We start from the raw sequence: 144179 nt of genomic DNA, 5'->3' as shown, positions 1-144179 counted from the left end.
TGGACCACACAAATCCCATTGGGATTTCATTGCCATTAGCTCTGCTAGAGTTTCTGTACCAATGGTCTTGCTTTGAAAACTCTGTATCTCATCATACATCTCTCTCTTCAACTTGATCATTTGAGCATCATTCGACTTCTTCTGCACAAAATCAATCTTCTCGTGCTCGCAAACTAGTGACAGGGTAATTGGAGGGATATTTTCGGCTGTGATGAAAGAAGCAATCTCCTGGAAGCGACCATGAACATGTGGTGGGATGATCAACTGTTTCATGTTTCTCTCGATTCTTGTCGCTCAAGTAATATCTGGTTTGGTTCTTAAATCTATTGATGGGCTCATGAAATACAAAAGGATAGTTGTATAAACTGCAAAGGCAAGTTGCAGGCAAGTGAGAGCTGTCATAAGCCAAGTACAACCATTTTTAGTAGCTTTAACCTTAGCCTTTCCTCCAACATAATCACCAAGCATTCCTTCCAAAAAATTCGCACTTCTACTATTTGGATTCCGGGAAAATCTCATTTCACAAATTCAGATATCATGAAAACTCTACCTGCAAAAAAAGAAAAGAAAATATAAATCAGTCAAACGAAGGTACAAACATTAACTCAGCATTAAGCTCGACACTCACCAAAACAAAATCAATATTGACGTATCGCAGTGGGTGTGTAAACACAAAAACTTAGAAGAATTCAAGTTTGGAGATCTGGGAAATGGAAGAGAGAAAGTGAAGGTGTTGAAGAAGGTGGTGAGCCTGTGCCATTGTACACACACATATATATATGAATTGGAAAGTTATATATATACTAAAAAAGTGAAGGTGAAGTGCCCCGTGAGAAATGCAGCCAAGGTCACATGGGGATAAACGTTTAGACTAATAAAGTTAGTTAACAATATATTATTGAATTTGATCTCTTTGTCTCATAGTCGTACTTAAGACAAGCCAGTTTTAATGGCGTAGAAAAGGGCTACCCTTGCGTTTTTGGCACAGCCCACAGAGACACACTCCATATTCTCTCCATTACTTGAAGTAAAATTTACTTTTTACTCTCGAATTGCTTTCTTAACACTAAAATTTAATTAGATATCCCAACGAGATTAAGTAAAATCATAAAAAAAATACTTTCTAAACATGAAAATATCCTCTCTCTTTTTTAAAATATATAAAATATTAAATACAACATATAAAAGTATTTAGTCTTTATTTTTAAGATAAACTACATTTTTAGTATCACTTTGATTTTATTTTGGTCAATTAATTATTTATGTAAGCTTAATACGAAAATAAGTGTACAAATATTACCATTTAGGTGTCAGGGTTGTCAAAGGAATTAATTTCTCCCGTTAAGTGACACGTGTTATTTGGTGATTTTGAAAATTATTTTTTAAAAAATATTAAAAATATTATTGTATTTATTAAAAAAATTCTAATTTCTCTTAAATTATAAAATAGCCCCAAAATCCTAACCTTAACCCGCCGTCGCTGCCTTTTTCGGCCACAATCACCGTTGCCGACATAATCTTTGTCATCCTCCTAGTCATACACCGCCACAATTGTCATCGATTGGCATTCAGAATTACGTGGGATCGCGATTTTCATCCTAGGGTTCGCAGGATATAAAATGTCGATTCGTCATCGATTGGTCATGATTTCTTAGGGGTTTTGGTCGCTGAGGAGAAGGGAGGTCGGGTGGAGCTTCATCAATGGCAAAGGACGACGGACGGCGTGAGTTTAGGGGTTGAAATGAATATTTTTAAAGTTTTGGATTTATTTCAAAAAATTTGTGTTTTCTTTCTAAAAAATATAATTTTTAAACTTTAAATAAATTTTTTATAATTTTTAGATTGTGACATGTGTCACTTAACGGGAAAATTAACACCGTTGACGGCCCGAGAACCTAAAGTAGTAACATTTTTAACGTTAGGCACCGGGATGAGTAAAAAAATAGTTTACACACCTATTTGAGAAAAATATGTATAGCTTGTGCACTTATTTTGATATTAAGTTTTTTTTAATCATCGATGACGTTACGTTTTGGTTTCATTTTGAACACTTATCGTTAAAAAATAACATAAATGTTGATGTGATCTTTTTTATTTTTCAACTATAGACATAACATTTTTATGGTGACACATCAGTGTCATCATTATTTTTTTAACGACGGGTGACTAAAATATAATGTTGATGATGATTTCAAGAAAAAAAAAATTAAGTGACCAAAACAAAACCACATGAATAATTGAATTCTAAATACATAGTTTACCCTTATTTTTGTCTTGCTCAGAAAGAAGCTGAACTTTCTTCTCCGGCAAATGAGGCTAGAGAATCATTAAAAGAAAATTGGATCGCACGAACCAAGTTACCTCCGTGGTAACAGAACTGTTAATATTCACGAGGATCCGGGTTCGAGCATCATAGATGTGAGAATACGAGCGTTCAATGTCAAAATATTAAGAATTATCTTTGAACACATATTGCATTATAGTTACTTCATATTAATAAAAAAAACTTGGATCTAACAAAAAATTGTTTTCAGTGGCTAAAAAGATACAGCGTAGAGATGCCGACAGACATGGGATGTGTATTAGGGTTAGGGGAATGGAAGATTGAGTGTAATAAGATTAATATATAAATGAAATAATTCTGGTATATATAGAAAGAGAAAATGGTTGACTTTAATACGTCCTAAATGAATAATTTTGCTAATGGCTTGTCGTCAAACTTTTGAGCAAATTTGATTCAATGCAAGGAACAGAAGCCTTGACCGGTTTTGCCCTAACAATGGACGAGACATATTCGAAAAGGTTTGTCTGCATCTAATGGTCATTTGGTAGCTATTGCTTAATTGAATCCATGATTTCATAATTAAGTTGTAGAACCAACATTCAAGATTGAAAATCAATGGAAGAAACCAAACAAAAAGAAGCAATTTATACAACATCCATGGGGCAAATTGCTTGCCATTTCAACAGCAACTTTGGTCACATAAATCAAAGCTCAACTCCAAAACCATTAATTGGGGTATTTATAATTTTATCCGAACTATACATATAGGAAAAATCTTCATCTCCTAAAATTAGTTTTCCGATTCATCTCGAGATTTCACATTTTGTTGGATAATTTAATTGTTCCATCTCCCAATTTGACTTGGAAGCAACTATCTCGTGTCGCGGTTCATACTCCTAAACATTAAAAAAAATGTTAGTTGTTTCAAAGGGTTTTTGCAAAAATAATGGGTAAAGAAACAAGATGAGAACCTGCATGTTGTGGACCAGCTCTTTTGCGGTGGGAGCCGAGACTATGATATGGCGAGCATTTGGACTGATGAAACCTTCTTCTACTGCTTTGTCGATAAATGACAGCAACGAGTTGTAGTACCCATCCACATTCAACAATCCCACCTTCAATTTCAACAATTCGTTTACTTTAATCTTATATTTTCAACAATAAATACCATTTTTCCAACAGAAAAATGGGATGGAAAATACCGGTTTATCGTGGATTCCAAGTTGGGCCCAGGTTATGACTTCAAGAAGTTCTTCGAGAGTTCCATATCCCCCTTCACGAAATTAATGGGTTCTCATATTAACCCAAGGACGAGATTTATGACAAAGAGAGGCACGGGCAAGGCCTTTAAAAACAGGGGGGGTGACCCAGATGTGGTCCAGGAAAAGGACCTCCAAGGGACACACACACAAAGTTTGATTAAGGGTATGGTACACAATTCTGATATGGATTGAGGAAGGGCCAGTTTTGATAAAGATCTAGTGTTCCACAATATTTTTACTTCATAATATCTGGTAGAAAGGATAGATCATTGCATTCTCACCACATGAAGGTTTAAAGTAACAGTAATTTTGATGATTTCGGATTCGACACGACACGAGTATAATATAATACGGAAAATAATTAAATTAAGAATAAGTGGTTGGGGTTTGTATACCGACCGGGTAAGGCAATGAAGGCATCAGATTGTCTAGCCATCTCAGCTTTTCTTTGGTGCATGTCTGCTACTGCCTTAACTTCCCCTACTGTTTCTCCAGTGATCTGTTAATGTTTGATCAAAGCAAAGCCGTATAATTCCAACTTTCAGTGAGAGAGAGACAAAAAGCTTTTGTTCACTGCAAAAGCAATGATGAGAGTAGCACAAGTGGTGGGCTCAATCCTAAATCATCAAACTATTACCTGGGAGTTTGCTTGGCAAGTCAACACCCATTTCAAAGGAAAAAGAACAAAGCAAAGAGAAGATAATGCATGCACCATATAAACCTGATTTTATACTAAGAATGAGAATCTTTGTGGTGGGAGGTTAATAAACACCATTGGACAGAAATGGTGAAGCCCCATGTGCACACTCACTCGGGTAAATTTCAAATTTTCATATAACTTAAGTATTTTTTTATATTTTGTATTGATAATATAATTTTGCACCCTCCAACTTAAAATTTTCCCTTCGTCCATGCACTCAAATGGAACGGAATTCATTGACGAAGTTTCATTTGAAAGAACAAAAAAAGGTGAAAAACAGGGGAACATATAATTTCAAGACCAACCAAAAAGTATATATCGGAACCTGGATATCTGCATGAGTGTCAAATGGGACAAAGTTTGAAAACCCATGCTTAAAAGATAACAAAAGTGAGGTAGGGATTCATGTAATGGGAGCTACCACTAGAAAAAGAAATAATACCTATTTTTTTCTTCTTCTTTTTTAAAAAAAGAGTGGCTGATGATGTTCTTCTTCTTCTTCTTCTTTAGACTATTGTTTATTGAAGGTAATATTAATCGAAAACATAGAATGCAAATGGAAGACATACCTCTCTTGGCATAAGTGTCTTGGGAATCACTCTGTGGATATTAAACACGAAGAACAACATTAGAACTCAATCAATCCTTTTTTATGCTATATGTTTTGATTCTTTGAATATCAAAAAAGGAAGAAATGCCTACCCAATGACATGGCGTCCACCATCGAAAACTGCTTGCGAGATCAAACCCATTAGTCCAATACTTCCTCCTCCATAAACCAGATCGATGTTTCTTGAAACCTTCATTTGGAGAAAAGTAAAAGGGAAAATCTGACGTTTCAGTATGTTCTTTGGAATGAGTTAAACAAAAATCTGCAACATCTGGTGTGTTCATCAACGTACGCTTTATTTTACTTCATGAGTTTTATATATGTTAATCCCCAATCAAACTTAGCTAAAATTACTCCAAGGTAATCACCGTTTACAGTGATTAACAACTTTAAGACAGAGTTTAAAGAAATAGCATGAAGCAAGCAGTTTGATGAAGAAACGGAGCTGAAAATAATACTCCAAGGTAATCACTGTAAACATTATCAGTGAGGAAGTAGAAAGTAGCAAATGGAAAAGGCATGCAAACATGACCAAAACAGAGTAAGGACGTAAATTTTTAAAAGAAGTGAGAAAAGTGAAGAAGAAAACATTTCAAGAACAATTTGAAAGCTGATTTAAGAAAAATACGTAAAAAAATAAACAGAGAGAGGCGGGATTAAAGAGGGCAGAGGGCAGATGGCAAGTACCAATTCCCTGCCGAGCTCAATAGCAGCTTCTTTATAACTGCTCTTCTTTCCAGGGCTACTCCCACAGAACACGCAGATTCTCTTGAACTTTGATTGTTTGATTTCCATATCTCCCTCCATTTTTTTTGAAAGGAACAAAGCAAATATCCTCTGCTTAAATGAACAAAGAGAAATGAAAAAAAAAGATTGAATATTTGAGGGTGTGACTTGGTGTGCATATATAACGCGGGAGAGGGCAGATCAGACAGGTTTTAGTTGTAGAGTAGCATGCGTAAATCCATTCTCTAATGGTCCATTGCCCCCTTGACGAACAAAAGAGAAATGATTACATCACCCTTTGATTTTATCTTATTGACTCACTCCGAATCTCTTTAACAGCGAGATTATGTCAAGTTTTAGTACCTTTTCTAACTTTTAAACATGGGAATAAAGATTAGTTTAAGAACTTTAGAAGGTGTTTACATGAGCTTTTTTTTTATTATCAATTTCACTGAATTATAATTTGAATGAACTTGTTGGAAGAATTTTAACATGAATGGTCCGTGGAAAAGGAGACTTCAGGTTGTTAATAGCCCACTTAATGCCTCACAAAAGCATTCCCTTTGAGATGCTTATTCATTGGGGTAAAGAAACTTCACATCTTCCTACTCTTGTTTTCTCATTTGAAGATTATCCCAAGAGATTTTTTTTTTTACTTCAGTACCAAGTTACCAATCAAATCTAGATACGTTGTTGAACCTAGTCTGCCAAGTCATTTGTCCATCTCCCTATATGAAATTCAGTGTACTAACTACCATTATTCTTTTGGGGGGGGGGGGGAACTACGGTGTATGGTAAGAGATAGAGGAAGGAAGATGATGATGCACATAACGAATGAAACTGAAAAACAAAAGCAAAAGAAGTAGTGTTTGATGCTAAAATTTGGAGAGTATATGGGTGTACAAAAATAAAGACAATTAGTGGAGATGCATAATGAGAGCAGCCAATGAGCCAATGACGCATTTTATTTGTACCCTCTACCACCCCCACTTAACGTCAATGTTCTTCGCAATTCGCAAAGGAAACACTTTTATATGAGGGAGGAAATGAGATTTAAAAGTTTGATCATCTTTTTCCAAAAGTTTAAATATTTTTTATTTTAAATTGAACTAATCTTCTAATACTTTTTTTTTCTCAACATCTTTATCCAAATTTGGAGTATGTCGTTTAGCATTACTGCACCAGATTTATCTAAACTTTTCTATGGACTTATACTTGTAAATGATAAAATTTTATAAGGTTTTTGACTATATTGGCTGTGAATTGTAACGTTGTTTTTATTTCTTTTATGTTCTGATTGTAATATCTCTTCACTCTAGTAATATATTTTAATCAGCTAATTAAATGGGCAGTCTAATTACATTTTTTAGTTTTTAATAATCGTTTTTCCTTTAGACAAAATTAAATTTGGTTTAGATCCTTAAACGAATAGGTGAAAATTAAACATAAATTATTATTTATACATTAAATAAAAATAAATACTAGTTATGTAGACGCTCATTTTTTCCAGGGGTTTATTCGATTCTCGCTCATGTTTATATGTATATATATATATTATTAGTTAGTTTGATTATTAGGTTAATTATTTAAATAATATATATATATATATATATATATATATATATTATACGAATATACACATATTTATAAATTGAAATTTAAAATAAAATTTAACATTTTATTTTTTACAGGCCCGAACCAACAAGCAACCCAAGCCTCCATCATGTCCCAGCCGCCACTCTCCTTGGACCGTTAGATCTGCCTCCCATCTAACAGTCCGTATCAAAGGATCATTAGGATTTCATAACCCTTCAGCGCCGCCTCTCACGAGAACCGTTGAATCTAGACCCATTCAACGGTCTAGATCAGGAGCCGATCTAGGGTTTGTTTCACCCTTTTTGCTCAACGCATCGTTTCACTCTCTGTTGTCAGATCTGAAGATGATCTGAAGATGATCTGACGATCCCAAATCCACCCCAGCTAGGGTTTCCCCTAAACCCTTGAAGTTTTTTAGCTGCCGCTCATGCCACAGCCGTTGGATCTGATATGATCAAATGCTACCCAATGCGGCCTCTCCCTTGACTCTTCATTTCCCCATGCAAATCGGATGACGTCCTCACCGCCAGATTTTACGCCGGTCACCGAAAAAAGACGAAAGGGCCTCGGGGGCGTTGTCCTGACTGAGCCACCATCCTTGGTTAGTACCCCTAGCAAGAAAATGGCAAGACAAATAAAAAAAGAAACAAAGGGTCAAACCCTTATCAGAAGCGTGCAACACCGAAAATGTAGAAAAAGGAAGAAAGAGGAAAAGTCCCTTTTTTCGATGATATATAGCAACACAACAATATCAACAAGGGGAGATAAGACAACAACACGAAAAATCTGGACTTTTTGAAAGCAAAGAGAAAAATCCAGAGCATTTTTTCGAAGAGAAAAAGAAAGGGAGAAGAGATCGGAGAGAAACACGAACCTTGGCTGTGCATCAGAGCTTCCAAACGTCGTTGGAATTTTGATTTTTTTTCCCGAAGGTAACCTCTTCAAATCTCCTAGATCTAGGACGAGGGAAGAGGATCTAGGGCAAAAGGTGTTTGGATTAGGTTTAGAGAAGTGAAGGTTGTTTCAGGCTAGTTTTTCTAGATCCCCGGTCGCCTTATGTGGCAGCGGAGAGCTCCAGTGAACGATGGTCGGAGGTTTTTGGTCTCCCCCGACGAAGAGCGATGAAGAGAGAGACAGAGGAAAATAGATTTCCCCTTTTGGGGAAAGAGAAGAAAATGAAAAAAAGTGAAGCAGTATTGACATTTTTGGCTTGAGTTCGGGTTATATACCCTTTGCTATGCAACATCGTTTGGGGAGGGCAGAGTGCACGTTGTTGCGCGTGGGTAAACCCCTCCCCGAGTTCCTCTAACTTTTTAAAATTCTGATTTGGTCACTGAAATGGGTTTTTATTTGTTCTAATTTACGCTTTAAGTTTTACTCGTGTTATGTTTTAGTCCCTTCCTGCTGATGATTTTATTTTTAGGATTATTTTAATTTGAATGCCCGATTTTAATAATTTCCATTTTAGTCCTGAATATTGATGATGGTTTTATTACGATTCCAGTGCCTAGTTTGTGTGATATTTTTGTTGGTTTTACAGTTTAATCCTTAAAGTTACTAGCTTTTCACTCCGGTTATTCATTAACATATTCGATTAATTTCCTATTGCTCGCATTTAAGTTTCCTGTATTCATGGTATTTTGTTTAAAGTCCTCGTTGGTTTCTCTTTATTGTAAATGCATATTGTATTGGGATAACATATTGTGCGAGGAATTTATGGAAGCATAACTTATTTAACAAGGAGTTCGTTTCCCATCATTGTTCGTACAGAACAATATGTATATTTTTTTACATCTCAATGATTTTTTAATATGTTTATTTAATGTATGTAATTCATTAAAATTTAAGGCAATATTATCTCATGCGGAAAATCCATGGAAATGTCCCTTTAACTGACAAGGAAGGTATTTTTCGAGAATTATTCGTAGAAAAATAATAACCCTTTTAATTTATATAAAAAAGGATCTTACGTTAAATGTATATTCAAATTTATCAACTTCAATATTTAGATGACGTATAATTGTTTAGGTACCAATTTTGGGTACTATGGGGGTGCTAATTCTTCCCCACAAGTAATCGACTCCCGAACCCTTTTCAAAACGAGTTTTTGGTTAAACACATATCACTTTTTATCTTTTAAAATTATTTTTCTTAAAATTATTTTAAAATATATTTTTAGTTATTCAACCTACCTAACCCAAAGATCGATGGCGACTCCGAATCTATTTATTTGTTCTTTATTTTAAACCCAATTTTTTTTAAAATTAAGTTGGATCACTCCCCGTCATAAGCCATAAAAGCTTAAGGACCGTTCCAACTGGTTAGACATTGAATCTTATCTTTCAATAATAGATTATTTTTAGATATTAAATGTATAAACTCTTTTAATTTCCATTCTTTTAAAATTGTTACTTTTGATAATGTTTGTTCAAAATTTCATTATCTAAAAAGTAATAAACAATTAAAATCAAAGATAGATTGAGAGATGATCGGGTAATTATATTCTAAAAAATTTAAATTATCATATATCTTAGATATTTTGTATTTTTGTTAGTTTATTAAAATTTACTTATTTTAAAATTTTATAAGTTTATCTTTTCTTAAAAAGATTAAAAATCTACTCTATAGTATAAAATTATGCATTCATCTCTTACTAGAATAATGGGTAAAGTACACAAATTGTCCTCTGACTATAGGGTATTACTTTATTAAGTCATCAACTATTTAAAGTTACAAAATGTTCATCCGATTATAGAGTATTATTTTGTTGAGTCCCTTGACTATTAAAAGTTATAAAATGGTCACCCGACTATTGATTATGTTATGAACTCGTCCTTTTTCTGTTAAAAAATAAGTTGAACGTTAACCTGATGAGTGAGACCAAAATCTCAAACGACTATTATACTTTAGTCATCATGTTAATGTCCAACTTAGATAATCGCTAATTTTTTAATGAAAGATGATGAATTTAGAACATAATAAATAGTCGAGTGACTATTTTATAACCTTTAATAATCGAAGAACTTAATAAAACATTACCCTCCTGTGAGGATACTTAATAAATAGGTTAATAATAATTAAACAGAAAGAACTGTGGGTTATCTTTCTGATGTTTAATTGATTGTACGAAAAGAAAGCAAGTTGTCGGTTGAAAATAAACATGGAGAAAGCAGGCATCTGGCATTTTCAGTGCCATCCAAAATCTCAAAAGAAGCATGCATTATGTGAATAAAACATTTACTGCCCTGTTAAATTATCTTTATGTCCTTACTGGCTATTCGATTAACTCTTAAAAAGCTTAAATTTTCAATTAAAACTTTAGCAACTTATGCGAAGTTCATGTCAAATCTGTAATGATGTCGTTTTGCAAGAAATGTAAAAATTGTTTTATTTTAATTCTTATAAATTTTGTAATATTTATCATCTAAGAAGAATTTTTTCTTTAAATATTTCAAATTATTTCACAACAAATACATATAAATGCACTTTATGTAAAACGGACATAGATGGAAAGATTATTGGTTAAATTAAGTCAAAAAATAAGGGCCAAATTAATAAAAGTGGTAAATGTTGAGTGCCGAATAAAAATTATAGGGTAAAATACATAAATAGTCCCCAAACTTTTAGGACACTTGCATTTTGATCACCAAACTTTTAAAACTTGCAATGCAATCATCGAACTTTTAGTTCGTTTTCAATAAGGTCTCCGACGTTACCTTTTGTTGTTTTTAACTGACGTGGCACTTACCTCCCATTAACCCTCCTTTCTTCTTCTTCTTCTTCTTCATCTTCTCACACACACAAAATCTCACCCATAAAACCCCACGTCTCTATTGCTTCTCTCTCTCACCCTATAGTTCTTGAATCACTTGAATTCTACCATCTTTGTCCCTGTTTTCACCTTCCTATTTATGGGTTTTTCTTGCTTTTTTGTATTTGTTTTGAGGTTTCATTAGGACGGTTTAAGGTTTTGATAAGCGTTTGGAGATTTCATTTCTTCAATGATGATTTGTTGGAGAACATGGGTTTTAGGCTAATTGATTTTGAATCACTTGAACAAGTCCTCCATGTCGTCAACTTCACCATTGTCTTCGCTGTCGGCAACCATTTCTTCGATGCTTATGTGCTATCGGAATCGAGCTTGTTTGTTTATCCGACCAAGATCATCATCAAAACCTATGGGATCACTCAACATCTCAAATCGGTTCGTCCGTGCGATTACTCCATGAACGGAGTCGACGACAACTTTTACTCGACGATTTACGTTACGCCTGAAGACGGTTACAACTATGCTAGCTTCGATTGAGTTGGCTCAGTTTATGATGAAGACAACGGCACTGTCGAGACCTTGAAGAGAGTCGTTCATGTTTTCAAGCCGAAGACGATTTCGATTTCCGCGACTAGTAACTGCTGTGAAGTCTGGACGAAGGTGGCACATGCTATGGAACCGCTGGGACTCAAATGTCAGACTTATTGAAGAAGAAGAAGAAGAAGAAGAAGGGTTAACGGGAGGTAAGTGTCACGTCAGATAAAACTAACGGGCGTTAGGGATCTTATTGAAAACGAACTAAAGGTTCAGTGACTATGTTGCAAGTTTTAAAAGTTGGGTGACCGAAATGCAAGTGTCCTAAAAGTTTGAGGACTATTTATGAACTTTACCCTAAACTATACCATGGTACATTTATATATAAAAAATATTTTATTGTCAGCAAAAGAATCTTTCTCCCTTTGGCGACACGCGTACTAGCCCCCACCATAAAGAAATCAGGACGCTAGACATTTGGACAAGTACCTTCCAAGTTCCATTTCATGTGAATGTGGTAAATAAAATGGTGGCTTATTACAAAACATTAAAGATACAATTAGTGAAGGAAAATGTCAAAGCTCACCATCCCAAGGTCGACACCTAATCAGAACTTTTCCTAAATTAGGATAAATTGACTTTGGCCAAATGTAGTAAAAGATTAAAGCACTCTTTCCTTGTCTGTGACATCCTCTCTTTCTCTTCACACGTTCAAAGTAAATTTTGAGCTCAAAGTTGAAGCCGTTGTGCCAATAAGATTGAAAAACTTTCATTTATATGACCATACGAAACACCCTTTTCTTTTCTTTGCTTGCTTGTCCCAAAAATAACCCAACATTTTTTTATGCCTTTCGAGCTTATTAGGGTATCTGAAAATGAGAATAGTAAGGACTGCTGTCCAATTTTAATTAGTTTAGATGAGATGTCGAGGCCTAGATTGTGACACGTGGAACACTCACGTCACTTTTCCTTTACGGTTGGATTTGATTGGAAAAAGACCAAGGAAGTGAACTAAACAATTAAAAGTAAAAATTTGATTCTCTTATTCCATGTAAGAATTTTTATTTTTTATTTTTGTAATTTGAATTATTTTAATTCAGAAAAAACCAGATCAACGTGTTTCGTTGTTGTAACCTTCGTATCAAATCTGTTGATAAATTAAAAGAATATTTAGCTATTTTGAGTTACTTTGCTGTCAAAGAATTCACAAACTAATTGAATAAATTTGTGGGGATATTGAGATTATTCATCAATAGGAGTCATACTCTATCCATATGAAGTCATCATATGACTTTAAGGGCGTGTTTGGTTCACGGCATATGGGATTACCGGGGAAATGACATTTCATTCCCCCGTATGGTTGGGTAGTAATCCTATTTCCCGGTAATATTTTATTCTCAACAGTGAATTTTTTGGAATATATTACCGGAAATGTGATTACACATTCTCTTAGGTATTATTGGATTATCGGCGTTTTAGACTAAAATGCTCTTAAATTTGTTTTTCAAAATTATTCTTCTTCTGTTGTTGAATAAAAAAAATTATATGAATGTTAAATTACAAATTTATCCTTAAACTATTTTAGATTTACAAAAAAAGTCCATAATTAGAATTTTATATGAAGTTCAGGGGTTAAAATAAAATTTTACCATTTCATTAAACCTATTTATCTTTTCAATTTTGTAAAAAAAAATTATATAAATTTTATTAATTTAAATTTTTTAAAGAAAATATATAAAATTATAGTAGAATTCAACTTGTTTTAAAAACAAATATATAATAAGGATAATTTAGTAAAATATACTTTCTAATAAATTTTTATTCCTTTAACCAAACACAATAATATTACATTCATGCTAAAGGAACCAAACACAAAATACAACATTCTCAATAATCTTGTTCCTGCTGGTAATCATATTCCCGCTGGTAATCATATTCCCGCTGGTAATCATATTATCACTGGTAATCTTATATTCCGTGAACCAAACACACCCTAATTACACAAAATATATGAAAAAACTCTTTGCCAAGAGAAGGAAGATAAAAGAAGTCTCTTTCTTTGGGGATTTTTTTTTTTTAATTCCGATTGAACTTAAATTCATATGTTGAGTCACTGTCATTTCCCAAATAAATTTTATATCTTTCTTTAATGATTATTTGTTCAAAGTAAATGGGATGAAGTATAGTCAAACACCATCAATTTTCATCACTTAATTGTACATCCACGAAAATGGAGTTGCTTTGATAATACTTCCATCAAAATTTTCATAAGTATCCCATTTGTTAGTAATTATTTTAAATGGATATTAGAATAAAATTCACAAGTTATTCTAAGAAAAGAAATGGCGGAATTGTTGGTGGGAGGTAAGTGATTGATCTCCAATGCTTTTTCTGTGTCCCCACTTTCCATCATCCATCGATTTTTATAATGTATGCATACACTTTTGGTTAAATGGCCATCGCCTCTTCCACTAACGCAACATATGCTAACCATTGGGATCACTTCTTCTCCCTACTCTTACCAACCTTAACGTCCCCATGCTCAAACTGTATCTTCTCCCTTTCATTTCCATCATCCAGAAAATAGAACTTAATCTCTCAAGATTTCTATATCAATTAACATGAGTTGAATAATCATTATATCAAATATTGAATTCAGGCGACCAAATCATAAAGAAAATATTTTATTTATATGAAAAATATATTATATTATAATAGTTTGAAGCTTGTCAATTCCCTTGTCGTTGGGGATTTCATATGAATTGATTGAACACCCAAGTTGGGGAGCAAGGACAAAGCTTTGCTTTTATTCATATATTATTGTTTTTCATTTACATCATCGCAACATACAAAACATTGGGTAGCCATTTTACCTTTTGGGATAAGGCAAACATCCTTTTCACAATACTGTTATTAAATAATAACATAAATTTTGCATCCACTGATGTGCATGTCGGAGAAGATCGATCACCTAACAAAAAACATAAGCATTTTAATTAATTTATTTTCTAGGTCAGTTTTAAGGAAAATTCTGACATCTTTAATATAAAGATAAGGTAAGACATTACTAATTTTGTTATTATTTTTTTAATAAAATGGTAAAAAATTTCTGGAAACATTAATATTTATACATGTTTTATTATTATTAGGCGCTTTACCGGTTTTGTCAACATATTCGGTAAAGCGTTATCGATTTTGTTATTTTTTTTTACCGATTTTGTTATTATTGGACACTTTACCGGAAATATTAAAAAATATTAAATTTTAGGTAGAAATAATAATATTTTAAGTAATTTTTTATTGGTTTTGTTAAAAAAATAATAATAAAATCTGTAACGCCTTACCTTAACCTTATATTAAGGGTGTCGCACGGTAGAATTTCTCTAGTTTTAATGATGGGAACTTATTGTTTATCATAAGTCATCAATAGATATTAATAAGTATTAAATGTAATAAGATTTCGCTAACCCACAATGTTTATTTGGTTTATGCAAGTCTTGTTAATTTTTATTAACTCGAGAGATCCAAACATCAATTATTTCTTAATTAATCGAGTACACACACTTTGGTTAGTTAGTTAATCCATATTAAGTCACCCGTTAACGATGCATTATTTGTTTTAGTAATGGAGATGACATCAAAGGTAAGACGTCTACATTGTCGAGACCTCGAAGAGAGTTGTTAATGTTTTCAAGCCAATGGCAGTTTCGATTTTCGCGATTAGTAACTGTTGTGAAGTCTAGACGAAGGTGGCACATGGTATGGAACCGTTATGACTCAAATGTCAGACTTATTGAAAAAGAAGAAGAAGGGTTAACGGGAGGTAAGTGTCATGTCAGATAAAACTAACGGGGCGTTAGGGATCTTATTAAAAACGAACTAAAAGTTCATTGACTGTGTTGCAAGTTTTAAAAGTTGAGCAACCGAAATGCATCTTAAAAATTTGGGGACTATTTATGCACTTTACCCTAAACTATACCATGGTACATTTATATATCAAAAATATTTTATTATCAGCAAGAGAATCTTTCTCCCTTTGGCGACACGCGTACTAGCCCCCCACCAAAAAGAAATCAGGGCGCTAGACATTTGGACAAGTACCTTCCAAGTTCCATTTCATGTGAATGTGGTAAATAAAATGGTGGCTTATTACAAAAACATTAAAGATACAATTAGTGAAGGAAAATGTCAAAACTCACCATCCCAAGGTCGACACCTAATCAGAACTTTGTCCTACATTAGGATAAATTGACTTTGCCAAATGTAGTAAAATATTAAAGCACTCTTTCCTTGTCTGTGACATCCTCTCTTTCTCTTCGCACGTTCAAAGTAAATTTTGAGCTCAAAGTTGAAGCCGTTGTGCCAATAAGATTGAAAAACTCATTTATACGACCATACGAAACACCCTTTTCTTTGCTTTGCTGGCTTGCCCCAAAAATAACCCAACATTTTCTATGCCTTTCGAGCTTATTAGGGTGTCTGAAAATGAGAAGAGTAAGGATTGCTGTCCAATTTTAATTAGTTTAGACGAGATGTCGTGGCCTAGATTGTGACACGTGGAACACTCACGTCACTTCTCCTTTCCGGTTGGATTTGATTGGAAAAAGACCAAGGAAGTGAACTAAACAATTAAAAGAAAATTTGATTCTCTTATTCCATACAAGATTTTTTTTTTTTTTGTAATTTGAATTATTTTAATTCAGAAAAAAAACATATCAACTTGTTTGTACCCTTCCTTTCGTTGTTGTAACCTTCGTATCAAATCTGTTGATAGATTAAAAGAATATTTAGCCATTTTGAATTACTTTGCTGTCAAAGAATTCACAAATTAATTGAATAAATTTGTGGGGATATTGATATTATTCATCAATAGGAGTCGTACTCTATCCATATGAAGTCATCACATGACTTTTCACAAAATATATGAAAAGACTCTTTGTCGTGAGAAGGAAGATAAAAGAAGTCTCTTTCTTTGGGGATTTTTTTTTAATTCCGATTGAACTTAAATTCATATGTTGAGTCACTGTCATTTCCCAAATAATTTTTATATCTTTCTTTAATGATTATTTGCTCAAAGTAAATGGGATGAAGTATAGTCAAACACCATCAATTTTCATCACTTAATTGTACATCCACGAAAATGGAGTTGTTTTGATAATACTTCCATCAAAATTTTCATAAGTATCCCATTTGTTAGTAATTATTTTAAATGGATATAATAATAAAATTCACAAGTTATTCTAAGAAAAGAAATGGCGGAATTGTTGGTGGGAGGTAAGTGATTGATCTCCAATGCTTTATCTGTGTCCCCACTTTCCATCATCCATCGATTTTTATAATGTATGCATACACTTTTGGTTAAATGGCCATCGCCTCTTCCACTAACGCAACATATGCTAACCATTGGGATCACTTCTTCTCCCTACTCTTACCAACCTTAACGTCCCCATGCTCAAACTGTATCATCTCCCTTTCATTTCCATCATCCAGAAAATAGAACTTAATCTCTCAAGATTTATGTATCAATTAACATGAGTTGAATAATCATTATATCAAATATTGAATTCAGGCGACCAAATCATAAAGAAAATATTTTATTTATATGAAAAATATATTATATTCTAATAGTTTGAAGCTTGTCAATTCCCTTGTCGTTGGGGATTTCATATGAATTGATTGAACACCCAAGTTGGGGAGCAAGGACAAAGCTTTGCTTTTATTCATATATTATTGTTTTTCATTTACATCATCGCAACATACAAAACATTGGGTAGCCATTTTACCTTTTGGGATAAGGCAAACGTCCTTTCCACAATACTATTATTACAATAATAACATAAATTTTGCATCCACTGATCGGAGAAGATCAATCACCCAACAAAAAAACATAAGCATTTTAAAATTGTAGGACACTTGTCATCCGTTAATGATGCATTATTTGTTTTAGTAACGGAAATGACATCAAAGGTTCATGGTTTTATTGTAGGACACTTGTCAGCAAACGCACCATCGAATAAATTAACAGCAATCAAAGCAATTATTTGTTGATTAGTTATTATTAGCAACCCGAAGTAAAAAAATATAATAAAAAATTATTTTAAATGTTATTGAGTTGTCTCAATAAAATGTGAAAACAAAACCCACCGACTCCTCTTTTGTCGAATAACAGAATTGATGTCACGTTGTTGTTTTCTCATTTGAAAATGAAAATAAAAGCTAGCTTCTTCGTCAACTATACATAGAAGGTGTCAAAATCAAATTGCATAAATAATACTCCTAATAATGACGAGGACCATTGAGAGTTTGACTACAAATAATAATGGAGAATTTCAGATGCAAATTTATAACGGAATTAATGTGACTTTCTTGGCGGCATTTTTGGCAGCGACTTGCACATTAATAGGCTAAATCCCGGAAAGGAAATTCATCTATATTTATTACTATTTCTCCATTTGATTAATCAAATGCTAATTTGATTAAGAGTAAAGTACACAAATAGTTATTCGACTATGACTATAGAATACTACTTTATTAAGTCACTCGACTATTAAAAGTTATAAAATGATCCTCCAACCAGTGGCAGATGCACTAAGCTCCTATAGGAGCCAAGTGCATCCCCATTATTTTAGAAAAATGGTTAAATTTAGCTTAATGTTGCTGGGAAATAAACGAGTTCATCCAATTTGCTTACGTCTCCGGACTGCTGCAGATCTTTTACTAAGAGAGAAAATTTAAAGATGTTTACAAAACACTCACTACTCACAAGAAAGCTCTCTAGTATTGAGAGAAAGAAATGCTTTTGGGATGATTTTGAAGCTAAATGGGTTAGGGTATTTATAGTTGAAGCTTAGGGACTAATCTTGTAAATACCCTAAAAATTTAATGACTAAAGTTGCAATATTCCAAAAAAAATCATTAAAAATTCCACCGAAATCGGTGCATTAAATCACCGAAATCCACCGAAATCACAGCCTTACTTTTCTGACATTTTCAACAATCTCCCACTTGAAGCCTGATTTTAATATGTCTTTACACCACGATCAATGCAACATCATTTCTGGTCTTGTTACTCTAGCATGCCAACTGAAGCTGAACACAACTTCAGTTTGTCCTTAGTCACCGTCTTTGTTAACATGTCTGTCGGATTTTGAGCTCCACTGATCTTTTCAAGTTTCAAAATCCTATCTTTCAGAAGAGACCGGATAAAATGATATCTCAATTGTATGTGCTTCGTCCTGGAATGAAAAGACGGATTCTTCGCTAGATGGATAGCACTTTGACTGTCGCAATACAAGACATTGTTTTCTTGTTTCTTGTCTAACTCTTCCAAGAAACTTTGAAGCCAAACCATCTCCTTGCTGGCTTCTGTAACAACGACATATTCTGCTTCAGTTGTGGAGAGAGCAACTATCTTCTGTAGTTGAGAAACCCAACTCACTGCAGTACTTCCTAGAGTATAGACATACCCTGTTGTGCTCATTCTGATGTCAACATTTCCGGCTAAGTAAACATCTACATAGCCTGTCAATATCGTATATCTACCTTTGAAACAAAGTGCTTTGTTTGTAGTACCCCGTAAATATATGAGGATCCATTTGACAGCTCCCACTGTATGAGCAATATCTGGTCTAGTACAAACCACGACATACATCAAACTTCCAATTGCTAAGGCATACGACACCTTCACCATGTGTGCACGTTCTTCCTCCGTCTTTGGTGACTGTTCTTTGGAGAGTCTAAAATGAACACCTAAAGGTGTACTTATTGGTTTAGCATCTTGCATATTGAACCTGGAAAGTACTTTGTTGATGTACTCAGCCTGTGATAACATCAAAGTCCCCGACTTTGTCTCTCTTAATCCTCATTCTAAGAATTTGCTTTGCAGCGCCCAGATCCTTCATAGCAAATTGCTTCGACAATTTTTGCTTCAAGTGTATAATCTCTTGCATGTTTGAGCCTGCAACGAGCATGTCATCAACGTATAATAATAAAATAATGAAGCTGTTGTCGAACCTCTTGATGTAGCAACAATCATATGCTTGGCATCTGGTAAAACCACTGCTACTCATAAAACTATCGAACTTCTTGTACCACTGCCTAGGAGCTTGTTTTAAACCATACAAGCTCTTCTTCAACCTGCATACCAGGTTTTTCATGTCTGCCTCTATGAAGCCTTCTAGCTCATATTGATTTCTTCCTCCAAATTACCAAGAATGATAGCTGTCTTTATATCTAACTGCTCAAGATGTAAATTCTCTGCAGCTACAATTTTCAACACATGTCTGATTGTAGACAATTTTATGACTGGAAAGAAAATTTCATTGTAGTCAATACATTCTTTTTGCTGAAAACATTTGACAACCAATCTTGCTTTGTAGCGTTTGCTCCTATCGTGCTCTTCTTTGATCCTGTAAATCCACTTGTTATGGAGCGCTTTCTTGCCTGGTGGTAATTCAGCTAATTCCCATGTCTGATTGACAAAAGCGAGTCTATCTCATCTTTCATGGAAGACTCCCACTTGACTGAATTCTCCACATGCATTGCTTCATCATAGCACTCTGGTTCACCGTTGTCAGTCAGCTACAAGTAATGCAAAGAAGGTGAATAACGCTGGGTTGGTTTAGGAATTATGGAGGAGCGTCTCAGTGCTGGTGTGCCTGGTTCTTCTTGAACTGCTTCTAGACTGATCTGAACATCATTTCTAGAAATCTCCTCGAACACTGCAAATTCCTTTGTTTCAGCTTCGGTATTGGAGCTACTTGATTCTATGGTTGACCTGTCTTTGTACATCACATTCTCATTGAAAATGACATCTCTACTTATGATGATCTTTCGATTTTCGTAGTCCCAACACCGGTAACCGAACTCAGCACCACCATAACCAACAAAGACACATTTGTTATACTTGGAGTCAAGTTTACTTCTTTCAGCAGAATTTATGTGTACATAAGAAATACAACCAAACACTCTTAAGTGTGAAAGGTTTATTTATTTCTTTCTCCAAACTTCCTCTGGTATTCTGTCATCCAAAGGAACTGAAGGCCCACGGTTGATCAGGTAAGCTGCAGTGTTGATAGCTTCAGCCCATAGAAATTTGGGTAATCCGACATGTATCCTCATGCTTCTGGCACGTTCATTCAGAGTTTTGTCCATGCGCTCTGCTACGCCATTCTGCTACGGTGTCATGGGAACTGTTGTCTCCATCTTGATTCCATCATATTATTTGTGTAAAAATCTCTGAATCTACTGTTTCTGTACTCTTCTCCATTGTCAGACCTCAACCGCTTTACTTTCAAACCAGTCTCATTTTTCACCATGGCCTTCCATTTTCTGAAGGTATCAAAGACTTCTGATTTCTTCTTCAGAAAATAAATCCACACCTTTCTTGTAGAATCATCGATGAAGGTGACATAATCTAATGAGTCTGCGAGAGATAGAACTGGAGATGGTTCCCATACATCAGTATGAACCAACTCTAACTTTTCTGCCTTGGGTGTCTTGCCAATCTTTGCAAAACTGAATTTCTTTTGTTTTCCAAAGATGCAATTCTCGCATAGTCCGATATCTAAACTCTTTAGATCCGGTAGCTTCCCTTTTGACAAAAGTGTCTTCATCCCTTTCTCGCTCATATGGCCAAGCCTTTAGTGCCATACGTTTGATTTTCCATCAGCATCTACTGTAACAATGATATTTTCTATGTTTGAGGTTACATAGAGAGTACCAGTCTTTTTACCATGAGTATTGACGAGTGCTCCTTTGGTAATCTTCCATTCACAGCCTGATAAGGTTGTATTATATCCTTCTCCATCAAGTTGTCCAACAGAAATCAAATTTATGTTTAGGCCTGGAATATGTCTCACACCTTTCAGCTTCCAGGAAGTCTGGTTTGGCAACTTTAGTCGGATGTCTCCTTTTCTGACTATCTTCAATGTTTCATCATCAGCTAGATGAACCTTCCCAAAATCACCACTGACATAGTTCTCCATGATTTCTTGGCATGGGGTGGAGTGGAAAGATGCCCTTGAATCCAAGATCCATGATTCAATCGGACTGTTGACACTTAGAATCATGTCATCATCCGTCTCCTATGTCATGTTGGTAGATTCCTGTGTGCCGATACCTTTCTTCGGTGCTAGACAATCTCTTTTAAGGTGACCCTTCTTGCCACAATTATAACAGGTATAATCTTTCTTTTCCGTTCTTGATTTTCCCCTTCTGGACTTGGATCTGCCATGATTTGAATTTCTGAAGAGCTGCTAACTGCTATAATAGTAGCATTCCAACTGTCTGGTAGAGATGATAAGAGAATTAAAGCTCGAACTTCATCATCAAATTCAATTTCCACGAAACTCAACTGGGTTGTGATTGTATTGAGTTCATTTAGGTGTTGAGTCACTGATGCCCCTTCCGTCATCCGTAAATTGAATAATCTCCTTATCAAGTGAACTTTGTTTGAGGCCGATGACTTCTCATACATACTGGAGAGAGCCGCCATAAGACCCGTCGTGGTCTTTTCCTTTGCTATGTTGAAAGCAACATTGCGGGATAACGTCAGTCGGATAACTCCGAGGGCTTGTCTGTCGAGAAGAGCTCAGTCTTCATTCTTCATGCCCTCTGGTTACTGTCCTGAGAGAGGTTGTTTTAGATTTTTCTGGTACAGAAAATCTTCAATCTGCATCTTCCAAAAGCCAAAGTCCGCACCATCGAACTTTTCAATTTTCACCTTCCCTTCGTCTGCAGCCATCGTTCCCACTCGAATCTGGCTTCGTTTAGATTGTTTCTGACAATTTTTGCTGACCACCGTATATTAGAACACCTCTGTCGACAAATTCGTATCGCCGACAAAAGTTTTACTATTCACGAAATTCACTATTCACGTGAATTGTAATGAATAGTAGCCTCACAAAAAATTGACAAAATTCACAACCAAAAACTCTGATTACCAGTTGCTGGGAAATAAACGAGTAACGAGTAATTTCCCTATAACCAGATTAGTGAGAATGCAAAATAAAAGCGAAAAAATAATACCCGAAATTGATAACGGAGTTCAGCCAATTTGCTTACGTCTCCGAACTTCTTCAGATCTTTTACTAAGAGAGAAAATTTATAGGTGTTTACAAAACACTCATTACTCACAAGAAAACTCTCTAGTATTGGGAGAAAGAAATGATTTTGGGATGATTTTGAAGCTAAATGGGTTAGGGTATTTATAGTTGAAGCTTCGGGACTAGTCTTGTAAATACCCTAAAAAGTGCAATGACTAAAGTTGTAATATTCCCAAAAAAATAATTAAAAATTTCCATCGAAATCGGTGCATTATATCACCGAAATCACAGCCTTACTTTTCTGACTTTTCCAACAAATGTACTAAGGAAAAAAGAAAAAAGAAAATACAATTTTTGCATACCCATTATTTTTAAGAAAATAAAATTAAAATTTTAGACCCCCATTATTAAATTTCTGGATCCGCCACTGCCTCCAACTATAGAGTGTTGCTTTGTTGAGTCCATTAACTATTAGAAGCTTCGGAATGGTTACATGACTATTCATTATGTTCCAATCTCAATTGATGGTATTCTGAGTTGAACATTAACATGTTGACTATGATATGATAAAATATGATCCTAGAATCTCAAATGACTATCATATCTTAATTATCATGTTAACGTCCAACTTAGACAACCACTAATCTTGTAACGAAAAACTATGAGTTTGGAACATAATAATTAGTCGGGTGACTAATTTGTAACTTTTAATAGTCAAGGGACTTAACAAAGTAACATTCTTTAGTTGAAGGACCATTTTGTAACTTTTAATAGTCGAGAGACTTAATAAAATAATATCCTATAATCGGGGACCATTTGTATACTTTACCCTTTAATTAAAAGAATAATTAACATATTTAATTTTTAAATTAATTCTTCTAATTATACTAAAAATATATATTTTGTTCTTATCAAGATCTTTATTTAATAATTATAAATTAAATGAACCTTTATTTAAAAAAATTAAGTCGAAATCCAAGAGCTGATAAGAGTTAATTTGATCATAATTTTTAAGGAAATGACTCATTTAATTTATTATTAGAATCGAAAAATCATTTAATTTTTTGATATAATTAAAGGAGATGATTTGGTAAACAAGACTAACTAAAACATTTTTTTATTTAAAAAATTAACTACATGAGTAAAACAATCCCTTGTTGAAAAATGTATCCAAACATAACCTTGTACATTAAAAATACATCAAATAAGTTTTTGGATTAATGTAATCTAATTTTATCATTATAATCTTGTTGTGTATGTAATACAATCTGATAAATAAATTTATTTGATTTCTTTTGAAAATTTTGAATATTTATTTAGTTATTTGACAATAAATATATAAATAAATTTTAAATTCAAAAATAATATAAAATTGAAATTTGATTAATTTTATGCTGATTTTTTCAGCTGCCTACGGGGATTACCACTTGAGTTGGTTTGTCTGTCTTTCATTGGGACAAGAAATCCAACGTTATCATTCTTTGTTTGTTGGATACCCCGCTAGCTTCTTCTTCATCTCTTCTTGTAATTCTTTCTTCTCTTGTTGCATACATCCCAATCCCTAGGAAAGCCCACAAAAGCTTAAATCCCCTCAAACCTCTTTTATTATACTTTTAAAACTTTACCTAATAATTAGGTGTGTAAATAAATTTAGCTTGAAAGATTAAGGTTGTGTTTATATTCGTTTATTTACTTTTTGAAAATGTTATGTACGATTCGTGTTCCTTTAAATTTCCAATATCATATTTATGTTTATTTGTTTATTTTTTAAAGTGTCTGTGTTCGGTTCATTTAATGAACATTCACGAACATACTCATTTAGTGTTCACGAACATACTCATTTAGTGTTCACGAACATGCTCATTTAACATTCACGAACATACTAATCTAGTGTTAGAAAACATATTCATTTAAATTAACTAGTAAAGCTTTTAACCTTAAATATATATAAACATTTTAGCTTTAATAATAAAGCTTTTAACCTTAAATATATATAAACATTTTATCTTTAATAATAAAGCTTTGAACCTTAAATGAATAGGAAGTAATATTTTTTGTTAAAACCGAGGGAAAATGCAAGGGTGAGGTTATTTTAAAGTTACCATAGAGAAAGGTTAATTAGAACAAAAAAGTTGCGCACTTAATTAGGCAAAACGGAGAAGGAAGTTCCCCCCTTTCAAGGGAAATAACAGTTAGAATATGAGTTTCTTACAACCAATTTCTAAATAACTCTTTGATGTAGTGAACTAATGATCACTACAACAAGATTAGAAAATTACAAAGTTAAAGCCAAGTGCGATTTGACCTAAAAATCACCATATGAACCTAATATACCCTAAATAACACCTTTGACCAATATTTCCCTAACTAACACCCTTTCGTCTGAGGTGGCACAAAGGAGCGTCCCCGCTAACGGGCTTTAGCGGGGTTTGCTTATGTGGACATAAGACGCGTTTCCGGGGAAGTGCTTTCCAGCTAATGTAAAGTGTTTCAGAGTTATTATAAAGATTACTAATTTAATATATAAAGTGTTCCGGTTATGATTTAAGAATTGTCGAAGGGGAGTAGCCACCGTCAAGCGATAGCCAGCGTTGATGTCTGTGTTTTCTTGAGAGTCTCGACCGTAGAGAGATGGACTTTAGGCAAGAGGAGAAAACAAAGTGAGAGGCGGCGGTAGACTATGTTATTTAGGGATAGGTTTTACCAAAATCAGAAAATAAGGTATAAATAGCAAGAATTTATGGGTAAATCACACTTAAGCCATTGAATCTTTATATCTTATTTACGTTTCGGTCCCTATATATATCCTTTTAGAAAAAATGGTAAAATCATCCTCATACCCTTAAAACTTTAGCATAAATTTACGTTTTAGTCACATGTGATTCCCTTTTTGATATTGTTTTAGCATAAATTTATGCTAAAGTTTTGAGGGTATGAGGATGATTTTACCATTTTTTGCTATTTATACCATATTTTCTGATTTTGGTAAAACTTAACCCTAAATAACATAATCTACCACTACCTCTCTCTTTGTTTTCTCCTCTTGCCTAAAGTCCATCTCTCTACGGTCGAGACTCTCAAGAAAACACAGACATCGACGTTGGCTACCGCTTGACGGGGACCAAAATGCAAATTTTGAAAGTTTGATTGTCAAAGTAGAAAATTGGAAAAAGTTTAAGGAATTAAGTGGTGATTTTTCCCAAAAATAATTTTATTCCATAAATAGATAGTTTACTCTTGAGAGTGGGGGTTTTATAGAAATCATATTTTGGATTTGGAATTTTAGTAAAGAAAAATTAGAAATGGTAGAAGCCGGTAAGGAATCGATAATTCAGATCGAATTGGAATTTTATAAAAATTTGAAGGATGGTATAAAATGGTTGGAAATATTATTTTAATATTTTAGATCAGAGAAAATTTGTTTGGAAATATGCAACTTTTCAGATTTAATCGAAACAGTGGAATTTAGTGACTAAAATGCAATTTTTGAAAAGTTCAAGGGAAATTTCGGAAATTAAAGTCAAATTAATTCATCTTTAACTTTGAAATATGATAAGGATGAGTTGTCATGGTTTTATGGAGAATAAGAAGATCCATTAAGGGTGATTTGATCTTATCCCAATTAAATGAATATTATATTCATTTATAGTGGAATATAGTTTAAACAAAGGTGAAATTCACCCAACATTTCATCCAAATTTGCTCTATTCTTCTCCAAAGCTGCATGGGTTTTCTTCAAATGTGATAGAAATCTTCAACTCAATTTTCAAGCAATTTCCTTAGGATTTTGAGTATGATGTAAATAGAAAATTGTTATATACGGAAAATGCTATCATTTGGTACCAATATTGCTTGATAATCTTGTTAGTGTTCAAAGACCCCAAATTCTATGGTTTGTGTTCATATAAGGTATCATGGAATTGATGATGAATATTGATGTTTGCGAGGTAGTATATGCATATTCAAGCATGTATGATGATTAGAATATGTTAAAATTTGAGTATGAATATTGAGTTCTATGTAGAGAAGTGGATTTTGAAGTTAAAGATGGGATAAATGAGTATTAATGAGTTTAAGCATGTGTATGTGACTTAAGAACATGAAAGGGGAAGAAACATGGAGTATTGAAGTTGAAAAGAGTGAAATTTCGTGCTTAAAATGAGATTTCTGGGCAAAGTGCATCGATACAAAGGTGGTGTATCGATACACCCTTCAATTGAAAAATATCGAATGCAATAAGTGCATGATTCATAGGCAGTGCATCGATACACTATTGAGTGCATCGATACACATGGGCCAGAATTATTAAGTTGAGACGAAAATGTTATAGAAAGATTAATAATAAATATTTTTATTAATGTTTAAGTTATAATGGTTAGTAAATACACTAACAATTGATAATATACATGTACTCAATAAATGAGAGATAGATCGAAATCAAGCTCCCGAGTCGAGTAAGGCAAAAGGCAAGGGCCAAGTCTCAGAGTAATCATTTTGCTAATCAGGATATATAAGCAAGGCGAACTAGGTGAGTGAATCTAATTATATACGTACATGTGGTAATAGTTAAAATAGCATGATTTATTAATGTATGTATAGTGATTACCAAATGTCACTATATGTGCTAAAATGATAAGGAAATCATACTGAGTGTATGGATTTCCATATGGAGCACTGGGTGAGCTAAAATGATAAGGAAATCATATTGAATATATGGATTTCCAGATAGGGCATTATATGTGCTAAAATGATAAGGAAACTATATTGAGTGTATGGATTTCCATATGGAGCACTGGGTGTGCTAAAATGATAAGGAAATCATATTGAAAATATGGATTTCCAGATAGGGCATTATATGTGCTAAAATGGTAAGGGAATCATACTGAGTGTATGGATTTCCAGAAAAAACACTAAGGGTACGACAAGGATAAGGAAATCATACTAATAATATGGATTTTCATATAGGGCACTTCATCTGCTAAAAATGGTAAAGAGATCATACTAATGGTATGGATTCTTGAATAGGGCACTTCATGTGCTAAAAATCGTAAAGGAATTATACTAATGGTATGGATTCTAGAATAGGGCACTTCTTGTGCTAAAATGAGAAGGAAATCATATTAAGTATATGATAGTCTAGATAAAGCACTGAGAGTGCTAATATTATAAGGAAATTATACGAATTGTATAAATTACCTATGGAATGTATGGATTCCAATAACGATTAGTAAATGAGGTTAATGGCATCAGTGATGCAAATAATAGTAAGTATATTGGTAAAATAAGCTTACGATCTTATGAAATTATAGTAAGTATATTGGTAAAATAAGCTTACGAGCTTATGAAATAATAGTAAGTATATTGGTAAAATAAGCTTACGAGTTTTTAAAATTATAGTAAGTATATTGGTAAAATAAACTTACGAGCTTATGAAATTATAGTAAGAATATTGGTAAAATAAGCTTACGAGCTTATGGAAAAATGGTAAGTATATTGGTAAAATAAGCTTATGAGCTTATGGAATAATGGTAAGTATATTGGTAAAATAAACTTACGAGCTTATGGAATAATGGTAAGTATATTGGTAAAATAAGCTTATGAGCTTATGGAATAATGGTAAGTATATTGGAAAAATAAACTTACGAGCTTATGGAATAATGATAAGTATATTGGTAAAATAAGCTTACGAGCTTAGGGATTTAATGGTAAGTATATTGGTAAAATAAGCTTACGAGCTTATGGATTAAATGGTATGTATATTGATAAGAAATTTTATAGTATTTTGATCATGGTAAAATATTGGATATATTGATAACATGGTTTTATGGCATTTTGATTTTGACATTGAAATGCATGAATGATATTGCACTGTTTATTGTTTTAATTGCCTCATTACGTATATACTCAGCGTATGATGATTTTCACGCGTAGGTAAAAAGTCAGTAGTGGAATAAAGAGTTCAAATTGACATCAAGCATCGAAGAGTATATTTCAATATCAATAAGACATCCTATGATGAAATTTTGACTTAGATAGTGACATGTAATAAATAATGTTCAATTTATTTTGTTGAACTAATTTTGGAAACAAAATGTAAATTTATAGTGATGAAAGATTAAGTTTTTATGACTTTTATGTATTTTTCGGAAATTACTGTAGCAGTGCATCGATACATATTTTAAGTTCGAAATTTTGGTGCATGGGTACACTGTTCACGATATTGTAGTAGTGTATCAGTACACTATTCACGGGTATTGTACATCACTGTTCACCGGTACTGTTTATACATATAATATTGTTCATGAAAAAGTATTTTTTTTTCAAATTTGTTTTAACAAACATAATTCATCAATATATACTCGTATTTTATTAATATAAGTTCAAATGTGTTGTGATTTTGTAAGAACGTTGTTTTAAAAAGTCAACGTGATATCTCAGATTTGTATCCGGGTCGGGTACGGGTTGGGGTGTTACATTTAATGGTATCAGAGCTACAAGTTTAGCCGATTCTAGGACTAAACCGAGTTTTTTTTTAGTTAAGAAGTGTATACATGTCACTAGGATGTCAAAAGTTACTGATAGTTGTATATATACTATGATGATGCTTATAGAGAGTAAAGTTATTTTTTACTAATGTATGATGATTCTGACTATGTTCAGATGTTGAAAATTAAAGACAAAAGTGAGAAATTTGAAAATGTTGAAAAGAAAGTCGAGATTGAAATCGACCCAAAGGGAGCCGATATGAATTATGTAAAACACCTCGGAAGGGTGGAAGTTGTAAGGGATTTTCCTCCATTATGTGGAAGAAATTTCCTAGCTTTTAATGAAGTTTATGAATGGACATAATCAATTAAAAATTTTGAACGACTTACAAGAAAAATTGAATCGGATGAGGATCCATAGGAGATTTCTGAATCTAGTGATGATTCTGAGGTTTTTCCAAGTAAGCTTAAATAAGTGAGAAATATTTAAGCTAAGCATTAAATTGTTTAAAGCATTGTTGATTTGAGTAAGAGGAAATAAATAAGCGGTAATAATTTTTCCGCAAAGTTTAAAGAAAAATGAGTTATTAATTAATCCAATGATTATGAGTTGGATTGAGAATAGATATCAAGTCCATAAAACTGGATGGGGTTACCTTGTAAAGGTAAATATTCGAAAATGGGTTGTTTAACCTTCTATGTTGTAATGAACTATTGTATAGATCGAGATTGTTTATCAATAACTTGAAAAGTGTCAAGTTCGTAGTTAGATGAAAAATAGTAAATTTGCTTGATAGTGTGATTTTAGCATTAACTGCTATGAAGTTATTGCTACAAATTTATCAAGTTTTATTATTGCACGATGTGAACATTGAGACTTTCATTTGGATTGAAAATGTTTCAACTGTTCGAAAATATTATTTTTGGATCTATAAAAGTTATATAGATTTCCCTAAGAATGAAATAAGGAATTCTAAAGTAGAGATATTCAATTCAATTTGATAAAAAGGTGTTATTATGGTGGAAGACCTATGGGTCATGATCCAAGTGTTAGACGGACAAATAATAAATGTCTGATAAAGATTCAAGAGTTTATGTTATTAGTGAATCTTATGGGATTATCATTAACGAGTTTAAGATCATTTTGAGCAGAAGTTGGTTGTCTCTGCATTAAGGTTGGGTTAATAGTCACAAGAAACGATTAATTCAGAAAAATACGGAGGAGTTAAAATTTTAATGATTGATGAAAAAGTGAAATCATCAATAAGTGATATCAGCAATGGTTACGATTAAGATGATGTAAAAAGGTTGCATAGCTTTTGTAGCTAAGGTGATAAATACTCAAGTATCTGAAGTAAGATCATATTATGTCTCCATAACTCGAGAATTTTCATATATCTTTTTAGATTTATTATTTGGGTTACCTCCAGATTGAGAGGTGGAATTCAATATTCATGGTTATCAAGGCATTAATCATGTGTCTATGGGTTCACATCGAATGATTGCAATTAAATTAAGAGAATAAAGAACCAATTGCAAGAACTACTAGATCGAGGATTCATTAGACAAAGTGTTTCACCTTGGGGTGAACCAGTGTTGTTTAAAAAAAATGCTCTACAACATTCATAGATTTGATGAATTGAGTATTCCAATTTTACTTGGATTAATTTGAGGTGGTTCGTATTGATGATATTCTGGTATACTCGAAGACAAAGATAGAGCAAGACGTTTATCTTTGCATTGTGCTTGAAATACTTAAGGATAAAAAGTTGAGAATCAAGTCCTCTCAGAATTGTTGTAACTGATTTTTATTCCAGAGCGGAAGTGGTAAAAAGTCATTATGGATTTTGTTACAGGGTTACCTTTGATATCAAATAAAAATGATTCCATGTGAGTTACAGTGATCAATTAATTAAATCGACGCATTTCATTTTGATGCTAATGGATTATGCATAGGATAAATATATAGAGTTGTATATCAAGGAGATAGTTTGACTACATGGAATGTCAGTATCCATTATATTAGACAGAGATCCAAAGTTCACTTTAAGATTTTAGAAATCTTTGTATAAAGTTTTGGGTACTTAATTGAATTTCAGTACGACTTTTCATCCACATACGGATGGTCAGTAAGAGCGTACTATTCAGATATTGGAATATATGCTTAGAGCATGTGTGGTTGATTCCAAGGAATTATGGGAAAAGAAAAGTATTTGTCTTTAGTAGAATTTTCCTACAATAATAGTTATCAATTGAGCCTCAAGATGGATTCGGATGAAGTTTTATATGGGAGAAAATATCGAACACCATTGAATGGGTTTGAGTTAAAAGATTGAAATTTGGTTAGCTATATTTATTGAAAGAGGTTGAGGATAAAGTAAAGATCATTCAAGAAAATCTCAAGATGGCATTTGATTGACAAAAGTCTTATGCAGACTTGAAGCGGAAAGAGATTGAATTTCATGAAGGTGATAAAATTTTTCTTAAAGTATCACCTTGGAAAAAGCTATTTCGCTTTGGGTACAAAGGAAAAATAAGTCCATGATTCATTGGATCTTATGAGATATTAAAAAGAGTTGGACTGATGGTTTATCAGTTAGCATTAACTCCAGAGGTAATTGAGATCTAAAATTAGTCAAAGTTCACAATGTTATTCATGTGTCGATACTTAAAAAGAATCGATTGGATCCTTCACATGTCATTGCATCAGAGGAAAGTAAGATCTGACCAGATTTGACTTATGAAGAAGAATCAATTCAGATCTTAGCTTGAGAAATCAAAGAACTACGTAATTAAGACGATTCCTCTAGTCAAAGTGATTTAGCAAAATCATAATGTCGAGGATGTTACTTGGGAAAGAGAGGATGATATGAAGAAAAAATATACATAACATTTTCATATCAGGTTGAAGATTTGGACTAAACAAGTTCAAAATTTAATGATTAGCATGATCTTCACAAAAATACTCAAATTAAGGAGGAAAAATCGGAATTCAAGAAGTTGGCAAGACCAAAAGAAGTTTACAGTTAAGGCGTGGGCACGTCTTATTAGTTCGTATAACCCTAAATTAGGGTTACAAATTTATAATAGAAAAGGACAATCCTTATAAAAAGGGAAGTTAGGGTTTTCATTGAAAGTCTTAAAACTCGAAGACAAATTTTATTTAAGGAGGGGAGAATTGTAATACCCACAAATTTAGATAATGACCAAAATATAAATTTTGAAAGTTTGATGGTCAAAGTAGAAAATTGGGAAACGTTTAAGGAATTAAGTGGTGATTTTTCCCAAAAAGAATTTTATTCCATAAATAGATAATTTACTCTTGAGAGTGGGGGTTTTATAGAAATCATATTTTGGATTTGGAATTTTAGTAAAGAAAAATTAGAAATGGTAGAAGCCGGTAAGGAATCGGTAATTCAGATCGAATTGGAATTTTATAAAAATTTGAAGGATGGTATAAAATGGTTGGAAATATTATTTTAATATTTTAGATCAGAGAAAATTTATTTGGAAATGTGCAACTTTTCAGATTTAATCGAAACAGTGGAATTTAGTGACTAAAATGCAATTTTTAAAAAGTTCAAGAGAAATTTCAGAAATTAAAGTCAAATTAATTCATCTTTGACTTTGAAATATGATAAGGATGAGTTTTCATGGTTTTATGGACAATAAGAAAATCCATTAAGGGTGATTTGGTCTTATCCCAATTAAATGAATATTATATTCATTTACAGTGGAATATAGTTTAAACAAAGGTGAAATGCACCCAACATTTCATCCAAATTTGCTCTCTTCTTCTCCAAAGCTGCATGGGTTTTCTTCAAATGTGAGAGAAAGCTTCAACTCAATTTTCAAGCAATTTCCTTAGGATTTTGAGTATGATGTAAATAGAAAATTGTTGTATACGGAAAACACTATCATTTGGTACCAATATTGCTTGATAATCTTGCTAGTGTTCAAAGACCCCAAATTCTATGGTTTTTGTTCATATAAGGTATCATGGAATTGATGATGAATCTTGATGTTTGTGAGGTAGTATATGCATATTCCAGCATGTATGATGATTAAAATATGTTAAAATTTGAGTATGAATATTGAGTTCTATGTAGAGAAGTGGATTTTGAAGTTAAAGATGGGATAAATGAGTATTAATGAGTTTAAGCATGTGTATATGACTTAAGAACATGAAAGGGGGAAAACATGGAGTATTGAAGTTGAAAGGAGTGAAATTTCATGCTTAAAATGAGATTTCTGGGCAAAGTGCATCGATACACAGATGGTGCATCGATACACCCTTCAATTGAAAAACATCGAATGCAATAAGTACATCGATTCATAGGCAGTGCATCGATACACTATTGAGTGCATCGATACATAAGAGCCATAATTGTTAAGTTGGGACGGAAATATTGTAGAAAGATTAATAATAAATATTTTTATTAATGTTTAAGTTATAATGGTTAGTAAATACACTAACAATTGGTAATATACATGTACTCAATAAATGGGAGATAGATCGAAATCAAGCTCCCGAGTCGAGTAAGGCGAAAGGCAAGGACCAAGTCTCAGAGTAATCATTTTGCTAATCAGGATATATAAGCAAGGCTAACCATGTGAGTGCATCTAATTATGCACGTACATGTGGTAATAGTTAAAATAGCATGATTTATTAATGTATGTATAGTGATTACCAAATGGAACTATATGTGCTAAAATGATAAAGAAATCATATTGAGTGTATGGATTTCCATATGGAGCACTGAGTGTGCTAAAATGATAAGGAAATCATATTGAATATATGGATTTCCAGATAGGGCATTATATGTGCTAAAATGATAAGGAAATCATATTGAGTGTATGGATTTCCATATGGATCACTGGGTTTGCTAAAATGATAAGGAAATCATATTGAATATATGGATTTTCAGATAGGACATTATATGTGCTAAAATGGTAAGGGAATCATACTGAGTGTATGGATTTCCAGAAAAAACACTAAGGGTGCTACGAGGATAAGGAAATCATACTACTAGTATGGATTTTCATATAGGGTACTTCACGTGCTAAAAATGGTAAAGGGATCATACTAATGGTTTGAATTCTCGAATAGGGCACTTCATGTGCTAAAAATGGTAAAGGAATCATACTAATGGTATGGATTCTAGAATAGGGCACTTCTTGTGCTAAAATGAGAAGGAAATCATATTAAGTATATGATAGTCCAGATAGAGCACTGAGAGTGCTAATATTATAAGGAAATTATATGAATTGTATAAATTTCCTATGGAATGTATGGATTCCAATAACGATTAATAAATGAGGTTAATGACATCAATGATGCAAATAATAGTAAGTATATTGGTAAAATAAGCTTACGAGCTTATGAAATTATAGTAAGTATATTGGTAAAATAAGCTTACGAGCTTATGAAATAATAGTAAGTATATTGGTAAAATAAGCTTACAAGCTTATGAAATTATAGTAAGTATATTGGTAAAATAAGCTTACGAGCTTATGAAATTATAGTAAGAATATTGGTAAAATAAGCTTACGAGCTTATGGAATAATGGTAAATATATTGGTAAAATAAGCTTACGAGCTTATTGAATAATGGTAAGTACATTGGTAAAATAAACTTACGAGCTTATGGAATAATGGTAAGTATATTGGTAAAATAAACTTACGAGCTTAGGGATTTAATGGTAAGTATATTGGTAAAATAAGCTTACAAGCTTATGGATTAAATGGTATGTATATTGATAAGAAATTTTATAGTATTTTGATCATGGTAAAATATTGGGTATATTGATAACATGGTTTTATGGCATTTTGATTTTGACATTGAAATGCATGAATGATATTGCATTGTTTATTGTTTTAATTGCCTCACTAAGTATATACTTAGCGTGTGATGATTTTCATGCATAGGTAAAAAGCCAGTAGTGGAATAAAGAGTTCAAGTTGACATCAAGCATCGAGGAGTATATTTCAATATCAGTAAGACATCCTATGATGAAATTTTGACTTAGATAGTGGCATGTAATAAATAATGTTCAATTTATTTTGTTGAACTAATTTTGGAAACAAAATGGTAAATTTATAGTAATGAAAGATTAAGTTTTTGTGAGTTTTATGTTTTTTTCGAAAAATACTGTAGCAGTGCATCGATACACATTTTAAGTTCGAAATTTTGGTGCATGGGTACACTGTTCACGCTATTGTAATAGTGCATCGGTACACTGTTCACTGTTCACTATTCACTGTTCACAGATATTGTACATCACTGTTCACAGGTATTGTTCATATGTATAGTACTATTCATGAAAAAGTATTTTTTTTCAAATTTGTTATAACAAACATAATTCATCAATATATACTCGTATTTTATTAATATAAGTTCAAATGTATTGTGATTTTGTAAGAATGTTGTTTTAAAAAGTCAATGTGATATCTCAGATTCGTATCAGGGTCGGGTACGGGTTGGGGTATTACATTTAAATTCTTTAAATATGTATTAAAGATGGAGTGAATTTAGGTTAAAGTGTTATATGTTTCGTTAAGGTTAAAGTGGTGAAGGATTTTGTAGGTCAAAGATTCATTAAGGTTGTGTGGTTAAAGTGTTATATGTTTCGTTAAGGTTAAAGTGGTGAAGGATTTTGTAGGTCAAAGATTCATTAAGGTTGTGTAGGTTAAAGTGCTTTAGGGTAAGGTTCGATTAAATTGAAAATGTTAATTACTTGGAGTAAGAGGTAAGTGAAAAATTTTGGCAGAAAATACACATACATTGGGAAATTATAGAAAATGCAATTACATTTAAATATTAGAAACAAAAACATTCATTGAAATGGAAAATGCAATTACATAAGGGTTAACGGTTAAGTGATGATAACAGAGCTGAACATTTTTTCTATTGTGCCTGATGTTTCTGCAATGCCCACATCTTTTTTGTTCTGTTAACCTCTCTCGAATATCCATATCACAATGTATTCTAGTGGATTTTGGACGACCTGAGTCCCTCAATAGCAACGGATCCAGTACAATTGTAAGCCAAGTTTGAATCTTATCTGGGTCTCTTTCGTTACCTATGGGCGGAAACTCAAATTCATATACCTTGAATACTTGTGAAAGTTGGTATACGCAATCATCATAATTTTTGTAATCCAAACGCGAATGTAAGCAAACTGCTATTACATGAGAGCATGAATATTTGAGTGCTTGAAAGAAACCACAATCACACCACCTCTCTTGCAGATTAACTCTGAAAGAGTTAACTTCAATCCCTTGAAGAGGACGTGACATTTCGGTTACACGAAATAATTCACGGGTGCGAGAAAAATTTGTAACCAACATCTCATTTGAAGCAGCCATTTTTTTTATGTAAATCAACTACTAGTCTTAGGTGATAAATATGGTCGTTCTGCATCCAAGTAAGAGCTTGTCCACCGAGCTTTGCAAATAGTTGACCCAAATGAAAATAAGTCGTTTCGACCAATGCCGTGAATGGTAAATGACACGCCCCCTTTAAGGTTGAATTGATTGTTTCAGCCAAGATGGTTGTCATATGACCATAGCGATAGCTCCCGTCATAAGCATTTGTCCATATTTCTTTGCTAATGTCCATAATGTGACGGTGGACGTCTATCTCGGCGCCTATGAATGCTAACCCCTCGTGCTTCCACCGAAAGTAGAAACGACTTTCCGTTTTCATTAAACCACTCCATATAGTTATCCGTAGGATGACAAAAAAAACCGAACCCGTCGGGGAAAACCGAAAACTGAATTAAACGGGTCGGGTTTGGAGATGATAAATGGGGACAAGGAAAAACTGAATTTTTTAAACGGGGATGGGGTCGGGTTTGGTAATCCCCGCCCCGAATACCCGACCTGATAAATAGTAAAAATAATTATTATTATATATATATATAATATAAAAAAATTAATTTAAATTAAAAATATATATAAAGGAGATTAGGATTTAGGAGAACACATATTGTAAAATATACAGCAACTTGTTCACAAGAGTCCGAAGCATATTGTAAAAGCATCGAATATGATCGTGATGATGGTGACGAGGTACTAAATTGATATACAAGTTATACGTGATATCATTAACTTTTTTATATAAATTTTTGTGGCTTATAATTTTTTTTTGTGTAATTGTAGCAATCGGGGGTCACAACTGTTTGATGACGGTGGTGGTGTCGTTGACGTGACTTGGAAGTTGGAACTTTGGAAGAATAATTTCGTTTATGAAAGTTGAAACATTATATTATTAGTCGTTGTCATTATATTTGTCTATTTGAATTGTTTTGTTTTTATATTTTGGATACATTTGGTGGTGTTTGGCGTTTCAAGTAAGTTTAGATCCGATAATGACATTATTTTTTAAATAACTCGTGTCATCGTGTGAAATTTAAACGGTAACGGGGATCCCCGCGGTGAAAAATAACCATATAAGGTAAACGGTTATTTAAACGGGTAATTTTCACCGCAGTTATCCCCGCAGTGAAAATTACCTGTTTATGCTAAACATGGATACCCGTTTCCCCGCGATATTCTCTGATTACCCGATGGGGATCCCCGTTTAAATCTCTGCAGTTTTTTAAGCGGGGACGGGTACGAGTTTTTTAAACGAGGACGGGGGACCAATCCCCGATCCGAAACCGCCTCATTGCCATCCCTAGTTATCCGTAACCATATGTCCAGTTTCAGCGTAAAACTATCGAGGGGGCAAGTGTTCATACCGGTTATCCCAAATTGCAATCCACTCTTTGTGTTTCACTACCCAATTGACCTATTTCTTTCCTCGTCTTTCTATGTTATGCATGTTGTCTAAATTCATAGGTGCTCCAAGCACTACAGCAAAATTGTTCTTTAGCTCGTTTTTCTAGTCCTATAACGGCGTTTTTAAGCGCCGCTAAAAGCACTTGCGGCGATAGCAAAAACGCCGCGAGAAACACCAGCCATACCAGCGCCGCTAATGTTAACGACGCTTGTGGAAAAAAAATGCCGTAATAGGGTCGAGATCTATAGCAACGTTTTTGGAACAAACGCCGCAAAAGGTCGAGATCTATAGCGGCGTTTTTGGAACAAACGCCGCAAAAGGTCGGATCTATTGCGACATTTTTGGAACAAACGCTGCAACAAGTCAAGATCTATAGCGGCGTTTTTGGAACAAACGCCGTAATAGGTCGAGATCTATAGCGGCATTTTTGGAATAAACGCCGCAAAAGGTCAGAACCATAGCAGCATTTTTCAAACTAATGCCGCAAAAGGTCAGATCTATAACGGCTTTTTTGAACAAACGTCACAAATGGCCGGATCTATAGCGGCGTTTTTAGAACAAACGTTGCTAATTACCATTCTTGTTCTAAGATTAATTTATATTTTGCATATTTCATTTCTTCTCTACATCACATAAATTTAATATCATGTAGCTTTATCTAATTAACATCAACCATAAATTTAAACAACAAAATAAATTAAAATTTATAAACATTAAAATTAAATGTAATGTAGTTTGACATTGTTCTCTAGAATTTAATCTAGGTACTTTCACTTTCAATTAAAAAAATATTATTCACTAGTATTTAGTCTTCATTGCTCCTTCGTATGAGTCTTCCCACTGCTTGTCACACCATAACAAATATGGTGCATGTGAACAAAATTTAACATTGTAAGGTAAAAGAACAAGTTTAAGTCAAAACTATGTAATTTGGCTGATAAAAAACCCATGTGTTTCTTTTCAACCAACAATAAAGACTAAAGGTTAAAATGTTTATCTTTTCATGTACAAGCAAATAGACTCATATAACTCCAAAATGATATGAAAGAACAGTAATACCAAAATGAAAAATTATGAATTAAGAATTTGATATACAATACAAAGCCCATACCACTTGTAGCCACCAACTTCAAATGCATTATTGCGAAGTTCTCTTTTGTTTATCTGCGAAAATTTCTCAATCATCCATGTATACTTTCCATATAACTCAGAGGGGTTTGGCCTTATAAATAAGTAAATTCAGCTTAACAAGTTTTTGTCATGAAATAGGAAGAATAGAAAAAAATATTCCAAACTATTCATACTTAAAATGGCAATATACTAAATGCAAGCTGATTTTCTTATCACGACGCTACATGTTTTTATCACTCAGTGTTTTGGACCTTACAATTTAACAATTCAACCTAAAGCTTGAATTGACATTGTAATACTCGACAATAAACAGACAAGCATATGAACACGTATTTAAAAGAATAAAAAGTATTCAACTGAATATGAAAGGGATCCAAAACCATACAACCATCGTCATCGTCAGAGTCCTAATAAAACAGCGAGGTTGAAGGTGTACCATTTTCTACCTGCTCAGAAGACCGCCATTCTACCAACGCTTCCCCTGATTGGCAATTATGCCTGCTTGAAGTCCCCTCAGAATACTTGTACTATACTACCAAAACATACCTTATGCGAAAATAAAAAATAGAACTTCATCACAAGAGGTGGAGAACATGATTAAATGATGATGATGGCAAAAGGTACAATAAAACAAAAGGCGTGGCAAATTACCGTACTTGAATGGCTATTCAATTAAGTCCCAAACAAACTTATTTCCTAAAGATAATTAAGCAAAGTTTAATGAGGTTAAAGAAGTTACTTAGTGTTTTCTCATGGTGGTAACCGATGATTTAATATGCAAGCCAAACCCCACGGAGGAAAGTCCTTCTCATCCTCATTTGCATCCAATTCAGTTATTTTCATTCTTCAAGGACCTCCTTGGGAACCCTCGGTAATAATTGAGGGAGGGGAAACGGTAGAAAACTCGAAAGGAGGGTATACCATGGAGTCCTTTTCAGCATTTCCATCTACCTAAATCCTTGAATAAGCAGCACTTCGTGCTGCCATATCTTTTCCTGACAAAATGTCTCCATTAGTAGAAGCCTGGGAGTCGTGACTTTGCTTTCTTTTGGATAGCCAATGAGCCAACAGACCTTTCAGGACTTCATGAGCTAGATTAACCTGCCAAAGACAAGTCAGCAACAGATGCACAAAGATCTCGCAAAGATTTGTCATATATACCAGTTTCTTAAGATTGGCACAATATATATATATATTACCTTATCATCCTCGGGCTTTCCACTTATGTTCAAATCTGCAGAATACATCTCTGCAGTAAAGCATTGAGGTGTCTCTAAATGAACAGACAAGCTTCCAAGTAGGGTATCCACAGTGAACCATGCAGGAATGCTTACCTAGAGTGGTTTTAAACAAAGATCCAAAGTAAATTCCATAAAGAAGATATATTATAATCACCAAGCATGTATCAAATAAATAGTTACTGCACCATCTCAAACAACTCCTCTTTTTTCTCGTCAAATGAAACCTGGACATCAAATATAAGAATAGATATATATATAACAAAAACATAACAATGAATACACGTGTATATTGTTAAACTGTACATAGAAAGCAAAGTGCAGACCACTTATATCAAAGGAGAAAAAGAAAAAGTGGTGAGAGATTGACATTCACCTGTCTATAGTCCTCGATCACGATACCCCTGTTTGTCTCCCAGAGCTTTACTGAACCAGCAACATCGTGTTAAAGAAGCATAAATATCATAATTTTTCAAATAGCAATTTTCCAAGACAATCTTTGGAATGTAAACCAACAAATAAAAGAATTACCACTTTTACCTTTGTCAATACACGCCTTCTATTATTTAAAATTTCATGTTGAACAATTGCTGGAGTTCCAGGAATGGTAAAGTTTGGTTCTTTATAAACAGGGGCCTTTGAATAACCAACATCATAAACACATCAGTGAAGTGAAGGGCATACAAGATAAATGTTAAACAGACTTCAGATACAACCAAACTTCAAATAGATATCCATAACAAAGCATGTCATTACTTATAAAAAGAAATTCTAATATTTGTTCCTTTTTCTTAGGGTCGGATGACCAAGGAACAAAAGGGAAGAAAACCATTAACAACTTGAAGAGCATCACCAAATTCACCACAGTTCAAGCATACAAAGAAAAGAACTACTACACAGTGCAGATTTTATGTATTAATAAAACTTCCCGCAAACTATAAAGTGGAAGTGAGGATTAATGAGACAAATTCTCATGATAAAAAGGTGAATTTCTGTAAGCAAAAAAATTACAAACATGAATATATATACATATATGCGCAAGCGTGCTCAAGCATGCTCAAGCATGATACTTACTGGGGTAGACCCTTCTAACGAAACTCTTGCCCTAGAATATGACAACTTTCCAGCCAATAATGAACCACCTCTTTGGAATACAGATCTAGCTGTTAGAGAAGAGAATTGAGAGAAAAAGAATGGATTAATCGTCCTTCTATATGCAAAAAAAAAAAAACAATAGGAATACGAGAAAAACATCATCATCATTATCACTCATTCACCAGTACAAAAGAGCAAAAGAAAATTTTTAGTATTTCTTTTCACTCAAGTTTTTAAATAAAGCTTACCCATATCTTGATTCCTTCCACCATTAACAATAGAACGAAAAATTAATGGAGAATGAAGCTTACCCATATGTACAGTGTAGAATCGAAGAACAATGGCTGAGCTTGAAATTAGCGGTACTCCAAACCCAAGAGAAAGAGAGAGAAAGAGAATGGGAAACTTACAAAGATAATATGGGATATTACCAGAGGGAGATGCCAAATGTGAAGGGAGAAGAACACACCAGGAATGGTGTTGGAAGCGACGACGTTGGAGGCGAAGAAGGCTGGGCGCAGTAAAGGAGATGCCTGCTGTAGTTTTGTGGGTAAGTTGTAAACGGCGGAAAGTAGACAAAAAATGAAGAAGATGAAAAATGGCTACGGCTAGAGGAGATTTAAAACTGACTTTGCGGCGTTTAACAATACAAAGCCACGGATGTGTTACCAATTGCGGCGTTTTAAATTAAAACGCCACTAATGTTAAAAATATATGCGGCGTTTTTAAGAAAACGCTACTATATATAATTTTATTGCGGCGTTATTTGTAAAAACACCACTAAAGTACGATTCATTTGCTCTGTTTGTTACCAAAATGCCGCTAAAGTTATAATTTGTTGCGGTGTTTATTAAAAATGTCACTATAGGTGAACTCTATTGCGACGTTTATATAAAAATACCGCTAAAGTACTAATCTATTGCTGTGTTTATTGAAAAAACGCCACTATAGATATACCTTTGCAGCGTTTATTGAAAAAAAACCATTTTGTGGCGTTTGGAATGTAAACGCCGCTATATGCTTAAAGTTAGTGGCGTTTACTCTCAAAACGCCGCTAAAAATGCCGCTAAAGAACATTTTTGCTGTAGTGAGGAATATATTAGGTACAACAAAACTGACGGGGCACACGATCAACCGGATGCCACTCAACAATAGCATAACATATAAAAGGTGCAACTAACATCCAAACATCTAATGACCCACTCAGGTGGGGTGGGATGCAAGCTTTTACTTCATCGCTCGCATAAGGTATCCACTGAAACTGAAACATAAATATATAATTCTAATAAATATAATATCTTCGTCAACGGGAAGCCCCAAATGCATTGAGACATCCTCCAATGTAATTGTACACTCTCCACATGGAAGATGAAATGTGTATGTCTCCGGTCTCCACCTCTCAACTAATGCAAAAATTAGGATGAGTTCGAGTTTGCAACCGCCAATAACTTTTGCAATATACCCAAACCCGACAGAAGACATATACATCAAAATACGTGTTGGTGTCTGTATCTTCGTGTTTTTAATAAATGTCTCCAAAATACGATCATTTTCCTAATTAATAAGCATTCCAAAAATTTAAAATTAATATAAATTCATGATAAATTTAAATTAAAAATAATAATAAACATTAACATAAATTTTAAAAAAATGTTATCATATCACTAAAATGTATGGAGATATGATTTGCATCTAATCGTAGCAGCATTTTGCTTTTCATTATAACTGTAGACAAACAAATATAATTAGCACAAATAATAATTAATTAATAAATTTAAATAAATAATAATTATATAAATATTATTTTAATAAAAAATTAAATATTATTTTTAAAAATTATTTATAAAAAAATATAACAACTATTTAAAAAAATATACTAATTTAAAAATAAATTTCCTAACACTAATAAGAAATTTAAAACAAATAAAGGAAGAATTTGAGTTATATTAGAGAGGAAAAGATGTTTTGGTGTGAAGAATGAGGGGGTTGAAGGGGTTTATATAGGGGAGGAGGAGGGTGTTAGGTAGGGAAAACAGGTGGAAATTAAATGTATTTTAATGAAAGGCGCTCCCCCGGAAATGCACATTATCCACGTGTCATAGAACCCCATAAAAGCGCCCCCCTGAAACGCGCCTTACCCGCGTGGTATCCCCGTCAGCAAAAACCCCGCTAAAGCGCATTTCTTGAAACGCGCCTTACCTACGTGTCAATCCAGTCAACTGAAACCCCGCTAAAGCGCGTTATCTGGGGCGTGCCTTTGTGCCACCTCAAACGAAAGGGTGCTAGTTAGGAAAATATTGATCAAAGGGTGTTATTTAGGGCATATTAGGTTCATAGGGTGATTTTTAGGTCAAAAAGCTAAAGCGAAGCATCCCTTGTTAGAAATTCAAAAATATTTTTGAAATTTGATTATTTTGAAATTGGATTATTTTGAAATTTTTAGGTCCAATAACATTTTAATCATCAATTTTTTTTAAAAAAAACAGTCATTTTAGTTTTTAATTTTTTTCATCTCCTTTGATCCTTAAACTTTTATTTTTTAATTAATTCGAACTAATTGACAAAAGGTAATAATTTTAATAATTTATGTATTTTTTTCTGATTTGTATAGTTTGTATAGCTTTTAACATTTTTATAATTTAATTTTTTTTTTTGTTTTTGTATAAAAGTTATAAAATAATGAACGTTGATATTAAAAACTAAAATAATTATTCCAATTTAACGAGTTAATTGCTTTCTAGATCCATTCATTTAATTTTATTAAAAAATCAAAAGCTAAAGTAGGTGAAAAATTAATTAAAAGTTTTTTAAGACTAAAAATGTCAATTTTTAATCCAATATTTAGAACTTGGCTCTTTGTGTTTGTGGTCAAGCTAGTTTGTCAATGGTCAAAGACATAATTAAGGATGGCTGGAGAGTAGAGATTTGTTCCTATGAATTCGGCTTTAATAACTCAGAGACCCAAGCTGTCTGTTTTGAGCAACCCAAAAGCTAAAATCACAGGTATTTTCTTCAATCAATTATAATCTGGTACAACTTTACGAACAACATTAAACAAGTACAATAAAATTTGTCGATAATTAGAAGAGGAAAGAAGACTGGAATCTTGATAAAAGGATGTCAATATATTAAATAATTATCTTTCCTTCAATTAATTGTTTGGCTGAAATTTTGGGCCAATAGACCAAGTTGAAACTGAAGCCAGGCTAGTCAAAGTGGATTCCATCTCTAATGACTAAGTCCATGCATGGACCCATTATTTGACACCCTTATGGCTTATGACGGTTGGTGTTGCGATAGTAATGGAGGACTGACTGACGATCAACTTCTTGGGGTCCAATTCTGTTTATTTGTTTACCTGAACTTATTAGTTAGTCCAGTCAAAGAAAAGTGGTTACATCATAATGATTGAACTCATTTCTTTCTGTTTTCTGGTTTTGCTTTTAAGATGTGTGGAATTGTGATGCATGTATTCTTGAGAATACGTTTATCTGTCTTCAAACTCCAATGTCATCCTAATTATGAAAATTTTGAAACTTGTAAACAGAGTTTTCCAGAATAAGTGGCTAAATTCTCCTGTTTCTCAGCTTTAATATGACTGGAAAAGGAAGTTGTTCAACTGTAAAGAATTTCCACCTTGTAATGTATTTATATACGTAAATGTTGAAAAAAAAATCAACTCCACCTTTGTTTACAGGCTAGTGAAACGAAGAAAATTTACAGGCATCTCTTAGTGATTAGCTACACACTAGATCCCCATTCGGAAGTGTAACCAAATTCATTCCTCGTCTACAGAAAAATCTGGCTCTGCGGGTTTCCGCAAGGAGCTGACAACCCCAGAAGAAGACACTGAACATATTATTAACACCCCTCCTAGTAGTGCTTGCTGCTAGCCTGGCTGCACATATAGCCCACCCTGAACCAGGTGCCGGCGCTTCAGCTTCAGCAGCCATCATATGGTTCTCCTTAGCTCGTAGTTATGCCGCTTCCTTTCGTTTTTTAAACCGACACCACGCTGCTTGTATGAAACAGGCAGCCCATGTTCTCCACTGGTGTGAGTGAAAACGGAATTTGTCTTAGCTATTTACTATGCAATCTTCTGAACTGTGATGCCACAAATTTGACGTCTTCGGCTCTGAGAGCAAAGGCCTCTACTTCTGATATCGCTTTAACCGTGCGAGTTGAACATGGGAGAATGACACTAGGACGAGGATCCAACGCCCATGTCAGCAGTTCCTAACCGCAGAAGTCTCCCGGGCCAATCTTGCATGAATTGAAGAATCCGGTACGGCCACCATTTGTACTGTAAGAATCTAGGTGGCCTCTGATTATGAAGAGCATCTTGTTGACTGGATCACCTTCGCGTACTAGGATAGTGCCTTCGGTGCACAATGCGGGTTTAAGTCTCACAGATTGCATCTAACATCCTTTCATGCATTTGATCAAACAGCGGTACCTGTTGATCCCCTAAACATAGTTACATATCAAGCTGTAATTGTTGCATGAGGTCTAATGTTTTCAGGTCTTATAACTTACTCATCGAACAAGGTCAAGACCGAGGTGGCGTTTGATGTCTCTACGTAGATCCAAGGGAAGGCTTTTGAGTAAAGCTTCTTCATCAACTCCTCTTGTAGCTAGCCATTTATACTGATCATATTTTCTCACAGAATGTCTTAACTCAGGAGGAAGTTGCTTGTGACGCATCTATTGCTCAGTATCAGTTCTCTTGATTCTCCACTCTTCCAACCGAACGGCTGTCAATTGAAGGTATGTCTGCCAGTGAAACATTATCACAAAGAAGTTGCCAAAAACAGAAGAAATCAAGTTCATGAAATCAAACGGTATGGGGAATTCCAAGATAACCTATGATACTTTCAGAAGTGTCTATATGTCATTATTCAACATTTTCTAATACAAGCTTCATTCTTACATTTTTCATGAAAAAGTTTTGTGGAAATCACTTGGAGGACTTACTTGCATATTCCCAATGAGCAGTGCAAAGAGAACCAGACCAAGAGTTGCAATAATAATGGCAAAAATTATTTCACCCACATAAGTGCTTGTGTCAAGATTTTGTCCCAAAGAACTGCATGTAATAAGAGACCGAGCATTAGAGTTTAAGCAGTAAATACGTCTTCCAAATGTTTTCTTCAGCATCACTGCAGCTGGAAATACACTTGAAATATCAGGTTCTGTTATTGATTTCTTAAACAGTTCTTAAAAAACTTTCTGAGGGAAACAACTGACCTCAAGTTCCTTAAACCCCACCAGAGGCAATAAAAGTACTTATTGAAGAATGGTGCGGTTGTAACATAGAATGTCAATGCATCACTGTATGTACCAAACTGATAGAAGCCAAAATTCGGACTGCAAATGCCAGTGATATTGCTGGACCTGAACCAGGTATCCCTGCCAGGGTCATTGATCTTGTGGCAATCAAAGTATTTATATTGACAAATTGATTCCTCAAGATCACAAGCACTCCTCCAGCATGCTTCTTGGCGTTCGATAGCGAGAAGGTACCAGCTAGCTCCAAAAACCTTTTTAAGAAAGATTGAAATAAGCTAATTGTTTTACTTAAGCTATCAGTTTAAAATTGGCGTTTTTATGTGTAGAATCATAATCACTTATATGATTATGAACCGAAACATGTTTTTTGTCTTTCTCATCATTGAACTTTGAGATTTGGAATGATCATCCAAATCAAAACCTGCGATGCAAAGATATAGCAAATTGAAGCCTTCGTATTTAGCTGAAGGAAAAAAAATATGGATGCCTTAGTTTTACACATACCTGAGGAAGGGGCAGCACAACTATTAAATCAATCCTGAAACTCTTCTGAAGGTACCTGGAAGCAATCTTCCTGGAATCAATGACAAGCTCTCCTCTCCCAAATACATGAGAAGGAGGCGCCACATAAGCTGTCCGAAACCGAATGAAAATCTGAATTATATAGAAGGCATCAACCAATGATCTAACTATGGTAAGGATAACTTCATGTGGGATTCCAATATCAATGCAGACTTCTTCCCAAACTACTGGCAAATAAAAGAACAAAGGATCCACAAACAATGAGACTATGCATGATACTAGAAAAATCTTATTCCATCGACGGATAACCGGTCCCTGAGGATCCAAAATCTTCTTCTTCACTCTCTCGAAATCATCAGAGAAAACCATGGACAACACTTTAGCTTTTAAGGATTTTCCTGTCCTACTAGTAGGCAACTCTTCCTCATCCTTCTTGGTGCTAGGCTCTGGTATTTTTGTCCCATCAATGTTGTATTTCAGCTTTATCATATTCATTCCATCCCCATTGATGGCGTTGTGGAGCTTTGGCAATTCAAGATCGTCTTGAAATCTGAAAACATGCAATAAGAAAGTAACATCAGTTGTTTGTTCCATAAGACACGTAAAATGAGAGCCGATTGAGATCATCAAAGAACAAAGATGGAACAAACCTTACAGATCTTGAATTACCATACCCCATGGCTTTTCTTCTGATGTCGTTGCCGCCGTTTTAGTTATTAGATGTGATCTGTAGGAGGACGAGATAGAAAATGAGAAGTTTACAATGTTTCCGGCCAATTAACAAACAGTTCATGGATATGAGACCATGAACCAACTGATGTTTAACTAAGGCAAGTGGGGAAGAACACGAAGGCATAAAGAGCAGAAAAGGCCCTTTGCATGGCTACTTGAACCAAGAATCATGTGACCACTGGTATAAAAGATTTAACTTGAAGATGAAGCAGCTCTAAAGACCATCCCCCGAAAGAGCTGGTCAAAACACGTAACCCATTTCTTTATTCAAATCTTCATAAAGGGTTCCCTCTCAGACCACCATAGAAAAAAATGTCTGATTTCCTATACGACATACATGGAATCAAAATCAAAATCCCATTTTTTAAATGATACCCTCAGGGAAAAATGCAGCAAATAAATGGCTTAAAAGCAATGTATTCACTGTTGACACCATCTTAGAAATTTTAGTCAGTTTGATTCTAAGAGAAATATGAAAGTTTGAATATTGATCAAAGGAATTCATAGCAAATTGGAAGAGAATAAGTCAATAATAAAACAAAAATATAAAGGGATACGATTCTTGTTTGCCGATTCCAACAAAGAGGGACTTAAGAAATTGCTACAGAAAGCCTACAAACAAGCATAAATCCTGAGGAAGACTGTTTTCTCTCTTCACTTCACTTCAGTTTTCAATCTGATCTGATGATGATGTTTAAGAAAAGATTCACCCTATTTTTTTCATCACGAAATCTGTTTACTATAACTGGAAATGGAAAGTTTAAACAACAATTTCCATTGTTAGAAGAAAGAACCTTTCTCGATGTACACGCCTCAATTTGATTGAGGAAATCTTCTTAGAACTGCCCATTTGTTGAAATGCTAATTGAGTTGAGAGGGGAAAGACAATGTGAGGGTGTGTCGGCGGTGTCTAAGAGGTCCATATTGTTGCCGATGAGGAGGATGCACCTTCTTATCTTCTTCTTTTCTACCTTGACTCGCCACGTTTCCTCTCTGTATGTGGGTGACTTTGTGAAGGAACATATAATAATCACGCTCGCTCCTCATCGGTCAATATATGTCGCATCCCATATTCTTGTTACCATAACATATAATCGTATGTCGTGGTTGAAGATAGGTTAAGTCATGGGCGTTCTCTCGAATCTTCAGACCCACTCATTCAGATACACCACATTATGGTTCGCACAATTAATTTTCGTCTTTTTTTATTGCGTCAATCGATACAACTCATCCAAACAAAGTGGATGTGATGGAATTGATTGGATAAAGTTAAATTGTCAAAAGACGCGCTTGGTAGGATGTCACTCAACTATCTCATACAAGATCAATGGAACTGACTCGATGTACATGGGTTCATTAGTCACCTGAATCTCATGCGGTATACACTCGGCAATAACAGCATCGCAGTAAGACATCCACAGGAACTATAAAACTAAAATTACTTAATTTTGTTAGCTAAAAACCTCAAATAAATAAAATTATTTTAAAATTATTATAACACCCCTAACCCGTACCCGACCCAGATACGAGTCTGATATGTCACATTGACTTTTTAAAATAATATTCTTATAAAATATCAAAACATTTGAACTTATATTAAGAAAATACAATAATATACCATTAAATTATGTTTCATTATAAAAATTTAAGGCAAAAACGTATTTATGAACAGTATTATACAGTATGAACAGTACCGTAAACAATACTATGAACAGCACCATGAACAGTACTATAAACAGTGCTACAGTGTACCGATGCACTGCTACAGTGTACCGATGCACAAAAACATCGAATATAAATTGTGTATCGATGCACTGCTATAGTGTACCGATGCACTGCTACAGTAACTTCCGGAAAACCTACATAAAACTCATAAAAAATTAACCTTTCATCGTTATACAGTTACCATTTACATAAATACGTTTAAAACATTACAAAACTTGATCAGAGCATAAAATACTTAATTTACCGACTTTGTTTACATGTCAACCTATTTATCACATAATAATACATATTGTGTAATTTACTTCTGATCTGATCTTCAAGTGGAGATATGATGTTCTGTTGAACTTAGCTTTGATCTTTCTGCTTCTCAGTACCTACATGTAAATCGCTTACACGCTAAGTCATAGACTTAGTGAGACATATAAATATAATAATAATGCATTCCTTATGAATATGAACATGCAATCTATCCATTCCATCATGTCATATGTAATTCAATATAAACAATAATAACATGGTAACATATAACGATAATAATATAATTACATTTGATAACCTTTGATAGGCCCATGTATATTTCTGAGAACTCAAGGTATTCGAGTACATTGAGGTTGTGCACTATTGATGTTACCACAGCTCGTATGGGGTTCCACTAGGAGCATATGAATTTTGTCCCGAAGGACCTATGTATTGTATTTGTCCCGAATGACCACTCCTTAAGAACCATATACATATTCCAATTGATCAAATGTCTCAAAAGACCCTGTAAATGTTCCAAAGGATACATATATGTCCCGAAGGACCACGTAGAACCCTCGACTCTTGGCATTCCAACTATACTTATAGCTCTTATATCTTATACCATGGGCATTATTCTTATGTTTCATATATTCATATACTCATGTCATTTCTCTTGTGATTACATAGCTCATATCACTTATCATATCACATGTGCATTTGAATCTATTCATTTATATCATTTATCAAATCATATGAACACACACACACACACACACACACATATATATATATATATATATATATATATATATATAACTTATGCATGTATCATAATAATTATCATGTATGCGTGTTCATAACTATTGTACTATGAAAATCAACATAGGAATTAGACTTGTCACAAGTCATATTACATTGTATCATACTTATAATATGCACTCACCTTAGCCTTGCTTTGATTCGATCCTAATTCTTTGATTGTTTCGGAACTGATTTAGGCTCAATATCTACATAAACATAATTTTCGAGACGATTATCAGAAGCCTAAACCTTATAACTTGATGTTAATAACTTAAGCTAGTTTAATGAACCAAAATTCCATTTTTCCTTTAGGAGTGTACCAATGCACTATGGGTGCATCGGTACCCAAAATAGCTTCGAAATTTCCATGCATCGATGCACCCCTTAATGTATCAATGCACCTTCAAAATTGGTCTTAGTGCATCGGTGCCATTCATAGTGTACCGATGCACCTGTCAATTATAAATCGATTTCACCCGAAAATTCCATAACTTTTCATTAAAATTTTTCATGTTTCATTCCCTTTTCTGTTCTTAACTCAAGTACATATACTTAAACTAATTTCTACTCATTCAATACATCCTTAACCTCAAAATTCCATCTTTCATATGGAAATCAATAATCATCCCAAATTTTCAAGATACTCTAAATCCAATTCTATCACTTCATATCTCTTAATTAAGTTGATGACAAGTCAAATTTAGTTTCAAATTCAACTTGTCAACTCTTTTCCAGAAATTCACTTAAAAACCCATTATTTTTAATCTTTCATAACGTCTTCATCTTTTGATTTTAAGATAACTTAAGCTTTCCTTAAGCTTAGTTATCATCTAATGATCAAAACCCAAACTTAAAATCAACAAACAATCAAGAAATCAGAAAACTCACCTTTGCATGGCTCTATCATATATGAAGAAGAAGAAGAAGATGAAGTGGAGAAAATATCTCCTTATCCTTATCCCCACATACCTATATATTATTTCCTTATCATTTCCAAGTCAAATGACCATTTTGCCCTTTAATTCCTTTAATAATTACTAAAAACTTTCAGGAAATATTTTCACATAACTTCTTGAACTATTCAACTATTTTATTTTAATCACCAAATTCTGAAATTTTACAATTTAGTCACTAACCCGGTATTGAGGATGTTACAATTATAATATAAAAGTCAAAGGAAAATATTTTACTATCTGAAGTCCAAACTTATCGATCAAGAGTCTAAAGTCTCGTTGATGTGTTGGTAAGTGGGTGTGATAGGTTTCATTAGTCCACCTATCATTAATACAATATAAGTGTATTATTTGTTAGTACTATTATAAAAAATAGATAAAAATTATTTTTTACCACTTAAGTAACGAAAATTCATATGAGACATGTGTTTTAAGGATCGGGCATAAAAATGACATTCGGATCCAGGCCCACAACAGCAACAACAATAAACACCTTCCAATGATATTTTTCGTCGGATCTACAGCTCTACAAAGCTGTCGGAACAAAAATGTCAAAACTGTCGACCCCCAACTTATATTTCTTGAGTCACTCAAATTTTACAAATGATTCAACCACATCAGATGCACCTTATTTCCGGATTTGTCTAGCATTAAAATCCCTCGATAACTCGTAGTATATGCGCATGAGCAAATTACTTCAAAAATTAATAAAATAATATAACTACTTAATTTCTAAATAAATAAATAAATTGAAATATTAATAAATATTCATAGATAAAAACATTTATATTTACATCCTTCACTTTATGCTCCACATTCTGGGGTAGGTTCGTAAAATTTTCATCCAAAAATTTAATTTTTATTTTTCCACCATCGCGTGCATCATCAAACATATCAATTATGAGTAATACATCACATACGCTTTTACGGGCGTCAACAACACCAGTAATGTAACATCCTCAATACTGGGTTAGTGACTAAATTGTAAAAATTCAGAATTTGATGACTAAAACAGAATGATTGAATAGTAATGTAATTTGGTATAGGGTTAAATTGCAAAGAAGAAAGAATAGAAAGATAGAATGGTCTTTTGCAAGGAAAAATAATTAAAGAATGGATTTATATATTAGCTCCACGTGGAAGAGAAGAAAGAAAAACAAGGTTCCAGAGTTCTCTTCTTCTCTTCTTTTCTCCCAAACGTGAAGAGGTCAAAACAAAGGTGAGATTTTTCATGAGCTAATTATTTGCTGAAATTTAAGTTTTTTTATCCTTAGATGCTAATTAAGCTTAAGGAAAGCTTAATTTGCTTTAAAACAACAAGATGAAGGGTGTAGGAAGAATTAAAGATAAGGAGTTCTTGAATGGAATTTTGAAAAAGAGTTTATATTTGAAATCAGAGGTTGAATTTGACTTGTCATCGACTTAATTAAGTCATAGGAAGTGTTAAAATTAGATTTAGAACATGTTGAAAATTGAGGGAGATTCTTAAAATCTATGTAGAGGATTGTATTTTTAAGTTTAAGAGGTATTGAATGAGTATTAATTAGTTTAAGTATGTATATGCCAGTTAAGGATATAAAAAGAGGGGAAATATGAAGTGTTGAAAAGATTATGAAGAGATTTTCGTGCTAAAATAACATTTCTGGGCTATGTGCATCGATGCACATTCAATGTGTATTGATACATCAAGGGTAAAAACCCAGAAATTGTTCAATGTGCATCGATACACATGAAGTGTATCGATGCACTTCTTTAAAATAAAAACATCGAATGTCATTAGTGTATCGATGCACAAGTAGTGCATCGATGCACCCCCTTAAAACACAAACATCGAATGAGATTTATGTACCGATGCATAGATTGTGCATCGATGCACCCGTCAAGGAATGCATCGATACATGGTGTAGTGCATCGATGCATACCTTCATTAAAAGATGAAAATATCTTTCTTTTTAGCCTAAGGAGTGATAGTTTAGAATGTAGTAATTATTATATTGATTAGTATCAATATATTACTATGTAGATATAGAACGTAATTTCGTTCCGGAACAAACAAATGACTAGGATCAAGTCAAAATAAGCAAGGCCAAGGTGAGTGCATATCCTAGATGAAATGGAATTGAGACAAGACTTGCGATAAGTCTATCTCTTATCATTGAATTTATAACTTTATATTCATGCACATGCATACATATATATGTGTTAACGTTATAGTGATTTCATGCATTTTTCATTCATGATTAACATGGTATTATATGAATGAATGCATTATCAGAGAATTCTTCCAGATATATGAAATAATGAAATTGATCATATAAAGTGACTTATGTTTTTACATGGACAATGATGAAAGAGATATGAAATGAGAAATGCATTTATAATTAAGCCCATGTTATTTAATATGAGAGCCATAGGTATAATTGGCATGCCAAGAGTCGAGGGATTATCAGTGGTCCTTCGGGACATAGTGGTTCTTCGGAACAATCAGTGGTCCTCTGGGACATAGTGGTCCTTCGGGATAAATATTCAGTGCCCCTTGAGGGAATTATACGAGCTGTGGTGACAGCATAGTGCACAGTCTCTATGTACTCACATACCTTTGTTCTCCATAATGTACATGGGCAATTCAAAGATAAGTTAAAGTGGAATTAGCATAAGAATATATGTTTTATATGTGCATGTTACCGTCATATATGTTATAGTGAAATAGATGCATACAAATAAAGATGTCATGATCAGATGGTAAGAATGCATATTCATGAATGCATTGTTATATATATATATATATATTATGGCTGACTAAGTCTATGACTTAGCGTGTAAGTGATTTACACGTAAGTACCAAGAATCAAGAGGAGCAGTAATAGATGCGGCAATGACAACATCACTATTAAAAGATCAGATCAGAAGTAATTGACAAAGTAGTTATTTTGATTGTGTATAGAGTGTTTGTATATAATAAGTGGTTAATTACGAATGTTCTGATCGATGTTGTATTTTGTGGTCTCTTTTATGTAAATTAATGTATTTGGTTTTAATGAAAGTTTAAAAATTTCCCTGTTTTTCTTTAAATGTCAAAATTTGAAAAGTCAATGTGACACCTCGGACTCATATTCGGGTCGGATATGGGTTAAGGGTGTTACATTTAATGGTATCAGAGCTACGGTTTAGTCGATTCTTGACATAAACTGAACTCTAGAGTGTCCTATAAAGTATACATGCCAACAAAATAGTGAACACTTCTGATATGATATAATAGTAAGTATGCTTTTTTGCTGATAGAATGAATGAGTATGTTTTTATAGATGTCCGGACATGGTAGCTCTAGAAGTGAAACGGGAGATTATAGGCCCGCTGATAGCAGTAATTCACCTACCTTGGCCAGGCAGAGTGAAGATCAGACACCCTCTGGAGTGCCTGTAAGTGATCAAGATGTGTTCTTCAGAACACTAGATGCAGTATTGGCGCATTTTCAACCTTCTGTTACTTCAACTCCAAGAATGGATGTTGCAAAGGAGTTGAAGGGTTTAGGAGACTAGAGTTTAGAGGTGAAGCCGAAGAAGGTCCTGTTGCTACGGAACTTTGGATTAATGATGTAAAAATCATGCTTGAGGGACTTCATTGTTCTGATCCAGAGAAGCTGGATGGAACAAGGATTTGGTGGACCAATATTACATTGAGAATGCCCGGTGATCAAGTAACTTGGTCTTTATTCTTAGAAGAGTTTAAGCATAAATATATCAGAGATCAGTTCATCCAACAAATGAAGCAGGAGTTCATGAATTTGAAGCAATGGAATCGTACAGTGTATGAGTACGAATGTGAATTCAACAAGTTGAGTCGTTTCGCTGCGGAGTTAATTCCTACAGAGAAGGATGTTTGCGATTGGTTTGTAGAGGGATTGTGTCATCGTCTAAAAGAGATGGTTATTGTGTTGAATTTATCTTCATTTCAAGAAGCGGTGAACCGTGATAAAGCTCTAGAAAGAGCTCAAAATAAGAGGTTTAGGGATTCCTGAGTTCAAACTTCGAAAATATTGGGTGCATCATCGAGTACTGCACCATCAAAAAGGGGCAGATATGTGAGTTCTCGACCCCAAGCGAGATCAGAGTCAATTGCATCTTCTGCAAGGGGATCAAATCAGATGAGTGGTCGACAGACACAGTCAGTGGGATCTGGAGCCGGGAGATCTAACCCGAGCCAAGTCAGACAATGTCCACATTGTGGAAGGAACCATTAGAGGATATGTAGAATGATTTCATGAGCCTATTTTAAATGTGGGGACACCGGACATTTTTTTCGGAATTGTTCCATGTTATAGGGTGAATCTGCTCATCAAGAGAGATCTGCATCGGCTACCCAGAGAGGAAGAGGTAGAGGTAGAGGTAGAGGTAGAGGAAGAAGTCAGTCATAATCCTCGACTCCACAAGAGATACGCTCCACAACTCGGGTGTATAATCTCAAGACTAGCAAGGATAAAGATGACCCATAAATAATAGCAGATATCTTCCAGTTTTATGACAAGAATATGTTTGTATTGATTGATTCGGTGTCTATATATTCTTACATTTACAGTAAGTTGGTGAAAGAATTGAATATTTCGTTAGAATCTACTAGCAGTGAGGTAATAGTAACTAATCCATTAGGACGTAGTGCTCGAGTCAATATGGTGTGTCGAGGGTGTCCCATACAGATTCAGGGAATTAAATTCCCTACTAATCTGATGGAATTACCTTTTGACGAATTTAAGTTGATACTGGGAATGGACTGGTTATTTCGTTATTACACTAATGTTGATTGTAGACTGAAAAGAGTAACGTTGAAAAGTTCATAAGATATAGAAGTTATTGTATTTAGTGAAGGATGGAACCCATTGGCTAATGTAATATCAGTGATGTCGGTAAAGAAGTTATTACTACAGGGATGTCAAGGGTTTATTGCAAGTGTGCTGGATGTGAGAGCAAAAGAGAAGGGGATTGAAGAAATTCCTATAGTCAGAGATTTTTCTGACGTTTTTCCTGTAGAGTTACCGGGTTTGCCTCCAGATAGAGAGGTAGAATTTCAGATTGAAGTAATGCCGGGAACTGCACCTATTGCCATGTCACCGTACCGAATTGCCCCAAAAGAGCTACAAGAATTAAAGATCTAATTACAAGAATTACTGGACAAAGGGTTTATCAGACCGAGTGTCTCACCATGGGGAGCTTCATTTTTGTTCGTCAAAAAGAAGAATGGATCCATGCGTCTTTGCATTGATTATAGGCAACTCAATAAAGTGACCATAAAAAATAAGTATCCCCTCTCCCAAATTGATGATTTGTTTGATCAGTTAAAGGGAACTTCAGTGTTTTCGAAGATTGATTTATGTTCTGGGTACCATCAATTGAAGATTCAAGATAAAGATATTCCAAAGACAACATTCAGAACGAGATATGGTCACTATGAGTTTATCGTAATGCCATTTGGAGTTATAAATGCTCTAGCTGTTTTCATGGATCTTATGAATCGAATATTTTAACCCTATTTGGATCGATTCGTTATGGTATTCATTGACGATATTTTAGTGTATTCGGAGTCGGAAGAAGAGCATAGTTCACATTTGAAGATCGTTCTACAAACTTTGAGATAAAATAAGATTTATGCTAAACTCTCCAAATGTGAATTTTGGTTGAAGAAAGTGGTGTTTATGGGACATGTAATTTCTGTAGAAGGGATTCGAGTAGATCCCCAAAAGATTAAAGTTATTTTAGAGTGGGAAGTTCCAAAGAATGTGTCAAAAGTTCGGAGTTTTCTAGGGTTAGCTAGCTATTACCGAAGGTTCATTAAAAACTTTTCGATAATAACATTACCCCTAACCAAGTTATTGAGGAAAGAGGTAAAATTTTCTTGGACTCCGAAGTGCCAAGAGAGTTTTGAAAAGTTAAAGAAGATTTTGACAGAAGCTCCAGTCTTGGTTCAACCCGAGTCTGGTAAGAACTTTGTAGTGTACAATGATGCATCTCATAACGGGTTGGGTTGCGTGTTAATGCAAGAAGGCAAAGTGTTGGCCTATGCTTCGAGGCAATTAAAACCACATGAGAAGAATTATCCAATGCATGATATGGAGATGGTAAGAATGCATGTTCATGAATGCATTGTTATATGTATATATATATATTTATATTATGCATCACTAAGTTTATGACTTAGTGTATAAATGATTTACACATAGGTACCAAGAATCAAGAGGAGTAGTAATAGAGAAGGCAAGGACAACATCACTACTAAAAGATCAGATCAGAAGTAATTGACAAAGTAGGTATTTTGGTTGTGTATAGAGTGTTGGCATGTAATAAATGGTTAATTACGAATGCTCTGATCAATGTTGTATTTCGTGGTCACTTTTATGTAAATTAATGTATTTGGTTTTAATGAAAGTTTAAAAATTTCCATATTTTTCTTTAAATGTCAAAATTTGAAAAGTCAGTATGACACATCGTACTCATATTCGGGTCGGATATGGGTTAAGGGTGTTACAAGTAATAGCTACTCCATCGATAGGCAGTCCTAGATGAAATGCATCATCTTACAGAGTAATAATTGCATCCCCACATGGTAAATGAAACGTGTGCGTCTCCGGTCTCCATCTTTCCACCAACGCATTTATAAGTAAAGGATGCAACTTCACACCATCACCAATTATACTACTGATACATCTGAAATCCACTAAATGTAAATAGTTAATAATATTCGCATCAGACAGTGTCGCGCGATTTATATGACACTCTAATACACGTTCATATCCCTACGAAATATAAATATTAAAAAATTATTTAAATACCAAAACAAATAAACTAAATAAATAAATAGTAAAAATATAAAATAATATTAATTAATTTACCTCATGATTTCGAATCTAATAATCGAATATGTGACTTCGATAATGTCTTAATAGACTCGCCCCCATTATGAAATATTTGAATCTTTGAAATGGATGGGTGCGGTGATAAATAGGAGTGTAGGAACATATTTATAACCTTTCTCGCACCTAGAAAATTATGGTTTTAAATGCAACTCGCGTCCTGCAAGATGCGAGTTACGTTGAAAACACGAGGAATTTATTCCTTTCTCAGTACATCGCGTTTTGCAAGACGCGAGATTACTACCAGCTTGTATCTTTTAAATTTCAAAATATATTATAATTATAATTATAATATTATTAATTATTAATTATATTTAATATTTTACACATAATTTTTTATTATTTCAAAATTTACAAAATATATTATAATTATTTTTTATAAAATATCTACTTTAATTACTATATTTATATATTATTGTATTCTAATTATTTATTATATTTAATATTTAATATTATTAATGATTTTTATTATTATATTTATTTATTATATTCATTTAATTTATACATTTCAAATTAGGTTGGTATGCAGAATTCGAAAGAATATCGTGCTTTGCAGGAACAAAGGTCTTTATAAATCTCGCGATATTTTAGATCATAAAGGCTACCTCGTGCTTCGCAGTGCGCATGATCATTTTATCCAATTGTTTTATTGGTTTACAAGAAATTACACCCACATCGAATGTATCTCGCATGTTGGAGGATACAAAGATTTAACACGCGATTTACAGAAAGTAAAATCGTTCGATTTGAACAATTTAAGGGTTGTTCTTCCAAATAATGTTTGAACCATATTTCTTTAAATAATTATTTATTTAGAATTTTTAATATAAAATTATCGATAAAGACAGAAGAATCATATGAGTTTGTCTTTTAAAACAAAAGCTGAAGGGAAAGGGGGTTCTGTTCTGTTGTGTACTTCTGTTTATGTACTTATCATTTTATTTTTAAATTATTAATTGTTTATGATTTGTAAGATCCGAAGAGTTGACTACGTAAGAAACGAATGGCTAAGGAATCTTGCAACGTGGTCCTTCAATAATGTACGGTAAGTTTACAATTGCAGCATGGTATTGGTGGTAATACATATAGACTTTTTTTTTTTAATACACATATTAAGTAAATTAAAACCTATATATTTATGTCAATAATTTTAATAGCACGCGGTTAAAAGTTATATATATATATATATATATATATTAGGTTGTAAGTTTAATCTTTAAGAATAAAATTTCTTTTCTCCCTTTTCCAAGGTAAGAATTATTTAAATTTTCACATATTTATTTAAATCTCAAAATCTAAAATTTTAACTTTAAATTTTAGATATGACACGTCTTTTCCCTCTCCGTTCAAATTGAATTACATCTATAGGTTATTTAATTATCAACAAAATCATAATATGTCACTGGATTTGAAAATTTTATGAATTAATTATTCAATTAATTGATTATTACAAAAATTATTTTATCATTAAAAATAAAATAAATATTATATTTTTAATTACAATCGTATCATTTTATTTATTAATTATAACAATCAATTCACTTAATTTATCGATTACTATAAACTTACAATCAAATCACTTGTTTTTACTTAAATTGTTAACGTTTATTATACACTCAATGATGAAACAGTCTATTTATAATAATTAATTAATTAAACAGCTTGTTTGTATTATAATAATTAATTAATTAATTAAAACTTCAGCTCATATGGCGGATATTCTTTTTGGGTGGGACTTGGAATAAATAACATCTCAAATGAGGGGAAGTAAACTCAGCTACAAAATTATAAGTGAAATGAAAAAGGTCAACACGACAAAAAAAAGATTGTATGGTGAAAACAAAATATTAAAAGTATACACCTTATTTCTACTCTTGTGAAGCAGATGCGGCTTCTTTCAAGTATGTACATCACTTTACCAAGCTTATTGCAAGCATCAAGGCAAAGCTGCATGGCCTGTATATAGCAAATATTCCGTGTGTTATTAGGTAAAATAAAGGGCCTGGATACATATGCTATAGCATTTTGATTTGCAGGAATCAGTAGCCCAAATTTTAAGCAAATCTTCATGAAAAATAGATCAAAACACATACCTCGTTAATATCTGGGGTTGATCATTCTCCTGTAAATGTTAGTTGAGTGACCTCATAACTAGAAGGCATACATGTAAGCACTAAGCTTCCATCTTGGTAGCTTTCCTCTTCACGAATAGGATCAATCACAAGGATTTTCCCTAGACAGGCCTAAAAACCGAAATTATGCATTAAACGCATGAGAAATGATTAAAGTTCTTCAAAATGGAACTCAAAAAGTACCCATTGTTCAAGGTTAGAATAGAAAGGAGAAGAAAACCATTCTATCATGGTTCTAGAGATTGGGATTTGAAGAATGGTAAAATGCCATGCAGAAAAGAACAAGCTTCTAAATATCAATGTGCCTTTTTGTTTTCCGGGTTGTAGCAATTTATCATCAATCCCACTTTAATTGTTCTCAAACACCAACTAAATCAAGTACATTGATAACTGATATACTTGCACTAGCTGTTAGTCGTATTATTTTACTAGTAGAGATAGTAATGGCTAAGTTCTTTGGACTTGAGGAGTATCAGATATGAGTGTGTGTCTGAACCTGACATGGTCTTCTTCTTCTTCTTCTCTCCCGCCCCCTAAACGTTCCATATTTAAAGGACTGTTTCTCATTCCCATGTTTAAGTGTCAGACATGCACTTCAAGGAAAATGAAGAGCTGAAATAACATAGGTAAGGGCAGTGCTCAAATTTATGCCTGCATAATGATCAATGATAAGATTCATATTAGACATATATTCTATGATATTTTCCTCATATTTGAATAACTAAAATTGCTTAAATCATGGATTTTGATTATATTTCGTATTTTGTGGATTAGGTTGAAGATTTGGATAAAACAAGTTCAAAATCTAATGATTAGTATGATCTTCACAAAATCCCCAAATTAAGGAAGAAAAATCGGAATTCAAGAAGTTGGCAAGACCAGAAGAGGTTTTCGCATAAGGCGTGGGCACAGCTTATTCACCCTGAGCTATCGCAGAAGAAGTCTTCAGTTAAGGCGTGGGCACGCCTTACCAGTCCGTACAACCCTAAATTAGAGTTATGAATTTACAAAAGAAAAAGAGTTAAATGACGGCTGGAAGACTTTTTTGAATTATTCTTATCTTTAGAAAAGGATGAGGGCATTTAAAACTCCTATTTTTGTGAGATTTTCTTCAAGGGAAACTTCCTTATCTAGAGTAGGAAAATCCTTATAAAAGGGGAGCTAGGGCATTAGTTTTACATCAAGTTTTCATTAAGTTTTTCTTTTGGTGTTCTTTCAATTATGAGTGGCTAAATACTTTTGTTCCAACTGGAGGATAATTGAAGTTATATTCTTCAAGGATTGTGAGATCTAAATAATTTTCATTGTTCTTTTACTTCTTTGCTATTTATATATCTTATGTTTTTATTAAGAATTATTGTCTTGATTGATTGTGCAAAGGGCTTGTTGTTCAATTATTAGGTTGATAAATTGCCATTTAGAACTTTAAATCCGTAATTGTTTAAACGTTCTAATATTAGTGGTAAAGTAACATAGTTGATTTTGATTATGTTATGAAGATATGTAACCTAGTCTAAATGAATCGAGCTTGTGTATTCGTTGGCTAGAATTGGTGGTCCCTCTAGTGGTTAATGCTGTTGGTGGATTAAATCTTAAGAGCTTGTCTAAGGTTGTTCATTAACAAGGGAAATAATCAAAGAGCTTCTCTTGATTATCGAGAAACTAAGGAGAGACAAGTTGTTAGAGCTTCTCAATAACCATAACCAATTTAGTGAAAAGTAGAAGATTTTATCATTGCACCTATGATCAATTTTCTGAACCAATTCTGAAATTATACCTTTAGTTAGATATTTTCTTAATATTAATCTTTCTAAATTCTTGGTTGATTTTAAATGTTTTTTCTTTTTGATTTCTTCTCGATTTTAAAACCCCTTTTATTTGCTTTAATTTTCATTAAAATAAGTATACCCAATCCCTGTGGATTCGACCTTGCTTACCGCTACTACAAATTTATATTTCTAAAAGCAAGTATTATTATTTGTTGGATTCAACACCCACTAAATTTTTGGCGCCGTTGCCGAGGATTGGTGTCATTTAGAAGTATTTTGATGCTCCGTTCTTCTCGTGTAGGTGAACTCCAATACGATCCTGAAATCGAGAAGACCGCTCGGAGGTTAAGAAAAGAAACTAACTAGCACAACAAACAAGCTTCTTCTTCTTCATCCCCTGAATCAGAATTTGCAGTCAACTTAGTTGATTCATCCAGCGATTCTGAAATAGAAGGAACAATGGCCAACGAAGAAAGAACTCTAAGAGAATTGGTTGCACCAAATGTGAATCAACAACCGCTCTGCATTGACTACCCAACTTTGGAGATAGATTTTGAATTAAAATCTGGTTTGATTCATTTGTTGCCTACTTTTCATGGGCTTGATAATGAAGATCCTCATAAGCATTTGAAGGAATTCCATGTGGTATGTTCAAGTATGAGACCGCAAGGAGTGACTGAAGAGCAGATAAAACTGTGTGTTTTTCCGTTCTTGCTAGCTGATAGAGCTAAAGATTGGTTCTTCTATTTACCCCTTGGTTCTATAACTACTTGGGCTGAGATGGTGAGGATGTTTCTTGATAAGCTTTTTCCTGCTTCAAGAGCCGCTGGTAATCGAAGGGAGATATATGGAATAAAACAAAATGATACTGAGACCCTTCACGAGTATTGGGAACGATTCAAACGACTGTGTGCCAGGTGCCCTCAACATGGGATTTCTGAGCAACTTCTCATCCAATATTTCTATGAAGGACTTCTACCCATGGAGAGGAAGATGATGGATGCAACTAGTGGAGGCTCCATAGTGAATAAGACTCCTCGCGATGCTAGGGAATTGATCTCCATCATGGCCGCTAATTCACAACAATTTGGCTTTAGGCTAGACACATCTTCAAGAAGAGTGAATGAGGTAGGTTCATCTTCCATTGAACATCAATTATCGCATCTCACCTCCCTTGTTCAACAACTAGTTGTAGGAAAAACGCAATAAGTGAAAGCTTGTGGGATATGTGCTGCAATCGGTCACCCAACTGACATGTGCCATACACTTCAAGATTATTCTCATGAGTACGCCAATGCAGTTGGAAGGTTTCCCGATCCTCCACAAAGGAAATATGATCCTTACTTAAATACCTATAATCCAGGATGGAGGGATCATCCTAACCTTAGCTATGGACCAAGACCATCGCAATTCCAGTGTTTTCCACATGAGCAGTCTTCTTCAAAGCCAAGTATGTCTCTAGAAGAAATTGTCAAATCATTTGCAACTAATACACAACAATTTCAGCAAGAGACAAGAACAAGCATACAAAATTTGGAGAATCAAATGAGTCAATTGGCATCCTCCATGAGTCGGTTAGAATCCCAAGGTAAGTTACCTTCACAAACCATTGTTAATCCAAAGGAGTTGAAGGAACCTAGTCCATTGGCACATGGGAGAGCCTTAGAGGAAGAAATTGAAAAGGAAGTTGTTGCTCCTCAGACTCAGAAAGACCAACCTAAAGGACTCAAAAGCAAAAAACCGAAGGAATTTTTCATAGAACATCATTTTCCCTCTAGATTCGCTAAGTACATAAATGAAGTAGAAGAGAAAGAAATTTTTGAGACATTTCGCAAGATTGAGGTAAATATTCTTTTACTTGATGCAATTGAACAAGTACCTCGATATGCTAAAGTTCTTAAAGAATTGTGCATCAACAAGAGAAAGCTCAAGGGTAATGAAAAGGTAAGTATGGGGGAGAATGTTTCAGCTGTCCTCCAGAAAAAACTACCCTCAAGTGCAAAGATCAAGTATGTTTACTATCCCTTGTAAACTCGATAATGTTAGGATTGAGAGAGCAATGTTAGATCTAGAAGCCTCAATAAATATCATGTCTCTTTCTATTTACTCATCTCTGAATGTTGGTCATTTGAAAGAAACAGGAGTGCTTATTCAACTTGCTGATAGATCTAATGTATATCGTGAGGGAGTTTTAGAGGATGTTTTGATGCAAGTTAATGAATTGGTTTTTCTTGCAGATTTTTATGTGCTTGATATGCAAGAAGATGATTCTTCTAAATCAACATCAATTTTGTAAAGAAGGTCATTTTTGAAAACAGTTAGGATAAAAATTGATGTAAATGATGGTACACTTACCATGGAATTTGATGGTGAAATGATTAAATTCAATATTTATGATGTCGTGAGATGTCCTAGTGATGTGTCATCTGTTTTTGTCATGGATGTTATTGACCCTTTAGCACAGGAAACTTTTGATCAAAATGATGATGACAAGTTGAAAGATACACTCAACATGAATTTCACTTCTAAAGGATTGCAGGGAATCATGAAAGAGTGTGTTGGATCCTGATTTGCAAGATACAATCCAGGAACTAGAATCACTCAAACCCATGAGGTATGATATATCTTATATTGAGTCACCTCTTTCTCACACCAAGCTTCTTTATTCTCTTGTGCATGGACCAAAATTGGAAACGAAACCTTTGCCAAATCATCTGAAGCATGTATATTTAGGAGAAGATGAAAATATTTCGATGATCATTCCCAACAAACTCTCTCGCTTAGAAGAAGAAAAGTTGATTCGAATGCTTAGAGGGTACAAGGAAGCTATTGGGTGGAGGAAAAATTTCTCTATCGATGAAATACAAAGTTTGGATACATGTCAAATATTTAAGGTCAATGATCATCGTTTGAAACCTTTTTATGAAGGTTCTCAGGTGCATACCGTTGGTCAAACCATTTTGGAGTACCCAACGTAGGATGATTGAGAAGCTACAACGTCTAGCCAAAGACGTTAAAGAAAGATGCTCTTGGGAGGCAACCCAATTTCTCCTTTTTCAATTTCTATTTTCGTTCTTTTTATTTTTATTTTATTTTTATTTTTATTTTTTTCTTGATTTTTCGGAGTACAATTAATCTCGTTTTCCTCTTTAGGTCAGAGGATGAATTTTTGTAACTCGTGGAAACGCCTTACAAAAGCAGAATTATTCCTAAAGTCTCTCACTATCCAGAAGATGTTTTTGTATAAGACGTACCCACGTTTAAACTCAATACCACTTCTGGTTCAAGAAACAAGATTCAAAGAAACTTTTTAAATATAAATGTGCCTTATCTTTTCTTTATTTTCTGTGCTCCTTCAGAAGAATGAACACCATCAGCCGTCCTCTCCGCTCCACCCGACCCACGTCTCCGCTCAGACCGAGAATCAACCCAGCCGATGCACAGCGCCTTCACCCCCCATCTCGTGAAATATATTGTGGTTGATGCTCAACATTTTCAGGGGAGTTTTCTACTCTTATTCTTTTATGGTTTTTGAGCATCTACCTTTGATACATTGAGGACAATGTATGAATTAAGTGTGGGGGAGAGTATTTCATATATGGTTTTGCTTTGAACATAATTTTGCTTCAATTTTTTATTGAAAAAAAAACAAGTATGCTTTATTTCTTTTTTTTTATTTTTCTCTTCGAAATTCTAGATTCTTTCGATGTTTATCCTTACATGATTTGGATTGTTTTGAATTATCGAATTAAGTTGAAGCATAATAGGAGATTAACTTGAGTAGTTGAATTCTTATTTGCTACACACTAGTTTATTACTCTTGATGACTGATTGAATGAAAAATGTGTGAGATTTGATACATGTTTACCCTTTTGGCTAGTTTTTGGGCCAATGAGCACTCATTTTCAGCATGCTCTATTTCTTGATTAAGTGATTGACATACATAGTTGATTTTTCTAGAACTTGCTTTGCTATACATGTCGAAGATCACATTTTAGAATTGGATGCATCAAGAACGATAAGGGCATTAGGTAAAACCACTTTTATCTTTCGTAAAGAGCCTACCCTGATTATCATCCTTAGAAAGCTAATTTTGAGCTTGAGCTTTTATGTTTGAAATTAACCAGGATACAAGCAAATATCAAATATTTTTTGTTAATTTCCCCTCTTTTGAACCTTGAATTGGAGGATTGTATGAGCTTCTTCACATGAGAATTCAATTTATCTTGAGAAGATCGGAAGATGTTGGAATATAGTGATTCGAGTTGCAATCTCTTTCATTGGAAAAAAAATAAAAGAAAAAAAGAAGCAAAATTGTGCAAACGAAATGAAGAAAGAGAGATTGTGCAATGAAAAAAAGAAGTTATGTGGCTTGAAGAGAACATTTGAGATTGAGTTCCATGTGGATAAGTTTGTATGATAAAACAACTCAAATTCATTCCCTACCAAACCTCACCTAAGCCCCATTACAATCTGTTTAAGACCCTGAGGTTTTTATGCATTCAATTCATTGATTAGTGGTGGGGATGTGATAGGTTAGCAAGCCTATGGTAAAAATGTTTATATGCTTTGGCTTGAGAGTTTATTGATACCCTAAACACTTCGAGCGTATTGAGTGAATCCAATGTGAGGGTATTAGATCCCACTGCATTTTGACTTCGAAAAGATTGATGGAGTGATTATTCATGTGTGTTGGTTTATGAGAATTTCTTCTACGAATTGATTGTTCCTTACTTGTGTCTAGATTTGAGTCTTTAAGGCATGACGATTTTGATTGTGGAGGGATGAGCAAAGGAAGAAGAAGGATTGACGTCGAGAAGAGTTATGAATTTGAACTATTGTATGCTTGAGGACAAGCATTGGTTCAAGTGTGGGGGGAATTTGATAAGATTCATATTAGACATATATTCTATGATATTTTCCTCATATTTGAATAACTAAAATTGCTTAAATCATGGATTTTGATTATATTTCGTATTTTGTGGATTAGGTTGAAGATTTGGATAAAAACAAGTTCAAAATCTAATGATTAGCATGATCTTCACAAAATCCCCAAATTAAGGAAGAAAAATCGGAATTCAAGAAGTTGGCAAGACCAGAAAAGGTTTTCGCATAAGACGTGGGCACGGCTTATTCACCCTGAGCTATCGCAGAAGAAGTCTTCAGTTAAGGCGTGGGCGCGCCTTACTGGTCCGTATAACCCTAAATTAGAGTTACAAATTTACAAAGGAAAAAGAGTTTAATGACGACTGAAAGACTTTTGAATTATTCTTATCTTTAGAAAAGGATGAGGGTATTTAAAACTCCTATTTTTGTGAGATTTTCTTCAAGGGAAACTTCCTTATCTAGAGTAGGAAAATCCTTATAAAAGGGGAGCTAGGGCATTAGTTTTACATCAAGTTTTCATTAAGTTTTCTTTAAGTTTTTCTTTTGGTGTTCTTTCAATTATGAGTGGCTAAATACTTTTGTTCTCAAGTCTAAGGATCATACATATAGTCATCACCATGAGTAATGTTACGACCGTTATATAATAATCCAAGACATATGATCATGATGGGTCATTCCAATACATTATTCTCTAACAATATAATTATGTATCAATTCTGACATCTTTATGTCAATGACAACTCCTTGTCATCAATCAATACCATGTTAGTCTTAAGCATATTATTATTGTCCATGCCCATAATAATACTTAACTATGGATCTTTTAATAATGTTATTATATGGATTTTATTATCTTTCAGTTTATGTTAAACACAGACACATAACTGAAAATAATAGTGGCAATGCCTTTATTCAATAAAATCGGTAAATAAATATATTATTACAATCATCATATGATTGGTCTTTGGGCATACTCTAACATGTCATACATCATAATCCCTGCATTTGCAAGGGCAAGACTAGCACATGATATCACCACAGGAAGATCACCTGTAACCAATGTTATGAAGCTTATCAACAAATGGAAATATAAGAGTTTAGGGCATATCCATAGCCAATAAGAATTTTCATTGATAAAGGATTTTTTTGACACTCTACGATCATCTACAGCATTGTGAAGTACTTGTTTACTAAAACAAACATTATGTGAGACACTAGTTGTAAGAAAATGAGAACCAACTTTATGAGAGATGCCATAAGAAGTATCAACAGAAAAGACAGGTTATGGAATAAACAACAACAGGCCAATTTCAAGCCTAATTACTAAGGGTTTATGAGAAGACTTACTGCCCCCAGACTCCAACACCAATGCAAAAATATCCACGGTGGTTTTGGGGAATGTTTCCAACATTATTGCACCTTCCAAAGCTTTATGAAGCATTGATGAAAACTCTTTGTGATCCGATCCCTAAGGAAAGGGAGATCAAGGAATAGAATTTACTAAATTGAAGAAAAGAATTAAAAGAGAGACAAAGAGACTTAATCAAATATAATACATATATGCCGCACCAGAAAAGATTCACACTTCTAATCATCTCACATACCTGCCCTCGAACTGGAGTGGCAAATGTTGTATAGCTGACACTACAATTTAACCTCCCAGTATCTCTGTACATCATTGTTTTCTTACTCTTGGCCCAAAACTAAATAGTTCAATACAAATAACAGATGAACATGTAGAGTAATCACAGAAAATATCAGTATTTGGAAGAAAATTCTGCCAAAGAAAGCAAAGGGTTATAAAATCCCAAAAAATAGTACGAAGAAGAATAAGGAAATTTTCACACAGATGATACACAGATACGATGACCTTGGTATTCCCAAGCTCTGCATAAGCAGATCCAGAAGCAAGTTTACTGCACCTGTTCTGAAAACTAAAGATCACCAACATTTGAGGACTCATTTCAACTCAGCACAGGAGAATCCAAGAAAAATCCATTTACAAGAGATATGAATAATGATCCATAGTTTTTTTATAAGAATCCGTCTTTCTAAGGTTTTAGATGCCTAAAAACTAACAAGAAAATCCATTATCGTGGTAGTAACAGGTAAGATGATCCCACAACATGACAACTATACCACTATGGATTTCTCATGCTCCTTTTTAAGCATGAGCATGCAAATCATATATAAAAATAAGAAGTCAGAAGAACCAAAGATTTATAACATTCTGGTACATGTAGTAACAAATTGGAAGCAGCAAAATCACTTAACTACTCATCGAAATGACCTAGAGAGCAATGGAGAACACCAGACGATTGAAAAATAGAGAGATAGAAGATATATTTTTTCTTTCAAATGGCGTTCTTGGTAGAAAAGATGAAATTTTTTTAGAGAAAAAGTAACTTCCTTTCATTCATTGCTTGGTAGAGTTGAAAAATTAGAAGAAAGAAGCATGATATTGAACTAACTTACATCTCTCGATCTCTCATTTTCTTTTGTCATTCCAGTTTGGAATTATTTGTTTTTATGCATTAGGGTGGAAAACGGACATCTCTTATTTTCTTTCCTCTCACTTTCTTTAATACCAGACATGCTCAAAATTACTTTTCTTTATGCTTTTCAACCGCTCTTTCCTTCTTTCAACTTTTCCACTCAACCAAGCGCTTAAACATTCAAATTTTATATGAAAATAAGGGGTCATATAAACCAAAGATATAACATTCTGGCACATGTAAAAACAAATCACGAAGGCACAAAATCACTTAACTACTCATTAAAATTACCCTATTCTAGAGAGCAATGGAGAACACCAAACCATTTCTATAACCAGGTAATGAATAACACTGACATACAGCGCAAAAGAAAAGGAAACTACTTTTTCTTTTTCTTAAGGATGGTGACCAAAGAATCAATAGACAGCTCACTAATATCTAAAAGACATCAAAGTTTTCAACTTTATTTGCAATATAAAAAGTAAAATTAAAACCAAATTAGCAATGACCACGATAATGTTAAAAGGAAAATAAAATAAAATGAAGAAGAAGATTTAAATGATGGTCGGCAATGGTGGAAGCCGCGGCCATCAGAGCGGACCCAATCAAGATCATTGGCTTTGAAAATAGGTGGGCGAGTTTTTTGGCCAATAGTCGGCGAATACGTTGTCGGAGCTGAACCGGGCTTTGCAGCCATGCTTTTTCTTCTTGTTTTTCTCCTCTATTTACTATTTTCGTTTCAGTCGCTGCTCTGCTTCAAACTTCCAAGTTGTTCCAGGTTTTATTGTTGCGTCTCTGCCAGGTCAAGACGATGCGTTTTGAAGGGGAGAAAAAAATAATAATAGAAGGCTAATATAAAATATAATACAAATTAAGCTTAAACTACTTACATTTTGTTCAAGTAAATTCTTATGATTTATTTTTATAATTAAATAAATCTTTCTTGAAAAACCCAAATACTGATTTAGAAACAATGTGCTTCATTTCTATTTTTATATATTAAAGTATTTTCAAGTAATTGTAATTTATAAACTACTTATATCTCTTTATATCCATAAACCGAAAAAAAAATATTTTCATGTATGTATAATAACATCAAAATCAATTGAATTAAAACTTAATTACTATTTTTAATCATTTTATTATAAGTTTTAAATAAATCTTTTATAATTAATAAAATATTTTTTATGTGTTTTTGTCCAAATTAAAAAAATACAATTTCATTCAATCACATTAATAATGGACCTTAATAATATTTAATCTGAATTTATCGATTAATATATCGAAAATTGATAGTTAAATAAAAAATAAGGGTTTTATGAATAAAAATCAAATAATAGAGCATATTTAATTAAAAGAAAGCGTTAGTGTTTATTTGAACAAAGTACATTAATTTAAGGGCTATTTCAATATATTAGCCGGAGTAAAACGTTGTCGTTAAATGGATATTATCATAGGCAGAAGACTTCATTAGGCTCGATTTGGATTGAATAATGGAAGATAGAATTAGAAAATTATATCACTCAAGGCATAATTTAGAGAAAGCTAGAAAATTATTACATTTTGCAACTCCAAAAGAATGACAAACAGTGTAGGAGGTGGCCCTGGTTCAAACAGTGGAGGGCAGCAGCTTCTGAATATACCACAGCAACATAGAAACAACCAACTGCAAACACATAGGGAGCCAGCAGCCATTGAAATGTCAGAAAAAAGGTACCCTCTTTGTCTCTTCATGCACAAGTAAAATGCAATAACTATGGGGATAACATCTTACCATGATTCCCAAAACCCTCGTCCCGGAGGCGCCGTAGTTAGCAGCAGTGTAGTAGGCGATGGAGTCGGAGGTGGATCCATTGTTAGCTCTGGAATGTTGACTGTGCAGATAAGACCTTGGAAATTTCTGTGAGTTTATTCTGTATGTTGATGAACTTTACCCTCCTTTCTCAGAGTCACGTGACAACTACCATTCAAAGAGAGATTCAAGTCTCGGCAAAAAGTAGACATCTAACTAACGTATGGACATTGTACCAATCTTTGATGCCAACTCATCTGGTTAAAGTTCAAATGAGGAGAAACGTGAGAAACTATATCTAATACAACCAGTATTTGGCCTATTCTAAATAAATTATCCAAATGAATAAAATACCAAATAAATATTTTCTCAAAAAGGTATGTGCTCCTCTGTCTCATATAAAGCTTGAATTACGCTTTGATGTCTTTCTGCAGGAGCTTCATTCTTCATGTTAAGGGCAGATGACATCTGCAGGGTGAACAAAAAAGTGGTGATCTTATTGGATTCATTTAAAAAGTAGGCAGACATGGCGGCCCTCACATTGTTCAATGGTAATAATCATAGAGAAAAGGCAAACAATTCGCATGGTAGCAACTTCTAAACGGATTTCAAAGCATTACCTGGAGAAAATTTACATGAATATTTCTTGTTTTAGATTTATCCGGAGCAATAGTTAAGACAGGATTTGAACAACCTCACTCATTGAGCATCAGGGTCCAACAGCAAGCACTCCTTTGCTAGGTAAGTCATTACCTACATCTCACAAGTGTCTATCTACAGTCCCGGAGAAAGCAACACCAAAGCAAAAGAAAATAATGAAAAGGCCTCCATCTCACAAGTGTCCAACTCCGACTAGAAAAAAAAATACATATTTAAGGTCTACAGACACCTACCAAGCTGGAAATTACTTAATTATGATTCGTTTCCAGAACTTCCAAACCATACAATCAAAATGATAATTGAATCCACATTGGGAAAATCAACTTGATTATAAAAAAATGGGTTTAGAGAAAATGAATCAGCAAATACAAGAGAAAAAAATAGAATAGAAGCTTCGATGTTGGAGTTCAAACCAGGGAATCGAAACAGAACAAATCCATCCACCACCTCTGTGAACACAATCCATTTGAATGCATGAAAATGACTTGCAACCATTTCAGTCTTCAGGTTCAGGATAAAAAAGACTGGTACTCTCGTAATTTTTTAGCTTTGTTGGAATGGTGATTTACAAAGAAAAGGTATTCTGGAAACTTGCTTTGTATTACTGAATCACATCCAATTTATATAAATTGTAAGTGCAGCTATAGCTAACAGTTTCACTAACAGCTTTATAAACAGATTGCTAACTAACTAACAACTGATCCATCCAGCTAATGCCACGTGTATGGTATAGTTACAATTGGTTATAGCCAGCTATGTGTTCATATTCGATGATTTGCTTCTGCTGGACTGCCAACATTCTCCCTACTTCTTCTCATCTTCTTTGTTAAAAAACACGAACACATACTTTGGACCGGAATTCTTCAAAGGCAGCTCGAGCAAGCGACTTGGTGAATCCATCAGCAGTTTGGTGCATTGCAGGAACATAGCTTACACACAGCTGGCCAGCTTCTACTTTCTCATGAACGAAATGAATGTCCAGGTCCACATGCTTGGACTGAGCATGATAGACAAGTTAGCGCTCAAGGCCACTGCATTGGTGTTATCGCACCAGACAACCGGTTCACGACCCTACTGGATGCCGAGATCAGTTACGAGCGCATTTATCCATGCTATATCGGCTGTTGCATCCGCCACACTTTTGTACTCAGCTTCCATAGTGGATTGGGAGACTGTTCGTTGTTTCTTAGAGCACCAGGTAACCAAACATTTACCTAAGAAGACTCCATACCCGGTTATAGACCTTCGATCATCGATGCTGGCTCCCCAATCCGCATTAGCAAAGGCAACCACATTCACTCCACTGTCAACAGGTGAAAATAACAAGCCAAAGTTTAGCATTGCACCTAGGTATCGAAGTATCCTTTTTATAGCAACATAATGAGCTTCTCGTGGAGCATGCATAAACTGGGCAACTTGAGCCACACTAAACGATATGTCTGGTCGTGTATGACAGACATATAACAGTGATCCCAAAATACTTCTATAGTCACTAGCATTGCTTAGAAGATCACCTGATTTATGAGAAAGTTTAGGCGATACCACCGTAGGTGTGGCACATCCAGTAGCTGTCGACATCCCTGTTTTTTCTAACAGTTCGAGCACATACTTCTTCTGGCTCAAGAAAAGTGAACCATTGTTATGTTTGACTTCAATGCCCAGGAAGAAGCTCAACTCTCCCAGGTCCTTGAGTGAAAAACGTTCTTGTAGCATGGACACTGCTTCTTGAATTAAGTTAGATGACTGACCAGTGACAACTATGCCATCTACATACACCAATATATAAACGTATCCTCTATGAGAATTCTTTACAAACAACGATGGGTCAGCTCAAGATACTGTGAATTCCATTTACAGTAGGTTATCTTTGAGTTTCTCATGCCAATTGCGAAGAGCTTGTCAAAGACCGTATAATGCCTTTTGAAGTTTGTAAACAAGGGGCTTTCCATCCTCATCAAATTGTTCGAAACCAGGAGGTTGACGGATATAAACATCCTCACTAAGATCTCCATTAAGAAACACATTGTTTACATTAACGTGTCGAAGCTCCCATCCTCTGGAAACAACAACTGCTAGGACTATATTAAACATTGGGAATCGAACTACTGGGCTGAATGTGTCTCGAAAATCATACCCAGGAGTCTGAGAGAACCCCTTAACAACCAGTCAAGCCTTATATCTAAGAACAGTCCCATATGGATTTCGTTTAATGCGAAAAATCCATTTTCATCCGACTGCAGTTCTACCTTCTCGTAGTGTAACTAGTGACCAAGTACCATTCTTTAGCAATACATTATACTCTTCATGCACTGCAACAGTCCAATGAGGAGATCGAAATGCTATTGTTATCGTAGTAGGGATATCATCATCCTCAGTAGCCAAGAAAACTTTGGGCTTAAAGATGCCACAGCTGCTACGCGTCATCATGGGATGAATTCGTGATGAAGGTCCAACAATATTTAATTTTGTAGCATCATTGGGGTTGACGCTAATAGTAGCAGGCTCACCAATGCTACTGCCAGGATTCAATTGAGACTTAGTACTACCAGACTCAGTAACATCATCCGTGTGTCCATGAACACTATGATCACGATCAGAGGCAGCAATCGTATCATTGGATTCAGTGGATTCAACACTTCCCGATACAAAATTGTTTGGAGCATCTTCAGACCCGCTGTTCATAGTAGTTTGTATTACATTGTCTTGAGTATCATGTGAGTGTTGAATCCTTGTACCCCTTAAATCTACAACTACTCGAAGAGGTTGGGATGAACGAGTGCCTGAGCTTGTAGGTACATAGGAGTTGCAATTTTCTCGGCCTACAAAAGGAAATATAGATTCATTAAACACAACGTGTCTGGAAACATAAACTCTTCCATCAGACGCCAAACACTGGAATCCTTTGTGTCGAGGACTGATTCCCAGGTAGGTGCAGGATTGAGATCTGAATGAGAGTTTGTGCTTTTGAAACTGTCTAAGATGAGGGAAGCATTGACAACCGAAGACTCTCATCATGGAGTAGTCTGGTTTCTTTTTATACAGTTTCTCAAAAGGGGATATTCCATGTAGAACTTTAGTAGGGAGTCTATTGATTAAATAAACTGCTGAAACAACAACATAGAACCAGTATTTTACTGGCAGTGATGCCTGGGCTAACAAAACTAGTGCTAGTTCTATGACATGTCGATGCTCCTTTCAACGACCCCGTTTTTCTCGGAGGTGTGAGGACATGTCAAGCGATTTAAGATTCCTTCACTGGCCAATACTCGTGAGAGAAATCGAAATTCACCTCCCCAGTCAGTTTGTAGAGCTTTGATTGAAGTACCAAACTGATTTGCTACAATCTTTTGAAATATTCGAAAAGCCAACACTGCTTCATCCTTACTCTTTAACAAATAAATCCAAGTGTACCTTGTGAACGCATCTACAAATGAAACATAAAAACGAAAGCCATTTGATTTCTTATGAGGATGTCCCCATAAATCCGAGTATACAAGATCAAAAAGAGTAGTGATTGATGTATTTGAATCAACAAAGGGTAGCCTATGGCCTTTTCCCATATGACAAGCTACACAATGCTTATTTACATTGGAATGCACCTTGATGCCTATTTCATTAGCTAGTTTGACTAACGTTTCAGCTGCTGGGTGACTAAGGCACCTATTCCAGAGGTCTTCTATCGAGGAGGAAGTGGAGTAGCTATTAACTTCTGCGAGATTGACTCCTAACGAACTGATGTCCATACTGAACGAGTATAAGCCTTCATGTTGTTATTCTTGAAGTAGAATGTCACCGGTTACTTCATCACGCACACAACAACTTTTTGCATGAAATTCTAAAAACACGTTGTTGTCTCTAACAAGCTTAGAAACAGAGATTAAGTTCTTAGTTATTTGTGGAACATGCAGCAAATATTTGAGAAACAACATGCGTGAGGAGGTATTTATATGAGAGTGACCAACTAGGTTTACATCAAGTGGCATACCATTTCCAACTAGAAGTTTACCTGGACAAAGAAATTCTGATGGGCTTAAGACATTATTGGTGTCTGAGGTCACGTGGTGTGTGGCACCGGTATCTACAACCCAACGATCAGTGGACATGGAGGAAGTATTCGCTTGTGGTTGAATAGCCATAGATGAGCCAGACTTACGTTTGGCACAATATTCACATCCAATATCAGAGTATAAGTTGTATGTTGAAGAAGCTGTTCGACGATCTGACTGATTGGATTCATGATTTGTTGCAGTTACACATGAAAAATCTTAATCAAACCTGTGCCAACATCGATCTACGAGATGGCCTATTTTTCCATAGAGTTGGCATTGCACTCTTGATCTACCACGACCTCTACCACCAGTTCGAGCTCCAGACCTTGAATCATAACCTGAGTTTGAACTTGCTGAGTTGCAAATTTCCCCTTGAGCAACATTGACACTCATTGGTAAAGCCTCCAATTGATCTTCAAAACTGGCAAGCTGTGTCTCTGCATCAAGAAGCATGGTATAGATGCTATCCAAGGACAAGGACTCTCTCATTGAGGTTATAAGTGCCATGAAAGGTTGATATTCCCGTGGAAGACCTTTGAGGATGCTTGCAATGTGCTCGACTTGAGGTATAACACTGCCACAAGAGGCTAAGGCATCACAAACCTCCTTTACTCGAGTAAGGTATATACGCATAGAGTCACCTCCTTTTTTTAACGAATGAAGTTTATAGTGGAGACTCATTACAGCCGTAGTGAAGCGATTGGCGAAGAACTAAAGAACAATGTTCCACACAGCCATCGCAGTTTCAGCTCCAACAAACTGAGGAAGAAGATGATTGCTGATCGTGGATAGTAACCAGGAGGCAAGAGCACTATCTTGTGCTATAAATTCTTCTTAGGCTTCATTGACTCGTGTTATACCATCATAATCAACAATTGTTTCAGGTGGAGTTGCCACAGCACCGGTGAGGAATCGTTTTAAGCAATGACTCCGAATTGTGAGCAGAATCTGTTGCTTCCAAAAGAGAAAGTTCATCTCATCAAGATTAATATTTACTTTCTTGTGAGTGAACGATTTTGCATTGGCAGGAAACTCCATTGAGAGGAAACTTCAAGCAGTGAAGAGAAAGATCCCAAGATCTATGGCGAGAGATACCATGTTGGAATGGTGATTTACAAAGAAAAGGTATTCTGGAAACTTGCTTTGTATTACTGAATCACATCCAATTTATATACATTGTAAGTGCAGCTATAGCTAACAGTTTCACTAACAGCTTTACAAACAGATTGCTAACTAACTAACTAACTAACTAACTAACTAACTAACAACTGATCCATTCAGCTAATGCCACGTGTATGGTACAATTACAATCGGTTATAGCCAGCTTTGTGTTCATATTCGATGATTTGCTTCCGCTGGACTGCCAACAAGCTTTGCCAAGTTTTTCCAACGGGGAAGAACATGGCTTAGCTTCGAACTTGGAAGACATGTACTGATGCTACCTGTATATGTTTGTTGGGGACTCCCAAAGCACGTTTGTATGTAGAGTTAAAACTTCAACGTTGTTAGAGATCCTGCTTTTTGTGGAGTGTGTTGCTTCATTTGTGGGGGCTTATGAACCGTTGGATCAAAGAATAATGTCAATCATTATCATCACGTGGTTTTTAAAAAAGAGAGGATTTATGGGTAATCTAAATGTCATTAAAAACTGTATTTACTAAAAATAATCAAAATCTAAAAAGTCTAAATAAATCCTTCAGCCAATGCAAAAATAACACACTTTGGGAATACCCTTTTGATTAGTGTTTAAATTATACATTATTCTATGATTAATTACTCTTTGATTAGATAATTTTAGTTGCTAACTTGGCATTTTCATTCATTTTCGATTCAAAACATTAAATTCTAGAAATTATGCTAAGAACAACAAAATCGTGCAATTTTTTATTTTTCTAGATTCATGGTCGGATTAGTGGGCATGAAGCATTTGTCGAGGCGATGAGTCAGCACCTTCCAAAAGGTACAGTTAGCACTTCTAGAATGACGAATGAGTCTTCCGCGTTTTTGAAATTCGAATTCAAGTTGAATTCATGTTTTTAGGATTTTAGTTTAAATATTTTAAGAAATATCTTTAGAAATTATCTCTTGTTTTTAGGAATTATTTTTTCTTAGTTTTTAGGATTTTAGAAGGCTATAAATACCCCTTGGGGTAAGCCTAACGGAATCATCATTTCTTTAGTTTAATAAAAATTCTTTTATTTTGTTTTTGTTTTCTTTAATTTTCTTTTAAGCTGAGTGCTAAAACGATGATTCAATTTTAACGTGAGAATTGAAAAACACTTGAATAACTTCGAAAAATCTCTTTCAATCTCTGCGTTTATTTTCAAAATCAAAACAATTTTCAAAATCAAAGATTGACTTTGGTCAAGATGTTGTTGCGATTAAATGTGTGGGAGGAATGATCGGCTTATTGAAAGCATATTTGACTTCTTGGGAACACACTTGGCAAGATTGTCTTGTTAAGAGGGAATTGAGATCGGAATTAGTAGTTATTGCAACAACAATCCGAGTCAGTCTTCACGAACTTAAACGATTATTGATCTATCAGATCAATTTTCGAAGTCGAAGTCAAAGATTGTCTTGGGTATTCGGTATACAAAGAAGAGTCACGATGATTGCCCTTGTAGACAAAGTAACCGACGTGAATCCCGAAGGGAAAATCTAATTCAATGATCCGAAGAAAATTGAGTCAAAGCGAAAGCCTATGGTTGATTTTACCATATTGATTTTTTTTTTAAATTTCTTTTTAATCTTCTTTGAAATATTTTTATTTTTATTTCTTCTATTTTATTTCTCTTCATCTATAAATCTCCACCATTACTCAAATTCTACTCCACCCACTTCTTGACTCAAAGATTAAACAAACCACGGATAAATCAAGAAGTTTTCTTAGTTTCTGTGGGATCGACTCTTACTTTTCCTTTACTACGTTAATTTTCCTTTATTTATTAATTGAGGAGAATAAATTATTTTGATGTGAAAAAATACGTGTGCCACCTTTATATTAATTAAAACACACTTGATATTTTGTTCAAGATCGTAATCAAATTAGTTTTAATGAAAACTCAATTTCGTTTTGAAACTTTGCATGTAAAGGTCAAATTAGTTGATCATGTCGGGTATCTCAAATAATGTATTAAAGTTGTGAAAAGTAATCAAAACAGATATACCGTACCATATATTTAAGTGAAGAAATCACCCCAAGTATCTCACAATTACATGGCTATACCTTGTTTTCAGGGGAAAAAAACGATACCATTGCTCCCTATGTACAATGCTGTCAATGTAAACAACTAAACTCCCAGGTTCTCGTTTTTCGCCCCTCCATTGATCTCCCAATCTCAAACCAGTCATTTCAACTGTCCATAATTTTCTTTATTACTTCACATATCAGAACAAGAAAATATACCCACCATTTAAAAAGACACCGAGCCTCGTTCCTATTATCCCAGTTTATACCCCTTGCTTTCCCCAAACAAATGACTACCTTGGCCACGGACGTGCTGGGAATGACTGCTTTTCGGAACTTTCATTGCGGAGGGCTCCCAAAGAACATGGTTTGAGAACGAGTCACCATGTCTGTCATGGTAGGGGTCTGGTAAGCTTGAACACGGCTTGTACTATCGGTGGAATCGCCACGTGCCGTTGCTCTCTGCCAGGAATGTGAGCTCAAACTTGACAAAACGTAAGCCCTTCCAGAAGACTCGTACACATTACGGTTTGCCATTCTTTCTTGCATCTCCTTTAGCTCAGCACACAGTACAACACATAACCGGTCACCAGTCCGTGCAGAAATGGTTTCAGATAAAACCCTGCGACAAATCTCAAGCAGAGAGACTGCACCAGTTAGATCACCATGTTCAGCAGCCACTCTTGCCTGGGCCATAGCCTCTGCGGCACGGAACCTGTTTCGCTGCCTGTCTACCTCCATTGACACTATTGGTTGTCCTACTACTGTTGCCCTCTGGATCTTTACTTCATTGTTATCTTCCAATGACATCATTTCTTTTGATATGGGGTCTCTGTAATTACATTTAACCTTCAGCAATGACATCTCATCACCGGATTCATCAACTGGAACATTGACTGTCACCAAAAAATCTCTTTCTTCATCGGCATACAAGTCTCCTACATCAATAGAACCTGCTTTTGCATCAGCTATCACGCTGGTATGGTAACTCCCAGCCTTTATCGAATTAATTAGTACATTTGGGTGAGCACACTCAAGTTTAACACATGCCTCCTGCACTACCACACTTAAAAGCCCTCCAATGCATTGAGCAAAAGCATCTTGGATCACACCCTCAGCTTCTATGAAAGAAAATGTACCCCCAGATATCTCAGAAATGGAATGCATTGATGCAGCATCATGATCTGCACCAAACCCAAAGGCATGGACAGGGATACGGAGACCTGTCCCACCATTGCGCTGAATCGAGAGAGGAAGAAGTGATTTATAATCGATTCGGGAATGTTCCCCGCTAGGACTTGTTACAGTATAAGTGTCTTGCCCATCTGATAACAGTATGATGCTTCCAACCGGATTTTTCCACTTCCGATCTACTATCAACTTTGCACCTTTCCTAAGCCCTTCAGCAATATTTGTCCCACCATTTGAAATAAGGGAGTTAACAGCCTGCAACGCTTCCTGCCGTCCAGTCTCAGTCATCCGGCGGAGAGGGAAGAGGCGACGGGCTGTCGAAGAGAAAGCAATTACGGAAAGCCGGTCAGAGGGCCCAAGATGCTGTATGACAAACCCCATAGCTCGTTTTAGCAATGCAATCTTGGTACCGGCCATGCTGCCACTAACATCAAGAACAGTGACAAGGTCAACCGGCGCACGAGAACTTGTACAGGGAGCCTTGAGATGGATTAATATGGCAAAATTATTATGACCGTTAGCTCTTGGAACGGCTGAAACTTCAGGATATGTCTTAACGTCTATTGCTCCAAAAGAATTTTTCTTGGAAGCATCCTTGTCAATGGCACTCAGTTCAAGATTCTCTTGCTGCTGATCGAGGGCTTCGTCATCATCAAAGGTTCCTGGTTCAGTGGCATGAAATAGTGAAGAACTGTGCCTAGTTGAATCTAACCGAGGGAAGGGTAGGCGTCGTACAGAAGTAGTCCAGGTATCATCCCGGGGCCAATCTGCTGGATTGATTCTAGATCTTCCATCGGGAACATTTGAAGCAGGGCCCTGGAAGGGGATTTCCTTCCATTTTGCTCTGCAAACAGGACAAATCTGATTTCCATGTTCTACATTAGAAGCTATACATTGAAAGTGGAAAGAATGGGAGCATTCTGCTGTGAAAATGGCATGGCCTTGACCCAGTTTCAATGATGCCAGGCATATTGAACAGGTTCTCTGCATATTCAAAGGGCAAGCAGGTAAGAAAATAATACAAGCAGGTCTAATTGAAAGATTTAAAGCACTTGTTATGTCAAAATGACATATAAACTTAAAACATACACGCATCAAAAACTGATCCTATAGAAAACAATTTGCTTGAAGAAGCTCAAAATGGTCAAACAAATCGGGAGGGAATGTCCTCATTCTTTATAACATCCAATCACATAAAATACAATTACAACAGAGAAATTAGTGCTTCCTCTTTGGATAAATTGTAGGAGCATCAAGCAATATATTGGACAATCAAATATCTCATGTGTTAATACCAAGCTGGGATTACAAGAACATTTCCCAAGATAGAACCTTACATGATACATAGTCCTCATTAACAAAGTTCTCATCCCCATAAGAGCCATAGAATAAAAAAAATACAGAAGGGAGCAAGTGGCAGTTCAAGGGCATCAAATCCTTATCTAACTCAATTCAAACCTAACATCTAAAGATTATTTGTAAATTGAATAATGTAGTTTGGAAGTATGTGAATTTTTCAAAGTATATAGAGCCCCTATAATTAAGAGTGGTGTATGAAAAGAAGAAATAAAATGCAACCTATCTACATGATAAACCCATATATAGGGGGTTAATTTTAACTGCAGTGAAATTTCAAAGAAACTAAAGCTAAATAAGCCATAAATGTTAGGTCAATGGTAAATAGTCAAAGCATTGTAAAGGATATATCAGGAATTCAACAAAAAACTAATGGGGTGACTTAAAAAAGCTAGAATCAAACCAACCCTCTCAAGCTAATGATGAACCTTTCAAACAAAATAATCCCAAAAAAGAAATAAAAAAATAATGTAAAGTTCATAAAAAGAAGTGAAAGTGATGGGGGTTTGCCCCCAAAAATTTGATTTCTATTTCCCATTAGTTTTTTTTCCTTTGAAGCTTACTAGAGCAAAAGCTCGCCGATCAACGGTTCACAGGCTTTTACAAAAATGATCATCAAAAGAAGAGAGAGAAATATTTGTATGTGCAAAAGTGCAGTTACGCTGACCAGATAAAGCACTTTTCCACGAGGGTGAAGGTAGAGAAAGAGATAGTAAATTGTACAGTAGGGTATATGTAATTTAATGTATTCCTTTTTCTACCAAGGCAAAGGACACTGGTCCTTAAATGGATTATTTCACTTTATCCCCCATATTGGCTCCCATATATTACCCTATTGGAGAGTTGAAAACAATACAACAATAAATGCCCATTCTTCAGAAATTTCAGAATCAGCACATCATCACACACCACCATCCATCCATCCCTACCCCCACATGATAAGAAGCCTTCCATATTCAAATTAAACAACATTATCATAGCAATAGTTCTTAACACTAGTACAACATTCTTAGTTCATGATTAAAATCACATTATTCAATATGAAAAAAAGATCAAAAGGCCAAAAACAGCAGCAAAACCCAAAACTCTAGAGATCTAATTAGGGAAAATAAGATAGCAAAACAATAACTGCATCTGCAAATGAAACTATATTATATATATATAAATAAATCAACAGAAATTAGCAGAAAAACCCACTTTAGAATTTATGAAAAAGCATAGAAAAATATACCAACTTAATTTTTTATATATATAATGAAGGTAATGGGAAAAAACAGACATTGGAAGATTTAGTGGCGGATTTGGAGACCCGTAGACCGGAAGAGGAAGGGGTGGGAGTTGTGGGGCGGCTTTCGTTGCCCGGAGGAGAAACAGGAGAGAGAGGGACTGCATCTGAAGAAAACCTTGAAGGAACGTTAGCAGTATCAGGATGATGCTTAATGGATGCTGATGTTGATGGCGATGGAGATGAATCTTCAAGCTTTTGATGGGGTACATACAAACACATGTTCAAGCCAAGAGCCAACTTTGCTTTCCTCCATTTACTCCCCATTCTAACAAAAGGAATAAAGAAGAAGAAAAAGAACTCTCTTTTCATTTCCAAGATCCTGCGATTAGGAAAACGGAAAAACAGAGATAGATGAAGTTGCTTGGCGGGGATAGCATTTTGGTTGAAAAATAAATAAGGGTGTTGCAGTTGTTGTAAGAAGGCAAACAAGTATTTTGAGGATTTGAACAGTGAATATAACACATATTTTTCCTGAATTACGAGTGAGATTATTACTTAATTAGAGAGAAGATTAGGGAAGCTTTTGACCTTTTGGCTTTGGGAGATTGGTCAGAGATTTTGCAGCTTTTTTTTTAAATCTGATTAGGAGATGTAACCAAATTGATTTTGTATACGGTAATTGAATATCTTTAATTATTTCAAACTTTAATGCTTTAAAACACGATTATATTATTATCCCTCAGTATCCAAATTTGCATTTTCATTAAATAAATGTAACACATTCTAGATAAAGGACTGGGATATTTGATATCCTTCAAATCACTATTAAAAGAATATTCAATCTTTTTACAATGCAACTTTACAATTATTGGATTATTATTTTATCGGCGGATTTAAAAAATCAAAATAATATATAATTTTATTTTTAATATTTAAATGACACTGAAATTATATTATTTTTATTTAAAATTTGAATTATATATCTTCCTTAATTATTTAAAATAAAATCCAAAAATACGAATCATAACGTGTAATTTTAGCAACCAATAATATTAGTTTTTTAAAATGGGTGTTAGAGGAAAAAGAGTGCACTATGAAAGTACCGATGGAGAAACCTCACTATTGAATCACACGATCCAACCAAATAAACACATAGCATCCCAGATAAAGAATCAACGGGTAAGGAGAACAAATATCCCTATATATGAGTAATCGAACCCTATGAACACTATTGCCCCGTACCCATGGTACTCTACCATGCAAAGCAGTCCCCACTTAAGAAATTCTGAACATCAATCTGAGCGTCAATGATGACACAATCGAAAGTCCCAGATGCCTCAACTTCAATTGCACTGCAATCTCGATCATCCAATCCCACCAACACTCAAGTGGAGCACACCTACTATAACAAATCTGTATATGGACATACATGTCTTGCACTTGTCATAGACACACAAAAGGGATTCCCTGGTACTCTACCATGCAAAGCAATCCCCACTCAAGAAATCTCAAACATCAATCTGGGCGTCAATGATAACTCAATCAAAAGTTCCACAGGCCTCCACTTCAATTACACTACAATTTCGATCCCCCAATCCCACAAATACTCAAGTGGAACACACCCATTGTAACAAATCTGTATATGGACATACATGTCTTGCACTTGCCACAGGCACACAAAAGAATTTCCCTGGTACTCTACCATGCAAAGCAGTCCCCACTCAAGAAATCTCGAACATTAATTTGAGTGTCAATGATGACTCAATCGAAAGTCTCACAGGCCTCAACTTCAATTGCACTACAATCTTGATCCCCCAGTCCCACCAACACTCAAGTGGAGCACACCTACTGTAACAAATATGTATATGGGCATACACGTCTTTCACTTGCCACATGTACACAAAATGAATTCACTAGTACTCTACCATGCAAAGCATTCCCCACTGAAGAAATCCCGAACATCAATCTGAGTGTCTATGATGACCCAATGGAAAGTCCCACATGCCTCAACTTCAATTGCACTGCAATCTCGATTTCTCAATCCCACCAACACTCAAGTGGAGCACAACTACTGTAACATATTTGTATATGAACATACATGTCTTGCACTTGCCACTGGCACATAAAAGGAATTCCCTGGTACTCTACCGTGCAAAGCAGTCCACACTCAAGAAATCTTGAACATCAATCTGAGTGTTAATGATGACCTAATCGAAAGTCCCACAGACCTCAACTTCAATTGCACTAAAATCTCAATCCCCAAGTCCCACCAACACTCAAGTGGAGCACACCTACTGTAACAAATCTGTATATGGACGTACATGTCTTATAATACCCCAAATTTTTAGATAGTGACCAAAATGTATGTTTTGAAAGTTTATTGGTTAAAGTATAAATTCTCAAAAAAGGATATTTATTCTTGTTGTGACTTATTCAACTGATGGTAATTTATGCATAAATCCATATCTTTTTAGCAAATATTATCGGTGTATCTTTCAGAGACACACTCGATCTGATAAAACCCCGATCGAATAGCTCTTGTAATTGTGCTTCTAGATTTTTTTAGTTCAATCAGGGTCATTCAATATGAGGCTGTTGAAATAGGCATAATACCCGAAAAATATCAATCTTGAATTCACCTCACACTCAAGAGATAATTTCATATAATTTATATGAAATTTTTTAACTAAAAAAATTTTAACTAAAAAATTTTCGACTGTCGGAATATCCTCCAACTTAATCTTAGATATTCGGGAGTCTAACACATTCATCACAAAAGTTGAACAACCTTTTGACATCAGTTTCTTTAAAGTCAACACTGATATCACAATAGGCAATTAATTCGTTTTTACTCCCATTACTATTATTTCATAATCTTCCACATCTTTCAAAAATAATTGTTTCATGCGATAATCTACCTAACTATAACACGAACTCATCAAACGACAATTCCACAAGATTTGTCGGGAACACAACCCCTTGAATCTTTATCGGACAATTTCTGCTTATCCACTTTACTCTAGCATTGAGACCCAATGGATTCGTTGTTATCAATAAATTCTAGCATTTGGCCTTTTTAGGAACATAACTATAACACTCCCAACCCGTACCTAACCCGGATACGAATCCGAGGTGTCACATTGACTTTTCAAAACATTTACTTGTACAAAATAGTGAATAATTTTAAACTTTCACCAAATACAACTGAATAATTTACATAAATTATGTCAAAACGGATTATAAAACTTATTAGCGCATAAACGGATTAAAGCTTTAGTTACATGCCAACTACAATCAGTATTACAAAATACTTACTATTCAATTCTTTTCTGATCTGATCTTTGGAAATGAGAAACTGACCTGGCTTGATTAACTTTTATCATTCTTCCTCTTATCGGAACCTACGTGTGAAACAATCACACGCTAAGTTGTTGACTTAGTGAGGCATATAAAGCATATAATAGAATCCACTGAACATTTCATATAACATAATGCATACATGCACATATGCCATCACTATCAACATCAACATCATTATCATGATCTCTATCATTATCATTAACCCATTTAAAACATGTCATATTGTACTTAACATTTGTAACATATCATATAATACATTTCACCAAGCAATATACACAATATTGCATATAAATCATGTAATATACTTCATATAACAAAGCATATACATCACATACAGTGTATTTGTGTTATCTCTTTAATAACCCATGTACTAGTTCATGTATACTTTTGATATCTTTTGTAGGCCCCTGTACAGTAATGATATATTTTATAAGCCCATGAACATTACTGAGAACTCAAGGTATGTGAGTACACTGAGGTTGTGCACATATGTTGTCACCACAGATCGTATAAATTCCCACTAGGGGCATGTAAAATTATCCTGAAGGATCTCGTATATGTCCCGAAGGACCACTCCTTAAGAATCACATATATATTCCAAAGGACCAAATATGTGTCCCGAAGAACCGCATATATGTTCCAAAGGATTATATATATATCCCGAAGGACCACATAGAACTCTTTACTCTTGTATGTCCCGAAGGATCTCGTATGTACCGAAGGGCCTATTATCCCGAAGGATGTCATCTGTGTCCCGTAGGACCACTCCTTAAAAACCATACACATATTCCAATGGACCAAATAAGTGTACCAAAGTACTGCATATATGTTCCAGAGGATTACATATATGTCCTGAAGGATCACGTAGAACCCTCGACTCTTGGCATGCCAACTATACCATTAGCTCTCATATCACATAACATAGGCATTATCATTTATAAAAGTTCACATCACTTGTATCATTCTTGTATGATCTCATATATCATTGTATAACATTCTTGTATGATCTCATACATCATTGTCATATAACCCATATCACATAGGTTCATATCATATCACATATATCACATGTGCATGTAATCATGTAGATCGTATCATATAACTTATATCATTTCTCATGTGTTCATATAAACACACATGTCATATCTTGCTCACATATGAATGTATTCACATTTATTAGATTCATGTATCTCATATTTTATTTTCATATGCTCACATCAATCATGTCACATAAAATAACATGTCAAACATATCACAAGTTTTGTAATTATATTCTCATATATTCATGTAGTTCAGTATCACATATCACACACATTTGTAATCATGTCACATATAACATATGACACATATACCCATTTTCATGTACTCATGCACACATAAGCATCATATCAATCACATGCTTGTACTTATGGAATCATGCATTCAAACATGGGAAATAGACTTATTGCAAATCCTACCCAATGATGTATAAAACATTCATATATAATGTTATGCATGCATCACAAATCAAATAACATTTTAGGAGTCACTTCTTACCATAGTAACTCCATCACTGGCTCATTGCAAGCCAATGTTTGTTCTATAACATAAGTATAAATTAAATTGCACTCACCTTGACACTTTATATATCCAAAAGATGTTCTTTGCTATAATCCACAATAACCCTTTTATACTTGACTTGTCTTAGTCATAAATCAATCACGATCTATACAAATCACAATTTCATAATGATATATTAGTTAGTATTGTACTAACATAAACACATCCCCAAAACAAAATCCATAATATACTTAAAACTTATTTTCTATTAAAATACTTAACACTTAATAATTCATTTTTAATATTGACACTATTTTTTTCCAATTTATATAAAATGGTCATTCACCATTTTATCACTTAAATTTTAAATACCAGAAATTCCAGAAATTTCAGTAATTCCAAAAATTCCATAAATTCAAGAAATTTCAATACTGGAATTATTACCAACCAATTACTTTTACAAAGGTACAATTACCTTTGAGTACCCCAACTATGTGAATATTGCACTTAAATCACTAATCTTTTCAAACTTCCAAAATGGTCATATTTCACATCAAATGCTCATTTCAATCCCAAAACAACACTTTCTAGCATAGAACATCAACTATTAGATAATTATACAACCATTCCCAACTTTTCTAAAATTATCGAATTGATCCCCAACTTTTCAAAAATTACAAAATGGTCCCTAAATTTTTATAAGGCATGTAGAATACTTCCTACATCATTTCCAGACCTTGTATAATTTTTTCATAATTTTTCTCACTCAAATACATCATGATCGAATATTTTATCCTTTAAAACCGCGTTTTCATGATTTTGCTCGATTTTGATTTGATTTAAGCATGAAATCAACTTTCAATCAAACTTTTAACATCTCCACAATCAAATCCCTAATCAACTCTCATCATAACACAAAGTTCTCCAACTTATACTTTGGCCAAATTTTAAAGAATAATTTCTAGAAAGATTGAACATGTTTCAACCATAAATCAAGCTTGAAAATGAATCTACAAGTCTAAATCATTAAGATTTATCATCAATTTCATGAATCCTATCATGAACATAAACCCTTAGATTTGAGATCTTTGAAATCCATCAAGATTAGAAAGAAATATTGGTACCAAATGATAGCGTTTTTCGCGTAGATCACTTTTCTATTTCATGGCATAACTCGAATTCCAAAGAAATTGGCTCAAAAATTGAAAACAAAAAATGTTTTCTTACCTTGGAAGAACTCACGTGAAGCTGCTGGAAAACATGAAGGAATTCATCTTACAATTATTCATCTTTATTAATAATGAATTAAAAATTCATTAAATGTCAAATTACCACTTTACCCTTAAAATCAAAATATCCATACTAATTTACCCTTAATGAACTTGATATTTACATTACTACCAAGTTACAAAAACCTTATCATCTTCCAATAGTCAAAGATAGATAAAATATTTTTCCACTTTACCATTTTACCCTTGCAATTTCCAAAAATTACAATTCAGTCACCTTAATCCAACGGTTCAAATTAAACATGGAATTAAACCATTAAATATTATTTTCTAACATTTTAAAAATGTGAAAATAATATTTTTATTTTCTTATTTTCGTGGGCAATTTGTAACTTTTTTTAAAATTACATTTTGGTCCCTGAACGTTTCAAAGTTTATACTTTGGTCACTAAACTTTCCAAATCTTATAATTTGATCACTAAACTAAATCCATTTATGGAATAAAATTATTTTTGGGAAAATACCATTTATGTCTGTAAACTTTTCCCAATTTTTCACTTTGACCATCAAACTTTCAAAATTTGCATTTTGGTCATAAGCCCACTTTTTGGGATGTTACAATAACCTCATTAGAATTTATTGTGTGCAACTTTCTTTTAGGCTAGAATCATATAACCTTTTTCCACTGTGAAACTTTAAGAAATATTTTATTAGCGACTAGATATTCAATTTCTTTTCTTTTCAAATCTGAGTACGATTTCTGGGGGTCAGCAACTATATTGTGATTGTCTTGTATGATCTTTACTTTATTTTCCACTTCATTGATTAGATCAAAACCAGTTATGTCTCGACTTTTCAACTCATATCAGTTCAATGATGTTCGATATTTTCTTCTATATAATGCTTTTAAAACCATCTTGATACTTAACTGATAACTATTATTATAAAGTGAAATTTGCTAAAGACATATACTTTTTCCATAATCATTTGAAATCGATAACATATGCCCATAGCATATCTTTAAGTATTTGGATCATTCCCTCATACTATTCATCAATTTACAGATGAAAAGATGTACTGAAATTTAATCAAGTTCTTAAGCTGTACTGAAATTTACCCTCTAAATTTTCAAAAATTCAATTTAATCCCTAAATTCCAACTATTTCCCTATAACAGAGCAAATCCTTTTAACTTAAGTAATCCACTTCGATTTCTTCACATTATAAATACCCACACAATATTTCTAACCTCATACTACCATTCTTTAAATTTTTTATAAATTTTCGATTCTATCCAGATATTCGATTATTTATTACTAATAAATAGTTTTTTCTGCAAATCCCAGATAAAAAAATTGATAGGAACGAAAATCCTCCTTTTAAGGTGAACTATCCATTTACAGGACCAAAAAAATATAACTTTTCAAAATTAAACTTTAGGTCCATAAGCTTATCTAAATTTATACTTTGACTATTAAACTTTTAAAACTTATATTTTGGTCACTGTCCAAAAATTTGGGGTATTACATGTCTTGCACTTGCCACATGCACACAAAAAGAATTCCCTGGTATTCTACCATGCAAAGCAGCCCCACTCAAGAAATCCCGAAAATCAATCTAAGCGTCAATGATGACCCAATCAAAAGTCCCACAGGCCTCAACTTCAATTGCATTGCAATCTCGATCCCTCAGTCCCACCAACACTCAAGTGGAGTACACCTACTGTAACAAATCGTAAAAGCTTGAGCACTAAGCTTCAAGTCTCGACTCTGCATTCTACACTCTCCAATCAAAACTAACACATTCTGTTGAGTTAATCGATCGATGGAATCGACCAAGAGGGGGTAAATTGGCAATAAAAATTTCGGTGGAAGCTTTTGCAGAAAATTGAAAATATTTGCACAACGATTTAGAGTGGTTCGACTTTCTCAACCAAAGTCTACGTCCACTACCTTAGCTATCCACACTAAGGATTTTCCACAAATTCACTAATTTGTCTTTCTTTTGAGGAAAAGGAGTAACTTTACAAATCCCTCAAGAATTATACCCCAAATTCTTGAGAACACTCTCTCCCAATGAGAACAATACAAATTTTGAAAACTTACAAGAAAATTCTCACAAGGCAAGATGTTTCCACAATTCTAGAATAAAGAAATAACACTCAAGAATAATACAATTGAGCACGATAAGTGTTCTTGAAAGCAAAAAATGAATATTGAATGAAATAGGCTTGAAAATGTTCAAACTTGAGGTTTGATGCTTTCTTTTTTATTATCTTTTGATTCTTGATAATTGTTTTTGATCAATGGCTCCTAAGCTTGCTTAAATACACCTTGGATCACTTCTGAATGTTGGGGATCATTAGTGGAGTCAATAGAGCCGTTATTGTGTGAAAATAATTAATAAAACATTTGGGAGCGTGTGTGCATCCATGCATAGGCTTTATGCATCGGTACACTATGTGTAAAATTCAAATATTTCGACCGTTGGAAGACTTAGTGCATCGGTACACAAATCTGTTTCGATGTGTCAAAATAGCCGGGGTGCATCAATGCACGTCTTATGCATCGGTGCAATAAATGCATTCGAACTTCAATTTAATTAAGAGTGCATCGATGCATGAACTAATGAATCGATTCATCCTTTTGAAAATTGAACTTTTGGCTCGTTTTTTGTTCGAAATACTTTGTGAAAATTGTTTCAAAAATATTTTAAGATTAAAACACAATTTTACACTTTAGTAAGGATTAAATTTGGACTTTGAAAAACTTGGAGTAATATTTTGATATTCGGATAATTGTATCCAATATACTTAGAAAATCATTTGTAAAATCTTAAAACTCATTTATCTTAATTTGTTATATCGAAACATCAAAATATTTTCAACAATCTCCCCCTTTTTGATATTAACAAAACATTTGAGTAATTTTAAGATTTTCTATGAAAATAATTTTTGAAAATAATTTTAAAATTACTCCCCCTTACTATAATATATCTTCTCCCCCTTTTTGTTAAATCAAAAAGACTCTAAAACGGTTTTAAACAAGGTATTTGAAAAACATAGCCATTTGATACTTAGAATTTTAAAGTTCAAGCTGCTAAGATCAAATATCAAGAGAAAGGTTAACCATTAGTTTCATAATTCAATATTCATAATGTGAAATGGCAAAATTGGTCATAATGCAACTAATATGTAAATGATGCAAAAATAATAAACATTAAGCTCAAATTAAAAATTCAAGCCAAACCAAATATATAATAAGTTCAAACATCCAATCATCCAAAAACATAAATCCAAAAGCATCAAAAAATTTTAATAATTCAAGGCAAGGCAATCCAAAATATTAATCCAAAGTTTAATTCAGGCAAACTAAAGCAAGATAAGTCTAGTCGTCCATAGGAGGATCGGGAGGAGGAGGATAATGTGCTCACACTTCAAGTGTGAGAGAATCCATACGTTCACGCATCTCTCGTTGAAACTCAGTCAGTTGAGACTCCATGGAAGCAAACCTTAGATCAAATGACTCCATAAATGTTTAAAAATATGGAGGCATTTGTTCCTCTTGTTGTGCAGGTGCTTGCTCATCGTCTGGTACGTGATCGTCTATATGTTGAAAAAGTTCTTGAAGTTCGGGATCATCGTCTGTTGCTGGAGTCGGAGGAGGTGGAGCTCGTGAAGAGCTAGCTCCCGGAGTTTGCTCAGTGGGTCTATATTCCCATCGACCCGTTTTCTTATCCTTTTTCCATCCCGACTTCTTTAAGGAATTTAGATTAATTTGGTTTTGGAGAGGTATGAGAATGTCAACCAAGACCTTAAGCCCTAGTTTGATAAAAAGATTAGAAAGAAGACAACCGTAAACTAAAGTTTCTATATTTTTGGAAGGGAGAACGTTTACGTTATCAACAAGCTCACCAAAAATAATATGTGGCAAATTAATTTTCTTATTATGTTGGATACAATGTATCCACCATAAATCGATGACTCTAAGAGTGGAGTACCTACCTCCAGATGGTCTAAACCACCAAGAGATCATTAAATGAAGAAATCGATCATGATGTGTTTGTAAAGTACTAACACTATCCTTAGACTTATATGGTGTGACCACAAGTTCTCTTTCATTATCTATACCGACATTGTCTAAACCAAAAGCATTAGCGATAGTTTTTGAATTAATGAAAATGACTTCTCCTAAGAGATAAGATCGTATGCCTATGGTTTCGGTTTGACGAGCATTTTGAACACATACTGCATTGGAGTAGTAAATGCAAACTAATTGTTGATAGACAATGGACTTAATTTGACACAATTTATAAAATTTCCAGGAACGAAGGACAGAAAGATATTTGAAGTTAATATTCTCCATCGCTTGAATTGAAGGAATACTTCCTCTCGGATTTTGTAGGATTGAAAATAACTAACGAACCTATCATATAATTCATCTCTACGACGACCGGGTTGCTTGAAGCAAGAATTAAGAATTGTTAATTCGGGTTCGTTTGAGTTTGGATTTTGTGGTGGAGGAGGAATAAGAGGGCGGTTTTGACTTAAGCGACTAGACGATGTCCTAGGTCATTTAGGATTAGATATTGTTCAAGAATAGGAATGGGATAGGTAACTTGCAAATTTAAAACACATATATACAATAAAATCAATCCCAAAACTCAATTGAGTCCGCAATAGTCAAGGTTCTTTAAACCGAATCCTAATGGGTAAAGTTTGGAAAACTATTTTGAAAATAATGTTTAAAGATTATAATACGTATAGTTTTCATGAAAACAACATAATTTAATCAAAAACATTAACATTTAATTAATGAATTTCGATTTTTTTAAATTTCGAAAATTCAAACATTATTTGAAAAATCAAGAATTTTTTACAAAATTAGTTGTAAAATCTAGTTTATAATCACTAAACAATCAATGCCCGATGATTTGTTTATCCTAGAACTAATCAAAACTAGTTCTAAGTTCAAAATTCAGTAAAACAGAGGTTTTAGAAAATATTACCTTGAATCTTTGGATTGAATGAGAATGTAGTGATGTTTTGCACGATTTAATGATGCAAACAGGTTTTGGAGATGAAAAATGATCGAAATCCGTCTAGAATACGTTGATTTGAGGCAAATTGAGAGTTTAGAGAGAGATAGGGACAGACGGCGGGCTGAGTAGTTTTAAGGGTTTTGAGAAAATAAAGAGAAAATAGGGATTTAATACCAAAAACCCGATTAGTGTATTGATGCACAGCAGAGTGCATCGATGCACATTCAAGGAGTGCATCAGTGCACCTTTAAGGTGTATCGATGCATATTCAAAGGATGCATCGATGCATTATGCACAAAAATGTCAAAAATCATTTTTAAACACTCAAAATACTAAATTATTTAGCTCTAGTTGTATTGGCAACCTATATATTGAAAATTAATCATGTTCAATCAATCAAATTTATCTTTAAACATAATTTGAACATTTAATTAATTTTCACTAAGAATCATAAACTCCCCGCAAATAATAACAAATAATGCAATAAAAAATATTATTTTTATAAGCATTTTACAAAAACTAATTAAAAAATGCTAAAATTATTTTAAACACTAAGTCAAGGTAGGTTGGTAAAACCTAGTTTTCTCATAAGTGTCCAAAATCTTTCTTTATCTAAAGGTTTTGTGAAAATATCCGCTAATTGGTGCAAAGTATCAACATATTCTAGAACTATATCTTCTTTAGCGACATGATCTCTAATGAAATGATGTCTGATTTCAATATGCTTAGTTCTAGAGTGTTGGATGGGATTTTTAGTGAGACAAATAACACTAGTATTGTCACACTTGATAGGTATGGTACCTACTTCAATTCCATAATCAAAAAGTTGTTGTTTCATCCATAAAACTTGTACACAACAACTACCTGCTGAAATGTATTCTTCTTCAGTGGTAGATAATGCAACACAATTTTGTTTCTTTGAAAACCAAGAAATCAACATATTTCATAGGAATTGGAAAGTATCGGATGTGCTTTTCCTATCTATTTTGCATCCTCCATAATCTGCATCTGAGAAGGCATGCAAGCTAAAGCTAGAGTCTCTAGGATACCAAAGTCCTAAACTATGAGTGTCCTTAAGATATCTAAAGATCCTCTTAACAGCTAGTAAATGTGATTCCTTAGGACATGATTGAAATCTAGCACATAAGCAAACACTAAACATGATGTCCGACCTACTTGCGGTTAGATAGAGCAAAGAGCCAGTCATTGACCTATATAATTTAACATCCACATATTTACCTCCTTCATCTTTGTCAAGCTTTGTAGAAGAACTCATTGGAGTGGCATGAGGTTTCCCATTTTCTAGTCCAAACTTTTTGAGCATATCCTTGACGTATTTAGCTTGATTGATGAAGATGCCATCTTTTCTTTGCTTGATTTGGAGTCCCAAGAAAAATGAGAGCTCCCCCATCATGCTCATATCGAATTCACTCTGCTTTAGCTTAGAAAATTCTTGGCAAAGAACATCATTAGTAGAACCAAATATTATATCATCAACATAAATTTGAAATACTAATAAATCTTTACCTTTATGCTTTAAAAACAATGTAGTGCCAACTTTCCCTTTTGAAAAACCTTTTTCAATTAAAAAATTTGACAATCTTTCATACAAAGCTCTAGGAGCTTGTTTTAAACCATAAAGCGCTTTTGTCAATTTAAAAACATGATCTGGAAATTTTGAATATTCAAAACCAGGAGGTTGTTCCACATACACTTCTTATTTTATAAAACCATTTAAAAATGCACTTTTAACATCCATTTGATACAATTTAAATTAATTGAAACATGCAAATGCTAATAACATTCTAATTGTTTCCATCCTAGCTACGAGAGCATATGTTTCATCATAATCTATGCCTTCTTCTTGAGTATACCCTTAAGCAACAAGTCTAGCATTGTTTCTCACTATATTACCACTTTCATCAAGCTTATTCCTAAATTCCCATCTAGTACCTACAGTAGATTTATTACTAGGCCTTTCAACTAATTTCCATACTCTACTCCTCTTAAATTGATTTAACTCTTCTTGCATAGTCATAATCCAATGTTCATCATTTAATGGTTCTTTAATATTCTTAGGATCTATGCATGAAATAAATGCAACATAATTACATATATTTCTAAGAGAAGATCGAGTTGTTACCCCTTTGGATGGATCACCTATTATTTCACCATCATTGACATAGTTGTATTCCCTTGGGTAAGAGACTTCCCTTTCTTTAATGGTTGGATTCTTGAGAGGATCTTGAGTTTCCTCATTTTTTGTTTCTTCCTTTGATGATGGTACTTCAACGTCATGTCTAATGTCATTTGTGTTTATAATACCTACATCATCATTCACATAAGAATCCTTCATCGGAAGGGGATTATCATCGAAAACGACATGTATAGACTCTTCTACAACTAAAGTTCTTTTATTAAATACTCGATAAGCTTTAGAATTTAAGGAATAACCCAGAAAAATTCCTTCATCACTTTTAGCATCAAATTTGCCAAGATTTTCTTTACCGTTGTTTAAAACAAAATATTTACATCCAAAAGGATGAAAATAACTAATGCTTTTATTTTTGAAAAGTTCATATGGAGTTTTCTTCAAAATAGGCCTAATCATTAATCGATTTACAACATAACAAGCGGTATTTGTGGCTTCTGCCCAAAAATATTTTGACAAATTGTTTTCACAAAGCATGGTTCTAGACATTTCTTCTAAAGTTCGATTTTTCCTCTCAACAACTTCATTTTGTTCAGGGGTTCTAGGTGCTGAAAAATTATGGCTAATACCATTAGAATTACAAAACTCAGTAAATCCAAGATTTTCAAATTCAGTTCCATGATCACTCCTAACACTAGTTATAGAGTAACATTTTTCATTTTGGATTACTTTTGAAAACGTGATGAATTTTTCTAATGCTTCATCTTTAATACTTAAGAATAGAACCCAAGTATATCTAGAATAGTCATCTACCAAGACAAATGCATATTGTTTTCCACCCAAGCTAGTTGTTCTAGATGACCCAAAAAGATCTAAATGAATCAATTGTAATACTCTACTAGTGGATGCATCATTAATGGATTTAAAAGAAACTCGCTTTTGTTTTCCTTTAGCACAAGCATCACATATTTTATCATTATCAAATTTTAGTTTAACCACTAAATCTCCTTGAATTAACCGTTGCAAAACACTCATACTAGCATGTCATAGTCTCTTATGTCATAACCAACTATCATGCTCATCCTTAGCAACTAGACATAAATTAGTCATATCTATAGAATCTAAATGCACCATGTATATGTTTCCTATTCTATGACCAACAAGCATAATCCGATTAGATGCAATGTCAATGACTTTACAACCATTAGTTTCAAACATGACATTGAATCACTTATCACAAAATTGACTAATACTTAATAAATTATGTTTTAACCCATTCACGAATAAAACATTTTGAATTTGTATGGAAGAGGTATTACCTATAGTGCCTATTCCTTCAATGTGAGCTTTTGAATTATCACCAAAAGTCACTTCTCCTCCATTTTTGGCATTCAGCTCTATGAACCGGTTCTTGTCTCCGGTCATGTGTCTTGAGCATCCATTATCAAGGTACCATGAATTTGAATTTGTTTCTCGTACCTTGTAGCAATGCTCCTTTTCCTACAAACATAGATTAATTTTTGATTTTTGGCACCCAATTTCTTTTGGGTCCATATTCATTAGTTTCCAAAATTCTAGTCCCCTTAGGTATCCATTTGTGTAGGATATCCTTATCTTTAGTAGTAATGAGTTCTTTAGGAAGCCATATACTTCTAACGATTTTTCCATTAGAGGTTCTTCGAGGACATCTATGATTGTAGTTTTTAAATTTTTTTCTAACAAAGTTGGATTTTGAATTTTCTACATTTTCAAAACGTTTTGTTCCAACTTTATTAAAGGAAGTTTTAAGATCATCAATTTTCTTTTGATGATCATCATGTACTCTTGAAAGTAAGTTATACAAATCAATATTTTTCTTTTCAAATTCATCTAATTTGATTTGCAATTCTTTGATCTTACTTTCAAGATCATTGTTGGTTTTGGACATAAGACTATTTTTATTTTTCAATTTTGAAATATCATTTTTATATTTTGAAAATAAAGTCTTATAATCCAAAGCCAACCCATTGTAATCCTCTAATAACTCATCATAAGATAAATCATCTAAATCAAATGAGTTAGAGCTTACCTGAGAGTTTTCCCCGATGGCCATCAAGCACAAGTTTGTAACTTCTTGTTCCTCTTCATCAGAACCTTCTTCATCGCTCAATGTAGCCACATGAGCCTTGTGTTTTTTCTTTGATTGACCATTTTTCTTTAATTGTGGGCAATCATATTTGACATGCCCCAGCTTTTTGCACTCATAGAAAATGATAGGGTCTTTTTCCTTCGGTTCATTTTTGAAGCCTTCATTGTGTTTGAATTTTCTTCCTCGGTTGGGCCTCATCAATTTTCTGAACTGTTTGGCAAATAATGCCATCTCCTCGTCATCGTCATCTTCATCTGAATCGCTCTCATCTTTTTTGGATTTGATAGCAACTCCCATGTTCTTCTTCTTCTCCGTCTCTTTCTTTATCTCGTTCGTCTTTTCGAGGTCTACCTCATCTCGAAGCATCATTTCATGAGTGAGGAGAGAACCAATTAGCTCATCGAGAGTTAAGGATTTTAAATTTTTAGCCTCGATGATCGCCGTCTTCTTTGATTATCAATATTTTAGAAGAGAGTAAACTAACTTTCTCACAAGCTTGTCATTTAGAATGATCTCTCCAAATGATTTGAGACCATTGACAATCGTGGAAAATCTATCCGTCATAGCTTTGATATCTTCATCCAATTTCATCCTGAAACTTTCATAGCTATGAGTTAGAAGACTAATTTTGGATTCTTTTACCTCGTTTATGCCTTTACGAGTGACGTGTAGTTTATCCCATATTTCCTTGGCAGTTGTACAAGATGATACTCTCCCGTATTCATCCAGTCCAAGAGCACAAAAGATAATATGGATAGCTTTGGAGTTGAGCTGGAACATTCTTGTCTCTCATTCACTCCACAATCTTGGATGAGTTGAAGGTTTGAGATATCCGTCTTCTATGATATTCCATGCTCCCATGTCACTTGCTTGAATGAAATACATCATTCTATTCTTCTAATAAGCATAATTATCTCTATTGAAGAAATGAGGCTTGTTGACGGGCAATGAATCAAGATCGAAGTTGTGGTTTAAAGTAGAGGCCATTGATGACTTAATTATCGATGTAACCTTCCCGAATCGACTCAAGAGGCGATTAAACCTTCAAATGGGTGAGGCTCTGATACCAATTGTTGAATTAATCGATCGATGGAATCGACCAAGAGGGGGTGAATTGACAATAGAAATTTCGGTGGAAGCTTTTGCAGAAAATTAAAAATATTTGCACAGCGATTTAGAGTGGTTCAACTTTCTCAACCAAAGTCTACGTCCACTACCTTAGCTATCCACACTAAGGATTTTCCAAAAATTCACTAATTTGTCTTTCTTTTGAGGATAAAGAGTAACCTTACAAATCCCTCAAGAATTATATCCCAAATTCTTGAGAACACTCTCTCCCAAAGAGAACAATACAAATTTTGCAAAATTACAAGAAAATCCTCACAAGGCAAGATGTTTGCACAATTCTAGAACAAAGAAAGAACACTCAGGAATAATACAATTGAGCACGATAAGTGTTCTTGAAAGAAAAAAATGAATATTGAATGAAATAGGCTTGAAAATGCTCAAACTTGAGGTTTGATACTTTCTCTTTGATTCTCTCTTGATTCTTGATAATTGTTTTTGATCAATGGCTCCTAAGCTTGTTTAAATACAACTTGGATCACTTTTGAACGTTGGGGATCATTAGTGGAGTCAATAGAGCCGTTATTGTGTGAAAATAATTAATAAAACAGTTGGGAGCGTGTGTGCATCGATGCATATGCTTTGTGCATTGGTACACTATGTGTAAAATTCAAATCTTTCGACCGTTGGAAGACTTAGTGCATCGGTACACTGGGGTGTGCATCGGTGCACAAATCTGCTTTGATGTTTCAAAATAGCCGGGGTGCATCGATGCATGTCTTGGGCATCGGTGCACTAAATACATTCGAAATTCAATTTAATTAAGAGTGCATCGATTCATCCTTTTGAAAATTGAACTTCTGGCTCATTTTTTGTTCGAAATACTTTGTGAAAATTGTTTCAAAAATATTTTAAGATTAAAACACAATTTTACACTTTAGTAAGGATTAAATTTGGACTTTGAAAAACTTGGGGTAATATTTTGATATTCGGATAATTGTATCGAATATACTTAGAAAATCATTTGTAAAATTTTAAAATTCATTTATCGTAATTTGTTATATCGAAACATCAAAATGTTTTCAACACATTCCCTACACCACTTGACTGTAAATATAGCCCAACAAGTAACACCTTTCCCTATCACTTGAGACATTGACAAGATATAACAACACCTCTACACTGCAACCAAAAACCAGCAACCGAAATCAATCAAGACCACCACTATCTAGGCCCCTCCGTTAACAGAAACACAATTATCAGTGTCCATGGGACCTAATATAACCATCTCTACAACTAGAGCCATTCAATGTGACTGAACTGGGGCTCCCCACTCGCTAGGATTGATAGTGGGGATCTCCTATCCAACAACTCTGCATCAATCAGAGAAGGTACCATCCAACAAACAACCAAATGTTAATCCATTACCACTCTCTGCACATAACCTCTATGATGCTCCAGCCAAAACGATGAGGTCAATGTATCCAATCATGGATACCCACCATCATGATCCTCTTACTGTAACTAACATGTGCCAATCAAAAAGAAAAACCTACATCCTTTTGACAACCAGTCCACCACTCAATGGGATCAAATTAAAAAACCAATTATCCTCACAAAACACCCTAACAAATGGAAATCATCATCCATGTCATACGACCCCAAATACAGAGGAACAACCCATGCTTACCTCTACCTACCATGTACCTAGATTATCACGTACTCGGATTATCGCGTTTGGAAGGTTTATAAAGTCATATCGAAATGCTCATGCTTGTTCACTTACATTTGCACCTGAAGCCTATCCTCGCCACTACCACATCAAAAATTCTTTCTTCATTCCATCTCTTTTGCTTAAAGATAACTTCATTTCTGCATAACCAAATCGTCCAAAAGAACCCAAACATTGTCATAGCTCACACTTGCTTGTACTCAGCAGATAAAGGTTGATCAACCCATGAAACGACGAATGATTTTACATTATTTAAGCACATGAAATTCAGGTTTCACAGCGTGCACCACCTTGTCCAAATCCTCCAAATGAAATTGTAGTGACATAACAGGTGATTAACCGACTATTCCTCCTCTTCACAGAAGATACAAATGCACGAGTCAAGGTTCGATACTCCCCTTCTCGTTAGCTCCACAAGTGTGGGAATCCTTTGAATTGTAGCCTTCCAAACGAAGGCTTGAAGTTTCTCAGGTGCTAAATTAGACCATACCAAGCCCCAAGCATTATCTTTGATAGCCCCATCACTTGCTACAGTGTCACAAAAGTAGTTAGTCGTATAAGCACTACTAACATCACAATACCAACTCAAGCAATCTATCCCCTATACCTTTGGACAACCCTATTTAAAGTATTAGTAAATTCATCCCAGATATTGATTTCCCACTGTAATAATAATCTTTGCAATTCAATGTTCTAGACCCATACACCATTCTCTATGTGGTCGAACTCCGATACTTTACATGTCTAATGATCATTCTAAAAGTTGATATTATTTATATCCCCTACACATAAACACGTGTTCTTCGAGTATGGATCTTCATCCTTTAGCAACTGAGTCGTGATGTTCGTCCAAATCTTTGAAGAATTTCTTCGTTGGGAGGAAAAAAGAATCAGTAGGTTTTGGTCCATCCCATACTTCGCATCAACAACTTTCTTCCATGAAGAATGTGGTTCACACCAGTAATACCACAACCATTTATTTAATAACAAACGATTTTGAACTTGCACATCATAAATACCCAACCCTCCATACGCCCTAGGCTTATACACATTATCCCATTTTACCCAATGTATCACCCTCTTCGACTTGGCCTCCATAGGAAATTTGTAATCATCTTATTCAAGACATTATCAATTATCTCATGCATTTTGAAGAGAGATAGGAAATATACCGACATGTTTACTAGGACCAATCTCACCTAATTCAACATACCACCAAACAATAGGAGCTTTCTTTTCCACCCCTCTAATCTAGCACTAACATTCTCCACAATGGGCTTCCATAATAGCAGCGACTCCCTTTAATGACCTAAGGGCAAACTGAGGTAAGTAGATAGGAACTCATCGTAAGCACATTTATGATCCTCGCCCAATTTTGAACTCTTTGCTCAGACAAATCGACCCTATATGGCGTTGATTTACTTACGTTTAAGCTAAGACTAGACACTAATTCAAAAAATCTTAGTACCCTCTTCGCATTTCCAATTGACTGTATATCGTCGCCCAAGAACAATATTAAGTCATTAGTAAATTGTATATAAGACACACTCAAACTGTTTGATCCCACCGAAACCCCACCGATCAAGCCCAAATTAATAGCTTTGGTTATCAAACCGCTCAGCTCCTTGTCTACTAGGTAAATAGAAAGGGGGGTAGGGGGACATCCTTGGCGAAGTCCCTTCTTAATGGACAATTTATTCGTGGGCACACCATTTATCAAAACAGAGATGGATGTCGTCGTGATGCATGTGGTTATCCGACATCACTATTTTTTACTGAATCCCATCTTTCTCAAAACCAAGTCTAGGAATGACCAGTCGACTGAATTATAAGCTTTCCTAAAATCTGCTTTGAATACAACCACTTCTCTTTTCCTTCTTTTCAAGTATTCACTTCATTAGCGATGAGCGAGCAATCTGAGATATGTTTTCCTAAAATAAACGCAAATTGCATCTCGCCAACCACTTCGCTTATACAGCTCAACAACCTCTTAGCTAGAACATAAGCAACGATTTTATATAGATTACCGACTAAGGATATTGGTCTATAATAATCAATTCGCTTTGGAGATTTCTTTTTCGGGATGAGCATTATGAATGAGAAAATCTATATTGAAACCATTAGGGTCGGGAGCCCTAGACCCATCTCCTGAGAAAATAGTCGCCCTAACCTCCTCCTCTGAGAATGAGACTTCTAATGCACTCTTAGAGATTAACCTTGTTTCTTGACTTGAACATCAAATCTTTTAACCGACATGAATTTAAGGATATTGACTTCTAATGCACTCATTTCAGTGCAAAATATCTCATGTGTTCCTGATAATGTTGCAATTGTTATCAATGGCAGAGTTTCGAATCTAAAAATTAAGGTGGAGGAGTACAACGATGATCGATTATTTTGGGATGGTTGATTTCTGTTTGAGGAAGAAGGGTCGATATTTGATAATTTGGTGGAACTTCATAATGTCAACGATGGGGTTTTGGCAGCATCAATCGAAGATGACAATAAGAGGAATAGTTTCTATTAATAGTAGAACTTTACGTTCCAGACTTCCAGAGGGACATCTTCAATTGCTACCCAAATATTGACCTTTCTTTTCCCTTCAAACCCAATTAGCATCTCAAGTCCGTCGAACCGCATATAGATTAATTCTTCTCTTTTCAGCCAACACTCTTGGAGTTCTTCTTCGCTTGGAAACTAAAGTACAACCAATAGCACATGCCATGGACTGATTTTTATATTCAACCCCTCGCTGCTCAGGACATTCCAACTAGGACTTCGTTGTACATACCTTTAATTCAACCAACCAAGCAACACCTTCTCCACTCTGTGTCTGATTTCATGATACAGATAGCCTTCAAGTTACTCTTTCCTGTTTCATTATCCACAGTCTGGGTATCATCAACGATATGAATCAAGACCTCAGCCACTTCGATAGCTTGGCCCCTCTCTCCCTGTTCAGTTGGACGCTTCGCATTACTTGGTTTTACTCGCCCCAACAGAGCTTCTTTGAACGACCTCACTCCCTTCAGATTCATTCTCTTCGCGACGCTAATCTTCCAGCTTTTTTGGCTGACCTTCTCTATTTTCAAATGATAGGTGAACTTTAATGGTTAGACCGTCTACTAGTCTCTCAGACCCTTTTTCAACTGCGGCGATGGCTTCATCTCGATTATTGAATCTCACAAATAAGAACATGCTTTTCTTTAACCATCTTTTCCTGTTATTGTATGTGATCAACATATGTAAAACGGTGCCGAACACTTGAAAGACTTCGCCCAGAGCTCTCTAATGTACTCTTTTACTCACGTTATCCACGAAAACGGTGAATCCCTGGCAGCGGTGGTCGTTCGATCTTGCCCGAGTGAGGTAGTCTCTTCGAGTCTTTTCGTCTCCCATGCTAACAGTATCCAAGATCCCTTGTGCGTATGTGTTATTATTGTATCCAATGATATTAGTTAAAGGTTATATTTTACGAAATTATAATTTTTTTATATTTTTTAATTATATAGAGCTTCTTCAGACATATGTAAAACGGTGCCGAACACTTGAAAGACTCTTCCCAGAGCTCTCTAATGTACTCTTTTACTCACGTTATCCACGAAAACGGTGAATCCCTGGCAGCGGTGGTCGTTCGATCTTGCCTAGGTGAGGTAGCCTCTTCGAGTCTTTTCGTCTCCCATGCTAACAGTATCCTATGATAATGAATTAGTTAAAGGTTAAAGACATATTTTTTTCATATTCTTTTTAGTATGTGTTAGTAATATTTATAATTTTATTTAATAAATTAAATATTATATAAAACTATAAATTATATTTATAATGATATTGTAAAAAATAATGATTTTGATACCAGAATATAAAAGAAAAATTTATCTACAAATTGGACCTATCAATTTACTCTTAAAAGAATGCTGCTTTGTTGATGCAAATACAATAGCACTGGAATCAAGAATGGAGATTAAGGGTAAACATTAACACAAGTTCAATGGAATTGTTTAAGATGATATTAAGTAGAAATATCATACATGAATTATTTTTAAATTTAAGGTGTAAAAAAATACATTCAATGTAATTTTATAAAGTAACAAAATAATACAGATGGGCTAACGAAAACTCTCAACCTAAATTATCATTCTTCCATTTTGTTAAGCTTTTAGGGTAGATTTCAATCATCACAATTATTATTCTTCCATTTTGTTAAAGGTTTTGGCATTCAAACACTTGTTTAAAATTGATTATTTTGATTAAGAACTTTGGGGGAAAGGCCTCTATTTAATTTACTATTATCATAGGACTCATTCATGGTTGACTTTAGAAATACCGGTGCTATTAATAGTGGAATGCCATGTCTTTATAATAACTACATGGACCAACTCTTAAATTCAAATTTGATTAAGTTAGCATAGATTGGAAACAAATTAAGAAATTATTATTATAATACATCTTCTCTTGAAGAAGTAATTGGAGGACAAAAATGGGTGGCCTCCAAATAATATCCACTCATGGCAATTGGACCCTAAACCCTATCGCAAATCAAAGGGGTTTGCACTGTGAAGACATCAAGTTGATGGGATGCGAATGCCAAGAACTTTTATCAATATCCCATGGTATTGTATAATATGTTCAAAGAATTTACGATATGATATTTTTAATGTCAAATTGTGACATTCGATGAAAATTCAAAGTGATAAGTCCGTCCACCTCACATGCTTAGCCGAAGAGATATGCTCAAAACACCAATCGTTTGAGTGCACTATTTCACTGTGTGCGGTAAAATTTTATCTACATCTAATCACATATTCTATACATTGGAAAGTCTTTATTAATTTACACAATCATTTCTTATCATTTGATTATTTAAGTCTTAAATCCCAATATTTTAAGACTTTTTTATATAATATCACATGCTTTTTTAAAAAAGCACTAATAATAATACCATATGCTTAAAATTTTCTTTTAATATTTTCTCTATTGCATGCGAATGCATGTTTATTAAGGCATACAATTTTTAAAATGGATTACAACAATATTCAATTTGGTCAATATTGATATAAATATTAGCAGACACATGCAATTCAGTTCATAGTTTTAAAGAGTGATGACAAAAATTTGGTAACATGTAGTAATGAAGCATAAAGCTTTACAAAATCTACAATATTGGAGAGGAAGGGGGTATTTGATTGTTTTCCCCTTGGAAAAAGCCTGCGTTTTCTGGATTTTTTTTTTACTTTGCCTCAGAAAGTGTAGCAAGTTTAGGGTTACAAAAAGGCCCACAAAATAGGATTCTTTTTAATTATTAATGATTCTTTTTTCTACTCACCCACTCACTGGAAAAAAGTTGGAAATATGAATGAGGCGTCAAAAGAAATACATATATTCACCACAAACTGCATTCGTCCATATACAGCCAGGCCCTGTAAACTTACTAGTAATTTAGGAGCCCCCGACTCAAAAAACTGACTGGGTCTATGTTAAACAATATCACCTCCTAGTGGTTAAGATTGGTCAACATCTGATAAGCAAACAATGTCAGTTACTCTCCCCGCTTCTCTGTGCTGAGTTAGGCTGACTACTTGGAGCGCGAGATTCCCGATGGAACCTAGTAGCCGACCTTGAACTATTTGGAAACAAAAAACCTGGGGGATTTGCATTGGCACCAGATGCATTGTTTACACCCATTAAAACATCCAATGAAGGTAAACGAGAGTTGGGTAAAGCTGTCAACCCTCTTGCAATTTCATGTTGGGTCCTACCAGGTCGGCCTGTAGTTGATGCCTGCCTGTGTGCAAGGGGGTTAACATTTGGCTGGCGCAATGACACAGAATCAGCAGGGTGGTTATTATGTGCCTGCTGACTTGACATTCCTAGAGAATGCAATGGGAGACTACTTGGGGAGATGGATGATGAAGTCCTAAATGGCTGTAAATGTGGGGCAGGAGCACGAACTTCAGTGCTTCTTTGAAGGTTTCCTGTGGAAGAGGGGATGGTACTGATATGGGGAAGTCTAGTTGGAGCGCCTGAGCATAAAGCCCTAGGGTCAACAACATGCAATGGTGGACCCATGGTCTGTGCATTGACTACAGCATGAGAAACAGTTCCCATGCTACTAGCTGGGCCATTTGAAGGGATCCCTGAAGCAGTGTTAGGCTGCAAAGATGGACTCATGGTTTGTGCATTGACAGCAGCAGATGAAAAAGTTGGCATACTCAAAGCAGATCCAGTTGAAGGGAGACCAGAAGCAGTGGAAGGTTGTACCATCTGTTGCGATGAAAGCAGCTGCTGCAAGAAAATAGAATTTGCCTCTGCCAGAAAAAAAACTAGTTAGTCAGTTTGTATAATGAAACATTACAGAAAGGCATATCTTATTACTTGCATGCATAAAGGCACAAGAGTTAACAGGCATTCTCTTTAAACATGCAATGCCTCTAAATTTTCTCAAGTGAATAGAACTATGCTATGTCCCAAAAATGATCACTCAACAGATCTGTGATTGAGCAGGTACCCTGACCTGACCAAGCACCAGTGCATGGAATTTCAGGTAGATAATCAGATCATCGAATAGTTCTCCATTCTTCCATAAATTCTGTTAAAACTGCCAAGTAAAGTTAAAATTCACCTTGCTTTTCACGCGCTGAACCAGATGCCCTATTATCCATACATTTAGACCTGAAAGCCTCAGCCAAGATCTTATTCAAGAGAACTTTATTGTAATTTACATCAAGGTGCTTGTTCTGGAGAAGAAATTCTACTTCCCTCTCCTTAAGTTTAACTTCATACTTTCTACGAATCTGAGCTACAGCCTCCTCAATCTCCTTGTCACATTCTAATTTCAGCTGCAGAATCTGCACAAAAGAGGAATTTCTCAGCAGAAAATAAGCTATATATTACTGTGAGTAGATAAGCAAACAAGTGAACAGGGCACTAGCCGTGTCTTCATGAATCTTGGTGGTTTTCTCTTTGACTTTCATTATTCTTTCCATTTCAATTTGAAGTGGGTCATGATACAAAGTTATAGGCATCCGAGATGAAACAGCAGGTTCAATCCACAAGGGAAGGCCATTAGAAACAAAAGGGACTGGAGCTGTCCTTGTTTCTAAAGCCTGCCTCACAAGCCCATCAATAACACCATCAATTGGTGAATCCAGAGGTTGCAAGACATCTTGATTGGAGAGCTCAATATGATTTACCATTGGTTGCCTTGGATCCTGAGAACTTTGATTGGCAGTTTGGCCTTCATTCGATTGATGTTCAATCGCACTAACAGAAGGTAGATCTGGAGAACAAAGGTTAGAAGTTGATTCAGAGGATCTCAGCTGCTGCATTTGCTCTGTAAGTTCCACAGCTGTGGCATCAGGATTGGACATGTCGCAAGTCACATCAATGGCACCACTAAAAGGTGAAGTTTCAGCTGCCTGGGAAGCATTTTGCATTTCACTGTTTGCAAGGCATCTTGCTTGCAATTCAGAGGAAGCAAAAGTCAGAGAATCAACATCTCTGAATACCTGCCCAAATAAGATAGTATTACTAGAATGGGAACTTGCCATAACAGGGTATCGAAAGTATGATCTCTTCAAATGTCAAAACAATCTCCTTACCACAAGTAAAGATTAAATTAGGGTTACTATTAACTTTTGCTACCTAACTTTGGAATTGATGTGCAATTTCCAATTTTTTTCTGGTGCCTTTAGGTACCTAACCTCTTTAACGGAGCAATTAGGTACCTAACCTTTTTAACAGAGCAATTTGGTACTCGAACTTTTTTTTGGGTGCAATTAGGCACTCAACTTTTATTTTTTGATGCAATTAGGCAAAGGCATTTTTAAAATGACACGTGTTCATACTTAGAATTTGAAGCACATATTAGTCCTTTAAATAAATGGCATTAAAATTATAAAGTCTGAACCAATCAAAATTGAACATATGTAATTAAAAAAATATTAGGTACCTAACTGCACAAAGAAAACTCTGGCCCTTAATTGCACCCAAAAAATTAGGTACCTAATTGCACCCAAAAAATGTTGGGGCGCCAAACTGCAGATCAGTGCCAAAGGTAACAAAAGCTATACATTAAATTAACCACAATGTAGGGCAGCCATAATAAAGCAAATGTATATTTCTTTGTTGTTGTTATATTACTTCGCTTTTGGGGAGTGAAATGGCAATATAAGAAACTGCTTTCAATAGAAATAGCCCAATATCACGGTCCAAAAAGGATATGTACTGAAAACTTGATATAATAATAATAATAAAAAAAGACAGATATCTTACATACCGGATCTGATGGATGTTCTTGGGGTTCAGATTCCCTGTTCATAGTGCATAGTACACTATTCTGCTGGTCATTTTCATTGGGACTTGTTCCATCATTCACCCTTTCAATATTACCACCCTCAAGGACTTCACTAGGAGCAGCTTCAGGTTCTTCCAAAGGGACCTCTTCAGCAGGCATAGAACATGCAGCTGTATCAGGTATTTGTTCTTCGGACACAGAGGATTTTGTGCAGACAATAGTATCCATTCCATCACAGGAAGTTGCAATCTCAGATACACTCTTTGGAATTTCTTCATCAGGCACATTCAATGTGGCTTCACCAGGAATCTGTTTCTCAAATGAACAATTAGCAGACATGATATTCCCCTGACCTTCAGAAGAACAGATAGCTTCAGGTCTACTCAAGGGAAGCTCACTGTCAGCAGTGTTTAATGTGGTTCCACCAGGAACTTCTTCAGATGAAGGTACCAACAATGACGGCAAACTCTCATAACCTTCCGCAGAACTGAGAGTCTCAGGTGACCCCAAATGAACATCACCATCAAAATTATTTAATGCAGCTCCATTAGAAATTTCATCAGATGAAAGTGCTTTTGCTGACACAAGGTTTTCCTGACCTTCACCAGAATTGGCAACCACAGTTTCTCTCATCAAGTGAACCTGCCCGTCAGCTTTGCTTAAATTGTATTCATCAGGTGACTTCACTAACTCTATCCTAGCCCAGGAATTCACTAATACTACCTGATGATTCTTTCTTTCTAGCATATCGGTTATTGCTGCCACTTGTAATGCCTCAAGATCCTTGAGAAGTATATCCCTCCGCCGTTCTAGTTTGTCAAACTCCATTGCACACTCAGTGTCCAAATTCATGAGCTTGCCAGTCCTTGTCGAGTCATTACTATGCAAACGGATAACCGCTGCTTTTGTTCTTTTCTTATTCTCAAGCACTCCCTTTTCCTCCTGGTACTTCTTGTTAAATTCTTCTATTTCCTGCTTATGTTTCTCAATTTGTTTTTTCATTCGCTTATTGCATTTTTTCTGAATTTCTTTTATGCTTTTTATAAGATCTCTCTGTGCCAATTGAACTTCTGGGGCAACTGTAGACTCTGAAACGGTCTGTATATCAGAACCCTCTCGGAAACTCGACAAATCTTCAACCTTTACTTTTTTTATATTTTGTTGGTATGATGTTGCATCAGAATAATCTCTTTCAACAGCTTTACCTGATAGTCCAGAAGATTTAGGGGAGTTTGCGACCTTCGAATTCCCTGTTCGGTACAGAAACATTCCCTTCAGACACCGCAGCAATGAATAAACATAGTCTGCCTCATCTTTCTTGCAGGTAAAACCTAGATGCTGCTTTGCAAGTGCAAGCGATTCTTTGTGATTAAGTTTCTTCTTCCACAGAGAAGCAGCAGTCCAACACTGAATTTCCAGAGACCAAGAGAATGAGATGTTAAAGAACCAGAATACCATTAATGCACGCTTAAATATGTGCACCAATCAACATAAAAGGTTTCAGATATCAAGAATATCAAATATCACATACACAACAATGCAGCAGTGGTATATGTACACCATCCCAATAGAATACTCAACGGTTCCACGAATATTTTTATGCATCAAAGTGAACACATATAAAGACAAAAATAAGCACATACATAATATATTAATAGATAACTAGATAAGTTCATACAAGGTGGTTTTTATCAAAGAATGATGATGGGAGGGAAATAGAGATAGACATACCAGCTCATTAAAAATACTTGATAGAAATCTAAACTACTTCTAAAGATTGAAGCTCAAAGTATCAAGCCATTCCATCTAAATTATACACTACGTCATCATACTTTATTGAGTGGATCACTAGAAATTCAGCAGCAAAACCTTGATGGAACATTTTTAGTGCTAGCTTAAAATAATAACAAAACAACTTTCTCGAATGCATGGTAGAAGTTTCATCTACTTTATTGAGAGTTCTCACCACTTGACATCAAGAGTAATAAAAAAAATCACAGAATGCTGCAACTGTAATAAACACTTTTTCACAGATTTTAATACACCAAGTAGAAAGTCATCAACTAGGTATTCCATCAGAATAATAACAAAAAATTCAAAAGCAGATTCAAACATATTACCAAAACAAGGAAAATTAGCTCCATTTTCATAAAAATCTACGCATAAAAGTTGCATGATCCTGAGTCCTAAGCAAGGGATTCTGCACAAGAATTCCATCATATCTACATGCAGTGCAAAAAATAATTACAAACACTACAGAAGCTGTCTAAAGGAAGATGAATGGACAAATTTGAAGTCAAATTGCATGAAACTTGAAGTTAAAGGCAAGAATAACATCATCCTCTAGTACACAGATGACTGCCAAACACAATCAATCAAGCATGTAAAAGACGCCATTATCCACAACTGCAATATGAACTTAAGAATATAAGAGAATGAATATCTAACCAGAGAAATTTGAAATGCCTGCAAAAGGGTTGTTGGTTCCCTATGGACCAGATGATTATTCATGACATATTCAAGAAACCTTTCAGCTGTGTCCCTGACATCTTCCTGCAACATAAAGAAAAGGTACCATAAAGCAGACTGTTATAAATACAGTGTTTGCATTATAGTAAGGTACTGATGTAAAACCATGGCAGAAAAAGAGAAGTGCAAGTCCACTGTTAAACAAAACTAACAGAAAATAATCATAATTACTAGCTCCTTGCATTGGAAAAATAGACAAGGATCCACAATATCTCCAGGGGAAATTGACAAACAGTGCAACTTATATACAAAATGTGAAGTTAAACGGTCCCATATTGCAAAACCCTATCAAAGTAATTTTTTCCCCATTTTTTTCATATTAAGATGAATAAGAAAACGAAACTTGAAAATCCAATTTACACAGCCAGGGATGTTTTCGAAGTAAATAATAGACAACGTCAACTGCAGTTCAAGATATAGGGTATTTTTGAAAACTTAATCCAGTAACCAGTTTTTTGCTGTCTATTATTGTTCTCCCATAGCTTTCATTCTACACTGAGAGGGAACAGGGTCTCAGAAAAAATATATTCTAAAATAACAAAGTTAAATATCCCCACCTGCAAAACCCATTGTTTGGTTTCTTTTCATTCTAGTAAACAATATAGACATTATAGGTTGACAAGATATAAAACTAAACAATGTACATACGGTAAGATGTAGAAATTCACAAAGTTCTGCTATTTGTGGCCTCAAAAGAACATGGAGATTCTTTTGTGAGTCACGCTGTTTTCTTCTGCTCTCCCATTCACCCACTTTAAGAACTGGCATTTCTGACATAATATTGGCTTCATGAATTGAGTTAAAGGTTGTGTTAATTTTATTACTCCCAGAAGCTGAGGTTCCTGCAAACAATAGGAGAAGAAGAGTTGGAAACAGCAGTTGCGAAAGAGAACTCTATTCTACCAATACTATAGTTCATTGCATTAGCATTGCCCACTACCTTCCTTGTCTGCAGCAGCCAATTTCCTCTCTTGAAGCACAGCTTTTGGAGAGGGATGATCATTGCCATCACCGACAAACTTCTTACGCCTCTTTCCAACTTCAGCGCCTTCAGCCTGAGGTCCTTCTTGTGATTCATCAAAATATTGAACCCTTTTGCGATTCCTCTGAGAAGTAGAATTAGAATACTTCCACCTAGGACACTTTCCCATCAAAAGCTTTGTCCAAAATGTGTGGGCTGAATCTTCATTCCACACTTGAATTTTCTGCTCACCCAACAATGGCATTTCTGTCCTATATGTTCCTTGAATTTGTTTGGCTTGTAAAATTAGGGACAGCTTGCTTGTATCGTCTATCCCAGTTTGAAGCATTATGCTAGAAAATTCTTGAATCACATCTTTTAAATGTGATTGCTGAGACAAGGTACTTGCATCCAGTGTTGAAATATCATGAAAATTTTCCAACTGACTGAACAGGTATGGAGCCCCCCAATTAATCAGCATGTGACTAGTACTAGTACTTATGTTCTCTATGTTGTTATCGATTGTCTTATCTTGTTTTGAAAGTATCAAAAGCTTTTCCTCCACGGTAAACGATGAATATAAGCGAAATACCTTAATTTGCTCAAACTGAGAATCAAGGTTTATCCTCTGCAGTGATCTTATATCGTTCACTGGGTTCCAGTCACTTCCAAATATTATCACGGTACCAATTGCAGATAACTTGATGCTGGGAAGACAAGCACGGGATTCTAATAGAAAGACAAATCTCTCCCTCTCATTATTGAATCTGTTCAAAGCAGATTGCTTTTTTGAAGGGACAACACTATTATCAACACGTTCATAGGAAGCTACACCAAATCTTTGACGCAGGAAGTCATCCAAAATATCTCCAATCAAATCCCTTCCAGAACCACCTATGTACTGCCAATAAAAAAATCTACATAAGAAATATTAAATAGCCAAAATCTGTTTTTGCATGAAAAATAATATGTATATATAGTTTGGGCTGGCAGGAGTTTCATCATAAAATCCAGCTGAAAATACAACTTTTCCAAGAGATGTATTAAAATTCTCACCGAATTTGTCAATAAGTTTCTCATTGCAGCTTTCCATGAAATGTAAAATTAGTGATTTCAACCTTAGCCTCTAGATGCTCATATTCAACTTGCATAATATAAAATTTCATACTAAAGACCTGGTTTGCCACTTCAGCTTCTTGGAGCAGGAAAGATGCTCCAATAGCAAGGCAAACAGGTACAAACTAGAATTATTTTTATGACAAGCATCAGAGCCTTTTTTCTGCCACATGTCAAAGCAGCAAAATAGAGCGGCAGATATAAAACTTGAACTTATAGGGGACCCAGGGATTTTATTTCATCAGCTTTTCGCAAATTCATAAATGATTATAAAGATCCCAGTTATAACTATCGACAAGCTTATCACGTACATTAATCACTTTATCATCATGATCTACAGAATATCAATAATCTACAGCATGCATAATATAACTAAATACAATTGGTTCAAAACAAATTGTAATGAAAAATGTACCTGGAAAAGAATAAGCACTTTTAACTCCCGTTTCTTGATCTCCCGTAGCATTGCATGAAGAAGTTGTAATTTGCCACTTGCTTTTATCCCAACCTCCAAAATCTCAAACTCTTGAAGGCCTTTAGTGAGTAACATTTGAAGGGATTGATCCACACCATAAGGATGATCACAACACTGTCAAGAATTACCATGAAAATGTAGAAAATCAGACTATAGAAAGAAAACAGACTGTATAGTAGAAAACAGACTGTAGGAAACAGTCAAGTCTGTTATTTTATTCTTGCATACTTTCAATAGAAACATATTACATATTTATATACAAATTATGCCTCTAAACTAGAAAACTCTAAGTTAGGAAAGATACTAATCCTAGGAGATGTAATCCCTTGAAATAAGGGATTTGAAAACAGAAAATAATTACAGAATCTCTTGACAGCTCATTTCTATAATTCCTACACTCCCCCTCAAACTGGTGTATATATGTTGTATATTCCCAGTTTGAATGACAGCTCATCAAAAGTCACTCGTGGAAGGGCTTTGGTGAAGATATCTGCAAGCTGTTTCTTCGTCGGAATGTACTGCAGTTGTGCAACTCCATTGTTGACCTTCTCGTAAATAAAATGTCTGTCTATCTCAATGTGTTTCGTTCTATCATGCTGTACTGGATTTTTTGCTATACTCATAGCTGATTGACTGTCACTAAAAATCTCAAAATTCTTCTTATCATCTAAGTCCAGTTCTGTGAGCAGTCTTTTAATCCACATTCCTTCACATATTCCGAGAGCCATTGCTCTAAACTCTGACTCAGCAGTACTTCGAGAGACAATGGCTTGTTTCTTACTTCTCCAAGTCACCAAATTACCCCAAACGTAGGCACAGTAGCCACTAACTGACCTTCTATCAGTTAATTCACCTCCCCAGCTTGCATCCGTATAAACCTTCACTGTTCTGTCTTGATTTTTTCTAAATATAAGTCCAGCTCCTTGAGTAAATTTCAAGAACCTTAGAATTCTGTTAACAGCTTCCAAATGTTCTTCTCGAGGATCACTCATATGTTGGCTGACAATGCTCACTGAGTATGCAATATCAGGCCTGGTCAGTGAAAGGTAGATTAACTTCCCAACTAACCTTTGGTAGGTTTCCTTGTTTACTGGATTTCCAGTCCGGTCCTTGCAAAATTTCAAGCCTTGCTCCATTGGAGTTTCAACTGGTTTGCAGTCGAGCATCCCTGTTTCTGCAAAAAGATCCAAAACATACTTACGCTGGTTTATAACCAGCCCTTCTTCGGACCTTGCAACTTCCATACCCAGGAAATACCTCATACTCCCTAAATCCTTGGTTTCAAACTCCTTTGCAAGATTCATCTTTAGCTTTTCTAATATCACTGCTAGTTATGATCATATCATCTACATAGACAATTAGGAGGGTTATCTTACCACTCGGAGTAATTTTTCTTAATAATGTGTGATCCGCTTGGCTTTGTTTGAAACCATTCTGTGTCATAGCCTTAGAAAATCGATCAAACCAAGCCCTGGGAGACTGTTTTAAGCCATATAAGGATTTATTGAGCTTGCACACAGTTTTCTTAGTGACCTTTCCTTCTAATCGCGGGAGACCTCCATGTATACTTCTTCTTCAAGGTTCCCATTCAGAAAAGCATTCTTTATGTCCAGCTGATGCAATTTCCAGTCCATGTTAACAACTACTGATAACAATATTCTAGTATTCAATTTTACAACCGGTGCAAAAGTCTCCTGGTAGTCGATGCCATAGGACTGAGAAAAACCTTTAGCAACCAACCTTGCCTTGTATATTTCCACACTCCCACCCGAATGGTATTTGACTGTGAATATCCACCTAAATCCAACAGCTCTTTTCCCTTCTGGCAAATCTGTCAAACTCCATGTCTTATTCTTTTGCAACGCTTTTATCTTCTCTTCCACAGCCTTTTTCCACTCAGGAGATTGAAATGCTTCTGTCACATTTCTTGGGATTTTCATACTGTTAATGCTGACAGTGAAGGCCCTGAAATTAGGCTGTAATTTCCCATATGCAACATACTTACTTATGGGATGAGCAATGCATTTTCTTACCCCCTTCCTAATAGCAATAGGAAAGTCATCAAGATCAACAGTAGTAGGCTCTTGGTAATCATCATGACCTTCTGTTTCAGATGCAACAGGATCCGAATCTGGTTCTTGGCTTTCAGAGGCAACAAGATCTGAATCTGGTTCTTGGCGAATGCTAGGCTGACTGATTTCTTCAGCAACATCTTTCCTTCTTCTTGAGTAAACACTGAGTTGTTTCGGATGGGGAGTTATGGTTTCAAGGTCATTGTTAGGTGCATTTTTGATGGTGGTGGAAGGGGTTTTGCACGGACTAGAGTTCTGAGGTAAGAAGAAAGGTAATTCATCAGAGTTATTTAGGTTATTCCCATCACCCTCACTAGGAACTGGAACTGTGCTAGCCGGCTTTGGAGAGACAGTAATAGGTAAAGAAAGGATAGGCTGTAAAGAAATATTGGTTTGAACACACTGAAATTCCTTGTAACTCTCCCCCTGAATTTTTGTTCCCGAAAAATAAGGTTGGTTTCCAAAAAATGTAACATCAAAGGAGACATATGTCTTTTTTGTGGAAGGTGAGCAACACTTGTAACTCTTCTGACTCGAAGAATAGCCCAAGAACACACAATTTATGGACCTAGGATCTAATTTTCCTCTTTTGTGGATATGAACAAAGGTTGTACACCCAAACACCCGAGGAGAAAGACTTGAGTTTAAATGTTTAAAATGGGGAAAAAGTTGAAACAGAACCTTAGTAGGAATTTTGAAATCTAAAGTCTTACTTAGCATTCTATTGATGAGGTACGTGGCTGTAAGAAGAGCTTCCCCCAAAGATTCTTAGGAGCATTAGCAGCAAACAGAAGAGACTTAGAAACCTCTAGAAGATGTCTATTTTTCCTTTCTCCTACCCTGTTTTGTTGAGGTGTGTTGACACAAGACGTAAGGTGAACAATGCATTTTTCCTTAAAGAAATACCCAAGAGTTTTATTCAAATACTCACTCTCATTGTCACTCCTCAGAATTTTTATTTTTGTGTCAAATTGGGTTTCAACTTTTTGATAAAAACTTTTAAAAAGAGACTCAACCTCAGACTTTTCTCTCATTAAGAATACCCATGTTGTCCTAGAGTGATCATCTATAAAAAACACAAACCACTTATATCCAGAAATACTTTTGATAGGAGAAGGGCCTCAAATGTCACTATGGATGATGGAAAAAGGTGGTGTTGGTTCGAATTTGGCTGCAATATATGGTTTTCTGGTGTGTTTGGTTATTTGACAAATTTCACAGGAAAACAAGGATGGATCTTTATTTATAAATAAGTTCGGTAATATTTTGGAAAGAGAGTAAAAATTAGGATGACCTAATCTAGAGTGCCATAACATAATTTTATCGGTATTGAGATCAGAAGATAAAATTGGTTTCCTAAGAGCACTGGATAAGGCATGATTATGAGATGTTTTACCTCCAAGGGTGTACAATCATTTGCCCAGCCTAGCACTGCCAATCACCCTCTTCGAGTTCTGTGCCTGAAAAATGCAACCACCAGTACCAAACACAACATTACAACCAGAATCTTTAATTAATTTGCTGACTGACAGTAGATTGCATGCAAGTCTAGGAACATAGAGGACATTATGAAGTATTAGATTTTTGTTTAATGTAGCAGAACCACTCCCTTTGACTGTAGTGAGAGAGTCATCTGCTATTTTGATAAAAGCTGGTAAGCTGCTTTTATTATATTCCTTCAAGAGATCAATATTTCCTGTCATATGATCTAATGCACCCGAGTCTATTATCCATTGTATCGAGAAAGCATATGGGTTATTCCCATCAATAGCAGTATAAGTCACATTGGTAGGATTGACTGTCATACTGCTCAAAATCTGTTGCGGCTCCTCTATCTGTTTCTTGCTAAAACTGCTTGAGGAATCATCTTGAGAGGGAATATGGGCCTCCTTTTGAAACCTGGACCGTGTGGGCTGCCAGTCGGCTGGTTTTCCGTGCAGCTTCCAACATTGGTCTATCATATGGCCTGGTTTCTGACAATGTTCACACCAGAGGCGATTTTGCCTCTGCTGCACTGAAAATCTGAAATCTGAAAAAACAGATTGAGAGGGGCTGGTCTGGGAAGTGATTTCGGATGCTGAGGGATTCCGATTAGCCATGAAAAAAAATAGAGTTGAACAGGAATTGATTTAAAGAGAAGTGGAAATCGGATTGATCGCTCTAACCTGATACCATGTAGAAAATCAGACTATAGAAAGAAAACAGACTGTATAGTAGAAAACAGACTGTTGGAAACAATCAAGTCTGTTATTTTATTCTTGCATACTTTCAATAGAAACATATTACATATTTATATACAAATTATGCCTCTAAACTAGGAAACTCTAAGTTAGGAAAGATATTAATCCTAGGAGATGTAATCCCTTGAAATAAAGGATTTGAAAACAGAAAATAATTACAGAATTTCTTGACAGCTCATTTCTATAACTCCTACAGAAAACACTATATCAACTCAAAATATTAAGCCATAACAGTAATTTCTACACATCTTACCAGTCATACTAATGCAAATGTTATGAAAAGAGTTCAAATGGGCATTCATCACACGACGGAGGATAAAAGACAAACCAGGTGATTGTTATAATTTTGAAAGTAACAAATAAATAAAACAATTTCAAACAGCAAAACTCAAGTGGTAAGGGTGGGGTTGGGGATTCAATAAATATCCTATGTTTGAGCTTTCACGAACCATCCCATTCAAAAATATTTGCATTTCGAGAATTTTCAAAAGCAACAACAGATCAATGGCTCCAAAATTACAACCTCGGTACAGTACATCCAAAATTTCTAAGATTACAATTGAAACATAACCTAATCCTAAATTTTGAAGTCCATGGAAAACCCAATGTCAGGAAAGAAGCATGAATTCTTTGATGTATCAGATGATATGATATCAAAGGTATAGATAGAATAAGAAAAAGAACCCAAATCTCACATAATCATGTGATTGAAGAATAAAGTGCAGTAAACTCAACCTTTCGGCTGGAGACAACAATGCTACTGAGAACTCCAACAGGATCAGTCTTTAATGGTAAGCACAGAGAGAGAGAGAATTTGAAACTAGAGTAAAACAATACTTCTCTAGCTGCACATTGGATAAGAGTACAGGAACCCAGTACTCAAGAAACCGAGATGATTCTAGCTTGCACTCATAAGCAACATACTTTGCCAACCTCTCCTTCATTGTGGCAATATTGTCACTTGAATTCGTTAGCTCACTGTCGTTTGAATCACTTTGAGTATCAAGCAATGGAAGAAGATTAAGGTACTCAGCTGCAGTACCCTGCAGAAACCACTTATTAGCATATATAAACCAACCAGCTTAAGAAAATAAGAGCAACAACAAGTGTAGAAATGCCAAACCTTCAGTTGACTGCTGATTATTAGAAGCCTTTTACTGGCAGTTAACATCTTAATTTGTTCAAAACAAGAACCAATTCTTGGACGTTGGCACTCATCCACTATTATCACCTCCCATACTATGCAATCAAGCACGTTCAAGTCCTGCAAAACCACATTAAAGTTAACAAGCAAAATCATGTCAGATGAATCAAATTTTGAGCAAACTCATTACATAAATAGCAACAATGATGCAGGTGTACATCCTAATTACTGAAGTCTGAAATCAAATTGATCTAAACAAGATGCACAGGCAGCAAAAAGTCTCGCACAAAACTACAAGGGTACAATGTTTGATCCTTGAAAAACTTGTCCATCTTAAACAAAGGCATCAAAATTTCAAAACTTTATTTATTACAGAAGCTGGATATATACCTCGCTGATAACTTCTGGCGAGGTTATAAATACTTGAAACATTATACAACCCCCTTCAGCATAAAACTCCAGGTTATTAATACTATCCCGAATTTCTTTACTGCCACTGTAGACCACAACATCAACAGATGGTGCTAAACGCAAGAACTCCTCATCCCATGAATATTGTGAAGCAGCGGAAGAGATAATGAGAAAAGGCCTAGAGATCTCAGATGAAAAGGCTAGAATGGAAGAGATAACATTCGAAATCCTCTCCTGCAAAAAGTAGGGACAGTTCAGAACCACCGCTAATGAAACTATGCAGTTTAATACCATCACCAAAGTGATCATTAATATGAAGGTGAGAGCAACCATTGACATCAGATAATTGGCTTTTATTAACTTCTAAAACCAACAAATACTAAATAATTTCAGGAGATAAATCAATTGCCATTATGTGAATTGTGCATAGAGAATAGGCCTAATATAAAACATCATGTTGTTCTCATTTACAGATGCACTACAAACCTGAATAACAATATTTTTTAGCAAACATACCTGATCATCAAAAATTATAGCATTCTGGCCCTTACGCCAATAGTTGCATAGTTTGCTAACAGCATCGATATTAGCATCCATTCCAGATGAAAATGAAGCTGGTAAGTGAGAAATTTTTAAGGATTCAACTGCTCCTTCCTGCAAATGTTCCTAATTGGTTAGAAAAAATTCAATCAAATAAACACATGTTATGTCTTTAGAGAGGGCTACCTCCATCCAGTTGACTGCAACTCAATGGCCTCACTACAGATTTTTTTTTTAAATGTCTGTGAATCCTAGGATATCTGTTCACTAGTTCAATCACGCAAATAATTACTACATAGGTTATAAAATGTTTTCCAGGACAGATTAACTTTCACTGCAACAAATTACCATATCATGTAGTACCCAGTCTGGTAAACTGACATATTTCACATTTTCACCTTATCAAATTTAGAAGCTCTCTGGCCCTTCTTGCGAGTTTCATATTCCCGTTTAAGGCGCTGACCTTCTGGACAACTGAAAAAGGAAGCATTCTCCAACTCCCATGTAGCATGCTCATAACTAAGACCATGCCATTTCACAAGCCACTCGACATGACAGTTTAACTTATCAACATCATGCTCTTTATTATGATGCTCGCCACAATCCTTGGGAGCTGTCAACAATCTTTTCTGTAGCAAACGATGTGGAATGGCCCATTGTTGCTTCCAAACAGCACCCTGAACAACATAGTATATCTGAATGATCAAATGCATCACAAATAACCTTTATGTAATGATCGTCGACAGAAGAAATGTCACTGGGTGAAAATAATCTCATTCAATAATTGTAAACCTGTTTTTTCCGGTTATACTTTGCAGTGAGTGATGGAGCTTCAAGCAACACCTGATTTTCTGGTACCCAACGATTATGAACATGAGCAAGACCTTTGTATTTCACAAAATATTGCTTCTGCCTTTGCAATCCTATAACCCAACACCAAATGCAGGGAATTATTATCAGCAACAACTCATTCATCCAACATGTTACTGATGCAAAGTCAAGCAATTGTCAAACAAAATAACTAAAAATAGCATTGCTAAGAAATTCAGCAACATGATTCACAAGTGCGGTCAGTAAAAACTATGGCAAAAACTATAGAAATAAGTTGTCAAAGGAAAACAAATCAAAGGAAATAAGCAGATTATTAATTTAGCCCATACCATCATCCGAAGTCTCCAGTTCTCTAGAATCCCAAATTGCTTCTATTCTCTCAGAAACTGAATAAATCCCTGATTCTATTGTTTTCCACACACATTCCGGACAGTACCAAACTCCAAGAGGAAACTTCTCAATGGGAGGTTCAAGACATGAAAGATGGTAGCGTCTTTGGCATCCTTTTCCATGACAGCATCTAAAATATGATGGAAGATTGTAAGATAACAAAATATATCTAAACTTCACTAACAAAGGGTGGTCCAATATACGCAAACCTACCAAAGACATGTCAAACCCTCAATTGTCCAATGTCTCTTTTAATCATAAAGTCAGTCATGAACAAAGTAAAATAACATTACAAAATATTTCTAAAACATGGATGGACATGAAGATACATCAATAAGCACAATTCAAAAGACTTCAGAAATGTAGTAAATCGAAATATCTTACCAATAAAAAGCATCTATGACAGAACAAAACTACCTGCTGTGCCAATGATTGCTCATTAATATGTTTTCCTATCAACAATATAAAAACACAATATAGATAAACCAATAAAAATGGGTTACTCACAAAAGCTTTCCATCAAGTATGCATATGATGCAAGTATTCATACCACAACCTGTTTGAAGAGCTTCAGAGGGCATATGTTGCTGTATATGATTACAGGGTTTTTCAATATGTCCAGTGCTAATACCAGCATCAAGCTTCCCTATATCCTAACACAATACAGCAAGACAATCGAAACAGTTAATACAGCTCGGACAATACTTATTATGGTTATATTCTTCCTCTGCTCAAGACCATCCCTTAGTCATACATAGTTACATACAAACATGTATAAAAGGGAAAAAGGAATTTCTAAAAAAGGAACATGAATCTGGATGCTCAAAGACAAGAAAGGCCAGAGAAGAAAACGAACCTTAACATCAGGGGATCCAAAGAACTGGTTTAGTTTCATATTAGAAGAGCAAATCTCCTGCTTTGTTGAATTGCAGTCAACCCTGCAAAATACAGAGATATATTATTAAGAAAATAAATATACTTTATCGATTTTAGAACTAAAGAAGATTAAATCATGATAAAATCAAATGTCAAATACTCAGGTAATTACGGCAATCCCAACATGTTGTAAATGCAAGCTAAAAAGTGCTCGTAGAAAAGGCTTCAGCCTTACTACTATTTCTTTTACTAGTTAGTAATAACCATGCAAAAGCATCATGAGAGACATTTTAATTTTTCAATTGCAACTTCTTGATAATCAAATGACTAGATAAATATTTTTTTCCAAATTCAAAATTTTAGCTGCCAATATCTCAATCGGTATGTTTGGTTGTAAATGTTGTGGATTTATTTATTTTTTAATTAGCTAAGTCTAATTTAGTTACAAGGAACAATATTAATCAGGAAAATTTCTTACTAAGCAAAAAGTTAAGATTCAATAAAACAAAAGCAGGTACCATACAAATCATTCACTAGAAATTTTGAAAACCTTCTCAAGAGGAATCATGATATCCCTCCAATTCTAAGATCATTGCAAGGGCCCCACCAGAATCTGATGTATATTTCTTCTCTTTTTTTATCAAGTAAGTTTTGATACAGAGCCAGAAACTTATCCAGCTCTATCAATCTCTTCTGCTTCTGTTTTGGTATTTAATAAACCTCACCCCTTAAAATATTAATAAATCCCAACCAGTTGGAACCAAAATTCATCAAGCAGCTAAGCACTTTAATTCCTGGGCTATCACATGCACCAGAGACAAACACCAAATGCATCACATCACAAACCTAGATAATTCCCACATCTTACAGATTAAACCAGGGAAAAATCCAATTCCTTTCTCTCTTGCTTAGGAATAAGCATCCCAATAACCTAAATATCAAGCTTATATGCTCCAATATATGTATAACAAATAATCTCATTTAGAACTAATCTCAATCTTCAGAAAACTTAAAAAGTATTTCTACCTAAAGGTCCTCAAGCAATGTACAATAGTTCCTATTGTACAAAACTGACATTCTCAATTAACTAATAGAAAAATCCAAACGTGGTAAGACTCCTCCAGGGAAAATCAAAGGAAATGTAGAAATGTAACAAAACCCAAAACTCTAAAATACAACAATAGCAAGCAAATTATCATTAACCATTTGAGTTCCATGAACTCACCGAAATAAAATAAAAAGCATGTTGGTTAACCACCCATATAATAATATATCAGTACCTTTTCCTTTTAGAAAACAATCCACAAGTCTCAGTGCAATCTTTTCTCTTGCAGCCAGATGACAATGAAGTTCCATCCCCAGTGCAGGTGCCAATATCATGACTTGATGATTTTGGAGAAGCAACAGAATCCATGTCTATATCATGACCTTTCCTTTCAGAAGGCATGACTTTTGGAACCATCTCCACACTGATATCGCAATCAAGTAATCCTCCAGGCACGATGGAGTTTACCAACTGTGGACTTTGCAGATTTTTATGCATGGTTATTTCAGCAGCAACATTCGTTTCTCCTGATACCAAAACATTCTGGGACAATTGTGGATCACCCCCATTAGATGACATATTATTGCAGCTGTTCTTTTGGCTAGTAGGAAACAATTTACGCTCATTATTTCTTTTAGGCTTTTCCTCAGCAAATTGACTTGTACTTGTCACCGTAGTTCTTTCTTGGGTTCTCTCAGTTAAATCTACTAAAATGTCCTCCCTTCTTTCACTAGCAGCTCCATTCAGATCATTGGAACTATCTACAGAACAAGCACAATTGTCTAAGAGTGATCCATTCAATCAAACAAAAACCTACAGAAAAGAAATAAAGAAAAAATATCTCAAACCAACATCCAAGCTACAGAAGATAATTTCATTTACAGATTATATAAGCAAATAAAAAACAGAATACCACATGGCACCATCTGTAATACTCTGTAGTCCGTACAACAAGAAAAATAACAAAAAGAAAGTTGTACCTGTTCCATCAACTTTCTTGGGTTGTTTTGTGAACAATGCTTTATACGAACGAGCAGTCATTCTCTTCTTCTGGGTCTCTTCAGCTTGCTCAACATCTTGCTCGATTTTTTTAACTTCTACAGTTTGCATTGTCAATTGTTTGACACACTTGTTCTTTTTCTCTTTCTTCCTTTTCGTATTCAACACATTCAGGCTCTTATCTGATCTCTTTGATCCTGAAGAAGCAGATGAGGATATCTTACCCCTCTCAGATCTCCTCAAAGGACTAGCATTCTTCATGCCTTTTTTCTTCTCAACTCGCTCAGATTTCCTCTTAGCTGGAGTCATTGAATTCAAATTTGAAGTCTGCTTCTCAAGACGCTCTGACTTCCACATACCAGAAGAACTTGGCGGAGTCATGTTTTTCTTAGATAGGGTTTCCCTAGGTGACCTCCTAACACCCGATGCTTCAGTTGTAGCAGCACCCAGATTTACCAACTTTTTACCAGTACTTTGAATTCCTTTTAAACCATTATTTTCATCATCCTTAGCTTTCCTACTAGAGGATCTAGTACCATTAGCCATACCTTCAATGCAAATAAAAAGATCATCTTAAAACAACAGTGCATAGAGAATGGAGCAGAAACTCACAATTATTTCGCACCAAAAACCAATTGTTCACAACATTAACTTGATAGGTGATCATATTACTATAAAAGACGAGTCTATAGCATATGCATAAACTCAGCAGAACATGAAAACAAATCATATATAAGAGAACAATAGAATCTTAGTAGTAGTAACATGGGAATCAGAACAATAACATATCATGGAACCCTAAAAAGTAAGCCACCGATATAGTCAATAGCAAAAATTAACATCAATTATACACAAATTTTGTTATTTCAATCCAATCGCAAGCTATTCAAACAAAAAAACCCTGACGAACTTAACCGATTTTTATAACTTTTTTCACATGATTGTGATTTTCCATACTAGAGAATTACGGACTTACCTGCATGCAAATCAAGTGGGAAGAAAGTTTAGTCGAGATTATTTTTCCCTTTTCCGTTTAATATTTTGTTAGGTTTTGTAGTTGACTAAAACAGTAATATAAAGAAGTAAGGAAGAAAAACAAATTTAAGCAGTAGGCATTAGAAAAATAATCGATAGAAATTGAAGAGATATTAGAGAGAAAATGGGAAAATCCAAAACAGTTTATCATTCAATTCTTTTATACCCTACCCAAAGTTGAAACAAGATTTTAACTACAATGGATATATTGGGTCTAGATCTAGGATGGGCACCATAGCATAATTCGGTCGATTTCGATTTGATTCAATCGGATTACAACAACAACAACAACAAAACACAATTCTCATATGTATGGGGTAAGGGGAGGTAGGGTAGTAGCCTGCCCCCAACGCCAGGTTGAGAATAGCTTCCGTGAAAGACCTCCGGCAGTCAGAAAATTAAAAATATAGATAAAATGCAATGCATGTATAAATAATTACATAAATACATAGCTAAACAGTATTCATATGCAGTCATTAATATCATATGTGCTTCTGTAATGGGGAGTAATCCCTGCAAAATAATCCCTGCGAAAGAATCTCTGCATATAGACAGAAAACATAAGACCCTGCTAATTTTAACAGAGGAAACATGACGAGAATGATACACAGAAGACAACGATAGCAAGCACAATTCTAATCTTTCATAAATACCAATAACAGAAAAGTATAAAAAGTAGAAGTCATGGAAATTACTACAAATGCATTTAAAAGAAGACAAAGATGATACACCCTATAGATGTGACCCACACTACTCGACTACCCTAGTCTTAAGCCTCCATAATTTCCTATCATAGGTCATGTCTTCGGTAAGGCCTAAATCCATCAAATCAGATCTCAAGCAGTCATCCCACTTCCGCCTTGGTCGTCCTTTCCTTCTGGCACCGTGGACTGTAATCGACTCTACCCTCCTGACCGCATCCGACGGTAGTCGCCTAAGGACGTGCCCAAACCACCGTAGTCTTCCCTCCCTCAATTTTTCGGAAACAGACACCACCCCTAAGGACATCCTAATAGCAGAGTTTGTCGTCATATCCCACAGAGTCCTACCACATGTCCATCGAAGCATTCTCATTTCTGCAGCCTCTATCCTCCTTACGTGATCCTTCTTGGGTGCCCAACATTCTGATCCATACAACAGCGCTGGTCTTATTGCCATTCTATAAAATTTTCCCTTAAGTTTTAGAGGCACCTTCTTGTCACACAAAACTCCAGTAGCGGCCCTCCACTTTAGCCATCCCGCCTTTATACGGTGTGTAACGTCATCATCTACACCCCCATCTTTATGTATCATAGACCCTAAGTACTTGAAACAATCTTTTGAGGGAAGAACGTGTCCTTCTATGCATACTTCTACATCTTCATCGTTTTGGTTCCCATTGAAGTTTGAACATAAATACTCTGTCTTTTCAATATTGATCCTTAAACCTTTATCTTCCAAAGCAGTCTTCCAGGTAGCCAGTCTACTATTCAACTCAGATTTTGTTTCAGCAACTAGGACAATGTCGTCAGCGAAAAGCATACACCAAGGTACACCGTCTGGTGTCGCACAATAGATGTCGTCCATAATCAAGGCGAAGATGTAAGGGCTAAGAGCTGACCCCTGGTGGAGTCCGATTTCCACTGGGAATGCCTCGGTGTCGCCAACTGTAGTCCTGACGTAAGTAGTAGATCTACAGTGCATATCACGAATCGCCCGGATATAAGCAGTTGGTATCCGTCTCGTTTCCAAAGTCTTCCAGATCGTATCGCGAGGAACGCTATCATAAGCCTTCTCAAGGTCAATGAACGCCATGTGAAGATCTCTAGACTTTTCCCTATATTTCTCCATAAGCCGTCGAAGTAGATGAATCGCCTCCGTGGTAGACCTGTTTGGCATAAAACCAAATTGGTTTTCCGAAACCCTAGTAACTTGTCTCAACCTAGCCTCTATCACCCTTTCCCATAGCTTCATGGTATGGCTGAGTAGTTTAATACCTCTGTAGTTACCACAACGTTGGGGATCTCCTTTATTTTTATAGATTGGTATCACCGTAGACTCTCTCCACTCCTCTGGCATCTTGGCAGTCTCTAAAATAATATTAAAGATGTTGGTCAACCACTTAACTCCCTCATCTCCTAGGGCTAACCACACAGTGATAGGAATTTGATCAGGACCGACAGCTTTCTCCCTTCCCATCTTTCTAAGAGCCATTTTGACTTCCTCAAACCCAATCCTTCTTGTAGGGCAGTCATTGGCCGTAGTATGATGGTCGGCTGACCCATCAACGATACTATCTATACATGGAGAGGCACCGTCATTAAATAAGCCAAAGAAGTAACTACCCCAAACCCTCTTAATATCATGATCTTTCGTTAAAAGAACACCATTGTTGTCCTTAATAAACCTAATGTTACCTAGATCTTTTTTCCTAATCTCCCTAGATTTTGCAAGTCTGAAGATGCCATTTTGTCCTTCCTTGGTGTCTAATCTCTTATACATTTCCTCATATGCCTTATCCTTTGCTTTAGCTACCGTTTTCTTGGCTTCCCGCTTTGCCTCCTGGTATCTTTGTTTAGCTCTCGACCTTTCTTCGTCGTCATTGCATTGAAAAAACTCCTTGAAGCAAGTTTGTTTTGTCTTCACCTTAGTTTGGACTTCGTCGTTCCACCACCACGATTCTTTATGTTCCTTGGCCTTCCCCGTCGACAACCCAAGGGTGTTTTTGCCCACCTCTCTGATGGAATTTGCCATATTTTTCCATAACATATCTGCGTTATTTGAGTTTGTAGTTTCAAAACCTGTATTAGGCAAAAGCTTACTCCTAAAGTCATCAGTTGTCGCTCCATGTAAGTTCTTCCAGAGGATCCTAGGTTTACCAGTTTAGCCCTCCTATGAGTGCTCCGCCCGTTGGGTACGCGGAACACCAAAACCAACAATTTGTGTTGTGATGCACATGCCTCTTCAGGGAACACCTTACAGTCAATGCAAGCCCATCGTTCCCGATTTCTAACCAAGATGTAGTCGATTTGGGTACTATGTCCCCCCGCTATGAAACGTAATCAAGTTCGCATCTCTCTTATTAAATAAGGAGTTAGTGATCACCAAATCGTGAGCAGTAGCAAAATCAAGCAATGTACGCCCCTCATCATTCCTGCTACCATAACCGAAACCCCCTTGAACACCGTCATACCCGTCGATTGCACTACCTATATGGCCATTGAAGTCTCCCCCTATGAAAACTCTTTGGTCCTCCGGAATGCTCCTAAGTACAATATCTAACTGATCCCAGAAGCAACGTTTCTCCCCCTCCCCTAGGCCAACGTGTGGAGCGTACACTGAAAGGACATTCACCACTTCCGCTTCTATAATAACCTTAATCATCATGATCCTATCCCGGTATCTACAAACTTCAACTACATTTTCCTTGAGACTAGAGGATACCAAGATACCCACCCCATTTTTAGCGTTATCTACTCCTGAATACCACAACTTGTACCCATTACACTCTCTGGCGCGAGCCCCTTTCCACCTAGTCTCCTGAATACATGCAAAATCTATTTTCCTATTACTAAGTACGTCAGTCAGCTCCAGCAGCCTAGCATTTAATGTGCCTACATTTAACGAACAAACTCCAAGTCTAGTCTCCTTGACACCACTCCGTTGAGCCCTCCCCCTATACGCCCTATGGGATCTAAAAGAATGACATGACCTCAAGTAATCATCTATAATCGAAGCTATGAGGGATTATGAAAAAGAAATCCAAAGAAGAAAGAAGATGCACCAATAAAACACTAGAGAATTGAGGGTACTAAGAAGCCTAGTTGGTTACTTAATAGGATTTTAAGATAAATTTACACTATCTTACTTAACTTTAGGCCAACAGCTAGAAGGACGCAAAAATATTAAATAGTTTAAAAATCCTAATCAAGTTAACTCCAAATTCGCTTTTTCTACTGCGTAAGCAAAATTCAACAATCAAAACTATAAACCTCCTATCTTTCCCAAACCAGATTTTTCCCACTAATCAAACAAATAAAGAATCTACCACATACGGGAAATCAACTAACCAAAGACGGCGTATCTGAATAATCAAAGCAACTTAAAATCCCTAGAAAAAGCTAGAACCGAGAAAAAGAAAAGAAAAACAACGGACACACCTGGAATCAAATGGAGAGAAAAAAAAATTAGCTCAATCTTGGGTTGAGGCTATCAAATGAATCAATTCCGATCCAACGCCAAGAATATTCGCTGATGCTAAAGAAATAATCCCAAAAATAGAATAAACCATCAAACATAAATAGATCTGAGAAAAGAACAAACCTTTACTGCAACTGTTTGAAAAACCTTCAAGTTCACTGGCTCCCAAACGTTTATAGGTTTAGAAAACGAGATGGGATTTTGATCTCAGCTTATGACCAAAAATCTCCAAAAAAATGGTTTTGAGAGAAGTAGTTCAAGCTCAGGCAACACTCAAGATTCAGCTAGATAGAGATTCTGAGGCTAAGTTAACAGCTTTCGAAAACTTATCTGAATCTGCCTTCGAATCAGAGCCAGTTGCTGATTCGAGGATTTGGAGTCGGTTAGATTAAATTGGATCAGATCAAGCTTTTAGAATGAAAGTTAATGTCGGGTCGGATTTGAATTTATAATGAAAAATACATTATTAGATCTAAAAAATAATATAATTTAATCTTATGTATTTAGAGATAATTCCAAAATACACTTCTTTATATTATTATTTTTCAATTAGATTCTTATTTTATTAAATAAAATTAATATTTTTATAAATATATTTATTTCGAGACGGGTCAGATTTATGTTTTATTTAAAACAACTTGGTTCATATTTTGGATCGGGTGAAATCATAAACTCGGTTCAGATGGGTTCAGGTGGATGAAGTCTATTTTCTGGGTCGATTCGGGTTGATTGAAAATATGACATAACACGACTCATGCTCGTCCCTAATTGGTCGAGTTTTCCGCCAATTGAAATAAAAAAATTATGTTCCCTTTGTCTAAACTCGATCCATCTAAGGTTTTAAAGATATTTTATTTGACCTAAAATTTAGTTTAATTTTGAAATAAAAATATACATTTAATTTAGTTCTTTCAAACAAATATAGATATAAATATTTTTTAATTGAAAGTGAAAACAGGAGCTATAACACCTTAATTTTAGTCCAAATCAAAATTTTAGAATTTGAGAATACATCCTAAACTTGATTGGACCTAAAGTGTTATATTAGGCTATCGATGCAACCACTAAAATTTAAAATATTTTTCGTTTTCATTTAAAAACATAAATTTATTAAAAGACATTCATAACAATTATAAAATACTTTTACAAATCAAAACTCCATAACACATATTTTAAGTTAAAATAATATAATCTCATAGTTTACAAATCCAAATACAATAGTAATGGTCCTATGAATACATATGTCCACTACAAATAATCATAAAATACTCTATAAGGAATGTTAGAAATCCCACTACAATGATGTTCCTCGAACGATTCCATTACTAACATGTAAACAAAAACATTCGGACAATGAGCTTACAAAGCCTAATAGTATAATCGATAATCTAAAGTAATATATGAATATCATAAACATAAACATGTTAAAATACATGGTAATAAGCAATGGGTTTGTAACATCCCACATCAGGGTCAGTGACTAAATTGCAAAATTTGAAAACTATATGCTCGATTTTGAAACAAGTTAAAAGTTCAATGACTTAAATAAGAATAATTCCTTATTGGATTAGATGATAATTATGGAAATTTTGAAGGGTATAATAGTAATTTCACAAGAAATATTTTATTTCCTCATTTATATAGGAAATAACACGTGGAAATGAAGAGAGACAAGGTTTCAGTTTCTAGAGTTCTCTTCTTCTCCTTTCTTCTTCACGTGTGGAAGCCAAGAGAAAAGGTAAGATTTATTGTTGGTTGATATTTAGCTGAATTTAAGATTGGGTTATAATCATTAGATGATAGAAAAGCTTAAGGAAGGCTTAAGTTAGCTTTTAAACAAGGAATGAAATAGTTATGGGAGATTAAAGATTTGGAGTTTTTGAATGAAATCTTGGAAAAGAGTTAGTAATTGAAGTTGGAAGTTAAATTTGACTTGTCATCAGTCAAAATAAGAAATTCAAAGTATTGGAAACGAATTTAGAACATGTTGAGAAATTGGTAAGATTTTTGGTTTTCAAATTCAAGACGGAATATTGAATATTAAGGTGAGTTATAGTGATATAAGTTGTTTAGAAGAAGTGTAGTTAAGTTTAAAGGGCTAAAAGGAGGTTATATAAGAAGAATTAAGTAAGTTTGGGTGATTTTTCGTGTTGAAAATGTGATTTCTGGGTTAGGGGTATCGGTACCCATTCAACAGGTACCGATACCCTCTCAAACAAAAAATTACAGAATGCAATGAGGGTATCGATACCCTAAGGAGGGTATCGATACCCTCTAAAGGAAAAAATGAAGATTGGTTTATTAAGTTCGTTTAAGTTGTTAGTATCGAATTTCAAGGTGTAGGCATCTAATAATTGCCTTAAAATGTGTAATTATGTAGATACAGAGCCTAAACGAGTTTCGAAACCATTGACAAATAAGATCGATCAGGAGAAAAGATAAGAGATCGAATTGACTAGTGCGGCCAGGTGAGTGCACATTATTTAGTATATGGTGTTTAAATGGAAATAAGACTTGCGATAAGTCTATTTCTAATAGTAAAATGCATGAATTCATAGATATGTTAGTGTGATAAGTCATGTGAAACAATACAAATGATTTATATGATTATATAAGAATATTAAATAAGTTATGTGATAAAGACATAAGGAATGAAATGAACAAATGACACAGGCTATAAGTTAAAGAATTATTCAATATAAATATATGTCAACATAAGATAATAAAGTATAAGTTATATTATGTTGAAAACATTTTGATATTTCGATATAACAAATTAAGTTAAATGAATTTTAAGATTTTCCAAAAGATTTTCTAAGTATATTCGATATAATTATTCGAATATCAAAATATTACTCCAAATCTTTCAAATGTCTTTTTTAATCCTTACTCAAGTGTAAATTAAGTTTTAATCTTAAAATAATTTCAAAACGATTTTGTAAAATATTTCAAACCATTTCAAAGCCAAAAATTCCAGATTGCTCAGAGGGAACTGATTCCTCCCAAGGGGGTACCGATTCCCCCTGAATGGTTTGGCTCTGAGAAAACAGAATACTCGGAGGGAACCGATTCCCCCTATTCAACAGTCGAAATATTTGAATTTTACACTTAGGGAACCGATTCCCCATGAGGGGGTATCGATTCCCCCCACGCTCCAAGCTGTTTTATTAATTGATTTCACACTAAAACGGCTCCATTGACTCCACTAATCATCCCTAACATTCAAAATCAATTGAAGGAATATTTAAACAAGCTTAGAATCCATTGATCAACAACAAGAAACAACAATCAATAAGAATTAAGAGAGAATCAAATAGAAAGCATCAAACCTCAAGTTTGAGCATTTTCAAGCCTATTTCATTCAATATTCATTTTTGCTTTCAAGAACACTTATTGTGCTCAATTGTATTATTCTTGAGTGTTCTTTTTTTGTTCTAGAATTGTGCAAACATCTTGCCTTGTGAGGATTTTCTTGTAAGTTTGCAAAATTTGTATTATTCTCTTTGGGAGAGAGTGTTCTCAAGAATTTGTGGTATAATTATTGAGGGATTTGTAAGGTTACTCTTCGTCCTCAAAAGAAAGAAAAATTAGTGAATTTATGGAAAATCCTTAGTGTAGATACCTAAGGTAGTGGACGTAGACTTTGGTTGAGAAAGTCGAACCACTCTAAATCGCTGCGCAATTACTTTCAATTTTCTGCAAAGCTTCCACCGAAATTTTTATTTGCCAATTCACCTCCCTCTTGGCCAATTCCATCGATAGATTAACTCAACAATTGGTATCAGAGCCTCACTCATTTGAAGGTTTAATCGTCTCTCGAGTCGATTCGGGAAGAGTTACATTGATTATCAAGTCATCAATGGCCTCTACTTCAAATGTCGACTCCGGTCTCGATTCGATGCCCGTCAACAAGCCTCCTTTCTTCAATGGAGCTAACTATGCCTATTGGAAGAATATGATGATGTATTTCATTCAAGCAAGTGACATGGGAGCATGGAATGTTGTAGAAGACGGATATATCAAGCCTCTCACTCATCTAAGATTGTGGAGTGAATGAGAGACAAAAATGTTCCAGCTCAACTCCAAAGCCATCCATATTATATTTTGTGCTCTTGGACCAGATGAATATGAAAGAGTTTCATCTTGTACAACCGCCAAAAAAATATGGGATAAACTACAAGTCACTCATGAAGGCACCGACGAGGTAAAAGAATCTAAAATTAGTCTTATAACACATTGCTATGAAAATTTCAGGATGAAACCAAATGAAGATATCAAAGCTATGACGGACAGATTCTCAACGATTGTCAATGGTCTCAAATCATATGGAGAGATCATTCCAAATGAAAAGCTTGTGAGGAAGTTAGTTTACTCACTTCCAAAATCGTGGCAATCCAAGAAGACGACAATCATCGAGGCTAAGAACCTAAAGTCCTTAACTCTTGAAGAGCAAATCGGTTCCCTCCTCACTCATGAAATGATGCTTGAAGATGAGGTGGACCTCGATAAGATTGACGAGACACCAAAGGAGAAGGAGAAGAAGAGAAACATTATAGTTTCTCTCAAAACCACAAAAGATAAGAGTAATTCGGATGAAGATGACGAGGAAATGGCATTGTTTGCCAAACGGTTCAGAAAAATGATGAGACCTTACCGAGGAAGAAAATTCAAACGAAATGAAGGCCTAAACCCTATCATTTATTATGAATGCAAAAAGCCGGGGCATGTCAAATATGATTGCCCACAATTGAAGAGAAAGGGTCAATCAAAGAATAAGCACAAGGCTCATGTGGCTACATGGAGCGATGAAGAAGGTTCCGATGAAGAGGAACAAGAAGTAGCAAACTTGTGTTTGATGGCATTCGGGGAAGATTCTAAAGTAACCTCTAACTCATTTGATTTAGATGATTTATCTTATGATGAGTTATTAGAGGAATATAATGGGTTGTCTTTGGATTATGAGAAATTGTTTTTAAAATATAAAAATGATATTTCTAAATTGAAAAATGAAAATAAACTCATATCCAAAACCAACAATGATTTTGAAAGTAAAATTAGTGATTTGCAAATCAAACTAGAAGAGTTTGAAAAGAAAAAATTAGATTTGCAAAATTTACTTTCAAAGGTCAATGATGATCATCAAAAGAAAATTGATGATCTTAAAGCTTCTTTTGATAAAGTTGGAACAAAACATTTTGAAAATGGAGAAAATTCAAAATCCAACTTTGTTAGAAAAAGTTTTAAAAACCACAATCATAGAGGTCACCGAAGAACCTCTAATGAAAAAATCGTTAGAAGTATATGGGTTCCTAAAGGACTCATTACTACTAAAGATAAGGATATCCTACGCAAATGGATACCTAAGGGGACTAGGATTTTTGAAACTAATGAATATAGAACCAAAAGAATTTGGGTACCAAAAATTAAAAATTAATCTATGTTTGTAGGAAAAGGAGCATTGCTACAAGGCAAGGGAAACAAATTCAAACTCATGGTACCTTGATAGTGGATGCTCAAGACACATGACTGGAGATAAAAGCCAGTTCATAGAGCTTAACGCCAAAAATGAAGGAGAAGTGACTTTTGGTGATAATTCAAAAGGTCACATTGAAGGTATAAATACAATAGGCAATACCTCTTCCATACAAATTAAAAATGTTTTATATGTGAATGGATTAAAGCATATCTTTTGAGTATTAGTCAATTATGTGATAAGGGATTCAATGTCATGTTTGAAACTAATGGTTGTAAAGTCATTGACATTGCATCTAATCGGATTATGCTTGTTGGTCATAGAATAGGAAACATTTACATGGTGCATTTAGACTCTATAGAAATAACAAATTTATGCCTAGTTGCTAAGGATGAGCATGATAGTTGGTTATGGCATAGGAGACTAGGACATGCTAGTATGAGTGTTTTGCAATGGTTAATTCAAGGAGATTTGGTTTGAGGGCTGCCTAAACTAAAATTTGATAATGATAAAATTTGTGATGCTTGTGTTAAAGGAAAACAAAAGCGAATTTCTTTTAAATCCATTAATGGCGTATCCACTAGTAGAGTATTACAATTGATTCATTTAGATCTTTTTGGGCCATCTAGAACTACTAGTTTGGGTGGAAAACAATATGCATTTGTATTGGTAGATGATTATTCTAGTTTTAATTGGGTTATATTCTTAAGTACTAAAGATGAAGCATTAGAAAAATTCATCACATTTTCAAAAGTAATCCAAAACGAAAAAGGTTACTCTATAACTAGTGTTATGAGTGATCATGGAACTGAATTTGAAAATCTTGGATTTACTGAATTTTGTAATTCTAATGGTATTAGCCATAATTTTTCAGTACCTAGAACCCTTCAACAAAACGGATTTGTTGAGAGGAAAAATCGAACTTTAGAAGAAATGGCTAGAACCATGCTTTGTGAAAATAATTTGACAAAATATTTTTGGGCGGAAGCCACAAATACCGCTTATTATGTTATTAATCGAGTAATGATTAGGCCTATTTTGAAGAAAACTCCATATGAACTTTTTAAAAATAAAAAGCCTAACATTAGTTATTTTCATCCTTTTGGATGTAAATGTTTTGTTTTAAACAACGGTAAAGACAATCTTTACAAATTTGATGCTAAAAGTGATGAAGGAATTTTTCTGGCTTATTCCTTAAATTCTAAAGCTTATCGAGTATTTAATAAAAGAACTTTAGTTGTAGAAGAGTCTATACATTTTGTTTTCGATGATAATCTCCTTCTGAGGAAGTATTCTTGTGTGAATGATGATTTAGGCATTATAAATACAAATGACATTAGACATGATGTTGGAGAACCGTCATCAAAGGAAGAAACGAAATATGAAGAAACTCATGATCCTCTCGAGAATCCAACCATTGAAGAAAGGGAAATATCTTATCCAAGAGAGTACAACTATGTCAAGGATGGTGAGATTATATGTGATCCATCCAAAGGGGTAACAACTCGATCTTCTCTTAGAAATATTTGTAATTATGTTGTATTTATCTCATGCATAGAGCCTAAGAATATTAAAGAAACATTAAATGATGAACATTGGATTATGGCTATGCAAGAAGAGTTAAATCAATTTGAGAGAAGTAAAGTATGGACATTAGTTGAAAGGCCTAGTAATAAATCTACTGTAGGTACTAGATGGGTATTTAGGAATAAGCTTGATGAAAGTGGTAATATAGTGAGAAACAAGGCTTGACTTGTTGCTCAAAGCTATACTCAAGAAGAAGGCATAGACTATGATGAAACATATACTCCCGTAGCTAGGATGGAAGCAGTTAGAATGTTATTAGCATTTGTATGTTTTCATGAATTTAAATTATATCAAATGGATGTTAAAAGTGCATTTTTAAATGGTTTTATTAAAGAAGAAGTATATGTAGAACAACCTCTAGGTTTTGAAGATTCAAAATTTCTGGATCATTTTCTTAAATTGACAAAAGCACTTTATGGTTTACAACAAGCTCCTAAAGCTTGGTATGAAAGATTGTCAAACTTTTTAATTGAAAAAGGTTTTTCAAAAGGGAAGGTTGACACTACATTGTTTTTAAAACATAAAGGTAAAGATTTATTAATAGTTCAAATTTATGTTGACGATATAATATTTGGTTCTACTAATGATGTTCTTTGCCAAGAATTTTCTAAGCTAATGCAAAGTGAATTCGAGATGAGCATGATGGGGGAGCTCTCATTTTTCTTGGGACTCCAAATCAAGCAAAGAAAAGATGACATCTTCATCAATCAAGCTAAATACGTCAAAGATATGCTCAAGAAGTTTGGACTGGAAAATGGGAAACCTCATTACACTCCAATGAGCTCATCAACAAAGCTTGGCATAGATGAAGGAGGTAAATATGTGGATGTTAAATTATATAGGTCAATGATTGGCTCTTTGCTTTATCTAACTGCAAGTAGACAGGGCATTATGTTTAGTGTTTGCTTATGTGCTAAATTTCAATCATGCCCTATAACACCCCCAAACCGTATCCGACCTGAATCCGAGTCTGAGGTGTCACATTGACTTTTCAAAACATTTACTTGTATAAAATAGTGAGTAATTTAAAATTTCTATAACATATAACTTATTCAAAATGTTTACAGAACTATTCATATATTATACAATATATTATTTAATACATACCAACTAAAATTTTATATATTAAAATACATATTATTCCCTTTTTTCTGATCTGGCCTTCGGTAAGGAGAACTGACCTTCGGTAAGGAGAACTGACATGTCTTGCTCCACATTGCTCTTTACTCTTCTTACTTCTGTAACCTACGTGTGAAACAATCACACACTAAGTCTATGACTTAGTGAGGTAATAAACATATAATGAAAACTATAACTTGTAATCATGCATGAACAATTACTGCTATCACATCATACCCAAACATATATCCATTCATATATCAAATCCACGCATGCATATAATTATCTTCTAATCTATCATTATCATTATCATTCATATTTCTATTCTCTTGTTTATATGATCTATTATGTTCATATCATATAACTTATAACATATACAATAATCATTAACACACATATATCATATCATATAATTCATGTAACAAAACACATATATATATCACATACATTGTATTCAATGTTATCTCTTATTAGCCCATGTACACCTATGAGAACTGTAGATATATGAGTCTATTGAGGTTGTGCACTATGCTATCACCATAGCTCGTAAGGGGTCCCACTAGGGGCTATGAAATTTTGTCCCGAATGACCTATGAAATATCCCGAAGGATCACTATATGTCCCGAAGGACCATTTAGACCCTCGACTCTTGGCATGCCAACTCTACCTATAGCTCTCGTATCATATAACATGGGCATTTTCACTTTATCATTTCACATGTCATATAATCTCATAGCTTCTTTCACATATACATGTAGTCACATAGCTTCTTTTCATATTCTCATAGGATCACATAGCTCATATCTTATACTTTGTTTTCTCATATTCACATATAACATGTCATATGGCTCATATCTTTCTCATGCAGTTATATAGTTCAGTTTCCCATATGTTCATATATATATACATCACATAGCACATACTTCTCATATCATTACATTCAAAAGTATGTTAACACATATAATCAAGCATACATACAATTCATGTCATTCATATACATATAATCATATATTTATGCATTCTAACATAGGAAACATATTTGTCACAAGTCTTGTTTTCATTTAGCACCATAAACTAACTAATATGCACTCACCTTGGCCTCACTAAGTTCCAATCCCCTTTTATGATTTATTTTCTTTCGATCGAATCTTAACTTGATAATCATTCCGTAACTTGTTCATGCTCGATATCTACACAATCATGTATTTATACTATCAGTATCCAATAGATATACTATAATATATCATTTCATAGACTGAATAACGATTTATTCCATTTCCCATTGAAGTGCATCGGTACATATTATAGTGCATCGATGCATTCTTTAACATGTGCATCGATGCACTACCCATGCATCGATACACAATTTACATTCGATGTTTAAATCTTAAGGGGGTGCATCGATGCACTCCTTATGCATCGATGCACTAATGGCATTCGATGTTCATTTATTTGAGAGTGCATCGATACACCTTGAAGATGCATCGATGCACACTACCCAGAATTACATTTTAAGCACGAAAATGTCTTGTTTTAACCCCAAATTCTACTTATTAATCCCTCCTTATATCTTAAAACTTATCCATACATATTTAAACCTTCTTATAATACTATAACACTTCACCATATCTTATAATTCACCATAATTCTTGAATCAAAGAATTTCATCAAATTTTTCATGTGTTTTTAAATTCAATTCTATCACCTCTAACTTCTTAATTAATCCTTTGGCAAGTCAAATCCATCCTTAGAACTTCAAAAATCTCTTTAAATCAAGAATTCATTTCTCAACCCTTAATCAAATTTCCCTTCAAATTTTCTCTGCTTAATGTTTTAAGCTTATATAAGCTTACCTTAAGCTTATATAATACCCAAATACTCCATCACAACTTATAAATTCAAGAAATTAATCAACTGAAGCAAACTTACCTTATAGACTTGAGCTTGAACCCACGAGAAGAAGAAAGAAAGAAGAAGAAAGAAAGCTTCCAGATATCTCTATTCCCACGTGTTATCTCCTTAAATAAGGGAGATAAAATATCTTTCAAACTAAATTACCATAATACCCTTATAATCCTTTCATATTTACCCTTTAATCCAATACTGAAATATCCTTATTAAATCCTTAAACTTTTCAATTTTCCTAAATTGATCCCCAAATTTAAAAAATTCTCATTTTAGTCACTAACCCAGATTTGGGATATTACAAATCTCCCCTCTTTTAAAGAAAATTCGTCCTCAAATTTTCAGTATACCCATTGATAAGAACATATCTGTTAATGTTCTCATGTTGCTCCCTCCACTTTAATCCTTACGCAATTGCAATTAATGATTTGCCTTCACTTTCCAAATAACTCAATCCATTTCGATCTTTTCTCTTCTTTAATTATACACTTACTTTTTGTCTCTATTCTCTTCACTTTATATCATAAATCCATCTATTTTTTTCATTAATCTCTAATTACTTATAACAATAACCCAAACTCTTATTCCATCACCATTTGACCAAAACACAACCTTAACTCTTCTTTCAATTTGATTAAACATACCTTTTACATAATTAAACAATCTTTTCACATCACCTTGGATATTTCTCTTACTTGTACATCAAACTTATCGTCTACTTTTCCATATAATCTTTATCATATCTGATCCTTTAAACTCAATCCTTTTCATTCTTTATTCATTCAGAATCAAAATCTCCTTATGCACAAATCGTATATTTCCTTTCATGTTCATATATTCTTTTTCCTATCACTTATACTCATCTCTGATTACCGATCTTTATCACATATTCCTCAATGATATCTTACTCAACTTTTCGAACTCATACTCTTACTCATACATAGTACTACTCCCTTGTTCCAAACTTAAACGTTATAACTTCCTTTAACTTATAAACTGATCGTCGATATACTCATTCTTAAATTTTTGTATTACTTTGTAATTTCCTTTAAACATACAAATCCTTGCCTCTTTCACTATATCACATAATCTTGTTAGCCAATGGTAACTCTTACCATTTGAAATGCAACCTCTTATCATATCCACACTTTTGCTTATACACAACACTATTCCTTCGTTTCAAACTCTTTTACCAATTCTCAATGCATCCTTTGATTTTTTAACGCTCTTAAGTGTCACCATATTCTGTCTTATCCACTAAATAACAAAACGACTCCATATTACCTTTCTGATTCAAAACAGTGAAAATTTTCTATCATTATTCAGATATGATTCAACTTTCTGAAATCAACCTTTAATCATATAAGACACTTTCTGAGGTTTCCGCTATTCATCCTGCCTGGCCAGGGCAGATGAATTGCTATCACCATCAGATTTTTTGGCTATCGATTCACTTCGACAATTTCTATAATCAGTTTCTACTATATCATACAAATCTTATTCTATTAGCAAGACAGTATACTCCTTACTCTATCATATCATAAATTTTCACTTTGAGTTGGTATGTACACATTTTTAAATCTCATTTGACTTTGGTTTAAGCCTAGAATCGGTTAAACCTTAGCTCTGATACCATTAAATGTAACACCCCCACCCCTTTCCGACCCGGATCCGAGTCTGATGTTTCACATTGACTTTTCAAAACATTTACTTGTATAAAATAATGAGTAATTTAAAATTTCTATAACATATAACTTATTCAAAACATTTACAGAAATATTCAGAGCTTATACAATATATTATTGAATATATACCAACTAAAACTTTATATATTAAAATACATATTATTCACTTTTTTCTGATCTGACCTTCGGTAAGGAGAACTGACCTGTCTTGCTCCACATTGCTCTTTACTCTTCTCACCTCTGTAACCTACGTGTGAAACAATTAAACATATAATGAAAACTATAACTTGTAATCATGCATGAACAATTACTGCTATCACATCATACCCAAACATATATCCATTCATATATCAAATCCACACATGCATATAATTATCTTCTAATCTATCATTATCATTATCATTCATATTTCTATTCTCTTGTTTATATGATCTATTATGTTCATATCATATATCTTATAACATATACAATTATCATTAACACACATATATCATATCATATAATTCATGTAACAAAACACATATATATATCACATACATTGTATTCAATGTTATCTCTTATTAGCCCATGTACACCTGTGAGAACTATAGATATATGAGTCTATTGAGGTTGTGCACTATGCTGTCACCACAACTAGTAAGGGGTCCTACTAGGGGCTATGAAATTTTGTCCCGAAGGACCTATGAAATATCCCGAAGAATCACTGTATGCCCCGAAGGACCACGTAGACCCTCGACTCTTGGCATGCGAACTATACCTATAGCTCTCGTATCATATAACATGGGCATTTTCACTTTATCATTTCACATGTCATATAAGCTCATAGCTTCTTTCACATATACATGTAGTCACATGGCTTCTTTTCATATTCTCATAGGATCACATATCTCATATCTTATACTTTGTTTTCTCATGTTCACATATAACATGTCATATGGCCCATATCTTTCTCATGCAGTCATATAATTCAGTTTCCCATATGTTCATATATATACATCACATAGCACATACTTCTCTTATCATTACATTCAAAAACATGTTAACACATATAATCAAGCATACATACAATTCATGTCATTTATATACATATAATCATATATTCATGCATTCTAACATAGGAAATAGACTTGTCACAAGTCTTGTTTCCATTTAGCACCATAAACTAACTAATATGCACTCATCTTGGCCTTACTAAGTTCCAATCCCCTTTTATGATTTCTTTTCTTTCGATCGAATCTTAACTTGATAATCATTTTGTAACTTGTTCGTGCTCGATATCTACACAATCATGTATTTATACTATCAATATCCACTATCAATATCCAATAGATATACTATAATCTATCATTTCATAGACTGAATAACGATTTATTCTATTTCCCATTGAAGTGCATCGGTACATATTATAGTGCATCGATGCATTCTTTAACATGTGCATCGATGCACTACCCATGCATCGGTACACAATTTACATTCGATGTTTAAATCTTAAAGGGGTGCATCGATGCACTCTTTATGCATCGATGCACTAATGACATTCGATGTTCATTTATTTGAGAGTGCATCGATACACCTTGAAGATGCATCGATGCACACTACCCAGAATTACATTTTAAGCACGAAAATGTCTTGTTTTAACCCCAAATTCTACTTATTAATCCCTCCTTATATCTTAAAACTTATCCATACATATTTAAACCTTCTTATAATACTATAACACTTCACCATATCTTATAATTCACCATAATTCTTGAATCAACAAATTTCATCAAATTTTTCATGTGTTTTAAATTCAATTCTATCACCTCTAACTTCTTAATTAATCCTTTGACAAGTCAAATCCATCATTAGAACTTCA

General features: G+C 34.5%; 4 protein-coding genes, 3 long non-coding RNA genes and 2 pseudogenes across 7 annotated transcripts; all 9 read right to left on the bottom strand.

Moving 5' to 3' along the window:
• The window catches only part of LOC120180612, an 8259-nt pseudogene extending 7725 nt beyond the window's left edge, over window positions 1–534 (bottom strand).
• A 2538-nt stretch (window positions 535–3072) lies between these two features.
• On the bottom strand, window positions 3073–5728 carry LOC120180633 (cytokinin riboside 5'-monophosphate phosphoribohydrolase LOG1-like). The gene is made up of 7 exons (XM_039185930.1): window positions 5544–5728; window positions 4949–5046; window positions 4816–4846; window positions 3946–4045; window positions 3487–3557; window positions 3256–3399; window positions 3073–3180 (listed from the first exon to the last, which is right to left on the bottom strand). Exons 1-7 carry the CDS (start codon window positions 5661–5663, stop codon window positions 3088–3090), a joined length of 657 nt encoding a protein of 218 aa, XP_039041861.1. The 5' UTR covers window positions 5664–5728; the 3' UTR covers window positions 3073–3087.
• Window positions 5729–44874: 39146 nt separating this feature from the next.
• On the bottom strand, window positions 44875–47765 carry LOC120179703 (annotated as a pseudogene).
• Window positions 47766–60165: 12400 nt separating this feature from the next.
• LOC120180604 lies at window positions 60166–61200 on the bottom strand. Its single transcript, XR_005521698.1, has 3 exons — window positions 61052–61200; window positions 60517–60666; window positions 60166–60379 (listed from the first exon to the last, which is right to left on the bottom strand). It is a non-coding gene; the product is annotated as an uncharacterized LOC120180604 (long non-coding RNA).
• Window positions 61201–65651: 4451 nt separating this feature from the next.
• On the bottom strand, window positions 65652–69668 carry LOC120181210 (exosome complex component RRP41-like). The gene is made up of 4 exons (XM_039186387.1): window positions 68816–69668; window positions 68559–68679; window positions 68186–68261; window positions 65652–65784 (listed from the first exon to the last, which is right to left on the bottom strand). The coding sequence occupies exons 1-4, from the start codon at window positions 68888–68890 to the stop codon at window positions 65652–65654; spliced, it is 405 nt and encodes a 134-aa protein (XP_039042318.1). The 5' UTR covers window positions 68891–69668.
• A 1518-nt stretch (window positions 69669–71186) lies between these two features.
• LOC120179763 lies at window positions 71187–71613 on the bottom strand. Its single transcript, XR_005521648.1, has 2 exons — window positions 71481–71613; window positions 71187–71372 (listed from the first exon to the last, which is right to left on the bottom strand). It is a non-coding gene; the product is annotated as an uncharacterized LOC120179763 (long non-coding RNA).
• A 7751-nt stretch (window positions 71614–79364) lies between these two features.
• On the bottom strand, window positions 79365–83539 carry LOC120180589 (E3 ubiquitin-protein ligase WAV3-like). Its single transcript, XM_039185904.1, has 2 exons — window positions 83224–83539; window positions 79365–81572 (listed from the first exon to the last, which is right to left on the bottom strand). The coding sequence occupies exons 1-2, from the start codon at window positions 83494–83496 to the stop codon at window positions 79737–79739; spliced, it is 2109 nt and encodes a 702-aa protein (XP_039041835.1). The 5' UTR covers window positions 83497–83539; the 3' UTR covers window positions 79365–79736.
• Window positions 79365–97734, bottom strand: LOC120180599. The gene is made up of 3 exons (XR_005521697.1): window positions 97723–97734; window positions 93684–93688; window positions 79365–79484 (listed from the first exon to the last, which is right to left on the bottom strand). It is a non-coding gene; the product is annotated as an uncharacterized LOC120180599 (long non-coding RNA).
• A 9068-nt stretch (window positions 97735–106802) lies between these two features.
• Window positions 106803–126415, bottom strand: LOC120180580 (helicase protein MOM1-like). Its single transcript, XM_039185894.1, is given in 22 exon segments — window positions 106803–107436; window positions 107524–107721; window positions 108036–108261; window positions 108346–108921; window positions 109692–111116; window positions 112158–112262; window positions 112887–113080; window positions 113179–114100; window positions 114731–114904; window positions 119838–119894; window positions 119897–120145; window positions 120226–120366; window positions 120637–120891; window positions 121174–121311; window positions 121596–121874; window positions 121990–122120; window positions 122358–122548; window positions 122926–123071; window positions 123275–123356; window positions 124575–125100; window positions 125320–125886; window positions 126315–126415. Coding segments are annotated over 21 exon segments (7068 nt in total). The 5' UTR covers window positions 125885–125886; window positions 126315–126415; the 3' UTR covers window positions 106803–106948.
• Window positions 126416–144179: the final 17764 nt, after the last annotated feature.

The sequence above is a fragment of the Hibiscus syriacus genome, unplaced genomic scaffold, assembly GCF_006381635.1.
Source record: "Hibiscus syriacus cultivar Baekdansim isolate YM2019G1 unplaced genomic scaffold, ASM638163v2 tig00003715_pilon, whole genome shotgun sequence".
NCBI classification, from domain to species: Eukaryota; Viridiplantae; Streptophyta; class Magnoliopsida; order Malvales; family Malvaceae; genus Hibiscus; species Hibiscus syriacus.
Note: the sequence above shows the minus strand (reverse complement) of the source record. Positions and strands in the feature narration are given on the sequence as shown.

What these genes read in the sequence shown, in the direction of transcription:
- LOC120180633 (XM_039185930.1), bottom strand. Translation starts at nt 5,663, where the DNA reads ATGGAGGGAGATATGGAAATCAAACAATCAAAGTTCAAGAGAATCTGC. An exon ending in TGCCTTCATTGCCTTACCCG is followed by an intron (nt 3,558 to 3,945) that starts GTCGGTATACAA and finishes AATTTCGTGAAG; the next exon opens with GGGGATATGGAACTCTCGAA. An exon ending in AGCTGGTCCACAACATGCAG is followed by an intron (nt 3,181 to 3,255) that starts GTTCTCATCTTG and finishes TTTAATGTTTAG; the next exon opens with GAGTATGAACCGCGACACGA.
- LOC120181210 (XM_039186387.1), bottom strand. Translation starts at nt 68,890, where the DNA reads ATGATGTACAGAGATACTGGGAGGTTAAATTGTAGTGTCAGCTATACA. An exon ending in CCACTCCAGTTCGAGGGCAG is followed by an intron (nt 68,680 to 68,815) that starts GTATGTGAGATG and finishes CCCTTTCCTTAG; the next exon opens with GGATCGGATCACAAAGAGTT. An exon ending in ATGATGTATGACATGTTAGA is followed by an intron (nt 65,785 to 68,185) that starts GTATGCCCAAAG and finishes ATATTTCACGAG; the next exon opens with ATGGGGGGTGAAGGCGCTGT.
- LOC120180589 (XM_039185904.1), bottom strand. Translation starts at nt 83,496, where the DNA reads ATGGGGAGTAAATGGAGGAAAGCAAAGTTGGCTCTTGGCTTGAACATG. An exon ending in CCGCCACTAAATCTTCCAAT is followed by an intron (nt 81,573 to 83,223) that starts GTCTGTTTTTTC and finishes TTGAATATGCAG; the next exon opens with AGAACCTGTTCAATATGCCT.